Here is a 121,054-nt window from a genome sequence, read left to right on the forward strand (position 1 = left end):
CTGCTTCTTCACAGCACATGCACCTACAAGGAAGGGCCTTTTCCAAAGATGTGAGTAATGTTTATCCAAGTCCCAGCTTCTCCCTGCAGTGAACCTCATACACAAAGCCCCTTTCAAAAGCTCCTGGGATCCTTCCTTGAATATTTAACAATAAGTCTGTTCTCTGTGAAGCTCCAGCATGCCAGTGAAAGGATAGACTTCTCCTTTAGTTTTGCTTGGAATCCTTTGTGGCGGGAAGATGGTAATTAGTATTATTTTGTACTGTAATTTATTTGATGTTCAGTAAAATTTATTCTGAAACACTGGTGATCTTGTAATCCAATGAGGCTAAAGACCACATGCAGTTGTGTGAAGCCAGTACTTGCATTTCAATATCAGCTGCTGTGCTTTTGATGTCTCCCTAAAACTGCCTTAAGTTGGTCTTGAAAGAGAAAATAGTGTTGCAAGAAAAGAAAAAAAATTAATTTCCTACATATACACTAAATTCAATAATTAAGCCTAATTGGATGTAAAAACATCCAAGCAAAACAAACAAGCCCTCTTATCACCATAAACACAACCATAAGCAGGTTCTGGGAGTATATGTAAATTGTAAAAACTCATGTGACAAAGATAGTTTCATAAGTAAAATAAAAACTAACAAAATAGAAAAATAAAGCCAAGAAAAAAAAGTCATGGAAAAAAACCACAAAAATATTGCTCATCACCAGCTGACCAATGCTGACAGACTCCAAGCAACAGCAGTCCTGGGGAGTTCCCTCCCTCACAAGATTTACTGCTGAGCATCATGTCATATGGTAGTCTTGGACATTCCTTTGGCCAGCTGGGGTCCCAGCTGTCTCCCCTCACAACCTTTTGTGCACACTCATCCTGGCCACTGGCAAGGTAGTCTGGAAAGCAGAAATGGCCTTGAATCCTGTGTAAGCACTGTTCAGCAAGAGCTAAAACGTGGGTGTGTTATCAACACTGTTTTGTTTGAAGATCCAAAAAATATCCCACATGAGCTGCTATGAAAAAAATTAACACAATCCCAGCCAAAACCAGTAGAATCCCTTAAGCAAAATGCATTATGACAACTGCATCTCTAACAGCCAGGCCTCTAGAGTCCACACCAAGCCCACAGAACCATCTAACAAACCTTGACCACACCTTGACCACACCATGATGGGCTGGTTGTGCTGACAAACAAGAGAAGCTGGTGGCTGTAATGATGCCTTGGAAAGGAGGATTTCATAACTAGAGCACCCAAGGAGCAAATGCTTGTCTGTGCATGCATCCTGGGGGATGCTCTGTGCGTTCCCTCAGTGTGTAGGAGCCAAGTCAAGCCCTAAAAGAGAAAACAAGAGGACTGGGGAGGAGCAAGATAGAACGTTGTGGCAATGGGGCCAATGTCTCTGGCTGTGAGCAGGAGAGGACACACAGAGGGTGATGCTGCATCCCACCAAGGTGTTCCATACTTGTGCCCAGGCCCTGGCACAGCTCTCTCTACTGACCTGTCTCTCTGCAGTGTCTGCCTCCCTGTGCAGCACAGCTCATCCCCTCCAGCCCACTCACTCCCTGAGCCCCAGCATATGAGGACCAGCAGGATTTGGCCACTGAGACTGATTTGAGGTAGACTGTTTCAAGCCCTCACAGCACGGTCTCCATCCAACAGATCCCTTGGGTCTTGGTGCAGACAGGCCAGTGCATAGACAGAGGGACCATCCAGTCCACTTCTGTCCTCCTCCCACCAGGACCTGCATAATCCAAATCTATCCACCTACTCAATGAGCGAAAACACGAACTCCTCTATCTCTGAAAATAAAATCACCTACAGCTGAGCTCCCAAAGGCACGCTCCTACAGAGAGATTTGGAGCAGATCTGCTGCCTCCCACTGCCTTGTGCCATGTGGTACAATTTGCAGCTTATACCAAGCACATGATATTGTTAAACACCAAGATGTGCATGATACAAATATTTCTGTGATGATGTGGCTACTCTGCAAAGCCATGGAGACAAAAGGGAATGCAGAGGGGGCTGTGACATGTTTGGCACTCACTGCACAGCTCCACTTCCCTGCCAGGAGCCCAGTGAGTGAAGCCCACCACAAAGGGAGAAAACATCGTTGTGAAATCCTTTGGAGAAGAGGACATAGACACATGCTGCAGCACAGCAGCGTGGTGGCTGTCACATAATACTGCCTCTTGCACCGGCAGTATGTTTCATCTGACTCCCTAAAATTTTGCCAGGAATTGCACAACTTAGTATCAAGGTTTGGATACTGCTACACTTACCCCACACACCTCTGCTGGGTCCCAACCAAGGCAGCTGGCTGCAGGGCTTAAATCAGCTCCAGAACCCAAAAGGGTGTTGGCAGTGCTGCTGGCAGTGCAGCTGTGACACCTGAGCTGTGCCCTGCAGAGGACACCCACACTGCTCAGTGTGCTGGGCTGGGCTTTTTAGGAAGGCAGTGCATTAAATTCCAGTGCTGGCCATAGACAGATGCTTGCACCTCTCTGCTCTGAGTGCTAAAACTCCTGCTGAATCAGACAGCTGTAGTTCCAACCCCTTCCTTTAGCTTAGGCACAGTAGTGACAGCCCCACTGAGACAAAGCCAGGCCCACAAATTTCCCCAGGGACCTACTGTGAACTACAGACCTTAACCTGGAGCAAATCTGTTGCTAAGCATATGCCTGCCTGTCCTGCCAGGTGTTACAAAACATCTCATCTGAAAACTTGGACAAGCATATAACATAGTTTGTTTAGTATTTTTTAAAAGACACAGGCTATGCAGGAATGATTGAATAAAAAAATTACCTGTTACTGCCTAAAGATTTAAACACAGATAAGTGAAACAGGCTTCCTAGTAATAAGGACAATAGAAGTCTAGAAATTATGCTCTAGTTGAAGGGTACTGAGGATTATGAATAAAACTTATTTCAGAGCTTCTGTTTAGAACTAGAATATAAAAACTTTTAAGTTACTTCTTGTACCTACCTTTGAGGAATGTGTAATTCCTGACGTTAATTTAGCTAATGCACCTATTTTTGTTATATTTATCTTTGGATGTGAAGGAAATTCACTACTACAGTAAGTCTTAAAAAGGGGTAGAAAGAATCATGTCATTATTTTTGATAGCTTATAATATATATTCAGCACTCCAATCATTCTGTTCAGTACTATCATATTGATTGGTAAATGAATAGTTCAGTGAATATGTGGTTGGAAAATCTAATTTCTGAATTTGGTTTCTAAGCAATCATCTCTTTCTGGTTTTTTGGCATGTTCCTCTGCAGTGGCCCAGGCACTGGACATATTCCAGTTGCAAACTGCTTTTCATTGACAGCTGTGCTGCTTTTTAGACAGCATTTTGTGGTTCCAGAATTTAATGTTCCCAACTGTGGCAGCTATACAAAAGATGCTGCAGAGAACTGCAAATTCATTCCAAGCTGGGCTGGACCTAATGGCAAAAGACAACATCTCCAACAAGTTTTAGTTGGCTTAAAAAGAAGTGTCAGTCCTTGCTCCTCTGTCCTTGTGATTCGGGTCCAAGTTCACTTACCTTTTCCCAGCAGCTCTCATGCAGGCTGCAGCTGCACAGTAATCAGGAGACAGGCAAAGGAGCCATGGGGGTAAATCCTGAATGGGCAGCGTTGAAGCTAGAAAAACTGCATAAGACAGAGACAAGTGAAGGCACATGCAAAGAAAACAAGGGAATAATCTACATAGTGGATTCAGTACCCTGCAGAATGGAAAAAAATAAAAGCAAACTGGTAATATGAACTCTGCTTAAAGCTTCTAATATAGCCAAATGCTCTTCCACTAAGAGTTCTTGAGTTCACATGACAGGATGGTTTCACCAGAGATATCCTGCAACACGAAAAAATGAGGAGCAAGCTCAGGAGTCAGTGTGGGAACATGCTCATCCCATGTGCAACTGAGCATGAGCTGCCTCCCAGGCAGGCTCTGGTTGCACACTCCTTTCTCAGAAGAACACAAGTGCTGAAAATGAAACTGTTTCTGAGGCAGTGGAGGGGAAACGTCCATGTCTTGGCACTGCACATCTGCAAGAGCAAGCAAAACACTGTGAGAGGCACTGGAGCAGGGCCATTTTACTTCACTTTACAGTCCCTTCATGAGGAGGAGACAGATCTGGATATTTTTCTGTCAACAGACACTCACAAAGATCAATTTATCAATTTGACCCATAATGAAAGAGGCATCTAAGAGAAAGGTAACATCAGTTTCTAGACATGAACCATCCATCTTCTTTATCTCTGGAGAAAAAAACCCAAGCAGCTTGCTTAGAGTTTGCACCACGCGTACACAGAACAGAGGTGCTGCCAAACACTCTGCAGTTTTAGATGTGTAGATGTGGCACTTAAAGCCAGTCTAGTGCTGGACTTGGACTTGCTGTGTAATCAGTTGGATTCAATGATCTTAAGGTCTTTTCCAACCTAAAATATTCTATGATTCTATGATGTTGGTGATAAATGACCTGGAAATGCCCATGCCATAAACCAGTTTCTTCCCAAGACCTAGTCTAGCTTAAGTAAGCCAAGGGCAGTTTTGCAATGTTAGAGAGGTTATTTGACATTAGGACCTTGTTCAGATAATGTTCTGTATTGAGGAAACACTTCAGTAATTACAAATGAAACTATTAAATTTGTGCATGTGTTCTTCTCTGAGCACAGTCCTCATGCTCTTATGGTCTCTAATTGCTCCATAACTCAGAGATTTAAAGCATAATTCTCAAAGTTGTAGTAGAAGTTATAAACATCAGTAACTAAATAAATGTTATTGCTGTGATTTCCAAACAAAACTAAGAGGAGTTTCAGAAATGTAAGAGTTATAGTCAATGTTATCATACTGACATAGGGAAAGCTGTGTATTTTTATTTCTAGGTGGTCACAGCTTCACATGGCAGATTTCATAAGAATTTAAGAAAACCATTTTGTTCAGTGCTCCCTCTGCCTCCCCTTCCAGTGTTCCAGTTCAGAAAAAAAACTTGTTTCTGTGCTAGGAAAATGCAAAAATTGCATGTAAACAATGGCATTATCTGAAGACAATCAGACTGCCAAACTTCATTGTACCAAAAACATTCAAAGGCATGAAGAAAATAAGATTTTCATAAAACCTTGGTGCTGCATTTAGTCACAAGCAAGGAAATCCCTGTAAGGAACTGAAAATCCTTTCTATATTTAGCATCAGCTTAACAGGATAATGTGGCTACAGTTTAGTACTCTTCATATTGATAGAGTTTTGCATTGTTTCACTGAAAAGGCCAGGCTTCTTCAAGAACTCTGATCTTGCTACTTTTGCAAATAAGCTGTCTTATGGTCAAGGAGAACAACTTCCACTTTCCACTTTTAGTAGTTCATTGTCTTATTCAAGTCTAATACTGCTCTGAGGAGGCCAACACAAAATTGCCTGCTTTCCATGTTTTAAAAAAGGTGCCCATACCATTCTGCAAAACAAAGAGTTGTTAAGCTACAGTCATCTTTTACAGCTTCAGTATTTCCCAAGGACTACCTCTTTCTGCATAGTACAATTCATGTTTACAATCCTATATGAATCTGAATTACTACATTTGAAAAAGACCTCTAAGATCGAGTCCAACTGTTAACCCAGCACTGCCTTGTCCACCATATCCACCAGTGCCACATCCACATGTCTTTTAAAAACCTCCAGGGATGGTGATCCCACCACTTTCCTGGGAAGCCAGTTCCAAATCCAATTTAAAACAGTACTCTCTGACTTGCTCTAGTATCTTATCTCAAAATCCCATTTGAGGAGAAAACTGAGAGCTTCATGTGATACGAAAATGCAGCAATGCTCTAACCAGATGCAGAACATAAAAGGAACACATCCTAAAAGTTTCAGAATAGCCTAGCTGTGCTCTGGGTTTAAACTGATCTCCAGTCTTCCACCTGAAAATAATACAGGAGATATTAAATGAAATGCATAACATTTTTGTGCCAAATTTTCAAAAAGTGTCCACCTCCAACTTAATTTTTTTTTAAATATGCTAGAATATTGCCATCTGCAAATGTGAAGCTGTGAAAGCATGAATCTGAAATCTGTCAGCTGTTCATCAACATGCTGTAATAAAAAAAATGCAAGTGACAGAGGATTGGGTTTTGGGGAGGAGGTTGTGGAGGGTGAGGGAACTGTGCCTGTTTTGCCAGAAAGCAATGGGAAGGTGCACCTAGACCAAACTCGGGATGCTTCTGCAGGCTGTGCTGCAGAGCCAGGAGCTCTGCACCACTCACGCCTGGCTGGAGAGCATCCCAGCCTTCCCAGGAGACAGCATGTGACAGATCCCTGTCTCTGGGGCTAGAAATCAGACACCTCTGCAATTTCAACATGTCCCAGGGATATTCACTGAAGTAGGAGAGAAATGCTCATAAAGGGCACACCAGCTAGGTACCCAACACCCAGCACTAACAGCTCAGTATTTGCTCTCAAGCCAACTCTTGGATTTTAAAACCCACCATTGTTAAAATAACTTTTCTCTTGGGAAATTAAATAAATAACGCTTATTTCCAAGAGGAAGATAATATATTATAAAAATATTAATAATTCTGATAAATTTGACCTGGTAGAAACCTTTCTGCTTTTTTTTGTAATTTCTTCTCACTCAGTTAGTATTCAAAGGCTCTATTATGGAATTGTTCAAGACATTGCTTGTAATACAGCATATTAATAAATTAATTTTCTCTTTCTAATACCAGTTTTCCATTCCAATTTCCTTTATCTCTCTCCTGCATGTTTTTTTTAGATGATAAAATGCTCCCTTTCATATAGTTAATTCATTCATGACTTTTAAAATTCATATTTCACATAACTATGCTGGCAAGTTTGCTTATATTAGATTGATCCCTCTCTCCTGTAGTTTTCAGTTACCCATCTGAAGAGATTCCTTAAACTTCCCTCTCTTTTAGAATCTTTAATTCAATCCAGACCCTTTGTAAGAGAACTTTTATAAATATCAATTTTTTTTCACACATGAGAAAGCCCCCTTATTATACAGGTTTATATTAATTATCATTAGCTGCATGCTTCTTAGCAATTCTGGCACCAGCTTGCACTATACACCTATAAAAACTCATTATGCAATGTCTCAAAGTTTGCTGGAACAACATTTTTTCAGTACTGAATGAGGCTTCATAAGAACAAGTGCTGCCTTCAAAGTCCAAACAACGCATAATCTGCTCATCTCCAAAATACATCACAGCTTTTGATCTCTGCGCAAACCCTGCTGTTGTATTAGCTCATATTTCAAAAGGATGCTCATTTTTGACATCTTGACTTCACAATTTTAAAAGATGAATGAGTATAACAGCTTCTCCTAAATTATCTTAGTAGATGCATTGCTTGTAAATTCACAGCTGTTTTCTAGTTTTGACTTCTAATCCTTAAGTAATACTTAAACAGGGATTGAATACGTTTTTGGACTCCTAAGTCAAGCCCAGAGATGGCCACAAGCACCCTTTGGTGGGCATTTGATACCCAGAACACCCACACAGCATCTTCCTACTTGCACCAAAACTCCCCTCTCCTGCTATAATTTTGCTTCTCATCATTGCATCTACTTTCCTTTAAAAGATGCACAGAAATAGAAGTGAATGAGAACATGCATCCCAATCTTTACATTGTATCCGAGACACTGCAGTACCCTGAAGAGTGAGGTTTAGGTTCAAAGCCTTCCTCAACCTCAGAAAATTAAACCTTGGTGTCCCAGCTCTCATAAAAATGCCCTTTCACCACTTCCTGTCCTGGGCCCAGAAATAGGTGAGGAACAGAAGGGTGCTGGTCGTTAAATCAACTTTTTCCTCTTAGAATAGTCAGAGTTGGGTCGTAGTTTCCAAACACGTGAAGAGTTACCAGACTCACCATCAGCTTGTCCTCCAGGTATGTTTTAAAAGAAAGCACTTAAACATGGGTTTAGTTCTCTAGTAGAAAAATAATACCAAGTTCAGGATATTCTGGACTCAAAGCCTGGTGTTGGTGGAGATCCATCCATGCTCCTCACCATCCAGAGACAGTGGAAGATGTCAGACACCATCTGGCCATCAGTGTTTCCCAAAACCTTGACCAACAAAATGCACCCCCTTGTCTGCATCCCATCTGGGGATCATCACTGTCCCTGTGTAGCACTGAGGAAGCCAGGCACCTCTCTCTAGGTGCTTGGGGCAAACATCACCCTGGGTGACTGGGGCTGGCTGTGAGCCTTGTGCTGGCTGACCACTATACCTCTTCTTCCCTTGGGTACAGCTCACAATCACAATACAGGCAACTCTTAACCCCTGGGCAAACAGCACAGTGAGCTTTACTGACAGAACGTTATAACACATTTTCTAAAATTGAACACCTGTTTTCTTATCCTGTTTTCTGGAACCTTTCTTACATTACAGCACATATGCCAAAACACTGTGTTACAGCCTATCTGATCATTTGTAAAACTGTACTAGCTACCTCACTGCTCTCAGACAATCTGCTTGTGTATTTGGGGATTTCTGGTTGCCACAAATACAGTATATTAGAAACTTTAAGCAACCATTTATCACATCCTTTTTTAGGTTTGACTTCACACCAGTACGCAACAAAACTCCCATCAGACTTAAAATACCTAGCCTGACAGAAATTTCTACATGAGGCACAGGTCATTAACAAGCTGATAAATTTTCAATTGCTGCAGAAGCCAGCCCATGCTAGCTTTTGAATTAGCTCCTCAGGCATTCCAGGAGGCTGGTTTGAGAACTGGGATGGCCAGTAGCAGGCAGGGGACCGACACAGCTAAAGAAAGCTCATGAGCCAGTTCAGAAGATATGTTCCAAGTTCCTCCCCAGGTCTTTTGCCTTTTATTCTCCAATTCAGGTATTACATTTCCACTGGTTTCCACCAGGATTGTGCATGCACCTTGACATGTTCACAGAAGTTCCACGATACAGAGTTTCACAACTGGGACAGGTCCCTACAATCGGGACACCAGGGTGACAAAACAGATTCTGGAGAATTTCCCACTGAATAGGATGGAGAGAACATAATTACCACATCGTAGCACTACAATGTCTCATAAACATAGAATAGACTAGATCCATTTACCACAAAAATCACAGAAAATAACTTATCAAAGAATATATATTTTATGTAAAATATACATTTGTAGAATATAATTTTAATACAATTTTTATACTTATTGATGTTGGGTTTGCAACACTTTGAATTAAAAAAAAAAAAACCCACAAAATATTCTTGCTGCCAGAATTTTATTTCTGATAATACTTATAGTTTGAGGTAACAATGAAAGAAGATTGTGTGCTGTGAACAAAGTCAGTGATGTTTGTCTGCAGTCACATTTTTGTTATCAAAGTGAAAAGTAAACTTAGGACTTGGCATGTACACTACAATTCATAACAATTTAGGTCATGGCAAACTGAGAAAGCAAAGACTTATGTAAACCTACTCTGTTCAAATTTGTGATTTTTGCAATATATGCCATTAGTATGACAGAAGTCAAGACAGATGTAGTTTACATCACTATCATTATTAAGCGTGTGTCTTTGTATGATCCACAGCACAGTTTACTGCAGGAACCAGGAATAATAAACACAGGGGTGGGGGTCTTTGCATGGAACCTTAGCAATGATGACATGAATTCAGCTTTCCTTGATATAGATAAAAACTGATTTTCCATGCACACACGTTTTATTTACACTGACTCATCAACAGTGACTAGTCACCCCTTCCTCTGGCAGCAGTAATTATGAGCGGTCTTTCATCTTCTTTAACAAGCTCTGCTTCGCACGCAAAGTCTCAGTGACCTCCTCAAGGTGCGAGTCGTTTATCAGGGCCCATTCAGCAGCAGCAGTCTCTTTCCAGTACAGTCCTTGGTATGGCTAAATTCCATTGTCCCTTTTTCAGCAGTCAAAAATCCATGATAAATTCTGTACAACACTGTAGTTAATATAACAGCAGCACCAGATATTATATTAATTCATTTGCTAAAAGCTGTTTGCAATTATCTCTCTATTGACAATATTTTACCAAAAGTAAATCAATGTACATCTCTAAATATCAGAAATGTATACTTTGATAACTACATTATTGTACAAGAATTCTGACATGCAGGTCATGCTATTGGGCTTGGCTATATACAGAACATGTTACATGGTCAACAATAAATTTAATTTCTTTTCCTAACAAAAAAGTAAAACATGACAGTCAGGTATTATTCAACAATTTCAAGGATCACTTAAGATTCAGTCATTATGGCCTTCCCCATGTAGTTCTAAAACTCTACAGTTTAAGGGTAATTTTTCCTCACCAGCCCAGAACCTCAAATTTGCCATTGCATTTGTCCTGTTGCATAAACAGAGGTTAATATTGAATGAAAAAGCCACTAGAGGAGATACAGCTTCAAAATTGTAATGAATGCTGGTTGCTGGGAGGAAGATTGATGCAATAGGCAACCGGTCAGTGCTGAAAAGCCGCTCAAAAAACCTTAGGAGTGCACACGAGTTAGTCTAGTTGATACTAACTGCACTTGAAAAATATGTATATTTCTGTCTATACATGGATGTATAGTCCATATGAAAAAAAGAGAAAAGGAGAAAAAGTGTTCTTAGTTCAACTTAAAAGAGGGGGGCATTTTAACAGTATCTCTGTGCTTTAATGGAGACAGATGGAGAATACAAGGAGACAGGTTGCAAAACAGACAGACAAACAACACATAGGACAAAGCACCTCAAAAAACATTGAATGAAGAAATTTTTGAAGCCCACTAGCCAGAGGTATAAGGCTGGTCAAAAACCCGACTTGAGAACTGCTACCCTCTTACAATGGCAAAAAAAAAGCCCCCAATAATTGTTTCAATTTTACTTGGTACTCAGCATCTGAAAATGTTGAAGAACCCTGGAGTAGATAAAATACTACAGTACCAAGCAGCACTTGCTAGCTTAAAATTGCAAGTCTGGATGGCGTTTACCTTTCTTGCATGTTTTGTGCCTTCCCCAAGCCATTAAGAAAGAGATCTGGCTTCTGCTTGCGTGTAACCAGTAATGACAACCTCTTTGCAGTTATCTGTGTGCAAACAACCGGAGACATTCAGAACTCTGATACAGCAATCCAGCACCGAAATAAGTTAATCGCAAAATAAAGTTGTTTATAAACAAGTAGATAGTTAAAAAAATAAAGGAAAAGGTTAAACACAGAAAAACAATCCCACATGCAGACCAGTTTATCAGTGCTTTCATTTCAGCAGGATGGTAACAAAGTGAGAACACATATCCAGAGCCCTCTGTGGTCTCCATGATCCGCAACACCGCTTGTCAGGTGATGGAGACAGGATGGTCCATGCAAATGAGCAGACCCTTCAGAGCAGACATCTTCAGAATGGATTAGAGTCACAAGAAATGAAGGTTCAATGGAGTGACTGATAATTATTTGGAAGCACATTATTTTAAGTAAATCTCCCTGAAAATATGCTTATTTATTGATTATATGGACAAAAGCATCCACTAACTGTCCTTTTATTGCCACAGGAAAGTAGGACAATATAGTAGATAAAAGGAGAAATGCTACCTGAAGTAATCTTTAAAAGCCAAGACAAAAATCTTCAGGTACCCAAGTGGCTTTTCTTACTACTGACAGTTGTATCATGCAGGAGTTAGACCATATTTGTGGAGCCTATGCTTAATGCTACATTTATTTCCAGTATGTGGTAAACAGTATTAGATTTAATACTATGTAGCCGATTGATGCCATCTGGTTTACAAGATGGAAGGGATGGGAGACCGAGAGCGCCTTAGAGGACAAGGTGAGCTGTAGGGTGATGTTACTGGAGACAGTCGCAGAGCATTGCCTGTCAAGCCAGCTATGTTGTTTAGGCTTCGAGATTTTTCATAGCCTTGTATGAGAAAATGCACAGACATCAGTTGAATTCAGCCAAAAAAATAGACAAAGACAAACAGTACAATGTAATGTAACCCAAGGAGCTATCAGGGACTCAGAGGGAATCTGCCTGCAAAAGAACTCAGTGCTGAGACACATTACTACCAAAAGATACTAATAAATAAAATTATTTACAAATTAGTTTTTCCCCAAAAAATTAAACAGACCACCACACAAGAGGTCTGACCTGCTCTTCCACATCCCATCTTGCACTTAGAATCACACTGTGGGCTTCAGCAGGGTTGCACAGAGAGCAAGAGAAGTGATCCCACCAGAGTGACTGAGCTATCTGGCTAAGCATAATCGAAAATCCATTAAGACAGACTACAGAAACTGTCAGAATTACATAAGCTCTGCTACATTCAATTCCGAATAAAGCACAATTTTTTCTTTAAAATAAATAAACCAGAAACCAGATAAATTTTATACAGTATGTGTAAACCAGTTTTGCAGAGGACTAAATGATAATATAGAAGCTTTATCTTCAAAAATATTAACCCTTAGGCTTCTAATTTTGAAGTCTAATAAGACAGCAAAGTTTGACATATTTATAAATACCGCCTCAATGGCAAACTTAAAACATTGAATTTGTGCTTCTTTTCCAGATCATTTGAACAAAATCAACGCTATTAATCCATATAGGCAAGTAGTAAATTATTAATTATTAAATGAGGCAACCACATAATGCTTCACAATTTGAAGGGAACATTGCACTTACAGATATTTCTGTTCACATACACTGTGAGCTCTAGCTACCTATTTTTTGCTACTGTGAATTGTTTCACTTTGAAGAGGCTATGCTGTAAACCAACAAAAAAACATTGCAGTTCACTGCATCACTATCTTCATATTCAACTATTTTCAGCAGCTGCTGAATAGCCCCATTTGTTAGGTAACAGATCTGCTTGTCGACCTGAAGATATCAGCAAGGAAATACAACAAAGATTAATCCAGGCAGGACCTTGCTCCTGAAGTACATGGAGCAAGCTTCAGTGCAAACATGAGAAGTCTCACTGATTTCAGTGGTACTACTTATTTCGTTGAAGACAAGTATGCATTTAAGCATTTGTCAGGTTAAAATATTCAGGTCTAAATTGCTTATAGGGAAATAATGAGACTTTTTCCCCCCAGAAACCTTAAAATACCAATGACAGTAAAGCTAAACACCACATGGAATGTCAACAAACTTTTTTTTTTTTTTTCCTGATTAAAACAGTTACTGGCTCAAATTCTAGGTCTCTAAGTAACAGACAGTTAATGGCATCTTTAGGAAAAATCATATCTTAGGCTCTCCCCTTACAACAATTAACACATTTTTATCCTGAAATCTGCATACTGTAAAACTATACTTAAAGCAAATGTATAACCTCATGTCTGCTAAAACATTATGCAATGTTCCCTCCAGATGGCAAGGGCAGACTAGACTGTGATACTACACAGAATTCTGATACATTTCTGAAACAGCCTCCAGTTTCTGAGTTTCTTTCAGTATCTACCCAGACTAGAAAGAATTATTTTTGAAAAGGGAATTAAAGAGAAGCACAATGCTAGTGTATATATTTAAACTCCCTGTAAACATAAAGCTTATTAAAAACAAATCAAAATAATCAGATAGCTTTTTCACATAGAAGCTAGGAAAGTAGTTTTTAAGATTATTTTCTTGCTACTCTTCTAATGATAAAAGGAAAGAACTGAGAGAGGATGATGGTAAAGATTATAAACAAAGGAGAAACTCCTAAAAAATGAAAACCAGATACACAAGATGAATAGTGAGAGATGCATGATCCAAAATCAGTACTTTTCAGGTATTTTAGTGGATCAGCTCCGAATCAGTATCATCCTGGAAATGGAGATGCAAAAAAGCTCAGAATAAATTATAACTGAACAACCAAGAATCAACTAAGAAACAAACCAAACAAGAAGAATCAACCAAGGAACAAACCAAACAAGAAGAATGTACCAAAAGAAGGAAAGAAAGAAAGGGTAAAATAAAATGTAGAGGTAGTAGACTTGATGTGTGAATGACATTCAAGCATTCAAACCCATTTGTATATTACTTGAAGATATTTTCTGCTTATGGATTAACTTCCCCACTCTGTATAAAACACATTCCAAAGCCAGTGACTAAAATATTTCAGCTTCAACTAAGATTATCATCAGAGCCAGGCAAATAGCATATTTCTCATCAAAAAACTGTCCATTCTGACCTTAAGCCCCAGTTTTCTAGTAAAAACTACAAAACCTACAAAAACTACCAAAAAAATTTTCTTTTAAATCTAGATTTACAAATCAAAATGTTCCAGGATAAAATAGGCTTTACTGTTATATAAATATGTCTTTAGTAGCCGATGGGTAACTTCTTTTATTATTTCTGATCTGCTCTAGTCATGGTTACCAGCCTAACTTGCTGAGTGAAGTCAAAAAGATGATCATGCAAGATGCCATGGTACCCTACCTTATCCAGGTGTTCTTGACCTCCTCAAAGACTCTTAGCATTAGAGATATTTTAAATAATCCTAGTTATTGAGAGACAGTGAAATATATGCTCAGTGAAAAATGTAGTAAATTCGTGCAAAAACATGCTTGCAATGATTTTTCATTTAAGCTAAACCTTATACACAGGAGTACGTAAAATGCCCGAGCATAGAGTCATACTCCACAAGTGCCATACACGTGGAACTGGTTGCATATCTGCCTTCACAGGTTTAGCCTACTGAGCTTATGCTTTGAATGCAAAAAGAGCATTGGCAGAACAACCCAAGAGAATTCCTTTAGATATATGGCTGCTGGGACAGCTATGTTTGTTATACACCAAGAAAGTTTGGGAAAAAAAGGCAGAAAAATCTTGAGCAAAAATATTTGTCCAGTGCCACATGGCTACTTCAGGTAATCACTGAGGTGAACAACTACACTTCACTCAGGAATGCAAAATCTGTCTGAATGTTACAAGGTCAGAGGAATATAATTTGCTAAGAAACAGAAGCAGTTCCTATCCAAGGAAATGGGAAGACTACCACAGGCATGCTGATCTTAGGGCTGTTTCCTGATGCTAGGTTTGCAGCCACAAGCAGATGTGGCCTACTTGGGTAGAAACAATCAGTCATGTGGGAGATACAAGCACAAAACAGTTTTACAAACTCCACCTGGGCAGTCCCATCCTACTGAGAAGCAAGTAATTAGATTTGAGGAGGTTAAATAACTGGAAAGGCATTTTTAACACCTTGCAAGGTCAAGCATTGTTTTACTACATAGCTGAATTACGGCTGGGGTAGACAGGAATCTTTTGGTATCAGTGGTGTACTGCCAAGGAATAAAAATATTTTTTGGCATTATAGGCTCAAAATTTTGTTTGAAAGAAATCTAAATAGCATCTCAGGATATGCTTTTTTGTGTTCAGAAATGTTGCTTACTTCTGACATGTCAACCTTTAAAGTGTATTCAGCTGTCAATTTTATTAAGAGCGGACCACAGTTATAATATGATTAATTTGTCTTTTAGAATGACAAGTTATATTGAGTGATGAGTGGTTGAATGAACAAGGTCTGAATTGCAGGCTTTTCCACTAGAGATTATGGACAAATGAAGACACAAGTGAAATGAGGGTCCAACATCAAGCACATTTTTTGAAGACTAAAGGGGATGAGTGTTTCTAAAAGGAAAAGAATGACTAGGAGTAAAGGAAAAAAAGGTACATTGTGAGTACAGTCTTTCCTCTTAGAGCATTGTGCACATCATTTTACTCTAAGATTGTTTTTCACAAGCACATTGCTGAGTAACCTTTTATGATCTAATGAAAGAAGTCCATACCTTTCCTGATCCCTCCATCAGTAGCACACGTGTAATCACCTGTTGTCAGTAGGAAACATGTTCCCCCTCTTCTGTTTTTGTCTCTTGTACTAGAGCGTCTGATGGGAGGGAGCCTTTCACCAGGTGAGAGTGGCTGCTCACTTCCTGCACTGTCTTCACCTGATAACACTGGTTAAAGCACCATGCCCATTTACAGACAATAATGAATGAGGAAATGAGACATCACAAAGAGCTTACGCTGAATGCCAGATATTCCCATCACTCAAAAAGTAGATATAAAGTAAATCATTAGAAGAAAACAAGATTGCAATTCATCATTAATCAGTATAAAATGGCAAAAGATATATGTTTTGTTCAAGAATAAATGATATTTTAACTTTCCTGTTCTTATTCTAAAATTTGTATAAAATTAGATTAAACTAACATGAACTAACAAATAATCAAACCAAGGCTCAGTTATTCACCTACTCTGGACTGTAACTTGTCAGAATACAGTCAGCCTTGGATATTTCAAACACTTATTTACTATTTTGGCTATCATTTTTGCTAAAGAAGAGGTTGTGTCAGGCATTTTTGTTTAGAATATATAGTTTAATGTTTTAAAGACAAGCCCTCACCCAGGAGGACTATATTTTCAATATTTGGCACTATACACTGTTAATTAACACACTTAGCTTTCATTTCCATATTTATTACTCTTGCACTGCTTGTCATCATAAGTACCCAACATTAAATGCTGTCTTGGTCTCTGCACTTTATTTTGTCAAATGGCAAAACTTGTACCTCTCCTGATTTGTCACTCCCAAAGGACTCTCTTTTAAAATTATCTACCATTACAAATTCACTTTGGCAACACTTCAGGAAAAAAAAATCTCTTCTCATTACAGCACATAACTTCAGCTTTACCTTTGCATATAAACCTGAGCATGTTTTTTTGCTGAACTGGGAATGCAAAGGGCAGAATTCAGCCTTGAAGTTTTGCACATAATTCATGGTGACTCTAATAACATTCTTTACCAGAAATAAAGCTACAGTGCATGATGTGAGCGGTGGCACTACTGAAAAGGAAGATAACACCTTAAAATGGCTCCTTCTTGCATGTCTGCTTTCTCTCTAACTTCGAGGATTATAACCCCTTGTAAATAAAGCTGTAGACACAAAAAAAAAGTGTCTCTTAGTGAGAGACATAGTGATCACACTGAGCCATCTCCACTCAGAATACCTTTGGTAGGAGCTGATGGCATGAAAAAGCTGTTGTCATCCACAGTTTAAAGATGCTATCTCAAAGTGGGTATCAGTCAAAGCACTGAAAACCTAACTATATTTTATTGTCAGTCTGAGTCTTTCCAAGCATTTCCATCCTTTTAAATACATTTAAGATGTTCAAAAATCTATGTTAATTTGTGAACAGTAACTCGGAGAGTGAAACCGAGCTTCTTTGAACATAAAGCTCTTCAGTACAGAGCAACAGATCGAAGAAGGATATTGTGCAGAGGTGGATTTTCCAGACTCTTCTTTTTAAAATCTATATTTCAATTACTGAATTACACCAGTCATGAGTGGTTTTCCTCTTATTATTCTTTAGCAGCTTTATAGCTGGAGTCTCATCACTGGTATGTGAGCTTTTAAACAGATTGTGTTTGGCTTAAGAATAAATACACTTAAGAAACAAACAAAAAATATTCTTGCTGCTAAACTATTTAATTATACTGAGAGGTAAAATTTAACCTTTATTTGCAACAGATTTGGAATATTGAGCAGTGGCTTGGAGGGATTGAGGCTGTCATTTGATATGCAATTTCACTGAGTAAAGCACAAAATACTCCTTATTCCTCATTTGGAAATCTAACAAATAAGGTAATAGAAATCACAAAAATCAACTGTAATAGCAATGATGGTGGTAAGGGCTGTCATTTTCTTTTTTCTTGACAAGATTTACATCAGCTATGCTAGTATAATTTAATGAATAGTAAATATCATGCAATGTCTCATCTAACACAGATGAAGGAGATTCTTTTAGCCAGGGAAGCAGAACGTCAAATGGAAAGAAAACTAGAAAGAAAATTTCTTCCTATTTCCTTTGAGTGCTGGGCTTTGGATGTAAAGCACCTGCTCCTTTTAAATGACTGCTTCTTTGTAGGATCTTGCTTAACAGGCCACGATGTGGCACAGGCAAAGCTGACACAAGAGACAGACACTGAGGCAAAACACCATGGAGTCCAACAGGGTGGGACACGGTGGCTGCTCAAATAGTCACGGTCATGCAGAAAAACAAGAAACATCCATACAACGCAACAAACAACAGGCAAAAGAAAAGGTTGATATCATCAGCAGGAAAGCATTCTCAACAGAGCAAGCAAAACTGTATAGACCAGCTACATAGAGGTTTGGGAACATCACTATACCTATTTTTGTCCTCTATGAGACTGACACACGCAAATGTTGGAGGGGAGAAGGGTGGGAGCTACATCTTCTCCTGGCAGAAAGACTGGCTGCTTTCTGACCCCTACCAAACATACTGGTCTATAAAGTATTTTCAGAGGACATGCATTTCCAGTGGGGTCCTACCTGATGATCTGTTGTGTTCCATCAGCTGGTTGTCCTTGCCCAGGCAGATGTCTCCCTGTGTGCTATTGCAGGCCATGTTCAAGTCTGTCTTGCAGAAGGTGGGTGAGCTGGCTTGAGGAGCAGGAGGGATGTGCTTCTTTCGCTTCCTTGGCAGCTTCTGCTTTGCCATGGCCAGGGAGTAGTACATCCCAAAATTGTTAACTATCACAGGCACGGGCATGGCTATGGTGAGCACTCCCGCCAGTGCACACAGGGCTCCCACCAGCATGCCTGACCAAGTCCGTGGATACATATCCCCATATCCCAGGGTGGTCATGGTGACTACAGCCCACCAGAAGCCGATAGGGATGTTTTTGAACTGTGTGTGTTCACTTGCTGATGGGTCATTAGGCTGGGCTCCCACCCGCTCCGCGTAGTAGATCATAGTGGCAAATATCAAAACACCAAGTGCCAGGAATATTATCAGCAGCAGAAATTCATTGGTGCTGGCTCGCAGAGTGTGGCCCAGCACCCTGAGGCCCACGAAGTGCCGAGTGAGCTTGAAAATCCGGAGGATCCTGACAAACCTTACCACCCTGAGGAAACCAAGCACGTCCTTAGCAGCTTTGGAGGAGAGCCCACTCAGGCCCACTTCTAGATAGAAGGGCAGGATGGCCACAAAGTCAATGATATTCAAGAGGTTTTTGATGAATTCAAGTTTGTTGGGAGAAAAAATAACACGTACTAAAAATTCAAATGTAAACCATACCACGCAGACTCCTTCCACGTATGTCAGTGCAGGATCTGTCTCAATCTCATACTGTAACACAGCTTCTGTCCCGTTGATGACCTGTTCAGTTTTGTTTATAATAGTGTTGAAAGCCTCGTGTGTTTCCAGGCAGAAGGTTGTGATTGAAACTAAGATGAAGAATAAAGAGGCAAAAGCGATGAACTGAAACACAAAGAGATAAAAGAGACATCAGAACCACAGAGGTCTTCATATTAATACAAATGATGTCTGCATTTATAGTAAAGCATTTACTCATTCTTCCCCAAATGGCTGACAAATTCATACACACAAAAATTTCCATCTAGGCCAGACAAGAGCAGCAGACAGCTCTCACACGCAGGTTAGGAGTCCAGGAGCAGGAAAAGTCTTGGCAAGGGATTTTGTCAATCATGACAAAATGCAACTCATTAGGAAAATTCTTTAATCTGTACTAAACTGTCTGAATTTGATTCAGTGGTCAAGGTTCCTTTCAAGCAGTCCCCATACACACCAGCCACAGCAGTGCTTACACATGTCCCGCTCTCACCCTAACAGTCTTGAGGTCATGGTTCAGTACTCACACCTGTGTTGAAGAGCACCTCACAGGGATCTAGGAGCAGATCCAAACTCTGGGTTTCCTTTAGATTTTCAGTGATTTACAAATACAGGATATTTACTGATAGAAAATGTCTTCTGTGTTACAGGTAGAGTTGGTTGCATAGCCTATTATGTTTGTAGTCATCCATCACTGATTCTCTCAGGCAGCACTAAAAGTAAGCCTTGCAGAATCTCACACACTGTGGTGGCAGAGCTTTATCCCATTCTTAGGATACACAATCCTGCAAACCAGGCTACAAATTCAGGATGATCCAAACAGAAAGGGAAATACAAATTCAGTTCTAGTAGAGGCACATGAATTGATAAAGTACAGGTAAATTACCTGGAAACAGCCATCACAAAAGATTATTTAGCACTTAAAAAGTACAGACTGACTGATCTTCAACTCAGCCATCACAGTCAAGCATTGAATAACAGAGAACATCCAGGACAGGATCTCAAAATTTAACACTGAGCCAAAAAACTAGAGCAGGAGATATATTTTCTTACACTGAGGAATATACACCAAATGAAAAGGTGTTTTGAGGTCAGCTGCTTCTTTGCTACAATAGTCAACTTCTTTTCGATGACATTATAACAACCATATTAGCTAGCATTCAAACAGCAGTGGTGTGGCACATAAATAACAATAGTTTTTGTTTTGAATTTGCATCTTAATAAACATTTTATAGCCAATATTATCCTGGGGTAAAAAAGCCTTCTGGAGACATGAAGATTTTTGAAAGTGTTAGGGGCCCAAGGAGACAAAAAGATGCCTAAACAGGTTAAAAATATGTGGTATCTGGTTTCCACACTGAAATCTTGAATGTCACTGGAAAAATTCTAGTCCAAGACATACAAAGTAACAGCCATAAACCACTTTAATCCAGGATACACCATTGTGCCCAAACTAGTTTTGTGTACTTCAGATATCAATGACTGAATTTAGTATCAGCATTCATATTTAGTGTTTTGTGCCACAGGAACTTATTTGGGCTCATACAATACTGAATGCTGGCATTTTTCTAACGTGGAACAACACTTGTTAGACAATAAAATATTGTCTTCACAACCTGTAAAGAGAATTCCTTTTATTCTGGAAACAAGCTTAAATTTGCAGTGCAGGTCTGGCAAATTTATTATATTCAGATTCATGAGATGGATCTACGAAAAATCCCGTATAACTACCTATATCAGATATTTGCAGGTTATTTATGGCTTCCTTTCCCCAGTCAAGGAAAGAAAAGTTATTACACCATGCCCTACAATTGCAAACACTCTAAATCTGTTTCTTTTCAAAAAGTACTGACTCAGAGACTGAACTGAACACTTATCATCCAGTCTGGACTTCTAGCCACAAGCTAAGCTAGCAATCTTACCCTGTCTGATTTTTACTGAACAGGATTTTCTGCCTTTGCCTTAACTACAAAACTGCTGCATGCTCATAGCTCACAGCACCTGACACCAACATACACAAAAGCGCCTCAGTCTTATGTGAGACAACTAGAGTCAGTAAATACAATCACTTTTATAAAACCTAAGTGAATTAATCTCAGCAGATCTTTGCAAAGCTTCTCCACAAGAGGGATAGAAAATGTATCAGACTCTAAGCTGCTGGTGGTCTAAGAATGACTCTTGGATGTCTCCCAGAGCATCCTCCAGAATCCTTCTACACAGTCAAGGATGGAAAAAGCAAACAAATCTTTGGAGGCTGAGTCACTGAAGCTAGGTCAGCACTGTAGTTTGTAATTTGGGAGGGAACTTTAGACAGATAAAATACTGGGCAACCTCTTCAACAGCAACACTGGTAATTTCAGACAACAGTGAAATTTTTTTTTGTCTGAAAATAAAAGAAAACTACATTCAGCCTAACCAAAGTAAAATTTACCAACAACTAAATAATTTACCAACAACTCAGATATAACAAGGATTAACTGTGCATTAAACAATGCAGTGAACCCAGCAGTATGTAAATAATTACCACTTTTTCTGGACTGTATTTCAGAGTCCACTCAGGTTCAGAAACCTTCTAAAAAAATGCCAAATACCAATAGAATAACTACCGGTAGGACTGTCTGACAAGCTATTTATTACTGTTTTGCTTAACATTGACACTGCATTAACATTGGACTTGGCAAGGCAGATTGAAATTCTTAGCTCTGCACCTACATTCAGTGTGTTATTACCCCTAAAGGAAGAAGACATTCAGTCATGCCCAAAATCCATGCTAAAGACAATCATGTTTCAGAGGTTAGAACAAAGACAAGGAAACACTATCCATCTGGTGACAGATTTTTTGGTAAGCCTGCAAAAAGCATTCATAGTAATGTAAGACAATAAGATGTACAGATTTTGCCATGCATATGCATGCCATCACTGATTTTGAGCAAAGACACACATTCTTTTTATCCTTCATTGCATTTGTTTTTGAACTGCCAGCTCCTTGGATCAGGACAGAGCTTGCATAGCACCTAGCAAGATGAAGCCTCACACAGAAGAGACCTACAAGGTGATTGCAAAAATCAGAGGATTCAGGGAACATGCAAGAAGCAAATGCAAAGACCAATGCAAGCAGGAATATTCTATCAGTCAAACAAAAAATGTTTAGGGATTAACCTTATATTAACAAAGGTGCTTTGTTAGTATTATGTTACATATCAGGCAATGTGTTGAAAAGTTTTTCATACACAACTGCAATGACAGAAACTAAATGAAGTCATGTGCTAGCCCCATTTTATGCTTTCCTTCTCCTTCAAGCTAATTCCAGCTTCTCTAAAGTGATTAGCCTCTAAAAATACATCCATTTTTGTCATGTGAGCAAGCGCCACATTTCAGAAAAAGACAGTACAGATATGAACTCACAGATTCTCTGGTGGATGTGATCAACCAAGTCCTATTCCTTAGTTCTGCAAACTTTCTGTTTGTTTCCTTTTTATTTTTATAAAGAACAAAAAACTAAAAGGAGTTAGCCTGATCATTATTTCAGAAAGGTTACAGCAAAAAACAATTTTCTGTTTGAATCATTAGCAATCTTTTACTGTGAGAGGTCTGAAAACTTTGGCTTTGACTAGTTGCAAGACAAGCTCAGCCTTGGTATACAGCAAAACACCTTATTCATCCACTTTTTTAGACCAATGATTTCAGCCCTAACACAGTTTTTGAGTCTTCAAAAAAAAGCTGGAGAAAAATTTTCAAATAATATTCAAGTGATATTCAATCATTAATATTGACATCATTTATATTCATCAATATTCAATCATGATCTTTTCTTAATTTCTTAAAAAGGGTTGGTTTTTTTGGTTTTTGGTTTTTTTTGTTTTTTTTTTTTAAGTAATTGCTTTTTGTATGTTTCAATGGATGTGATAAAATTAACTTTCTTCATTTAGATTTTCTTTTTTTTTTCCTGAAGGAACCATCTTTCTAACTGACAGAATGGTTGTAGACACACTCTGGGGCCACCATTTTTGAAATTGAAATTAACACAAATTGAATTAATAAAATGTTCAGTCCATTTTTACCAGAAGTAAGCAGTTAAAAGTTACAAATATGTTCAGTATGTAATACACAGCACATAGGGCATTCCTCATTAAGCAGTTAAAGTTCTCAGTAGGCTGCTTATTCCCTCTGCTCACAGTCTGAAGGCAGTGTGCACCCAATGTTGTTCTTGTGTATCAGCATCACACGTTCAGACAGCAGAGATTCCATCTCCCAGCTTGTCTAGTTGACAGGATCACCAGCCAAGCTCTGTTGCTAAATTCTACTAATGTTCACAGTAAGTGGATTAATCATCTAGAACTCAATTTTCAATGAAGCACATAGATCTAGAGTGTGAGGTGCCTGCAGATAACTTTTTGGATGCAGAAAACTTTATGATTCTTACTTTGAATTCAGTGTTTCATGGGGGACTGAGTAGCTCAGAGTTTAAAGCAATTTCAAAATTGACAACCAATTCTAGAACACCAAATTGAGCAGTCTGTGGATTAGCCGAACTTTTATGAGTCCAAAGTCGTGTTTTACCTTGCACATGTCTCCTTATGCACCTAGAAAAATTAAGGTCACTAAAAATTGTGGTGCAAATATCCTGACAACAGTCTTAGCTCATAGGCCATGTCTGGATTTCCCAGTAGGAAAAGGCACAAGGCCAGAGGATGCTGTGGCTCACATCTGACCCACACATACAAGCTTCCCTTCCAAGCAAACCCAGACATGGGACTGGTTGTTGTCCTGGCATGGAGCCAGGGCCTTGCTGAGCCATTCTAAGGCTCAACAGCTTAGACAGAGCCTGAACAAAGCAACAGCAGAGCTGGAAATTGACCCTTGCACTCAGGTGTGTTATACATATTCATAAAATCAGACTGACCCTAGTCCATATTTAAAATAAGCTTCTTCTCTCCATCCCATGCCCTTAAATAGGCAATTATTTCTACACAATTATTTAGTGTTCCAAAATGGACAGGTCATAGTCAGTGAAGAGGTTAATGCACAGGAAGTGTTAATAGCCATAGTCATCCTTACTTCTTGCTTCACATTTAAGTTTTGAATAAAATCTCTCACCATATTTCAGTGTTTTCCCAAAAAAAAAAAGTTTGTATCTTGTGTGGATACAACTTGTTCTGGGGTTTGATCTCAACACCTCCTCTTTCAACTCCCCTCACAGTGTAATGTATATTTTCTATCATGAGCACTTAAAAGCAGCTTTTAAAATCATTTAGTTTGAGTTACATTCCAGGACACAGAAGGTTTGCCCTTGACATACTTGACAATGGAAAAAGAAAATGACTGAATATTTAATAAGCCCTTGAAAATCAAACACTTAATATTCTCTAATGCAGGTACAGAACTGCCTTTAAAGAACTAAGATTAAAATGTTGCTTTAAACAAATTTCTTCACAGGCACATTATGAGATTTAATACATGTGTGTTGCTAGAACTTAATTTTTTAAAATCAATATTCCTCCCCACCACACTCACAGACTAAAAATAAAACTATAAAGAATCCAAGAAAAGAGACTGTGATTTTTTTTTCTAAAGAAACTAACTCTGATGGCTTGCTCACTATTATAACCAAAGTCCTGGTTTCATTACAAAAGGTAAGAGCTTACTGAACAACTTAATTTTTTCTGACCAAAACAAGAGTAGAGAAGTTTCCACTCATGGGTTCTTTGCTTTCCCAGATCATTCATGTTAACCAGAATCCTCAAAACTGGGTAACTTCTGTGGGATAAATGAAAACTTAAAAGGAAAGCAGTATTTTTTTTTCTAGTACCATACTCATTTTGATAAATAAAAAAGTCGAAACTTTGGAGATTTAAAAATTATTCCCAGTGATGTCTGTTCAGATCTGTTAGTTTAAGCCTCATCTTTTCATATTTTGGAATATAAAAGAAATTATGTAAAAAAAATAACTGATTCCATTTCTTCCTCATACTAATCCTCTCACCACAGAAAGTAAGCTGATCTATGCATTACATGAACCCACCTTCACTGGCTGCAAGAATTTAGTCATATATATGCATTACAAAATTTTATTTTACAAATTTTCTTCACATGTATTTTAAGATTCATAGAGCTAGTTCTTAGGCTAAAATGGTTAATAGTTGTTATACCAAAATTATATACTCCCATCATAAATGTTATAAACTGATATTGATTTTTTTTTTGTCTCTCTCAAGGTTCAGGAAAGAAAAGTACTTTTTCCTGTAAATCTTCCATAATTTTTCCTGTAATATTCTCCAGAAGCCTTTTTTATTCTTTCAGGAATTAAAACTGTCAGTTTTTGAAATCCCCCTAGCTCTGTATGGGGATTGAATGAGACCCAGTCAAACAGGGAACAGAGCCAAAATCACATACTGTTTCTAATCAGTCCTAACTAACTTGCAATGCTGATTTTTTAATCTAGTTTTATAGCTGCTTAGTCATATAAAACCAAAGTCTCAAAAAAAAATCCCATAAAAATCCAATAAATTTGAGGTATTTGGGCATTCATGAGAATATGACTCAACTGTGAATGTTACTTATGCAGAAGAAGCTGCATTTGAAAGTACATGGCATGCTTCACTCAAAGTAGCAACTAACCTTGGCAATGAAATCACAGAATTAGATACCACTTCCAGCTTTAAAGAGAGTTCTTTTTGTTTAGATTTAACAGATTGTCCTCATTTCTGATTTCAACATGATAGATTTTTTCCCTCTATTTAATTCCATCTGGCTATCAGGAGACTCTTAAAATCATAATGTGATTTCAGAACGAGCTCTTGTGATTAACTTATCTCTCTATATAGTTGTGTGTGGCAGAACTTGAACATTAATGTGCATTTTACATAAACCCAAATACCTCACCAAACATCCCATCAGTCTCTTCACGACTCTTTTTCTCAAAGCTGCTATTCTTCCTTAGCTCTAAGCTGCCTTTGGAAAACCATCATTTCAAGAAAAACTAAAAAGAAGGCAAAGTCACAAGTTTTTTATGGCATGATGCATTTTCAGTGCACTGTATCTAGATATACTTAGTAAGAAAACAAATACCATCAAAAACTACTAACCAAACTACTGACATTTAAACCATTACTTCACCACTCATAAATCATAATCTCTCACATTATTTCTCTCCAAAGATTAAGGAACTGATACAGACACTGAATTTTAAATAAACCATCAAAGGACAAACAAAAACATAGTACATAAAGTAGCAGGCACTAAGACCAATTTTATGTCTCTAAAAATCTGTAAAGCATTCTCCTTCTGGGGAATAATGTGGAATGTCAGCATTGAAGTGGGTTTTTTTAATGTTTATATGAAGATTTAACAGCCAAACCTAACCATACTAATTGGGAAAATCTGGCCATCATAATATCTCAACAAACATCAAGCCACAGTTAGAACAGTTCCTGCCAATATTTTTGTTTTCATCCCACAAAAGATCTACTCTTTTCAAATCCCCAGTACAGTTCTACCTCATTTGTACCCTCTCCTGCTAACAACATTTGGCATTCAATTTAGCAGTCAAACTGCTGCTGTTACAATTCTACACATAGTCATAACTGAATAAAGAAAAACCTGCATGTCAATATATTTTTATTGGTATACTGTCTAAGAACAGCCTATAGCTAATGTCCAATGTGTAGATTTATAGTGCAGTAGTATTTACAGCTGAGAGTGGCTACTATCTGTAGTAGTAGTGAGAACACAAATGTTCTCTTGCTTGCTGATTCTTTTCTCATTTGTTATAGTTTTAAGAAACTGTTGCTTTTCATTACCAGCTGGAGCACAAATAAAAAGGTTATTAATGCATCCTTTCATATTTAGAAATCCTGGCACAAAAGTCACTCTAACTAAGCTGTTAGGTAAACCAGCAGTCTAACACCAGTTTGACCCAGATTCATGCCTGACTCAATAAACCTTAGTCACATCTACATTTTAAAGCAGATCATAAACAAAATAAGAGTTACAAATCATTCTGCATTTTCATTGCATTTAATTGATAGATATCTTTCTAAAGAATTCAAAACAATTTACAAAGCTACCCTGATTTAGACATATGTTCTCCTGCTCAGCATGGAAATTTTATCCTCTGCCAAGTAACTGGAAAGAAGACTTGACAATGAATTTCAGTGGCAGGACCACACCTCATGCAGTGGGATTCCCGGGGACAGGACTGATCTGCTGCCCAGGACACTCCCTCATACTCCATCCCTCAACGCCTGCCATCCAGGAAGATTACTAATTTCCTAAGTGACCACTGTTGTTTCCCATTAGGCAAATCAAAATCATCTGACTTTGTTATCCCATGGAGCAGATAAGTAAAACATGTCATACCAATACACAACACACATCCCACTGCATGCTATAGCCTCTTGGAGACTCAGCAGAAGTCCTTGAACAGCAATTACACTGCCTCCAGAAGCTTCCGTTTCCATTCACTTGAATTTATGAAGCTTGCTTCACTTGTGATTTTTCTGAGCTGTGACAGTTGCAGCAATGGTTTTGGTTTAACAGCTAGCTGTGTGCATTATTTTAACGAGACTTGGCATTTATATTCTAGCAATCATTTTTTAAAAAGGCACAGCAAGGCTCACTTTGCCCTTGCCTTACTGAAAAGGTCTGCATGGCTATGTGGCTTGATAAGCAAACCACTGCCACTCATTCATTAAACATTGCTATAAATCAAACAGGCAAAATATTTATAGCAGCTGCAAAAATGCAATGGATGTTCTTCCCAGAGTCAAAGCAAAGGTGAGAAAAAGAGGAATTCACAGCTTGTATTCTGGCCTAGTATGACATTCAGAGGTTTCTTATTACTAAAAAAGCACATTGCAAAATGAGCTAAAATTGTCTGAAGGGAAGAAGAATGCAGATTTTGAAGCGTGCATTTCAGCCAATCCCAAATTTGCATAATGTGTCAAATTAGCCTCTCTGTTTGCTTTGTTGCCCTTCTCCAGGCTACCCGCTGTTCACATCATTACAGGAAAGATTAGGCTGTGGGACCTGGCAACTTGAAATACTACACAGGCAGTATCTCTCTTTCTGCACTTGATTTATCATAAGAAATTCGCATTTGACTCAATGGGTCAAAACTCAATGGGAAAAAAATCTTCAGTATAATACTATTTATTATTAATAGACTTTTACACCCGTTCAGACAAATGGAGAAAAGAGAGACATTCTTAATATAAATTAATGAAAATTCTATTATAATGTAGTTTGCCTAGTACATAAATGTCACATCCATTAAAATCACAGAAACATTTTCATCTGTATCACCTCCATCTCACTTAAGCACTCAAGCTCATTTATGTCTATGTTTCCTCTCCCTGAAAACAAGTCTGATGGCCTAATTTAAAATTACACTTGGGTGAATTCAGAAGAGATTTTGAGGCTCGACGTCCATTAAGATTTGTCATAGACCCCATCCCAGCTTTCATCAGAGAAGCCTTTTAACCAACTCATGTAACCTCTTTTTCTTATCCTGAAGCTAATCAAAACATTCTGGAATTACTTGCTAGTTTTCCAGGCCTGTATCTTTCCTGTACAACATAATAAGACTTCTACTGCCAGTGCTGGAATGAAAACTACTGAACTACTTAAAAAATTGAAGGGACAGAGCCATTTCTCAGCTACTCAAAAGTGTATGCAAAGTCCTCAAAGTGCTGATTAACAGGTCTCATCTGACTGTAAGCTTTTCCTTCCATACACTATTGAAGTAGCACTGGGTTAGTTTTTCATACCTGCACCACAGTAAAAAAATGAATTTGATAGTAACTAGTACCTTTGCTTCATGATTGCAACTTAGTTATGGGAAAGCAAAACCATAAGGAATAGGATACCCAGACTGTGGCATTGCCTAACTCTTAGCTGCTTGGTAGGACAGTCCTAATGATGAGCTTCCAATAGAGCAGGCTCTGTGAAGTAATCCAGGCTTAATAAAAGCAAATCATGAACACAGAAACTTCAGCCTGAGGCTTCTTACAGGAACTGCCACAGTTGTAATCCTGTAGAGAAAACCTCACTGCCATTTGCACAGGCAGGGTAGCCAACAGCAGTAGTTTAACTGGTGCATGGCAGAGCACACAGTTCCAAGACTCAGAAGTCTCCAGCCACCTGGTTCTACTTTGAAAATCCTCTAGGAAGTACAGATTTTTTTTTCCCCCTAATATGTCAAGAGTTTGACCCTTTCTGCATTTCCAACTCCAATATGTCCCTGCCCTGGTACTTTCTCTTCCTGTCCTTCCCTCTCTTTCTCAGCCCCAGCTCTGTTCCTCAGGTTCACTGCTGGATCCCAGACTTCCTTCCTCTCTTCTTCTGAGCAACCTGTTCTTACCTTATTTGTATATCCATGTCCTAAACCTCTAATCATTCTTTATTTCCATATGCAGCTCTCTTTCCAGAGCTGATGTGCCTCTGCTCTTCCAGGCCCCAGACTCAGCCTTCACCTCACACACTACCTGGCTATTTGTCCCAGGCTGTTTGCTCAGTTAGTAGTTAGTTTGCTCAGCTTGTTAGTCTCAATCTCTTTATCTTTCTACCTTGCTCCACATTTCTGGATCTTCAAGTCTTTGCCCTTTGACATAAATCACAACCACCTGCCTCTTTTTCCATCTCCAAAAGTAAGAGATCTTCCTTCTGCTCCAGTGATGATACCACTGCGTGGTCCCCTGGTCCAGCCACCCACTGTCATGTATCTTTTCTCCTCATCTCACAACCTCATCAGGATTTTTATGCCAGCCTACACTCCCTGTGCAGTTTCTGTGACTTTTATATTTGTATCTGAAGGGCACATGTGCCTGGAAACTCATCTGATTTTTCCAACTGAATTACTGGTCTAATGAAAGGTATTTTTTCTTTCAAACCTGGTTTGACTTTGAGATCAAGGCTTCCTCCCCTGCATCAACTAAATTCCAGGAAAATGGAAGGGAGCATATATGCTAAACCTAATTTTAAAAATCTACCTTCTAATAAAATTAGAACAGCTCCTTTTCAGAGAAGTATTTATATATTTCTATAGTTAAATCACTGGAGAATGTATAAAATAGAAACAGTATCTCATCTTTACCCTTTTCCTAGACCAGACAGGACAGCATCCTTGCAACTCCTCCATGATCTCACATGACCCTCTGAAAAGTCTCAATATATTTTTTTAAATAAATATTTGAGATACCTAAATCAATGCACCTTAACACTCTGATACAGCTGAAAGAGTACCAGAAGTACTTGGAGAAGAATTGCAGGTCAGAAGGGTGTTTTTATGAGAGGGAAGGGTAAGACTGATGAAACTCCCGAGCTTGATATATGCGAGTATGTTTCAAGTTCACAACACAATCACATAGATCAAAGCTAAATTTAGAGACCGTGAATTATTCATTGCAACTGTAGTCTGTAGGCTTATCTGAACCCTGAGGAACCAAGCATATCACCCCAGACAACAGTAGTTCACATGTTTTTTTCAGACCTATCTTTTGGCTCCACGGTGCAAAAAAATTGCATTGGTCAACCAGTTATCCAGAATCTTGTTGAAGATTTTTTGAAAGATAGGTAAATAACTATGTAGCTTACTTCCCCTTTTTAATACATTAAAATTCCATTTAAACTTGTCTCCAGGAATGCAGAAGTGACAGCTCAATTGAGCAGAGAAAGCAAATGTAAGAAAGAGAAAAGCCACCAATGCAACAGTTATTAGGATACTCAGACAACTGTGACATTCAGATTTCATTCTCTGTTCAAAGCAGACACTTGAACTGAGATGAATGATAGTTCAAGGCTCTCCCCTAGAACCTAGGAAAAGCATATGAAAGAGATTACACAAGTTTATGAGAGGGATTATATGACACTGGGTCTGTGATAAGAGAGGATTGGACTCAGAGACCCAAGAGGTTCCCTCAGCCTCTTGCCCCCATGAATATTTCCAAATCCAATTTACACATCTATTTAATACATAGATTATGTTCTAAGCTATTGCCATTGCAAGCATTAGCACCATTTCAAATGTATTCCTGTTAGCTTAAACATTCTCTTAGAGCTTCATCACCAGTTTGCCCAAGGGACTGACACTAATACTTAGACTCAGGGCTGGACTAATCAGCACAAGGACAAATACCAGCAATGCTGTGCATCATCCCGCTGAAGACACCTCTATTCAAGAGCGTGTTGTTGATGAGCAAAAGCTTGCTAGCAGCAGAGGGGAACCATACAGGACTTGCTTTGTGACCTCAGGAAAACCCAGGAATGAATTCCTGTGTCAGACCTGTCAAGTCACCATGGCATATATAGTTCTTCACAACCAGGTTCTGATGTGGACAAGAGTATTCATCCCAATCTAGTAGGGTTAAGAAGAAGCCTTCCCAAAATGCCAGGGAAAGCTACTGTCTGTCTACTGCTTATGACAACTCATCTCTTTCAGAGGTATAACAGCTATTCAGAAAGTAAATATCTTTATCCTTATCCTTCTGATTCCAAATGCCACTTATTTTTAAACTTATATTATTAGCTTACTTAGGAAAAAATCAATACTGAAATATACACAGCAGACCTATTCCAAGATCTTTTAATTACATTCTCCATGCAAAGGAGTGTAGAAAATAATATAAATGTAATATAATAAAAAATCTGGATGTTCTGGATGTCCAAAATTCACATACAGTAAAGCAGACAGCATTAAGAAGTACTCCAATTACCATGCATGTGTCAGAGTGAACACACTGTTGAGTTGGCTGGGGGAGATGTTTTTCTGTGCAACTAGGGTTCTGGGCAAGCTAAAGGCAAAGAACTCTGCACTGGTTATCTTTACAATGGGCCAGTATTTTTATTTATTTATTTCTATATTTTATTTATCATTTGGGCTGGTGTCTTTCCAATGATTCTCACAGCAATGAAAGGCAATTTCATTTGCAGCATTCAGTGGAAACTTTGCATTAAGGGAGTTCTCTAGAGAGCATTTCTGTGGTGAAACCAGAGTTAGGAGATCAGGCAGTAGAGATCTTTGACATGTCTGGAGAGCTTGCTGATGGTTATGCACAAAGGGGACTATGGGAGAATGAATTGCCACTGCTGCCACTACCAGGCAGATCATGCTCACTAGAGACCTTTTGTGAATGTAATCTGCAGAAGGAGTGGCACGCAATGCTGCACTGAGGCACACTATGCATTTCTACTTCCAGTTTAAGCTCTACATGGGACATTTACTGCTGGCACTTTCAAGACTAGTTACATCTGCCTGCATAATTCTCTTTAAAAAAAGAGCAGGTTACTTGTACATGGAATTAGAAGTGTTGTCCCTGATGAAATATGCATGTGACATACCAGCAGAAGTTGGTCACTGGTGGTGTTTATAAGGCAAACCAAAAAATTAGCAGGATGCCAGTGTACTTACCAGCCTCCTATATCCACTTATTGACCATTAAGACTTTGTTCCTTAAGATGTCCCTTCAGAACTATAATAAAACGGCAACAAAACATTAGCTGTGGAGTGTGGTTTTTTGGTGATTTTTTTTTGGGGGGGGGGAAGGTGTTTTTTGATTACTTGGGCAGATGATGATGATTAAAATAAAGCTTATCACTTGCAGTGTTCAGGATTACTTTGCCAAGCAAGATAGACTGTATGTAACAAACCAGGAAGACTGAGAAACAGAAGAAAACTTAAATTCATCAAAGGGTTCTTTCTAGTTTGCAGCACATAGCAGACAGTATTCCATTTCAGGAACAAAAGGCTGATTCTTCCATGACTAAAGGAGATGCTATAATATAAATGTTAGACCAGCTAATCAGATATTTCCCCTGCCCTGAACAGATGAATAGTTCAGAACAAAATCATTCAAGATTTTGTGTGCAAGATTTACCAAGTATTCTATGTTTACAATTATATTTGCAATACAGGTTACTTATACACCACTGTGTTTGACCTGCAGTTTTACATCAGGCTGCTCTGGGGCATGTCTCTCAGTGCAATTATTAATTTGGCCCCTGGGGAGAGACAGGGGTGCTGCCAGGTGAGCAAGGTACCAAGGTTGAGAGTAACATCTCCACCCAACAAATGGAAGAATCTTGCAACTAAGGGAATTTTTAGCACTGCAATAAATACATTCATCTGATTTCACAGCAGCAGCAGTGACTCCCATCTGTGAACCCAGTCTTCTCTAGAGGAAAACAATGAAAAGAAAAGTTACTTTCTAAATTAGGAAATAAAGAGAGTCACCTATACTGAGTATTTTCATCCTCCCTAGCTCCAGTACTCCAGAAAGATCCATGATACCACTTGTACTGTGTGGTCTTGGATTTTGAATCCCATGTGCCCATAATGTTTCCTGAGCTCAATTCCATCCCACCAGAGCAAGAGCAAGCAGCTCTCAGGCCACAACACTGTAATAGATTGTCCCAGTACCAAAAAAGGACTATTTCTAGCTTCCTCATATAGAACAGAGATGAAAACCATCAAAGTTCAGATAAAAATAACCTGTCTCCCACATTAATGCAGTCTGGTTGCTTCCAAGACCTTCAGGCCTCTCACTTCTCTGTCACTGCATTCATTTAATCTAGAAATGAAAACTCCCTAAACTGTGAATGACATCCAGTTATAAGTGAGGGTGTTTGGGTAAGTCACTGTGCTTCAGTTTGATTTTTTTTTTTTTGCCTTGGTCCTTCACCTTCATTCATGTGAAGCTGAACCCTCGATTTCTGCATCCGTACGACACAGAGTGGCCACAAAGCAGTGCCCAGTGAAAGCCATTAGCAATTCCAGTACATTTCCAGCTTACTGTGAACGTAGAAAGCACAGCACTCGGCATGGCATGCAGGACCTTTCACTGCCAAGTTCTTGTGTGGAGACAAAGCTTCTGTCTCAGGCAATACAATAGATGCCCTCCAAACCTACAGACATGAATAACACTCTTCTAGTAATATCTTTCTTTATGCTGAATGTGGACATTGATACAGACTTAATGCATGAATAAGGCACTTAAATTTCAAAACTTTCTGTGGCAGTGGATCTTCCAAGAACACTGAAAACTGTCAAACTTCTTCCTCCCATAAGTCTCAATATATTTCTGGGTGGGAGGACATAAAAAAGTGTTATACAATATCTGGAAATGTTTCAGTTTGGAAAATCATAATGTCTGGTCAACTCCCTTAGTTCTAACACATCATCTGCACACTGCTACTTCAATTTCTAGAATAATGTAATCCAAGAGGTGAAAAGCTGCTATCATTAAGACAAGAACTGCTCATGACATTTTCACTGGGGATTCCAGTCTCCTCAGGAGAGAATTTAATTTCTTCTCCCCCTGTCTCACTCCCCACAAAAGAGGTGTCCCACAAAAAAAACCACAAACAGTTTCCAGGAATCCAGATGATCATGATGGTGATGAAAGACCATGTCAAAGTCTCTCAGGAGTCAATGTGTGCCCAAACTGCAGCCTTCCAAAGTGAGAAGTCCACCCAGATGAGAAGTCCACCCTTCCCTGCCTTCCAAAGGGCTAAGCAAACTTCAAACCCAAAAACTTATTAAAAGAAGTTTTTGTTTTCCAGGCAGCCATAAGCATTATTTTATCCCAGTTCCCAGTGAGTAAAGTTTTCTCACTATAACACCCCAACAACATATTCTCTCTCATTCTTTTCCTCTCCATCTTTTCTTTCTGCACCAGGCACCATCTGAAGTGATAGACAGGCAGACAATGCACCAGCCTTTTCAAATCCTACTGGGAAGCACATGTGAAAGAGAAGTATCAGAACCATCCAAAACCACACACAAAATATAATAGCAAGTAATTAATTAACCTGTCAAGAGAGAAGCAGATATTATTGTTCTGATGAGCTTTTTAGATTGTGGGTTCTTTCCTCTTGCCAGGTGCAGCTGCAGTGATAGCAGTGGGGAGCTCAAAAAATACTGTACTGCCAGTTCAGAACAAAATCTGCCTTCAGACAAACGGCCTGGCCAGGCACTCAACTCAATTCAATACCAGAGCTTTGCTCCAGAAGAAATCAGACAAAGCCACGGTGAGCTTTTTGTATGGGTTTGGGGTTTTTATTTTCTATTTTGCACAGCTGATACTATTTCTATTGAAAAAAAATATCAGGAACTCAAATGGAACCAAACATATGTAGCTATTTAGGCTTAACCCTATGAAATACTGAGCACCTCCTGCAGTGAAACAGCTCTCACTGTTACCCACATTAACATTTACAGCTTTCTCTTTTGGCCCAATCTGCAAAAACTGTCTGGGATTCAGAAAATCCTCTATGTTACATGAGGTTTCATCACTAACAAGATTAAGAGGGTTTGTTGAATGTGGCCATTTCACAAGCCTCCTTATTGTGGGGCCTTTCTTGTTCATAAGTTTACTGTAGTTTATTCATAAGGTAAATGAGCTAATCTTTCAGGTATAGATAATTGTGGTGCAAAGTGCAGATAGTTATTCATTGGCGGGGGGGGGGGTATTTGTTTTCATTTTGGGGTGGTTTTCTTTAGATTTCAGCCATAAAATTTTAGCTGAATCTCAGTATCAGTAGGCATCCTGAGGAAAAGATACACAATATAACCTCAGAAAATATTTCAAAAGCTAGAAAATTATGGATAGCAAGAACTTGGGAAGCAAGAAATGTTGCTTCACTTAGCAGACTACCAATATGGAACAGATTATGAGAGTACTTTTGGAAAAACAGGGTTATGACCCCAACTGAAATATATGTCAGGAGTTTTGATCACAGAGTATAGATCTACATCTTAAAATAAAGGAAGTTTTATTTCCCATGTCACATGTAGGGATTTCATCAAACATTTTGGCTATCAAATCCTATCAAGTCATGTAATGCTTCAGATATGAAGTCTGAAAATATATGTTTCAAAACTTCATATTAATAGTTTATTTCAAATGCATGAAAAATTAGGCAAGATATGATCAGAAAAAGCATTCAAATGTCTGTTTCTAAATCCATTTCCATCTACCACTGGCTAACAATCCAAATAGTCAGATGTTAGAAACTGAGGATGAAGCCTGGGAAGGCTTTTGTGCACTTGTAGATAGACCTGCACACTCTAGATGAACCCACCACCCGTATATTGCCTTATGCACTGTCACAAATCCATGAACACATTGGACAACCAGAACAGGAAAACAAAAAGTCACTACCTGTACTGGTTGAGATAAAGTATTTTTTATTTTATTTTACTTAATCTGATAATAGTACTGTCTGAAGACAGGATTATATTTGTTTTCTGCTGCTCTCTGTTACTGAAATATGCACATTGCAAGAGGTTAAAGAAGCCACTGTGTGACATTGCTATAACTGATTTGCCTGTGAGGTTCTTGAACTTTCCAAGGAAAGAATATAAGGTAGGTGGAAAATTTCCAAGCAAAATGAGTCAAATTCTGTGTAGATACAGCCAAATATTAAAACATTTTTGTGGTTTTTTGGCTGACAAAGCATAAAATTGGTTCATGCAATATATGGTTGACTTCCATTTATGAACAGATGCACACAGATATCAGAAACAGCCCATGTGAAAACTTGGGCCCGTGAAAGAACAGAGCAGGCAATAAAGCAAGTCAAATGCCAGAGCAAAAGAACTTTTACCAGGTGAATGTGCATTTACAAGGCACACCAGGGAGGCAGGAGGCCATTAGGTGAGACTCAGTGTGGTACACACGCATCCGCATTATAGTGCAGCAACAGCATGCACAGGCAAGGACACCTTTCCTTGTTTCCTTCAAATCCAGGCTGCCTGTATTGCTCCCAGTATCAATGACACTCTGCCAAAAATATAAGCTGATTCAGGCTTGTAGTGCTTTAGTGCCCGATCATCACCATACAAGATCTGATTACAAATGCAGCTGCATTGGTTAAATAACAAAATAACTTAGTAAAACACAATGATGTTGTTGGAACGGAGAACAGAAACCAACCAAATCTCATAGAACTGGGGAAATGAGAGAGTAAGCCAAAAAAAGTAACCTAGGCTGGCAATGTCAGACCACATGGGACACTGACTGCAATTCAGAGCTTGCAATGAGGCACATGCTTAAGAATCTTGCTAAGACAACAATAAGGACACAGATTTTGGTAATGTGACGCTGACTCCATGTGCCCACGTATGCATAAACTGTGCAATGTGCACAGACTGCTGCTGTACTGGTCTGCAGCTTCGAGGTGCAGTAAAGTTATAGAGAAGCCATAAAATAAAACCTGGCATTCATTGCTCAGAACAGGAATTTTAGGATCTTTATTTTACTCCAAACAAATCTGGAAAAGCATGTAATTTCAAAGTATCCAACAAATATATTCAGTATAGGCTTGAAGATAGGCAGACACACAGCAAGATCCTGATCTATGTGACAGGGTATGTGAGAAAGCTCCAGTTCTCCCAGGTCCCATTAAATAACTCCACTAAGCTAATGACATGGTAGAAGCGTTCATTGAACTAAATCTGGATGATATGTGTGCATCAAGCCTTTGGAATCTTTACATACCGAACCAGCCAAGTTTAAAGTACTCAGTTGTCACTGTAAACCAGGCATGAGTGGATAGGTTGGTGCAACAGAAAACATCAGTAAAATAAAACTCACCCATCTGTCCTCAAGGCACTTTTAAGATTATGACACTGCCTTTTTAAAGATTACTAGCTGGAATGACTTGTAGGACACAAACAGTTGATGCTATTTCCAAACATTATTTTCATAAAGTGAGTCCTAATTTCTAAGAATAGTGCTAATAATTATGCCACATAATATAGCTCAGTACAAATGAAAAAATAAACACAGCCTTATTCAACCTCTGGTGATATTCTTATCTTAGATGCAACAGAAGTTGATGAAATGCCAGCAGAAATGTTTTGAATTAAAGGCTGATTAGAAGCCTCATTTTGATCTTCAGCACGAATTTACTCTAAACCTCAGGCTAGACTTGAGAGCTGCTATCATATGTGGGCTAACTAGCTCATGGAGGAGACAGGAGGAATTCCCAGTTAGGAGTGAAAGGAAGGCTCGCATACTTGATACAGAAAAATAACACTTTTTTCAGTTCAATGTCCTCTTATTTATTTTTTTATTAAGTTACGTGCAAATAGGGCAATTTATTTCAGAGGCTTGCTGCCAGGGTGCAGTATTGAAGTAGCACTTCTTCAGAATTTCCTGTTTCTCAGATACATGTAATTTGGACAGTTGGTCTAAATCACAGATAAAAAACAGAGTGAGGAAAAGGTTTAAATTTTCTGAAGGTCTTCCTGTTCTGCATGTGTAAATGTTCTTGTGTGTGTTTGAATATTCTGTGCAGTTCTAACATATCTTAGATTTTCAGCCTACATTCCTGCTTAGGAGAAAATTCTAAGAAATGAAGAAAATGTAAGAACCAAGAAAAGGTAATAACACATTTCACGTTTTGACTACTGTAACACAGATTTTCTTACAATCACAGAAAGACAAAATAAACCCTAGCCTTCAAAAGTTTATTTTCTCAACCTGGTGGAATCAAGGAAAAAGTAAAGAAGGAAGAACCCACCAGTCTCTCCAAAAGCAACACTAGATATTGGGATGAAACATTAAAATAGGAGCCAGTCTACATGACAGAACAGGTCAACAGGTGGGACCTGGAGGGTACTTTTAAATGGGCTGTTCTTAACCCAGCAGTGTAGAAGTGCAGCACAAAGAACTGTAATTCTGTTTCTTAGAGCTGGCCTTCAGTCAGATGATTATTTAGTTTTACCCCTGGGAGAAGTATCCTGATTCCTCAAGTAGACAACCTGGTTAAGGAAAAATGGGACATGGACAGAACATATGTTCTGATCACTAGTACCTATTTAACATAATTAGCCCTTCACACATGTTTTGGCAGTCACTTGTGCCACAATCAAAACCAAGCTTTCCTTCAACATCAACCACCTCCCACAGAAAGACTGGGTTTAGATGTGTAGTTTAGACTCAGACTACTAATTGTGTGTTGATGAGATCAGACACTTTTAGTATTGCACAGGCATGTCTGCAGATGGTGAATCAACACTGAAAATCCGTGAGGAAGGAGCTGATCACAATTACCATAACTGGAAAACACTGAATACAAGAAGTGTTTCCTTCTGTCAGTGTAACAAGTTTGGGAATTGCTTTTGTACACTTGGTAACAAAGGACAGAGAGAAAGAGCTGCTTATTAGAAGACAGCATCACTCCCTGGCAAATACATAACTGAAAATATGCCATAGCTACAGGCTGCTCTGTAACTTCCTCAGCATGGTAGATCCTCAATTCAGGATGGTTTTAGAGTACATCTAAAGAAAGACCATATTTTCACCAGGAACGTTAAAAAATCATCTTGTCTTTAACCTGATCATGCAATAGGCAATTAATTTGCTTGCTTTCCTAATGAAAAGGTAAATAAATATGCCATAAATATTCAATCTGCAATCTTTCTCTCTTGCCACTATGTAGTTGGTTTCTCATAGCAACAATAGCTGTGCCATTGTCAGCAACAGGCCACTTGAGTTATTGCAAGCCTGGACTAATTCCACTGAATGTAACAGTCCTGTATCTTCAGTCCTTCATCATAGCTGTGCTCCTGGTGCCAGCTGGAAAGGCTGGTTCGTGGTGGTTCAGCAAGCCAAAGGGCAGCAAACAGCCCTGGGCATAGGGTCCTAGTCCCTAGTGGGACATCCCAGTCCCTCTCACCTTCTCTGGCTCACCTCCCTTGGATGCTGCTTCTACAGGGATGCAGAAACAAGTGGAGACAAAAACAGATAGCTACATGTGCTCCAGAAACCACTGAGCAGAAATAGATATGCAATAAAAAACAAGGGCAACAGAAACCCAGGCTGGTTGAGCAATTTCAGAAGTCCAGATTCAAAGTGGTGTGCCAGAAGCAGCATCTGACCCACCATCAGCTCACTGTGATGACATTAAATCTTTTATCTTTGTAGTCCCTACTACATTCTTCCTTTTGGCCATCAGTCATGTAAAGTACCTGATTTCATTCTGCAGATTATCAGGCCATTTATTGGTAAAACAATTTTCTGCCCATGACCTTTTCCTTAATATAGAGTTGACCTTGGTCAAACACACAATTAAAGATTCATCCTTCCTTCATCAGAAAACTGTTTATATACCATGTTTTCAGCATAATAGCACATCAGTCAAGATGCCAGAAGTCACTAAATGAAGGTTTCATGCTCCACACTAGGTAGCTGTTTATAGCTGCCTATAAATTTCACAGCAACTAATAATGCATGACAGCAGCTAAATAGGAGGAAAATTATAACAATTTTATTGCAGTTTACATTGCTAGTGTCTGGAATTCTGGAAATATTACTGATCAAAACCCTATTATTCCAAATAATTGCACATAACATAGCAAATTATTCCCTCTTAATATTTGACTGTAAAAGAAACTGGCTAGATAAACCACACACAGCATTCCAGAAGACACGGATTTAATCAGAAATCAATCAGAATATATACCCTTTGAATTTAATAATGAAGAACTGTCAGTGCAAGCTGAAAATTTCCCAAGTTAGATTTCACCATAGTTACTAGCCTGTTAGAAGAATACAAAATATGATCTTAAAAATCCCTGTAACCAATTGACTACATGTGTCAACTTGCCTTGAAAGATTAACTTAATTATGTAGAAAGGGGGAACCAGAGCTTGTAGGATTGTCGGGATTTAAAACTCTTTGATGTATATTTCTTAAGTGCTGAAATAGGGCAGTTGAAACCACATATAATACTATGAAAATGTGCTTTGAAATTCTTTGAAAATATAAAGTGCTGCTATTACAATTACTGTATCTAAAATGTCCATGCACAAACCATCTTTGAATGGCAAACATCATAAAATCCTTAACCAGGCTGGAAGTTATCTCAAAGGGGTGTTTTTAAAGGATGTTTTCTAACATCTTGTAAGATTTTTGCTATTATAGAAATAATAAATCTCATCAAAGTTAGTGGAAAATAGACTTGCATTGCAAATCTAGCACTTGTCTATTTTTCTCAATTGGCACCTATGTGCCAATTCCTTCCAAGCTAAAAACCTCTACCTTTCTCAGGTTCCTAGGTTAATAAGGCCAAATTCAGATGTAATAGTCACATGTGACCATGTGGGTTACAGTCCTCAACTGTAAACTATTAAAACTAAGATATAAAAGAATCTCCTTATCTGTTCTCTGAACCTCGAGGTGCACAAAATTACCAGCAGAGTCCTTGTTGTGCCTTCATAATTTTCTAGGAAACATACACGTTCTCCTTATTCAGAGCTGCCCCACTTGGGGAATTTAAAGGTCTGTGTTCTCCTTAAGCTCACTGGGGCTCCAGAAAATAGACATTCTCTGACATTTACAATGCTGAATCTGCACAGAATTCCTACCTTCCAGCCTCTTTTTATAGTCAACAGAGAGAGTGGGGCAATTCTAAGTTACCATTCATCTGGCCCATGAAGAGGTCTCCTTTAGAGAGGAGCCCCCGGGCATGAGAGTGGACATTTGACTGTGAATTATGGAAGTAGATCAGTCTGAACAGCTCTGTGCACACCAATATTTGAGAAAATACCTCTTCACCTCTAATGCACTTGGGATACAAATACCATTGAAACAACCTGATGATACTTCATATTGAGAGAGCAGATTTCTTAAGACAAAAGACTGATAGTGACAGCAATTGTCACAGCAATTGTGCTTAGAACTGTTAGGCTTCAGTTACCCTAGTTTTGAGGAGAGGGAGAGTACAGATGTAAAGTTTACATAACATGAGGAGAATCTGATACATTGCATACGGGATTTTATCTTGAAGAAAAGATTCAAAATGTTTACAGATTTGTAAAATTTCTTTTAAAAAAAATCAGTGAGATTACCTCTGAAATAATTTCATTATGACCAGGCAGCATCACATTCTTCAGATATCTTTAAAAGTCCATTAATTTTTTTAAATTTCAAATCAAAATGTTTGCCTCAGATCCCGAAACATAAGAGAATAAATTCTGCTTGTTGCATCTCAGCCTACAGTTATACAGAAGCTACAAGTTTATGTCCCAAGAAATTTCTGCTAAATTAAGCAGTAAAGGAAACTATAATATAAGAGCAGATTTTCAAATACTTTTCCCCAATGTATTGTTAAAGCCAGATCAGAAGAAATTTTTAGCAAGAGAATGACATTGTAATTTCATCAGGAAACAAAGTGTAACACCTTATTTTGATCTTGAGATACAGTCTATTTGGTTGAATGACTGGCCAATTCTTTCTGTTTTAAAGCAGGTATACAACCTAGGGTAGAGAAACAATCAGTTATTAATAAGTCTACAAATGAACCTTTATCTTAGGGCAACAATGCACTGTAATGAACAAACCCTCTTATTTTAAATACAAATTGAGAAATATTTTGCTCTAGAGAAACAGCGCATAGGAAAGTTTAAGAGAAAAGAATCTTTGATACAGTATGATTCAAAGAGTGCTTATAACCCCAGGGACCAGCGATATTTCCTGTTACACCAGCAAAAATCTATTTAACAGAGGCAAACCCATTAAATGAGGGATTTCCTGGCTATTGTTCAAGCTAGACATCATGACTAAAAGAACATGAGTTCTGAAGGTCTCCCCAGAGACCTACCAACAAGACTGGATTTTCAGAGATCACTTCATTGGAAATTCAAGGGTGTCCTAACACACACACTCACATGAAACCTCTCAGAAGACGTCAGGGCTGAGAGTGGGCTCTTCAGAGGCACTGAGCACTGCTGAGAGCAAGAGTGACTGCAACACAACACACCTTTACTACAAACCTTAGCAAACCATCACAGCACACCTCTTTTGCATCTTTGCTTTAAAAATTAAGAAAGTGACACTTAATAAGGTGACATGAGTTTACTAACAGGAGGTCGGAGTGAGTTTCCCTCCCATTCCATGGTACGTGGACAGGTGTAATACCCTCCCTGGTCACTAATATCAATTTTCAGAAGAATGTCTCTAATTCACTAAAACTGCCATCACATTTTATGGTTTACCCAAATCCAGTCTAATCTGGCTACTTCCCACTCTGACTAAAGAACTATTAACAAAGTCTAATTCTCCCTCATGTTCCCAAGGTAGAATGCCACTGAATTCAAAGATAAGAAAAGTAATTATAGACCAAATAATTTCTTTTATGAGAAAAATTAAAAAAAAAAAAAACCAAAAAAAACCCCATACTTTCTTTTTCAAAAATATTCTTCCACAATACTCTAGCTCTACAAAAAATGCACTCTTGAATGTTTTCACGAATTTATTTCACAAAATACATATACATAGCCAGGATACAGAGAGGCTACCTTCAAAATATCTGATAAATGAGTCAATAATATTCACAACCAATGTCATGTTTCCTAGATGTGGTATCATTTCTACATCAATTTCTTGTTTCAGGACTTTATATGAATGTCACAACAGCAAAAATAAACAAATGAAAAGAGTAACCACTTTTATATACCCACAACAGGTGGATGATTATTTTGTTTCTTGGTGAACTTTTCCTGTGTAATAAATAGCAACAGGTATTAACTAACATAAGTAGATATATAAGTACTGAGTGCAAGCATTAACTGAAATAATTTCGGGATTGAAAACTTAAGTTTTCAGATTGCTGATTTTTAGTATCGCTGATAAATGCATCTATTAATACTCTTAGGTTTTCAGCTTATGAGAGAAAATTTTGACTTGTTGCCTGGCGGATGCACCTCTAGCCTCTATGTTGTCTTTTTTTTCTGGAACATGTGGAAAAAAAAATTATGAAAGTTCAAAAGAAGCAAAAATGCACTCTAAATCTTCAAAGCTTAGAAATTATTAGCAATTAGGAATTAGAAGCATTTAGATTAATTAAATTGAAATAAAAATAAAAAATGTTGACTGCCTTTGAAGACATTATTTAACTTCATTCTCTAACAAATAAATATGGTTTTCATATAATCAAAAAGTATCTGTGATACTTCCTTTTTATTTTTACATCCTTAGCCTACGCATGTAAAGACTGAATCTTCCTGTGGAATTATGAATGCAAGACAAAGCAAGGCAAAACAAAAATCTAATGCTCCTCGGTTAAAGAGGAAAATCAAAGCAAAAATTCAGTACCTGATTAATTCCTATCGCTTCAGAAGTAATAGTGAAAAAGAAAGCAAGCACTCTGTTCTCTCATTTGATTCCACCAGTGAGCCTCCCAAGGGGAAAGGATGTCTGACTCATGAACTAACACCTTGGGAGTTCTCAGAATTCTTAAAGTATTTAGTTGCCTTACTCTCCTTGTCCTTCATCCCTAGACATCAAATAATGTTAAAAATCTGCCTGAGTCCTAACAGATAGGTTTACATGGGAGTTGAACTGCTACAGCTTTCATTTTTTGCTATTCACATACCAAACAGGGATTAATTATCAATATAGAAGCAACTAGAAGCAACTTCAATTTAGAGAAGTAAATGGTGGTGCAACATTGTTTGGTTTCACTTTTAAATTTGCTTTCAGATAATGAAAATTTCTTCCGTGGAATTTTATTTTAACTGTAAAGTTAAGTTCCCATACATTTAAATTTTTTTTCTTCTTTCCAAGAAGGCTTATCTTTACCTCCCAGGTGGACTGTGTCCACCTGCTTACAAATATTTAACAGTAATTAATTCCACATAAAACCAGCTGCCTTCCTTTGGCAGATCAAAAAATTATCAAACTCTGGCTGCCCTTGAGATATTATACATCAAAGAGGTTCTTCAAGCATGCTAAATTAACAAAGATCAGAATGTTCAGCTCACATTTCACATGAAGAGCTATGATATTTGCAGCATGCTTCATTGGCCTACTTATTATTATCTTTCTCAGGGTTCATGGGGTTGAAGGTGGAATTTCTGACTCACCATTAGAACCAGCAGGAAGCCAATGGAAAGGAAGAATTCTATCAAACATGTTATCATATAATGTAAAACAGCATTCCTCCCCTTGTTTCATCTGCCACCATTCAGTTAGAGGGCTGAGAAGTCTCTACATTTCACTGTTCAAAGCTCAAAAGATGATCATGACAAAGCCCTCCCTGAACCTTCTCAGTATTTTCCAACTCTACAAGTTAAAAGGGCAAATTTATTTGTTGCTTTTTAGGCAATTTCTCCTCACATTCAGGCACCTGCCTCTTAAAAATATAGAGGTGGGAGGAGAGTAGAGCAGATGGAAACAAATTTTTCCTAACATTCAACAAAACCGTGGTTTTTATACAATCCTCTCCAGAGCTGTATTTTCCTTGCAGGTCTCCTCAATAAAACATTGGGATTGTTGATAGTCATGGAGCAGTGAAGAGTTAAAAGAAGGTCAGAGAAGCCAGCAACAAAGAAAAATGCAGCAAAAGGGGCATTGTCATGGAGCTGGAGGGTGTAACTATCAGTACAAGTCCAGGATTGACATTTTGAAAGTTCATGCCATGAGCAGTCAGCAGCTTGGGCAATGAAAAGCACGTCCCATGAGACAAGGACACAGGAGGTGAGGCACACTTCAGCCCACAGAACACGTACATGATTGCCCGTGATGTGCCAGCATCTGGCCCTCAGAGTACATTACCATGGGTGAGTAAGATAATTTAGCAGTAAGGTTTACACTTTACAGTAGGTGTTTCACAGCATAGGAACAACATGGGCATGACACCAACTGGAATTCCTTACACAAGAGATGACGAAAGTATGGACATTGCCACTCTGAGAATGTCCATTTGACTAAGGGTCTGAAACTAAAGATGTTAGATGGGCAAAAGAAGTGAAAGAAAAAGTTAAAAGGAGGCAGGGAAACATTTTTGCCATTGACTATGAAGGTTACATATAAGAATACCATTTAGAAAGAGTTTCAAAAGACAACAGATGGTTTTTGCACAGTTTCAATTCTACTGGACTCTATTGTGGATATAACATATAACTATTGTTCCATTTGTCATGTAAACAAAGAATAAACTAAGATATTTGAATACTTGCTTTGATTGCATTTCCTTTTTGGTATTGAAATGGTTGCTTTACATAATTTCATACTCCAGTTGACTCACTATGATACTCATTATGAAATAAACTATGAAATAATGAGTTATAGAAAACACACGTTTCTGCAATGCTCTCCTAGGACACATGCTTGGGGCTAGCCATAAAATCACCTTTGTTTAGAAGGCTTTGGCCTTGAATACTTTCTTCTAAATTTTTTGTTAAGGCATTGACATACACACAACCACAAGCATTAGAAAGTTATGTCTCCATTCTTTCCCCATACCCACTCTGTGTAAAAATATATAACATGTATTTGAAGTGACAACATGTATAGCATCTCAAACTAAATCATTTCAAATTACCATTTCTGTACAGACATGCATAAAGGCATATTTCTCACTTCCAAATAAACTTCTTCTGAATGTTCCAATACAATATTTGCAATCCTAAAACAGCATCCCTTTCTATATGAAACAATTTTCTCTCCATGCCTCTACTGCATTAAAACAAATCCTACAGTTAAAAAAGGAGAAAGCAAAGAAGAAATGCTGCTGGCTGATCTGAGTTATCATAGAATATTAACCAGTATGGACCCATAATTTAACCTATTAAGTAGTTCCTATGTACCCTCTGCAAACCATAGAGTCACAAGTAGTCTTCCTTCCTAGCAACATATATCATAACATGCAAAGAATTCTGATATTGGATATGGAGAAGAAAAGAGGAAGCTGCATAGTTTTCTTCGCCTCCTTCTGACTATGTGGGAAGAGCTGAATCTACTGTCTCTCAGCTGTGCTTCCAGCAGGGAAGGGCGCATTGACCATCCCCTCACCTTGGACAGCGGCTGAAAGCCACAGTTTATTTTTAAACACTTTAATAATAGAAGGCTGAAATAACCTTCTGAGGTCTGAGCCGGATGCAGCATGCACATCTGATGGCACGATAACTCACACAGCCTGCGCAGATAGTCAGAGACACTTAGAAATAAACTTGATTGAAGTCACCAGCCAAGCACTAGGTGCATTTTAAAGGCAAACCCCTCAGGCTGTGTCTTCTCACTTCTCTGCCCAAAGCACCGGCTCAGTGAGCAGGCTCTGAAGCAGCTGCAGCCAAAGCACAGTGACTATTAATTGCGAACAGCAAAAGCCATCACAACAGCCAGGAGATGAGAAAAACCTCAGAAGTCTCACGCAAGAGGAGCTGCTAAAGAAGAAACACAAAATAGCTTTAGGTTACATTATTTCCTCTCAAAAACCATAGAGAGAGCAGATACCACTGAACCACTGAAGGTAAAATTAATAAAAGCAAGAAAAAGATCCTGTTTGTGCTCAGGTCATTGGTAGCAACTTGGTTCGCACAAGATACATGACACTACACATTTTGTGAGCAAAGGAAGGCTTGTTAAAAAAAAATAAATCCATTACAGCCACAAAGAAGCGAAATTCATACTTAGGGCTCCTTTGCTGTTTTATAAAACATGTGGACACCAGTTAACTTTCATCTACTTCCCTCTGTACAGAAAAGAGAATTATCAAGGAATCACTCATTCTCTTCACATACAACATAAGATTCCTCAGATGATCCTTTGAATTTGCCAGTGTTTTCATCAGAAACACGGCTTTTCTGACTTAAATTTTCCCAGCTTACGCACTTCTTAATCATTCATTTGCAAAACCAAATCACAGCACAGCTGCACAAAGCTTTGTGGCAAAACTGCGAAGGGAGCAAAGTCAAAAGGGAAATGATGGGTCCATGACAAAGCAGGAGTGCCATAGGCCAATATCACATATGGCTTTCTCTGATAAACCCTTGGATGTGGCTGGTTATTGAAATGCCAGAATTTGGGTGATGAAATCTCCTCTCTTCCCCCACAACTTTGTGATTAAAGGTGGAAAATAACAGCAACCTAAGGGCAAATAAGAGTTACTGCATTAAGAAGCTCCTCCTCTCTCACTGTAGCCAGCCTGTGCCTTTCCACAGCAACATCAAACACCCAGTGATCGACAAAAAAATTATCCATTTTCAGTAATAAAACTTCCAGCAATATTTACCAAAATAATCAATCTGCCACAGAATAATCCATATTAGTTTTGCAAAATACTGAGTGTGTTATATTCCCTATATTGACAAGGATGCTAAACACTGTGTTGGCCCCTACAACAAGCAATTAAAGCCAGTGAGAAATTATAATTGTCAAAAGGATTATGACAGAACAGCATTCATGAACAAACAAATGTAACCAGACTCTTCTTCCCTAGAGGATAAACCAGATATGATTGTGACCAGGAGTCACAGAAGTCTTAATCATGATTTAATACAGTAAAAACATCATTATCTTACCAGGCTCTAAGCAGAAGAGATGGAAGGAGGAAAAGTCACAAACAAAAGCACCCTGAAAACTGCACAGGACATCATGCAGCGTTTTACAAAGACAATTATCTTTCCCAGTGCTTCATGAAAGTTATCTTTCCTTAGGTCTAGGAAAGATGTGGGGAGATAAAGCAAACTCACACAGCTCCTATGGGTTTCAGTGCTAGCTGTTAACACTCAACACACTGAAACCAGAAGCCTTCAAATGGGAGATGAACAGCAAAAGCTGCAATTTTTTTTAATTTTACTTCACACCACTTCCAGCATCTAAGGCAACACCTTAAAGATTGTTGATTTGCCTTAGCTGTACAACTGAAGATGGGACAGAGGAGAGAAAGACTTTTTTTCCCTTGTTAATGAAATTCAGTAAAGCCTTCATTTGCATCAAACTGACTTTTCATTGATGAATAAAGAGGGAATATTTAAAAAATCCAGCTCAAACAGCTAATTCCAGCAATGGAAAGTGACAGCATATGCACACATATAATCACATGGGAAATAATAATAGTACATCCCAGTGCACTGCAGAGCATAAGAAAGCCAACTGCCTAAGGGATATGTCAAGAATGATTTATTTGTATACAGGGCTCTCTTTCCATGTGTCACTGCCTGATTTCTTCAACAGAATCGCCAAACCTTGGTAGAAAATAGCTCTGGTTTCTTCCCCTTATAATTTTTAAATAATTTAAATAGTCCTTTAAGAGAAATATAGGATCTTCCTCTGCAGCTGAAGAACTGGAGGGAGCTGCTTAAACTACTTTGTTTCTAACTTACACTCACATATATAATACAATAAAATGTTTTGATTCTATTAAAAATACCAGTATTTTTATTTGAAAAACACATTGTTCATTCAGAAATTGATGGAGGGCTTTTCCTTTCTCTCCTGTACTTGTTATCTCATGTGACTTTCTGTCTCAATATTTTCCAGCTTTTGCAATGTGATTGTTTTTCTTCTGTATATTTATTATATCATTTCAAACCAATCAGATTAAAGGATAATGTATCCATGCATAATAGTTAAAAAGTTAATATCTTCTCACAAAACTACTCTCTCCTTACTATCTTCTTTTACTTCTTTGTTTCTCTCATCCTCCATTGCAACTTCCCTGAAAATTTTAAAGGAACCAGAATCTACTGGACAAGGAATTGAAAAACAGGCAACATGAGGAGTGGTAACATCTGTCTTTCTCTGTAATAATTCCCTCTGGAAGTGGGTGGTTAGTCAGAACTTTAAGAAAGATTCAGCAACACTATCTGCAGAATGAACTTTATGCAATGCACAGGAGTGAGGTGCTTATGAAATAATGGTACCTCATTGAGTCGTCTGACAGATGAGAGAATATTGTGTTTTCAAATGTCCAGTAGCATTAACACTTGAAGTTGTCAGAATTCCTCCAAAGGCAAAGGCATTGCTCCTGAAAATGGTTGTAAGTGTTCCCATTACATCTTCCTGTGTTCTACCAGCCACCAAAGCCCTTAAAAACACAATCAATTTCTAGACTTACTGAAATTTTGAAAAACGTACAAGTCCTCATCAGATTTCCAGGTGACTTTTGAAGATCAGTGAGCTTTAACTTTGGCCTGGCAAAGTCTGAGAAAAATTAACAAAAGCATTTATTAAATAAGACCACCTACTACATAAAAGCAATGAGATGACACATCCTTGTGGTGAAACAGAAGAGCCTGCAAGAAGACAAAGTCAGTCTTAACCCATTCAAAAGAGAGGTTGTATGAAACACATCTATTGGTAGCATTGAATTGAATAGATGACAAATGCATTGACCATCTTTGTTTTCACTGATTTTCTTGTTACTTTTGGGGAAATAAGGACAGAAATTATATATACACAGACTCATAACATGACATAACATTGATCACACGTTGATCTAGTCAATATGGATGAACAGAAGTGTTCAATTCTTAATACTACACAGCATTTTTAAACAGTCTGCATTTGGTACTCTCGTTGATGATCTGCTTACATTATGCCAGAGATACAAGAAAACTATTGCTATTGTTTCCTTGACAGCATCAAAATTGTCATCAAAGGAGTTTGTGGTCAACAGGAAAGAGAAAATTTGATGAGGTGAGATTCACATGTGTCTGAGTCCAAGGGAAGGAACACTAGTGCTCCTCTGTGAAGTGAGTCAGGTAATCACATAAGCAATTACAGACCAAGTGCATGCAGTGAGCACACCAGGTATGTGCTGCAGCTCTGAGCATAGCTTATCCATGTGGGAGCTGCAGAATTCCCAGATCAGAATGTAAAGGCTTGATCAGAAAGGGGGGAGGTGTGATTTACCTAAAAGAACATCTAAAGGCCCAAGAAGCACAGCAAACAGAGGAGGAGGCCATCATGGCATTATTCAGAGAGGCAGTGCCAGGACATTGCTCCCTGGATGTGAAATTTATTGAAAGGTAGAAGTGGGAATCTCTGCATGAACACCCACATCCAAAGTACTTCTAACTTTACTTCAACATATATGATGCAGTGTGATTAGGTAGTGACATATTCATTAAAGCAGTAACTATCATTGCCATTCTCCATGCTACACCAGAGAAAAGAAACCAAAGATATAAACAGCCATTTAGGTTTAGTGATGAGCTAGAATTGTGCAGGGTAAATTATTTCAGTTTCCCTACAGAAAAAAATATACTGCATTCATTTTTCATCAGCCAATTTGCATAAAGAACAACAAAAGCATAAACAATAATCATGTATTTTATTTTCAGAATGTTGTGGCCACAAGCTTTCCTTGCAAATTTCATAACCTGAGTTATTTTCCACCCATATTAGATAAATGAGACAGGGATGACTATGCATTGTACAAATTACTCTAGATAAACCTCTAGAAGAAACTATATGTTCTGAGCTAATGCTTTTTAATCACAGGCCTGCATCAGCAGCTAGGAAAAGTCACTCAGCTGCAGATAATGACTGGGATAGGTGTCAGGAGACAGTCCCCAAAAGTCACCTTGCTTCTTGGACTGCAGAGGCTCAGCTGAAGACAGTGAGAAAACCTTCCCCAAGCCCCTTAACAATGTGTGAGATACTGAAACCAGCAGCAATTTATTTCTGCCAGGTTCCTGATGCTCTGCAGCCTCATAACAATCAGGTTGGGGTATGTTTTGCCTCCTTTCCATATGCCCAAATAACCTGAAAATGTTAACTGAAAGCTTGAAAATAAAATAGATGCATGCAGCTGTCCTAAACATGCAAACGTCACAGAGATTATGCCAAGGGTTAGCACTATAAATGTACCACAGTCAGGATGCAATCAGGCACAGGTTTGCTTTATTCATAACTGAAATGTCACCACACCATTCAAATTTGAATATATGATGAAGAGAGAGGTAGTGTGTGCAGCATTAGTTATGCTTAACAAGTCATATCCCACTCTTCTTAAGCTGTTTTTAAGAAGCTAGGGAGACACATCTCTTCATCTTGGTATTTGACTGCTACTAAGCAGACATTAAGGATTCGCAAATACTCATAAATACTGCAGTTAACAGTTTCCCTAAATATTTTCATGAACTGCCACCAATTCAGCACAGAAGGGCTCAGAACCTACAATTCAACTACTACTAAATTATTTATCTCTGTAACTACCACAACTCATTCAAAAGTTAAGATGTGCACATCCAGATCATTACCTAAATGATGTCTAGGCTTTACATTCAGTTTCTCTGTTTTTTTTAATTTATACTGTCCTTGTACTTTTAAGGGCTTTTTATTTCCCTGATAAATATGAAATATTTCAGATAAGGAAGAAAAGCCTGTATAAAAGAGACATTTCCTCAGAGACAAGAAAATGTACAAATCCCACCATTTTATGACTTCTACTTAGGAAGATGCAAATTAACATATCATTTTCATAAAGTACTTGTGAAAATAAAAAGAGGAAATGGCCAATTTTTAAGAAAGTCCTTATAAAATTTGCCTTATTCAGAAAAAGCAAAGTAAAAACCTCAATAAATTACTTAATACACATCTTAAATATATGAACTCCAAGGATTCCTACCTTCTGCTATTAAAACATTTGTAGTAGTACTGAGCTTTAATTGCATTGACAGCAGAATGTCACAAACTCTGAAGTGACAAATCCCTGCCCCAAGAGTTTTTAACATAATTCAAATCCAAGAAATCAGTAATGGCTTAATTGCTTCAAAATTTTAGATTAATATATCCATTTGATGTAAGCATGTGACAAATTTCTGAAAAAGCTTAGAGAAAGTGCTATTTAGTTAATTCATTATAAAAATGTGTGTACAGTTATTCCTACTTGCATCAAGTTGGATAGCCAACAAGCCTTAATTAGTTGCAATTTTCACAGAGCATGATCTGCAGGGACATTGAAGTCATTTTACATTACAGCAATTAATCTGTAAAGCCCTGTAGCTTTATGCTTAAAAGGTACACCGTATCTACTACTCGAGCAGAATGGAAGGAGATTGCATGGATTATGTGAAATTAAAACAGTTACACAGTAGTTGATCCTTTCCCTCTTTAAAATACACCAAAATTACATATAAGTATATACATAATTTATGTGTTATAAATAAATATTACAAATACATATATGCATTACATAGAATTTATATACACACAACCACTCACTCATTGATAAAGACAACATTACTTGCACTTTCAATGAGCTAACATATTCATGAAGAAGAATGTGAGTTCTCCATGCTCATTATGAACCTGTTTACATGAAGGTTGGCACTATGGAAACTTGCCTTCCTCCCAGCTACTTAAAAGTAGGCTTTCTCTGCAGTCGGGTAAAGCAAGTCTTTGACAGTACTCTAACACAGCATTTAACCAACAGGTCCTGCCAACCAGTTTCTTCCTTTTCATCCTTAGACCTCATCACTGAAATGACACTAGAAGAGTAAATATGGAAAGATTACTCTCTCCTTTATTCTTATAACTAATTTTATGTGGAATCCAAAGAGAGGACAATTAGCACACACAGCATATGGTAGTCATTAATTATTCATTTTAGATGCCTGATCTGTAGATATTTAAATCTAGGTTGTCTTTATAGACAGTGGAGAGAAAGAAGCATTCTTGAAAGATGCAGTATCTCAGCCCAAAGATTTTTTTCTGCCATTGCAGAAGGGTCCCAGAACATGTAGGCTGTTCGACATACTCAGTTCTACAGATAAACTGGGAGAAGTGGGAAACTTTGCTGGAGACATCCTTTGTATGTGAAAGGTACACAAAGACAAGTGCAAGAAGAAGCTGATGTGAAGGAACAAACTAAAGCAGTTCCAGGAAAAATTTTACACCCAATTCAGGATGAAATGTTTAAAATCAGTAGGTAACCATGGAATTGTTCCCACACTGATTTATTTTAGTCTGCAAACAAAGGACAGGAGGTCAGTTATAGTTCTCTTAGGCCATTAAGAAGAGGGAAAGTACACCTGGAAGTTCAGCAACCCAGTTTAGTTTCTGGTTGGATACACCGCATTTCCATTTCTTCAAAAAGAAATAGAAAACACTTGTTGTTAAAACATGGAAGTGCTCATGGTCCCATTTTTTTTTTCCACAGCACTTGGGCAAGGAGAGGAAATTATTTCTTAATTCCTGCAGTATTTTTCCTATAGAGTAAAAACATTGTCACTAAGCTCAACGAAGATTACTCAGACTATGTGTATTTTCTTAGTGTTTTTTCTCCCTGGATAATAAATATATGAACCCATACAAACTCATGCTCCTAATGATTCTTACCAAAAGTATCAGCAGAGTCAAAACAGACATTTTCATGGGCTATGAAAAAATCATCATTGAACCATTTTTCCAAAGTGATTGTATATATTTTTGCTGCATCAACTCCTACATCTCTTTAGGCTGTCTGACTGATACTTGGTTTTGCACTAGCACTTCACTGTAAAACACCACTAATTTTTCAAAAGGCTTGAGACCATATGAGCCCACAGAGAGATGGACACATATTCTAATAAATACTCATTGAAATAATTCCTATAAATTTGTCTTTAAAGTGTTTCTTGGGAACAAAAGCAGCTGAAATGAAAATTATGAAGTCTACATTTATAAATCTTTAACAGGTCTTTTCAATTCAGTTTCAATGTTTAGGTATTTAGATGTGAAATCTGCCATGTAATCTGCATAGTCTATAGGCTTATCTGACTAAGTATTTGGCATGGCAGACAGGCTCAGCAATATTAAGATGGTTATTCGCACATAACATTTACAGTTCATTAAATAAAATTTACAGAAGAGACAGAAAGTCACAGCTTCCATGTATAGTCCAAGCCTGAGCCTTGGAGCAGAATTTCTGCTAAAAGTAGCACTACCCTGCCTGTCCTTGTTTTCTTCTTAGAAAGATTTTCTAGCTAGCAGAAATCCCAAACCATCATGTGTTTTTGCTTTAAGCTCAGATTTTCACAGGCAACATCTCACTTTGAGTCTAACTTTAGCCAAGGGTTACCTTCTCTGTGTTCCAGTCAATCTTTGATTATTTACCACAAGGTTGCAAGCAGCATCTTTCCTCCAGCACTTACTGTCCTTATGTAGTGTAGACAATTAACATTTGCTTAAGGGACTTCAAGAGAGCACTCAGTTGTCCCTTTTTGCAGTAGACAACAGTTCAACTAAATATCAGCCCTCAGGAAAGCTTCATAAAAGTAAATCTTAACTAAAACTTTTTTCAAAAGAAAAAAAACCATCCAGTTTGGTTTATAGGCTTAACAGTGTTTTAAAGGAGTCTTTCCCATCTGCATAAAAGGCTCCTTCACACCATGTGGCTGAAGGTGGAGCTGGGAATTTTTCTGAAAATGGGTTTACTTTAATATTTCCGGAAACTGTCATTTCCAGACACAAAATGGTTCTCCCTTTTTCCTCCTCCATCAGGTTTCCTCAAGAAGGAAAGCCAGCGTGAAACAAAGAAGAGAAGTGACTTCAGAGAGGGTTAGCAGCAGCTGGAATGACTAGCATGCAAAAGGCTGCTGAGAAGCCATGGGGAAAAGGCTAATTGCTGCAAATAGGCTTTATTTTGAATGAACAGGGTCGAAACCTCAAGTGTAAAACATGTCAAGCTCTTCCAGCTAAGGAATCATGCACACACCCAAGTGACTGACCTTCTAGCCTGGATAGGTCTGCAGGTAGAACTGTACTAAGGAACAGGATGGATTTGGGTCAAAGTAGTACCACAACAGCCAAGCTCAAATCAGGAGTAGGAAAGTAGATACTAAAGGCTGCATTTTTCATGGTATAAATCCAGGTAGGCTGGATATATCCTTGGTTGTTTGAATATAAATCTGGTTGCACATAATACAAGGGGAAAAAAATCAGAATATTAGGAGAAACACAAATACTTTTGTCAAACATCATTCTGAACTAGGGATGCCTTCAGGAAAGCAATATGCTAGATGAAGAATGCTGGATGAGGAACCAAGAGCAGAATTACTCTTTCACAGTTTTTGGAGAGAGGCAGCATTTCAAGAAGGAGATTCCTATCCTTTGGAAACGCTTTCCATGGACTGTGGTGAGAGTGCAGACACTAACTAAATACAGACAAATAATGTTTAGATGGATTAGGGCAGGTGAAGAGAATGCTTTACTCATTGACCATTTCTACCACCAGTATGAAAAGTAGCACATGTCACTGATCCACATGCACAACACTGGACAATTTATACCACTGCAGGAAGGAATTGTGGATAGCCCCCAGCTACAAGCCATGTAACATGAGAAATTAGGAATTAAATATCTACAAGGTAAATTTCCACTTAGTTTTATTTTTAATCTGTGTGTATGTGCATCATCACGACATCATCATCACCACTGTCTCAAAGATATTTACAAGAGGTTTATGCATGTGACATTCCAATGAATATACCTGCCTCTGCCAAATAAATGAGCGTAGAGCTTCAGGAATAGCTCCTGGAAGTTGTAATGAGGGTAGAACATGAACTATCAGAAGGTCTACAGGACAAAAGTCAGCACTATTTTTTTTTCTGAGAAGCACAATTAAAATTAGTAAGTTCTTTAGAGTTCCATCTACCTGACTAAGTACTGTTTCCCACTCGTGTACAGACTCTAATACAAAGCCTGTTTATGCTTGGCCTACTGGTTAGGTACAACTACACCACATCATGTAGAGAACTCCACCGGGACCTACTCAAAGTGAGCAGAGGACTTTCTCAGGAAAGTTCTTTCTGAAAGGTTTCATAGGTTTCAGAAGTACCATAAACAATTCAGTTTGTTTCCTAGTCTTCACCCTAGAGAATCCAGGAGACCTGGTAACTCCCTTCAGAAGCCGAGCTGCTGGAACTTCAAAAAAACCAGACACATCCTGATTCCCCATTAGGTTAACATGGTGAAATCACTGGCTCTCCAGCATAGGTAACACCCTGACATAGCATCAAATGTTGTTCAATCCATTAGGAACAAAGAGGAAGAAAGATAATTGAAAGCCCAGATGTCTTTCAAGCTCAGTGTGAATCTGTTACTGTAGTTATGAAAGAGTAGGCGAAAGATGTTTTACAAGCCTGACATAAATCGCTAAGAATAATCCTACTCCCATTCAAAAAAAATTCTTGTTTTCTATTTCCAATAGCTGTCACCCAGATATCTGCCTCCTGATTTTTGCATTTAAATAGTGGGGGGAAAAGAGCTTTATGAGAAAGCTGAAAATCTTCCCCTGATGGATTTCTTATAATTTTCTCTAGAGATGCATCAAAAAATGTAACTACAGGCAACTGCCTATGAGTTTAGATTATCATTCAGTTAATTTTCCATGCATATTCATACTAGATTATGCATATGGTGTTTCAAATTTTTCTGCCAAGATAGCCTTCTAAAGGCTATGTTTTATGTAACACAAATAAAATCAGTATGGTTTAACCTACACTTCATAACTACCATTTTTAAGGACAGGGTCTCTAGAAAGCATTTTAACTTGTATGATTTTCCATTTAAGTAATTGTTTTCAAAAGAAAATTAATATAAGAAACCACATATAACTAGCGAATAAAAACTATTCTAATCAGACAAAGACTTTTATGTGAAAACAAAGATTTTCATGTGCAAGTAATCCTTTTTTTTCCAGGAACTATAGCTTTTCAAATTTCCATTTTGAAAAGCCAACTTGAAGCTCACTTGTTATGGTTCTTTTCCAAAGTCACTGATAAACAGGACAAAAATAAAAATTTTTAAAGCCAAAGTTTGAGGAATTTAATTTTTTCTTGTCTCGACACATTTCTATCTTTTGCACAGTTAGATTTAAGTAAGAATAAAATAAGTAATTTATTTCTAATAATTTTTACATAATTGAAACAAATGTCCACAGTTCTAAGAGTGGAAGGAACAGAGACAATTAAATATTGTAATTTATTAAGTCATAGAGCTTCAAAACACCATCTTTAGCCTATTACCTACACCATGATTCTTTACTTGATTCTGATTTAGTTGCAGTGAGCAACTTAGCTCTGATAAGACAGCTTTTTTGCATCCATGAAGCAACCACTTTTATCTGGGCAGGACTGTGGAATAGCTTTTGAGGTTGCCCTGCAAAAAGTGTAAGAACAAACAAGTAAAGCAGGTAAGACAAGTAGCTAGGGGAAAGCCTGAGATACACTTGATCAATTTTTTCTTTAAGAGTTAACAATGTGGAAATATACAAAGCTACAGATGTAGCTTTTCCTTGCCCAGGACTGAGATTAGTGTGTCAACAGATCGAACAATCAACGTCACAGCTTCTTTCCTCAAATTAAAAAAAAAGATTGGCACATTCACTTTGATCACCACCATGAGGCTCGGCCAGTTCACTGGACTGATTAACTCCTATCATTCCTATTCTATACATTGCAACAGATGTGGACTGTATAACCTATAACTCATTCAAAGTAACAGCCAGGCATGAGGGAGGCATCCTTTCTGGCATAAATGTACAATATAGAATCATAGAACCATTTAGGTTGGAAAAGACCTCTAAGATCATTGAGTCAAACCATTACCCCAGTACAGCCCAAGTCCTCCAGCAAACCATGTCCTCAAGCACCACACCTATACCTCTTTTAAAAGCCTCCAGGGATGGTGACAACCACCTCACTGGGACATCTGTTCTGGTGCTTGACAACCCATTCATGAGAAAAAAAATTTTCCTGATATCCAATCTAGACCTCCTCTGGCACAACTTGAGGCCATTTCCTCTTGTTGTATCATCAGTTGCCTAGAGAGGAGACTAACTCCCGCTTGGCTACAACTTCCTTTCAAGTAGTTACAGAGAGCTATAAGGTCTCCCCTGATCCTCCTTTTGTCCAGGCTAAACAACCCCAGTTCCCTCAGCCACTCCTGATCAGACTTGTGCTCCAGACCCCTCCCCAGCTCTGTTGCCTTTCTATGGACTTGCTCCAGCACTTCAATGGCTTTCTCGTACAGAGGGGCCCAAAACTGAACACAGGACTCAAGATAAAGCCTCACCAGTGCTGAGTACAGGAGCAAAAGGTGAAATGAATTTGGTTACTGCTTGGTTTTGAAATCTACACTGATTTTGTGTTAGTAAGGCCTGCACTTTGAAAGGTTGCTCATTCATCTCTCTTATATAATACCTTGCAAACAAGTCCCTTGAGTTCTTGCAAACTTTAAAAGAAACATTAGAAGAGTTTTCTTTCTGGATCTCAAATAACCTCCTTTCACCTGTTTCATGTATCCCTATTTCTTAGCACAGCAAAATTAGTAACTACAATAATATGCTAGGGATAAAATTTTCGAACCTTGCACAAGCACCTGTCATGCTTGTCTACCTTGATAAAAGCCTATCATTTAATTAAAAGAAGGCTGATCCTGGTACTTTCAGTATTTTTTCCTGGATGAAAAACTAATCTGGTTTCAGATTTTTCTTGTCTGTATTTGTTCCCAGAGAGGTTACTCACGGCAAAGACAGTATCTTCCTGATGACTGATTTTCCAACAGAAAAATACACATGGTATTTAATTTTCTTTTCACTAAGACAATAAATCCTTAGAGACACTTTAGTAAGTAACATGCATCTGATTAATTCATTATTCACTTATTTTTAGCTGTTTGTTTCATTTGCACAGACTGGCTCTTAAATATTTTACCATGGGACAATAAATGTTCTAATCCAGAATAAATAAAAATCAATGGTATGCTCAATCCTAAAAGGATAGTTATTTTATAAAATATAGTGTTTCTTTCCAGTAGAACAATATGACTAATTTAAGACAATTGTATTGAAGGATATTTACTTTTCACCATCTGCTCTAATGTGAAATTAAACCAGATCCAAATTTCAAAGCCAAACACTTTCTTCAATCATCTTAACCAAAGTACTTCCAAAGAACTTCAGCTCCCTATTAACCCAAACAAATGATCTTTGAAGAACTCTGAAAGCATTTCTGAAATCAAACAGGTAGCCAAGAAGGACAGACCATCCATTAAAAAGCTGTGAAAATTAGTTAATTCAGGAGTTTCCAAATAAGCTTTTTGAGTTCAAGCTATCAGCATTTCTAAGTTTTACTTTCTTTGAAAATCTAAAATGCTTTATATTTTTAGATAATGTCTGAAAATTATTGCTGCACATTTCTGACAGGAATTCCACATTCTTTCAGTGTTGGAATGAACTAAATATAGACTTTCCAAGTGGTCTTTCTTATGTGATATGAAAATGACATTAATTAGTACTTTTTTTCCACTGTTTTTATGACTTATAAAAGTTATGACTTACAAAAATGAGGCACTCAATAGCATTTTGCTCTAGATAAAAAAGTAAGTGGCATGGTAATCAAGTTAATTTAAATAAGGTAAATTCTCAGGCTGAAAGAAATTGCAGTTGTTTTCATCTGACATATCCACTGCTCTCTAAAAACTCTGAGGCCTTGAATTAACTAAGCTTTCCTGTACACCTTTATCATGCCATTTTACAGACATGGAAACAAAAACATGCAAAAATATTAAATGACTTCTTAAATCTTCTGCTAGAGCTGCAAATAAATCATTCCTGATTCTTATTTCTGTGTTTCAGTTATAAGCAATTTCCTTTTCTTTCTAAAATATTTTTTTCATTAATATAAATACCAGTTTTTTCAAAATGTTCTGCCTTGCTTCTCTTTCACTGTTAACATCCCAGTTCACCACTAGCTTTAGCATTTCTCTGTTTAGGGAGACAGGAGTAAAAAAAAAACACAACTATTTGATTTTTAAAAATGAGCCTGAAGTGCAGTAGCCTCATCAAAACCTCACAATCCAGTGATTGGAAGTAAATTGTCTCAGTGTGCAGGGGAATAGAATATTTTATGAACATAAAGCCAAATATTTTAACATAGCTTGTATTTGCAGATTTAACATTACTGTATGTCTTTACTAACTAGTAAGTCAGCAACAGCTAGATCTAGAGGTCATTAGTACATGTCAAATTTATCAAACTTCACCTACCACTTCTGTCTAAAGTATAATCAGTCAATATAAGTCTATTTAGACTATTTTGCCTTGCCATAAAAATCCTTTCCAGTAATATTTGTAACCCATTTATTGCCTTTATCTTTGTGGAAAGTGCTCTTCAAGAAATGAAAATGTCAAAAAGTGTTTATTTGAAGCCATTACATTGAAACTAAAGAAGAAATGAAAATGTCAAAAAGTGTTTATTTGAAGCCATTACATTGAAACTACTTGATTCTATAGGGGTAAAGACAGAGCAGTGCAGTCATGGATCTTTTTGAGGTCACATTTAATAATGGATTAATTTTATTTTGCTAGAGACAAGACCAGATCCAGAACACTACATGTGGCCTGACACCACTGAAACAAAGGCAAAGACTGGTCTGTCTATTAAAGAAGGCTGGGTGTTCTCACTAAAAACACAAACGCAATAGTAGTAGCAGTTGTATCATCATCATTATTATCATTGTTGCTGGGTTTTTTACTGCTATTTACACTATAAATCTGTAACACTGATCATCTTAAGACAATCATCTTCATATTTTCACCTTCCTTTATACACTCCAGAGAGGGTTTAAACTATGCCAGGCTTAAACCTTTATGTGTCTGCATCTCTTTAGAATAATTCTTCTGAAGTTAAGACTCTAGCCTTACAAATTAGTCTCATGTTTTTCAAAGAAATATGTTTCTTTCCCATATGGAAATAAAATCTTTTTCATAGAGGAGATTAAATATTGGTAGGTAAGGTACTGTTCATGAGTAATTTTTCTTTCAGCTATAGGAGCATATAAAAATGCTATCCACAGATCAAAAAAACCCGAGTAAATTATGCACCATATAGACATTTGAGAACAGCATCTAGCTTTGATACACAGGAAAGATCTTTAATAGACCAGATCACAGTAAAAAAAAATTGATTGTAAAGGTAAAGCAGCAGTAATGAAACAAAACATCTGCATTTCTACTTGGCCAAAAACCTCAATACCAAAAAATATAATTTAAGAACTCCATTCATACTTAGATCATCAAATCTCTTAATTGCTAAAGGAGATGCTCCAAAGAAATGAAACTGATTGAGCAATTATATGCACTATAATGAGCAAGCAGAAGGGAGGAGGAGAATTTGCTTGGGCTGCTTGAACTTCTGCATGCCCTGACTTTTGAAGTGTGCAAGCCTCATGACTTTCTTCTGCAATCACACACAGCAGTAGCTCTGAGCATCCCTCTAGGGCTTGTGGAGCCCTTTGAAGCATCACAGACCTTTTTGGTGCATGGCACTATTAATAATTATTTCTGAACAATCTTACAAATCACAGTGTAACTCCAAAACTGGCAACTGAAAATAAGTTATCTGCTGCTACGCACAGACTTTACTAGGACAACTTAACAAATTTCACCTTGCAGATCAGGATGACAGGAGCTTACCCTTTTACTAATCTGATCTTGTTAAGAGTTGCTGGTCAGGTCTTCCCCTCCAGCTCAGCACCTGTACTGGGGAGGCTCTCCTCATAAAACACCTGTGAAAATATTCTCACAAAAGATAACTAAAGCTGAAGCAGGAGTAGATTTTTTATTTTAGGTAAGTGTTCCTCACAGTCAAGATTTTAAGCTGTGCAGTATATCATGGTAGTTACTTTGTAATTTTTCCTGTTGCTAAGAAAAATATATCTGGTAATATACCATGAATTTTCACAGTCAAAAGCTCATAGGCAAATTTTCTATATGGACTTAGGAGACAGGCCAGAAAGTCACCCTTCCCCTCACGTGAAAGGATTTCAGTTTAGCCTGCACACCTGGTATCAAAGGTTATCAAACTTAATATGAGATATCACTTATCTACTTAAGCAGTTTTTAAAAGCCACTTTGAAGACCTTATATGCTTTTCATAGCTGGAAACCCTGACCCTACACCAGCAAAGAAAACTGAAAATAGCATTTGTTACTCTTGCTGTCTAAAAATGGAAACCTCTTACTTACTATCACAAAACTCACACTTCTTAAAAAAAAAAGTCTAGATTCCTCAAATATTTATATTTCCATCTTTGCAACTACTGTATATTTTTGTATGTATATATGACTTTTTTTTTTTTATTTCATGCATATAACCTGGGTTCCTCATGCAAGCATAAACTTTTTAAAGCACAGCTCTCCTTAGCCAGGGAAATTAATGTGCTTGATAAAATTTGCCTTCTGTGAGTGCAAATTAGTTTAGTACTTACCAGTATGGAGTGATTTTGACAAAAATATAAGCAACTAAAAAAAATGGAATTACAATGAAAAAATAACAGACAATATAACTGTAGGCTACAGCTATGAGTTGTTTTGGTTCTCATTGTGTTCAAAGAACCTGAAATGATTGTTTGTGCTCCGAAAAACTATAGTGTTTGTTGGTAAATGAAAAGAAGGCATTAAAAAAGGCTGCAATAAGAAAATACTGAAAAGAAAATGAGGCATTGTAGACCAGAACATGTCTGAGTAAGTCATAAATTCTTTAATATTTTGTCTGTATATTCTATATTTTTATTTTCCTAAATGGAAAAACATATATTGCTGGTTTTAAAAGAGGGATGGAAAAGCTGTGAAAATTACAACTGACATCTAATTGACTTACTGGAACTGAACTGTAAAACAAAGACGGGAGAGAGCAACTCTTCTTTCCAAGTTAAAAAAAAAAAAGGTCAGATCTCATGGGTAATTCAGCTCAATAGTAAATATGGCTGAGATGGGAGAAAGTCATATCCTGTTTTTAAAATTATTTTTCCCCCAAAATTCCAAATGGAAAGTTTCCAGGTAGTACAGTAACAGGTGCAACATAAGAACTAGTCAACTATATCTATTTTGGTGTTTTTTTTCTTTGTATGCTCTTTCCACTTTTGCTCTGGCATAGTAAATCATTCATCATTAGAAAATATCATATATACTGATGTCATAACCCAAACTCTGATTTTATGGCTCTTCACAGAAGACAGAATTTCACTCTATAGGAACATCCATGGAAACAATATACATAGAGTTTGGGACAAAACAGGAAGTCAAAGCCAGCTTCCAAGTTACTTTCTACAAAAGTCCACCCATATCTAAATAGACAGAGAAATACTCTATTTTCTCTCACAGAATTAAGTACAAATTCTGTCCACAAACTGTCCATTAAAGAGCATAAACATGACTAAATTATCACAACATTATTTTCAACATGCTATGCACAGCCGAAGAGAAGGGATTTGAATAAAATATCTGTCTCAGCTTTAATTACAGTGCCATTTCCTGAAAGCTGTAATAAGGTTCATTTCCACAAAGCAGTTTTCCATTTTTATCTTTAGTTATTTTATCTCAACAGAAAATACACAATTAAAAATTTCTTAGAATCAGACCAAATGTTTCATGTTACAGAAAGATTTAACAAATCCTATTTATCATTCCCCAGGTGAAAATTACAAGAAAAAAGTATAAGAAGAAAACAAACAAATTCAAGACAAAAAGTTGTTCCACTGTAACTGTTGGAAGAGAATGGGTTTATTTTAAATATTCTGAAAGTACTGGAAATATAAATTTTTCCTAACTACAAATGTTGCAAAATCACTTGGAATTAAGGTACTTCTGTATCTGGCACCCAAGGACAGCTAACTACATTAGCAGAACAGTTCACACGTCTATATAGGATGTTTCATCCACCTTTTTATCCTAAATCCCTTGCAAATAGCAAGTGAAAAAGGCTTTGAAATATTCTGCTCATTTTAGGAAGATCTAAGTCTGAATCACCAAGCCTATGTTTTGGTTGAGGGTCCTTCTTCAACCAGTACCAACCAGGGAAAACCACTAGAATTTTGGCTCTTTTCTCACGTCAAGATTAGAGGGCTACATCCCTTGAAATAAACTGAATAAACAAAGACAATACAGAATTTGAGGCTGAGCATGAACTTAAGCCCCAAGCTAACATGACTAAAGAGACTTCAAAACTTAGGCATTACAGTATAGATCACCACAGACTACTGAAAAATGTATCACCCCCAATAAGATGGTGTGGATATATTTAGTATTAAATTCAAGCCACCAACAGAAGAATACAGGTGGTCTTGATGCCTGAAGCTGATTTACTGAGTTTGGAAAGCAGTAAAAGAGATTTGCATTATACACAGAAAAAGAAAACATAGCTGACTTGTAGCTTTCTGCCTCCTAGCAAAGCCAAAAGAGGAGGGAAAAAACTAGATTTTTCAAGGTGGATTAAAAAGAACCAGGAGAAAGGCTTGGCAGCAAAACATAAATAATGCAAGCATGAGCAAGGAAGACTTTGTGTCACTGTTAGAAACAGAGAGGAGGTTAAGGAGGAGTCTTGGCTTGGGGGAAATTCTGTAGCTGTTGCTGGTGTGTGTACAGAACTGTTTATAGTGTACAGACTGGAAGTACTGGCTGTAGACACTGGGTGTTACCTGACTGTGTGGTCCATAGTTCTGCTCCAGAGGGCCAACTCTGCAGACCCTGAACTGGTGTCCTTGTATTCCCAAACTCCTTAACACAAAATCTGCTCTCTCAGATAAGGGAGATTAAGTGTAAACTGCAACAAAAAACATTTTTATTTCTGATGCATTAAGCATTTGATGAGGCAAAATTAAACTAAAAATTAAATTTACTGTTCCCTGCACCCATCATCTGGGACATGTAGTCACAAACTGTTCAAATAACAGGTTCATCAAATTAAATAGAGGTGCTTTTTTCCTGAAGTACAAAGTGGCACAGTAACTAATAAGCATCACAAAACTGCACAAAACCTCTTACTGGCTAATTTATTGCTCCTGGGAAAAATCTACACACAACAAACATTTTTATATGCATGGTTATTTTCTATTTATATTTAGGTTTTGACTAAATGCAATAATCACATTTTAAATGGCCTGTTATGAAGAGAAGGATTTACCATATTGTGCCACTGTCAACACAGAGCAGTAAACCTCTTAAGTACACAAAATTCAGCCCTTGCTTGTCGCCTGCCCTGTTTAAGCACTGTGCTGCAGCACTGTTGAGGCAGACATCATTGCTCTCTGATGACTCTTATCCACAGGACGTGACAAAATTCGAAGTTTCAATAATATTTTTTAATCGAAACTCACAGTCAATCAGTAATTTTGACTAAAATTTTTGAACATTACAGCAACCTAATGCTTGTGAACAAATCAAAATCTTCTTCCTACAGGAAATATCTTAGCTCTTGATAACTGCAGTACTACTGTATAATGGCCAATGTGGAATATTACCCTGCTGGGTTTAGATTGCTAACATAGCTGCAACTTGAAAATAAGGAGATAACTTCCAAAAGAGCAGCACAGAGGTTAGAATCATAGAACCATTTAGGCTGGAAAAGACCTCTAAGATCATTGAATCCAACTATTAGCCTAACACTGGAGTTCATCACTAAGCCATGTCCCTAAATGCCACATCTACACCTGTTTTAAATGCCTCCAGGGATGGTGACTCAACCACTTCCTCAGGCAGCTGTTTCCAATGCTTGACAACCCTTCTGGTGAAGAAATTTTTCCTAACATCCAATCTAAATCTCCCCTGGCACAACTTGAGGCCATTTCCTTTCGTTCTATCATTGGCTGCCTAGAGGAGAGGCTGACTCCCACTTGGCTACAACCTCCTTTCAGGTAGTTGCAGAGAGCAGTAAGATCTCTCCTGAATATCCTTTTCTCCAGGTTAACCAGCCCCAGCTTTCTCAGTTGCTCCTCATCAAACTTGTGATCCAGACCCTTCGCCAACTCCACTGCCCTTCTCTGGACTCGCTCCAACACCTCAGTGTCTTATAGTGAGAGACCCAAAACTGGACACAGACTCAAGGTGTGGCTTCAGCTGTGTTGGCGCTGTACAAGGGGAAAAACACTGCCATGACCCTGCTGGCCACACTATTTCTAACACAAGCCCCAATACCACTGGACTTCTTGTTTACCTGGGCACACACTGGCTCACGTTCAGCTGCTGTTGACCAACACCCCCAAGTCCTTTTCCACCAGGCTGGTTTCCAGCCACTTTGCCCCAGGCCTGTTTGCTGCATGCAGTTGTTGTGACCCAAGAGCAAGACTTGCTACTTCCCCTGCTCAAGCCTCATGCAGCTGGCCTTGCCCCATCTGCAGACCCTACCCTGCAGCAGATCAACTCTCCCATCCAACTTGGTATCATCTGCAAAGTAACTGAGGGTGCACTTGATCCATCCCCTCATTCAGACCATCAGTAAAGATATTAAACAGGTCTGACCCCCAACATTGAGCCCTTGGCAACTCTACTAGTGACTGGTTATCTCCATTCACCACAGTTCCCTGAGCTTGGCCATACAGCCAGTTTTTTATCCAGAAAACAGTTCACCTGTCCAAGCCACGAGCAATCCATTTCTCCAGAAGGATGCTGTGGGAAATGCTGTCAAAGGGTTTAGTAAAGTCCAAGTTGAGAACATCCACAACCCTTCCCTCATCCATTCAGGGGGTCACTTTATCACAGAAGGAGATTGTGTTGGCCAAGCAGGACCTTGCCTTTCATTCACCCATGCTGGCTGAGCCTGACCCTGATTGTCCTGCACAAGCTGTGTGATGGCACTCACGACAATCTGCTCCATGACCTTCCCTGGCACTGGGGTCAGGCTGACCGACCTGTCATTCCTCAGATCATCCTTCCAGCCCTTCTTGTAGATGGGCATCACAGTTGTCAACTTGTGCTGATTCTACAACAATTCGTAGGGATTTTTTAATATGTATTTAACTGGAATATTGGGGACATTGGGGACATTGGGAATATTGGAAACATTGGGATTTTTCAAAATATATTTAACTGGAATTTTCTCATGCATAATCTCTTACTAACTGGACAAAAATGCATCCATCTTGTTTCCAGTCTATGCTATATTGCAAAGTTAAAAAACAGTTCTATTGTTTCAGATCAGCCATTACTTTTCCTTCTATTCTGGCCACAGAATGTTTTCATTACTTATTTGCAGAGTTTCAGAGCTGTATTGTTGGAAAAGCAATAACCAGGTCATCCACTGTTTCTCCCAAATATAGCACTGACTTTATACACAGTGAACATGGTATAAAGGCCACCATGGTCAGCGGCAATGTTGGAAACAATTTAGATCATCAGCTTTGTTCTTCACTGCTGAATGTTCATTTGGGAGCAAGGCATGCAAATTGCCCAAACAAGGTGCACCAACTTTGTCTGAAAGCCAGCCACAGGGAGAGGAAGCTGTGTCTATGACCAGACAATCTTTCAAACTGCTGAAGCTCAGCCCAGCCTGGTGGTTGATATTCAGCTGAGCTCCTCTGCTTTTTATTCGGACAGTGCCCATTTCTGGCAGATGGCAGTTTACATAATGATGACAAATGTGAGTGAGCAGCTGTCATCAGTGCTCATCATTTATGCATCCTGCAGTATCAGCAGTAAAATACTCCCCTTCTGAAGGGGGGGAAATATTTCAAATCCCCAAAATCAACAGCTAAAATCACTCTCTCTGGCATAAAAATAGCAACAGGAAATAGTAATCACCAAAAAGTAGTCACTGGAGAACCAGGAAAAAGATATCCTTGACTATTTTCAAATCAAATCAAAGCTTTTCATCTTAGCTCTAAATACCTTCCTAAATCATTTTGTAAGATGTGGATGACAAATAGACAAATTATTCTTCCTTGCAACTATTATTCTTCAGTCATAGTAACCTCTCTCCTGGTGGTAATACAACTGTTAACACTGTCTTTGATGCCTACAGGAAAAGGCATCTGCCTTTGCCCTCAGCAGTGGAGGAAATGGTTTTTCATTCAGGCTCCCTCCTAACAGCCACATTTCAGCATTTGCTACAGCTTTGCAATCACACCAAGGTCAATGAACTGGCACTAGTGTATATAAAAGCTTACCTTAGCTCATCTTTTTAGTTTCTGACTCTCCTGCACCATGAAGAAGATCTATAAAACTAACCACTAAACATTAATTTGCTAATACCTACTTCTCCTGTTTGTCTTTGCGTACTGGTTGTTCTCATTAAGTCTACATGGCTGTTAACCCTTCATGTTTACAAGAAAACTCACAGTAATTTAACAGATTCATTCTGCCATCTTAATTACTGCCTTTTACTACACTACCAGAAACTCTGTAATACAGTTCCTCATACTTTAGGGTTACTACTTTGAAATTGGGTTGGTGCAGCATCCTTCAAAACCAAAACGGAATATGATTTTTAAAAGAATCTTGCGTCAAACTTTGCCCAGCTACAAAAAAGATACACATTTCCTGTCTGTATGCAAAGTAAATAAAGTTAGGCAACACCCAAATAATACACCTGTCATCTGCTGCCTCCAGTCTTTTCCAGTTTATTCCCTTTAATTTTTTTTTTAAAGTATTGAAGCTTCATATTCTGGCTCTCAGAACATTAAAATATGGAATTTCCACAAATTGCCACTTCAAGCCAAAATGGGTTCTGACTCAATACAATCTGCAAAATTTAAAGTGGTGCCAATACACTTCACATATTTCTCTCATTTTCTTCTTTCATCATCCATTAGCATGCAATATGAAACTCTGCTTTCTAATTATGCTTATATTTCTCAACAAAGAGTTCTTTCTGATATCAAATTCCATGAAAAAGTGCTTTCTTTCAGCTGAGAAAAAAGTTTTTAGACCCAAATTTATGGCCATTCTGTTTTGGTTTGGGTTTTTTTTTTGTTTTCATTCCAAACCTAGTCTGATTCTAGATTTTCCAGCTGCAAGCCACAATGAAGAACAGGTGAACTTGAAAGCACAGTTAGCAAATTGAAGCAATTGCAGTCCATCTACACACTGTGCAGCACCCAGCTCACCCACAAAAGACATTGGCTCATTTGTCCATTAAAATGCAGGAATTTGATAAACTATAATTTTGCATAATTCATAAGCAAATAAATTCCATCTGTCTTACCTTCAGAGACAGTGTTGATTAGGGGGCATGAATGCAATGAAGTAATACTCAGTGGTACTCTGCTGGTATAAACATATGCTGAGGAAAAAGCCTAAAGGCTTTGAAAAGTTGCAAAGTTTCAAGCTTATGTGCAGAAAGAAAAGCAATCAGGACTTGAAACTCAAGGAGTTCCTGCCCAGGTTGCAATACCATGACAGAACATTCAATCCTCATGACCACCCTTGCATGAAAGGTAGGCACACACACATAGGGGAAAAAACCCAAGAAAAAGCAAGAGTGCAAATGGGAAAATGTAGTCACTTTGTGTCTTTTTAATTGCAATTCTATTCTCATCTTTCCTGGTAGATCTGCAAAGGTCCCTTCAAGCGAGGCAGGTGCGGCCCATTTGCGCAGCCTTCTTTAGACTATGCAAATTGGAAGAAAGGCAGCAGGTTCACTGAGTGTCCTGTTCCAAATACAGTTCAATAGGCTGCCACAAAACCTTCTCTTCTCTCCTCCAACTGCTCTCTGTGTAACCAAACACATTTATTACACACAAGGCACAGGCACAAACTATCCTAAACTGTTCTCAAGCATACACTAACCAGTGTTTCAAATCCTCACTTTCAAATGGGGAGCTATGGATATTGTAGGTGTTTTCTGTGTGTTTTGGCTTACTCCTTTTAAGGGGTAACACAATTAGAATACTATTGCACATTTTAGGATTTACAGAAAACAACAACTGATGACAACTCTCCAGCTGGTATAAACTGTCTCTTCCACTGATTTCTGCCTCCTTCAACAGCCATCAGTTGTGCAGGTGCTCTTGGCTGTCCTACTGCACGTGTTCTGCTTCAAGGGACAACTCTGGAATTTGATACCAGTTACTAGCTCTTCCATTCTTTTTAAAAGACATATGATAGCCCCTTACAGAAGATGTCCTGGCCACCCCAGAACTACAGCTGCAGACTGATTGCCTGGTTTCAGCACCTGTATTAAATACATGTTGGCAGCTGCTGGAAAGTCTCCTTTACTCTGCCTCCAACAACACTACACATAGATAATTTCTTTATTATTTCTGAGCAATCATTCCATTCTAGATACCATGTATGTGACTTGACATCTCGGGAACTTGTACTGGCATGTTCAGTTACCTTGTCTAATATCTTGCCACAGAAAAGAGAACTCTGATTAACAATGAGAAATGAGAGTAAGATGTAAGCTAAGCAGAATGATGGGTGGGGGGAGGGAGGGAGACAGAAGGAAGAAAGAAAACTTTTTTTTTTTAAATGAGGGCAGAGTACAACAGAATCAATAGTCCTTGGAAAGAAAAATAAGATATAAAACAGTATTTTAAAACTGCATTACAATAATTTATACAGATCTCTGTCAACAAACAGCAAAATAAATTCTAGCATAGTGACAAAGTAATTTCCCAGACAAAAATGAGTATGTATTCCCCCTATCATACCTATAGACTTGAAGGAAAATCTGTATGTCAGCAAATTTTATCAGCCTAAAACTTTCTTCCTTCAGATCAAACAATATGATCCATCACAGCAGCACTCTGCACCACAGGTAGGAAGAAGTTTTTTGTCTGACTTGTCTAGATGATCTACATAATTAAATTCATAGCAATTGTTATCAACCTACTATCTCTGTTGTTACTGTTTCTCATCTGACAAGGGCTTACACAGCCAAAGCCTTTCCTATTTCTTCCCTCTGTGCCTTCTGATCTCACATAAGATATTATTTCTGCCTGTAAATCATGTTTCTCTTCAATCTGTATTCTAGCTGAACTACAACAGCATGAACACCAGAACTAGGACAAACAGCTTATATAGGGCAGCTCACTTCTCTCCAGCTACTTGCTGTCAAAAAAAACCATTTGCCCGCATCCCAGGTTTCTACTTCTCCCCTCAGTTCAGAAGGTTACAGAACATTACAGTCTGCAGCAGCAAAAAGAGTTCAAACTGTATCTTCATATTGAAATTCAGCATTATAGTTTCAGAATTCCCTTTGTTTTTATTTGTCACAAACTGCCCCAAGACTAAAGAAACAGTCATGCTCTGTATCTTAGCTCTCATCTTCACAAAGGGAAACTCCAGCTGGTGAGGTCTGCCTCAGCAGCAAGCACTACTATGTTGATGGGAATAATTTTAGAAGCGTTTTGGGAGATAAATGCTGAGTCATCCATATGAAAACAAAGCACACATGAATAAAAGCAATAAACAACAACCACAACAACAACAAAAAGTTTTATATATTTCTACATAGTTACTTTTCATCTCACAGAATTAAATATTCATGGACTTTCCAAAGCTAGCTGCCTACTACTTGGAAAAACTGTTAAATATGTAGCAGGATGATATGCTGTGTGAGCTTCATACACTTACATATTCAATTTTTTATATGATGGCTTTAGGATTTTCATGTATTTCACAGTTTTCTGCACCTTGGTTCTTTGCCAATGCCTGTCACAAAAGGCATTATATCACATGGAAAACAGACAAAGAAGACTGGTGAATTTCCTCTGTCTTTCCAACTCAAGCAGAAACACTGCTAAAAGCATCAGAATTTATGTAAGACAGCAGGGCAAAATGCAACTAAGGAAAGCATTTCTTTGGAAGGGAATAAATATTGTAAAGTTAAAAATAAAAATCACATGAGGAAACGTAAGCTGAGATGAAAATTTTAGCAAACCTTTAGTTTGAAAAACTTACAGAATTAAATATCTTCATCCTAATTCTGATGTGAATTTCAATTGTATGAGGAATACAGGAGAAGTCTGCACTTCTCCCATTACTATCTATTATCTATCCATACATGAAGTCCATGGTAAGCACGTTAAATAAACTGGTTATCCTATCAATGTCCAGGAGAAGATCTGGCCCCACCTCTGACCCCAGCGAAGGACCAGCCTCGGGACCCTGCCCAAGACATCTGCATGAGCAGCCCCTGCAAGCTCACATCAGCTCACAGCACACTTCTCTTCCAGCCCAAGGGCCACTGTGATGCTGCCTCCTACACCCAAACAGAGCGAGAGGTGACAGCTCCCAGGAGTTTTATAGTTAGATGGCATGGTGACATACTGCAACCCTTCTGAAGGCAGCAGCTTTATTTCCAAACACAGCCGGGACCAGTGCTCCATTCAGAAGGTTTTGAAGCAGTTTTTTATTTCTCTTGACAAAAGAAAATTTCTATAATAAATGCTCCCATTGCTCACAGACAGGTGATCAATACCATTTAGGTAAACAATTCCTTCACTGATGCACATAAAAGAGCAATCATTAGTCAACTCTTTTAACAGCTGCAGCCTAAGTAATGGCAAGAGAAATTTAAATAACTCATTAAACATGGGAACCTGTCAATATGTTTGAATAAAACACCTACTGAATGAAAAGGTACAATATTTGTGGACTATGTCAACACAAAGTAAATTAGCAAATGCTTAAAGGGACTGAATATGAAATCAGTTAAAAAACCAAATACTTCACACTGATGGAAAAAGTATCTTGAATGGCCTTTGTAGGTACTTCCTACACATGAAAGTTGCAGTTTTTTAGAACTGAAAAGAATAAGATATTTTTCTAGTTGTATTTAAAAAATAAAGTTTTGCACAAAGCAATGTTCCGCATTATAATCTCCACTCACAAAAAAAGACATTAACAGTATTAATGAGATCATAAAAATCAAATACTCAGAAGACAGAAATGCCAGACTCAGTTGCTCCAACTCCATTCACAGGAACAGAACATGTTACCACCACCATCAAACTTAAACCCAGGGGTCAAGTAGGCAAGTGTTACTATTGCAGGCAAGCTAACAGCAGGTATTTTAATTTATTTTTAAGATGTGACCCCATGCTGCTGCTAACAAACATTTTACCAGACTATTCAAAAGAAAACAAACCCTTTACGAACAAAACACCTCCCACTTCTGTCCTAGAAGAGACCTAAAAATCATAGGAAGTGACCCAGACCCCATTCTACAATGGAATTAAGATGATAACACACCAACCAACCAACCAACCAACCCACACTTGACTTTCAAACCTGGGTGAGAATGCTCACCTACCTTTAACAGTGCTGACATATAATAACACACCAACCAACCAACCACACTTGACTTTCAAACCTGGGTGAGAATGCTCGCCTACCATTTAATAGCGTCTGAGCATGTGAATGTGACAAACTGTTCAAGGATCAATGACATGAATGCTCACCTACCTTTAACAGTGCTGACATATCTGAGATTGTGAACGTGACAAACTGTTCAAGGATCAATGACATCCTGGTACTTCTCACAGCATCAACATATACCTCCAGTTTTTCCTATCTACCTACTTGCAGACACTCTTGTATGCTTAAAAAAAGGAAAAAAGAAAAAAAGAAAAAGAAAAAGGAGAAAAAAAGAAAAACAAAACAAAAAACAACTTAAAAAGAAAAAGAAAAAGGAAGAAAAAAGAAAAAAGATAAAAAGGGAAAAAAGAGAAAACCCCTGAGAATAGGGGATATACACCAGAACGTCAGGGAAGATTCCAGTGAGCTGTGAGCAATGACCCATAGACAAAGGATAGAAATAAGCACTGTCAGTAGCAGTCATACCTCCTTTGGAGGTATCATCAAGCTGGACACCCATGAGCTCAGACTAGGTGGTTCAATTTCTAGCAACGTTATCACCCAAGTCCATCCCTAAATTTACCAAGTTCTACCTTTAATAATTTTTTTCTTTGTTGTTGGACAGAATGAGTTCTAGTTTCAGCAAAGCCTAAGCTAGCCTAAATGAACACTGATTTTGCCACTAGAGTCCACAAAAAAGCCTAAATGCATAAAAACAGTGACCAAAAAAAGGATGACAAAGATATACAGTTTCTCCTGGCATCTGAGCATTTCTCCCTTTCAAGCACTGCCACCCATGGCTGTCCTCTTCACGGAAGATCCCCAACTACCCCCAGATAAGCAGATATTCAAGGAATGCCTAGTCTTGCTGACTTCCTCATAAACAGAAAGTTTTCTCTCTCCTCTCAGCATTTACATACATGCATGTACAGTCCTGAGCAGCCATAAGGGAATATATTGAAGTGTAAGAGCTGTTTTCAATCTGCTTCTGGTACCTCTGCTCTTTGGAGTCATTTGCTGTAATCCCAAATCCTGACACAGAGTTATACAAACAGCAGGCAGTTTAAAGGACCAGATTTCAGGCTCATCAATCAGACTGGTTATAATCCAAGGCAATGCTTCATGATATCTAATGATATATTCTGCAGCTTCTGAAGAGTGGGAATTTTTATTTCTCAAAAGAACTGTAATTATCCTTCACAAAGCCAGCAGGCTTCTTACAGTACAACAGCTGCAGTGTCCTATTGCCTTAACTCTTGGACAGTCTGAATGTATACATTCTTTTCAGGGAAGAATCATCTCAAAGCATGTATGTCCCACTAGAGCATAAAAAATTATTTATATGAAGGCTCATGCTCCTATACAAATCTGCAGGCTTATAACAAGCAGATCATGATATTTCTACCTAATTCTGCTATTTCCTCTTTAAGTAATTATCAAGTCATGATTTCTACTTATCTGAAAAGCAAGTACACAAATTTTGTTCATAATGCTGTTGGAGTTGCAGAACAATTTCACAAATAAATATTTTTCTTTAAGCAGAGAACATGAACTAGTTAAATCAGCAAACCATGCATTTGAATGTCTTAATAACAGAACAGTTTGTTTTACACTAAACTGGCCTCAAATTTAATATTTAGTAGGAATGAAACTGTTCCTCTTAACCTAAGCATTTAGAGGAGAAAAGCCCTCACAGCAGCCTTTTATCCTTTCACCATAATGCAAAGCCTTCCTGAGGAAAGCCAGTGTATGGAAGTCTGGGGCTGCATGCTGGGGTGAGGCAACACAGCAACCCACAGGACTCACACAAGCTTTGAACCCAAGCCAAAGTCATCAAGAGCTTTCTGTCAGAACTAATCAATTAAAACCAAATCTTGTTATTAATATACCTTGTCCACTATATTTCTGGGCAGGAAGAATGTAGTGACATCCTGAAAACCATGACTTATAAGACAAGCACTGACATATCTTGAATTGTTTGAGGACACAAGTAGCAATATGATTGCTAAATAAGCTTTGAAGAACTGTTGTAGTAGCTTAGGAAGAAGGGTAGAGAGTAGTGGTACAGTGATTAATGCCACCCAAAAAAAAGTTGTCTAGACATGATTTTTTTCTGAGGATCACAGATGGCCCCAAATACAAGAGATCAAAAGGCCTGAGCTTTGGGAACAGACACTTACATTCTCTGAGCCCAGTCTGCTTCAAATTGTTAAAATTTTCTACATAACAGGGAAATGGCTCAGCACTGCAGAAACTATAAACAAAAACATTTCTTATTAATCCAAGATGGGTTTTTATTGCTAGTGTGCTCATGGTTCAAGCAGATTTATTAAAATGTTTGCCACTGCAAAACAGGAGATTTCACATGCATTGCTCAGAGTAGGCAATTATAAACTCATGAAGGCTACACAAGCTTTAACAGAGAAAAATGCTCTCACCCTTTGGTATGGCAGGCAAGATTAGTAAGATTCTTCCCCATGTTGTGAAGTAAACATCTGGACTTTTTCTTTTCTGTGCTGTATTTCTTCCTTGCTGAAAGTAAAATACCCCAATAATCCACCAGCTGAAAACTATAACCAGCTGCTTGTGCAATAAGATGGTGCTGCTTCTTCTGAAACAGAAATTTACCTTTCTTCCAATATACCCAGTGTTTGTTTATTTTTAATCAAATGAGTGATAATTTATTTTAAACACTGAAAAATCACCAAAATGCAACACTAGTAAATCACACCAAATGGAACATTAAGAATACTGATTTCCCATATGGTCTTAGAAAACAACTAGATCTTTATCTTAGTGCTTTAAACCTCTCCATACAAAAAAAAAAAATCCAAAAAAACAAACTTGATGCAGGTAATCACAATGACTCAAGCCAAGTTTAGGGCTGTCCCAGCTCAGTCATGCATCAGTGAAAATGAATAATGACAAAAGCCTGACTCTTCTCATATCTGCCCAGAGACAGGACAAAAGAAGCTGGCACAAACTGGAATAGAGGAAAGTATGTTTAATGCAAGAAAAATGCATTTTACTGCAAGAATGGTCAAGCAGTGGCATGACCAGCCAGCACCAAGGCAATGGTCAAGGCTGCCTGGAGAGGTTGTGGAGTCCCCATCCTTTGATATACTCCAACAGGATACATTACTGAGCAACAGTTCCAGGCTGCCCCGCTTTAAGCATGGTTTGGGATTTCACAAACTCCAGAAGCCCCTTCCATTCTGTGATTTGGCTGGAATTTATTTGGATCATTGATTACTGTAGTATGTGTGCCATGACCCCAGCCCTCCTGCTAGCCTAAACAGTGAAGCCAATAAGCAAGCCTATTGGCTCAAATCTCACTTAAAAGCACCTTCATGATCTTAACTGGCCAGAACTGTAAATTCTGTGTTACAGAAGGGTTGTGTTACATGAGGAAAATGAAAAAAAAGTAAGAAAATAAATACATAATCAGTATTGCAAAAAGACTTATTGTATTATCAAATTACACAAGTAACTATCAAGATAAGAAGAAAATGCAATCAAAATCCTAATCAGGTCTGGGAAATACCTCCATCAGTTGTGACATCAAAAAGACTTATTGTATTATCAAATTATACAAGTAACTATCAAGATAAGAAGTAAGAGAATGCAATCAAAATCCTAATCAGGTCTGGGAAATACCTCCATCAGTTGTGACAGTGACACTTAACAAGAAGTTGATACTGCACCTAAAATTGTTCATAAACAGCATCACATTTTGGCTTCCATCCCACACTAAATTAATTTCTAAAGGTTCGCAAATATACCCAGCAGAACTCCATGCCAAACTCTTAAGCAACTGGCTCTCATGCACTTTATTTTGGACTAATATGAAATAATCATTTAATGACCCATAAAACTGACAAAATTAAGATATTCTCCCAAGCCAATTTTCCATGGGATAGTCAAAAGAATAAATATTTTTCAACATCTGACCCACAAGCAAAATCCTAAGAACATGAATGTCTATCAAAAGTTTAGCCTTGGAATTCTTGCATACAAAACCGAGACTTTTTTACTGCTTAATAAAGGATAATGATACTGAGGGAAAAAATCTTGGAATAAATTAAATAAGAGCTTTCTGATGCATTCAGTAAATAAAAAAGACAGGTTGTATTATGGTGTAAACAAAGAGTTTCTCCACTAAACTAACAACTATCCATTACACCCAGTTTACAGCAATTTATAAGACGAGTGATAAATAACTATTGACCTCTGTCAAGCAGAAATGACAGAGCAGTTTAATAAGCTGAAACATTATTGGCATTCAATACAATTTGGCACAAATTCTGCGTTTTCTTCTTTGAAAACCACAATGCTGAACCGTGGAGAACATCTGCAAAAAGAAGCCAGAATATCATTTAATTCTTCCTTTGGAATAAAAGAAGTCACATGTGACAGCAGTTGTATTCACTGCATGCAAGATAAAGACAATCAGGCAACACTTCTCTTAACTCCAGAACTGTGGATGCAATAGATCCATGACTTCCTTTCTCAAATACTTCATTCTCAAACATTTCAGTGCTGAAAAATTCAAACCTATTCCCAATATTTGCATCTGATCCAGACCAAAAAAAAAATACAACCACAAACCAGAAACTCATGCTGCATTCAGAACACAAGCAAATAAAACGTGAATAATAATGTGATCCCTCCTGCAATTTCACTGGAGGTAGTACTCTTTTGACATGTTTCACAGGCCTAAAAATTAATTTTAAAACTGGGCCAAGAGGAATCTCATGAACTTCAACAAAATAAAGGTCTAGATGATGCACTTGGGATGGAGCATCCCTCCTATTAAGAAAGGCTAAGAGAATTGGGTTTGTTCAGCCTGGAAAACAAAGACTTCCAGGTGACCTAAATGCAGCCTTCCAGTACCTAAAGGGAGCCCACATGAAAGATGGAGTGAGATTATTTACAGCTGCAAGGACTGACAGGACAAAGTGCAATGGTTTTAAACAGAAAGACATGTTTAGGCTGGAAATCACATAAAAATTCTTGACTGTAAGAGTGGTGAGGCCCCAGAACAAGTTGTCCAGAGAAGTTGCGAATGCCCCATCCCTGCAAGCATTTCAGCTGGATAAATCTCTGAGCAACCTGGTCCATGGCAGGAGCTCTGGTACTAGATGATCTTTAAGATCCCTTCCACAAACCCTTCTGTGACTGTGATATTGGGAAGACCAGACCATTTGCCTCCACATCAACAGAGGGCTTTCAGTACTTCTTATGTTTGGACCTAACCCCACTATTTGTCTGCTAATGAAAACTTAACAGGCTCTAGGCTTGAAGATAGGGATTAGTAACATTAACTTAAAAAAATGGCTTCTCCAAGACTTTTACCAATTCCAATAATCCCATCAGCTTCAACATATCAGAGGTTCTTACTTTGCCTTATAAAGCTCTGTGACATCCCAACTGACATTCAAATGTGACAGTTTTAATTTTCTGTTGTGTCTTGACACACTTGGCACTTAGCATTTAATATTTCCACCACATGGGAAAAGGACTCTGGCATGGTTGATCAAATATATCATGTCACAGCAACTTGCCCTTCTTTTTATCTCTGTCTACTCCCCTGGCACTTCATCTGCTATTAAATAAAAGATACTTTGGAAAACCCCAAATACCTGATCTGTTATGGTGGAAGTTTAATTAGACCTAAACTAATTTGAAAATGCCAGCAGTATCTTTTTTGAAGAACATTTAGGTATACTCCATTTAATAATAACATGACATGAAGTAAGTAATGAAATTATGACCGTGGGAGTAAAAATTGTTTTAAAAGAAAGACTATTACTCATACTAAATACCACATGTTTAAGTGACTGGCATTGCATTAATAATTATAGTACTTATCACTCTTCATTGAAGAGAAAATATATTCAGATTACTAGCTCTATTTAACACAGCAAAAAGAAATACGGATTTAACAAATGTTATCGTGGAGTTGGGGTAGTCATCTGCCACCCTCTATTCCCATCATTACTAGCCAACTTGTCTTAAAGTCACTAAAAATATGGCTAAGTAAATTGTTATTCATACTACTACTCTTGATAATACCTCCGATAGATATAAACAGAGAGAATTTAAGAAAAATGCATATTTCATCTCTTTTTGTTCTTCTCTACCTTATTCTATCTGTTCCAAATTAAGAAAAATTAAACATTTATTCTAGTTTCCATTGTTTTATGACAAGTAGAGTTTCCATATAGAATAGATGGACATAAAAAACCCTGCTGTTTCAAGTTCTATTTACTATCAGTAATAGATAAGCTATAAGTGCCTTTACCTTGACAGACTTTTTTGAAATAATCATTTACCATGATTAACCTGGTTTCCTCAGGATTGAAAGATCTCTCTAGTGATTTCCCACTTTCCCATTAGACTGCTTGATACTCTTTAAATGCCAAAAACTCATGATCACAAGAATGACTGCCTTGGATATATCCTGAAACTATACAGAGAGCAAAATACCCATTTCTACTAAGAAAATTAATTCAAGTCTGTTGTTAAAAAAAAAAAGCTATTGATTGCAGCCAATGCAATCTTTTATTCACTGGTGCAAGATTAGATTCTTTCAAAAAGAGTGCCAGTTTTTAATCATACTAGAAATGCTATGAAGCAGATTGTGTCTAGAACTGCTAGCAAATTGGCCTGGAACTGCTTGTTACTCCTAGGATGGCCAGAAGGAAGAGCAGAGGTGCTGCATTTGGCCTTCTCAACTGCACACAGGCATTTTCCAACTACCCTTTATGCTCTTTCCTCACCACAGCTACTACTGCTTCTCCTTCTCTGAAGTCTCCTTAACACAGAAAACAACCATGAGGTTCATTTTGCTCCAAAAGTCCCCCCATGATGTATATTCTGGAGAGTCAGTTCAAAAAGATCCTTATGTGGGTCATTGTTCACCCCCCTCTCTACTGTTGGTTCAATTGTATTCAATATCCAGATTTACCTGGCCAATTATTAATTTCTAAGGCAGCCGAATCAGCCAATAAAACAGGACATAAAGGTCATGTTTCAAACCCCCAGGCAGAAGACCACAAGCTGAATTATCACACAGTCCATTTCTGCATAGCTGTCAAAATAATCCTGGCACTACTGAAACTCTGGGCTCATTTGAGAAATCCACATATCTGGTCGTACAGGTATCAGGGGCTACTTGGTATTTTCAGGGCTTCTTTCCTCCCCCTTCCCTTTTAATTGAATTATTTGCAGCTTTGATCATTCAAAAACCTTGTTAACCTTAAATATTCAAGACATGTGCTTTCATTAGTTTGGCATTTCTTTCTCCCTTTAGCAGAATTGCTCTGAAAGGAATTTTTCTACAACACTGTGAGTAACAGGGAAACATGCTGTCGTATCTCTCCAACGAAAACCTTTCAGTAACATCAAGAATGTACCACTCCAGGTAAAACATCTGCTGAAGCCAGTTAACCTTGACAGTGCTGTGAGCAAAAATATTAGTAACAAAATGAGCCTACATGGTGGGCATATGTGTCTGTTGATGTTCCTGTACAGGAGGCCTTCACCTCAGACTCTGTCCATCTTCATTACTTTGTCAAACAGACCAGTGAACTAACTCATATTTCAAATCATACTACAGTGACTGAGAAACAGCACTCAGTATAGCAAACATAAGGACTGGGAAAAAATTAATAATAAAAAATTAAAATACTTCAGGATTAGGATTTTTTTTAGTAGTTATTCCTTCACACAACACAGCTCTTATGTCATACTATTGAAAAAGACTCCTTGCACAGGGAACACATTCCTCTTGTATGAAACTGCCAGCAAGTTGTACAAACCCTTCCTCCTCAAAAGTTTATTTACCTGCAACCAGTAACTACTCTTGCAAAGAACAGTTCTGGTCTAAATTTCTGACTCAATCAGAACTTTTTCACCTTGGTGAAAAATTACCATTTATTTGAAATAGTAGTTCTCCTGCTTTGAGTTTTAAAGTGAAACAGTCATTCAACCTTTGGAAATGGGACTGAGACTGATAAGCTTCACCAATGAAGCCAAGTCAAAACTGAGTATTGTGTAAAAGACTTCATAACACTTGTAAAGAGAGAGCACGTAGGCTGGAGTTCCAAGTTTTCCCATGTACAGGAAAGGAAAATCCCCCACTGTAAATTTACGAAGTTCTCTAGGAGAGAAGGACTCACACAGGTCTGCAAGCTGCCAAAACACCAGCCAGGTGGGACTCGACAGCAGAATCTCACACCACTGGAACCAGATAACTCATCCCCCACAGGACAGCTGCCATTGACAGGGCAAGGACAAGCTTACACATTTGTACAACAGCTCAGTGACACCTGGACAACAGCACTAACACAAACTTCTCGGTGCAAAGAACATCCATCATGGCACAAATTACAGGAGCATGTAAGACTAAATTTTGTGCAGGCATTCTAAATAGCAGAGATGCCCTCTAAAGCCGGGGTTTTTTTGGTTTGCAGTGGGGTTTTTTCCCAGGGGTATCTGTAAGGATAATACTTCTTGAAGAGGGAAAGCCCTTCCTTTGCCTGCACACAGTCATTCTCCATTAATTCAGAATTGCTGCTGTAACAGCAACATTAACTGTTGTGATTTCTCATATTGAAACTTCTGTCATTCTCCTCCACTAAGACTCTGAATTGATAACATTTATTTATATCTTATTTATACCAAGGAATTCCATTCCCTTTTTGTTGGCGATTGGGCTATTTTTGTTAAAATTCACTTATTAATTCAGCAGAACAAAGCTTACCTTAGTAAGTTATGCACATTAATAGCAGTCTATTATCCATGTCGCCTTCTTATGAATCAATTAAGTTTAATGTCCAAACTTCAAAATGAGCAGAAGAGACATATTTCTGCATAATGAACTCTGAGAAAAATTCAACAGATGTTCATAAAGTCTCACTACATCTATCTACACAAGCTTTTAATGAAATATATTCATGTTTATATAAGAAATCTCATCTATATTTTTTCTAAAATTTGCCTCTACTTGAGCCTGAGATTTAATGAACTCATCAAGACCACCAACCATACCAGCTTTTGAGCGCTTTTTCAAACGCTTTGCACATCTCTTACTTCCATTGAAATTCTTAGCCCAGATTTCCACTTTTCCTTTCCCAGAACAACTATTATTCTGAAATTAATGAACCTTCTCCTGACAGCCATGCAGAAGTTGTCTGAAGTGCACGTGGCTCAGATGTCCTGGTACACGTTTCAAGCAGCCTGAACCCACACCACCAACTTCTGTGACCGGAGCAATCTGTTGGTTTGGCTTTGGATGTTTGACATCCAAGCGTGGTTTGCCCTTTAATGCTGCTACTAAAACTAAAAGTCCTCCAAAGAGCTCTAAATTCTGCCTGCTTTGTTCTTGGTTCCTCAGAAAGCCTTAAACACCCAACCAGAGATAGTCACTTCAACAACAAAAATAATGGACTTCTCAGTGTGAGGAACACACAGAAAAACTGAACATTGAATGAGATCAGTCCATAACAAACATTTTACTGGTTTTATTTGGGGTTTAGTTATTTGGTTGTTTTTTGGTTTTTTTCTCTCAATATCAAATTATTAAAACCTATCTTATATTGTTTTTCTGATTTTTAGTGAGATTTCTACTGAATATGACATTTCAGAATTAGTAGCTGATTAAAAAAATTTAAAATGCTGCCCCTTCCCATTATTTCTCATTCCCCAGATCTAAATTATCCAACAATAACAACACAAAATTTATGAATACATTCTATCTCCTCTAAGCTGTAGTTTGGACAAACTTATTACTAATGAAGTAATAGTAATTACCCAGCATTTTAGCTGCCTTTCATGCATTTGAATGTACTTCCACCTATAAAAGACACTACTACATTACAGCCCTGATTCAGAAAAGTATTTAAAAGCATAAAAAAGGCATTTTCATGCATAATCACTAACAACAAAAGGCACAACATAAGAAGTCATGACAAATTCGGAAGAAGAAACAGTTGAACAAATATAAAATATACAGGAGATAAAGTCTGGTTGATGTCAAGGTTTTGGAAGGTATTTCAGAAGGTTTCTGTTATTATTTTCCGTCTTTCAGAACCTATTTTCAGATCTCATTTCAGGTAAAAATCTTGCTACCATTTTCCATAAGAAGACAGATCTCTCAATTAAGATGAAGTATTTTTGGCACAGGCACAGACTATAAATGTTTCTATTTTCCCTGAACTTATTTAGATCCCTCACTGGATTACTTATAAACTAGTGCAAGTCTTTCATATGGATTCTAGATACAGAGGTACAAACTGGCTGGCATCTTCTCTTTTGCTGAACAGGCTTATAAATCTTTATTTGTGTGACAGAAATCATAAATTATGACTCTGAATTTGATGTGGCCAAAACAATAGGATGCTGCACCTCCTTAGTCACCTTTCAGACTCATAAAAAAGCCTAAAGCTTGCTTTGCGACTAGAAACCCTGGAGCAGGAATTCATGACTGCCCATAGAGACTGCAGAGCAAAAATGTTCCAACCTCCCAGCCAGCTCTTCCTGGTGAGCTATTGCTCTCTTCAACATCACTATTTTTACACAGTTATTTAAATATGAACACAAATAACTTCAGTCTCCATTCTGACTCCATAATTCTCTTAGCTCACAACACTTCTCTCACAGGAGTCATAGGCGAACTGCTTTTGTCACTTTGCGCTTTTAGCAGCAATACAGAGCGACAACATGGAGTAAGAATGCATTAAAAAAAATTAATTAAGATAACACAAAACCCTAACCTATCATTTGAGACCACTCTCTTATTCTACATACCACTGGCAAATGCACATTTCTCAGATTTATGTGACTAGAAATATATAATCTCCTAATTATTAACAATTTCTACCATTTTTATAACTTCAACAAAATACTCTTGCACTTAAGAATAAAACATGAAACAAGTGTAGATGGGAATGAAATATGGCTTTTCTCATCCAAAACAATTATTTATCTATTCTATAACTGTCCAGCTACAGAACTGCAATTTGAACTTTAAATCCTAAAGTGTGTTGGTAACTCCATAGAATGTGGAAAGTTACAAGGAGACAAGAGCAAAGTCTTGGTGTTTCATGCTTATGGCATCAGCTCAGTATCATCAGAATCTGTTCTGCCTAAACTAAAGCACTGATCTAAAATTAAACTAAACCTGTATTAAATCCTTCCAGCTCCAATTTAATCCTACTATATTTTGCTCTCCTTGGTATGGGCACTGGAAAATCTATGATGAAAAGATATTATACAGGAATTCAGGCAGTGATCAAATTATTTATGTGGAGGATGCAATGAGCCCGGTCCACCCAATATCACAAACCTCCTGGGGAGAAAAGCAGCATCACTGAACTATTCCTGTTCCTGGATGACAGCCACCACATCCTTGTGAGGTGGAACTTTGCTGTTGGTCCTGAAGAGCCACTCAGAAGGGGTTCACCAGAAGGAGGAGGGCACTAATGCACTGGCAAAGCTCAAGGGACAGAGCTTTGTGTAATCTCAGGAGGGAGGAATACTGTGGTGTTTTCACAGCCCAGGGTAATATAAACAGGTATTTTTTATTCTTCTCTTGGTTTTTTTTTTTCCTTTTTTTTGTCTGTCACTTATTGTTGCAAAGGAGTCATCAGGAAATATTTATACAGCTATTCAATTCAAGACACAGTTTTTGTGCCTACTAAGACAATTTTATTTTACAGAAAAGCAACAAAACATTGTAAACTACAAGCAAAAGCCACATAGATTCTATAGTGTTGTCTTCACAATACTAGAATTTCACAATTTAATTAATGAAAGCATTATTTTTTTATGTTATCAGTCTATCTGAATATTTAGTTTTAATCTAAGTCCATAAATTACAATTTTTTTTTAAGTTAATGGACTTACATTTTTTATAAGATTACATAAACAGAAAAATAAGATTTTTTTCCTTTTAATGTCTTAATCAGTTAAAGGGTTAATCATGTTGATGCTTATTTGGTCAAATCAGGGCTTCATCATCCACTGAAGCAAATGTTCATGCCTCTTGACATTAATGTTTACCTTGCCTGAATCCTGACTAAACAAAATATTACTTTGGACCCAGAATTAAACATAAGCTCTGCAACAGCCAAACCTTGGAAGCTTGTATGTCCTCAGATCAAAATAATGAAACAGAAATTTTTCTAAGTCATATCTTACAGTAACCATAAACATTTAAAAATGTAATAATTCTTACTTTACTTGGGAACAAACTTAATTAAAGAAATGAGGTTAATTAAAGTATGAGGTTAATGTACCACATAAGCATCCACCATCCAGTAAAGCAGAAAACCTGGTTCCCACAACTCATCTCATTTGCTAGAAACTATAATACAAATAGGAAACAAAAGATGTTCAACTGATGCTGAGCAGCTACCAATTGCATGAACAGGTTAGGGTTCCACTGGCAAGAACTGTTGCTTTGAAATTTAAATCAAGGATTTTTTTTCATATTTATGACATTTACAATGACATGCAGACAAACAATCTCTTTCTAGTAAACTAGGAGACAGTCTTTGAAATGGGTGAAGTCATTAACTGCAGTTAAAAAAATAAATGTTGGCTTCTAGCTTCTGGAAAAACAAAGCTGCAATAGGGGGCTGTTCTTCAGAAGCAGTTTTTCCATGATAGTTTGTTTATTTATTCTGGCAGTATTTGGAGATCAGTTCTTGGTTTTTGACAGAAAGTCTGCATTTGTACTCTACTCTGAGTAGATCAGATCTACTGCTGAACTCTACAGAGTAAACTGACATACAGACCAGTGTGCACATTAGTAAACCTCAATAAAAAGTCAGCTTGGATCATTCTGATGCTCACAACAGTGTTGAGAAGGCAGCTTAATATGTGTAATGAGAAAACCAAGGTCATCTTTACAGCACTACCTGGTTATTCTCCATTTAATTGCCAAATCTGTTCCTTTAATCTACTCAATGACACTGAAAGTTACAAGAATATTTTCACTTCCCTCAGAGGTAGAATAGATATAATCTAATGAAAGGGAAACCCTTTTAGCACAAAATAATACACAGTATTCCCAAATGAAAGCAAGTCCCAGTCCACACTGGGATCCTTGCTTTTCACACCAGATACTGAATCCATTGCAAAGTTTTCAAGGAAATATAAGGACATGAGAAACTAGTAACTACCTACCAATATGTCTTTACCATGCAATGGAGTTTGAACAAACTGTAAGAGGCAACAACAGCCCTCACAGTCTTAGTGAATAGTATCACCCAGCAGTACCATCCCGTGTCTTAAATATACACATAAGATGGTGTTACTGATAAACACAGAATTTTAGCATTCCCTAATTCAGGATGCTAACTGTACAATTTTAATAGGTGCCTTTTACTGCAATTTCTGCATTTAAAGGCTATATATCGTGAGTATGCATATGACTCACAAGAAAGTATGTGTCCATTACCTACAACGACAAGAAGATCTTCTGAAGATCTTGGTGCTTCTGTTCCCCAGGGAGAAAAACGGAGGACATTATATAAAAGCTGCAATTGTATAACCTACTAGCCCACTCAACACAGAGGGCCACATTCATTTCTTCAAAATGAACAGGGACACACTGCAAAGGAGTGTTAATGAAGGAGACAGTTAATGAAGAAGAATTCAATAGGCAAAAATATAGTTTATTGTATCAAAAAAGTTACCCAATAGTTTCTTGTATCAAAAATGAAAACAGCGGAACTAGAATTTACAGTGAGGGAATTATTCCAGCTTCATAAAATAAAAAGAAACTAAACTGAGCTACCATGATGCTGCATAAGCACATAGTGCCTTCCACTTGAACATCACTCCAGCACTGCTGAGCAGGTGTGTACCTACTGCAGCCTCCTCTCAGGCTTCCTGCTGAGCCCCTGCTTTACTTTCCTTTGAACAGAGACTATTTACATACCTTTTAGAGTCAAAACATGTTCTTGTCCATTTTGACTGTGACTGCCATTCTTTCACGTCGAAAAATAACTTTTATGGTTGCTGGTGTTTTGGTCTGTCTCTTATTCTGTCACCAAAAAAGGCCTGAGAAACAAAACCATGGACTTCCACAGGTCTACACCAGCAGCTGTCCATGGCAGCTCTCTCAGTACTGCTCCCACTGTCCCACACATCACAGGGAAACAGACCTCACCCTGTGATCCTCCTGGGTGCAATCGACCACAAAAACACAAGCCTGCTACTTACTACAAGAATTTCCCTGCTGATTCTGAACAAATCCCAGCCTCATGTAAATCCTCCCACGTGATTCCCAGCCAGGGAGCAGAGGCAGCCATCCCAGCCTCTGCTCCCTGGCTTGGAAATGCAGAAGTTGGGATGTGCTGAGGCGAATGGAAATCACTAATATTGAAGTAGTAGATTTAGAGGTCTGCCCCAACAGGGGTCATGCAGCCAAAGCACATCCCAAGATAATTCAATGGCTCTGTTGTGCATTTGAGGGGCATGGCAAACAATTCAGCACAAATGTGAAGAGTGAAAAAAAAAATCAATTGGTGGTTATGTGATGTTATAAATTGCAATAAAGTATGCTGGCAGCTGTCACAGTTCCTCCACATTAACAATAAGAAGATATGCTAGCCAGAATGGAATAAAGATGATTTTACTGACTTGATGAAAAAAGAACATCCAAGCTCTCTATAACACACTAGACTTTGATGAGGTCACAAACTTGACAGTGAATTGCATTAAGAACTCATTACTCTCCCTACCAGGGCTCATGCTGTGCAATCCAAAACACACACAAGCCAAATATGTGCAGACATATGGCAACAACAGCCTGCACATATACGGAATCTACAGCTGGAAGAGGCTATGGCAAGGACTGGAAAAATAAAAGCACTAAACACAAGCAGTGAGTATCTCAGAAGCAGCTAAGAGTCAGTTCAACCTGATTTCACTCAAATACTTTAATGTCAAGAAAATAATTTCTGGTTACATGTCTGTATTTCAGACATCTCAGGCAGTCAGAACAAGAACTGATAGTTCAAGGCAACAGTGGTTTCCTAGAATATCTTCCGAGGGTCAGAGCACCTTAATATCACAAGTGACCTTTACACAAATCACAGAGACATTTCTCCAGTTTAGCTAAACTGATTTGCAAAGTAACTTATTTACATCAAAGACAGCCTCTAGTACATTCTGTTAAGTGTGGGAAAATGGGTTTGGAAGCCAAACTAAGCTGAATGAGTACTGGGCACTCTTTAACTGACTGAAGCATAGTCATAGAAGCTTGCTACATGGATTTAGGCAAATCAGCTTCAGCTTACAATTTAGTTAGATCAGTGCCAATTCTACATTTAGGCCACAAATACAATTTTCACTTTGCACATCGCTTAGTTCACACTAGTAGAGCTTATGGGAAAACAAATGCAGTCCAATGAAGTGGAGAGCACAATTGCCCATTTAAGTCACACATACAGCAGGATTATATTTAAAACACTGAAAAGAGAGTTCACTGTGTCCAAATGAATGTATCACAGCTATTTTCAATCGTCTAGGCCTGTACCTCAAATTATTAAAAAGATGGGGAACTTAGATTCCTAATGTTAGATGCACTGAATTACACCTCCAGGCCATGCAACTGAGAAATTATATACCACAACATTTGAGAGCTTTTCAGGCAGACTTTGTGCAGAGGATTCTGTAGCAGGGATATAACACATCTGCAGATAGGATTAAAAACTAGATGTGGTTGTCTCTGCAGTTTTAAGATTGTTAAGTCTAACTGCATTTGAGAAAAAAATAATAGTGTTCATTATACTTAACAGTGAGCCTATCTATAGAGATTTATGACTTTTTTTAACAATACTCAATAAAATGGAAAAAGAAGAGGGTATGGACTTTGCTCATTTATTCTGTATTACAGGATCAGATATCTGAAATCATGAGACACACCACCAGCTCTACAGATACAAAACCCCCTACTTACAGGAAGAAGGCTTGCTGATGAGTCTTTCTACAGAGGAGCAAAGGGTTACCTAAATTTAGAGAGTCCTCAAATAATAAGGAGGAAACAAAGGGAAAAAACCAAGCAGAAAAATATGTGAATTAGAAAAAGTAGAAAATAGCCTGAAGAAAATTAGTTTGTTCCAAAATGTAACAAATTCATGAAATAAGGATGATGATGATGATTCATATGCTTTAATTAAAAAGAAAGGTAAGAAAACTCTAAATTTAGTGGAGAAGTTGAACTCTCTCTGACTCTGCATATCTAGGCAGAATTTTCCTTTCCACACAATTATCAGTAAGGCATTCTAAAGTGAACCTCTGATGAAAGGTGTCATAAAATCATCATTCACACATACCAGTTTTCATACGTTTCGTTGTTCCACTTCTTCCTGTTTGTTCCAAAATAATTCAAATATTCATGAAGTAGTCTGATTATGAACACAGACAAATCAGATTATCAAGACTGTCTGACACTTTAATACCCATCACTTATAATTCAGGAAAAGGGGTATTACAAATCTCCAAGCTTTGCTTTTGATTTTTAGTGTTCTTCCTCTCCCTGGGTCTTAATTGAATGGACACATAAGTCTCCTAAACCTAATAATAAAAATTATAAAAATGTATCCTAGAAGTAGTCCTTTTTTTTTTTTTTTTAAATTTACAATGTGGCAATAAGATTTTTTTTTCTATACAGTGTTTATGATTTTTTAATGTATTTTTATAGTCACAGCAACACAGAAGAGGCAGTTTGTTTCATCATTCACTTGGCATGCCTCTCTAATTCTGATACTGTGTAAAGAAGCCATGCTTCTTAGTGATCTAGAGTTGGAAGTCCTTTGCTTGGCTGTAGGAGTCTTACTTTATTTTCAAGGGGAATTTCAGAGTGAACTGCTTCTGCTATGGATTAGTGCAACAAAAAGTGGAATCATCATTCTTAGTATCAATGTCCTTTCAACAAAAGCCCTAAAATAGGTTGTGAGATGGAGAAAAAGCCTTCATTTGAGTATATCAGTTCAGAATGTATAAGACAGTTCCTTTACGATAATTTTATTCAAGGCCATTTTGTAAAAACTAATGAGTTTGAAATTAAAAATAAAACTCTATGCCACTTAGTGGTTTTCCTGAGTTTCAAATATTAAACATTTATCTTATTAGCCTCTCTTCTTCCTACATGACCTATTTTTTACTTTCCTGTGAACTGAAATAAAAAACAACTCCGTGTTCAGTTTTCTTGAAATTCACCATTTAAATAATTTTCTTAATATTGCTAGATACAGGTACTCAGTTTATCTAACAGAGTTAGACCTCAATACCACATAGATTATATATTTAATTTTAAAATCTCTTATGTAAAAAGCAACAGATACTGCACAACAGGCATCATGTTTAATAGAGAGTTATTAAGCACAGCATCAGGACTGTGAGCTATGGAGCCTCCAGAAAATAAAAAGCAAATGCATGTACAAGATCCCATTCTAAAGCTTACAGAGGTACACAGTAGTTTTTCCATTCAATAAATCTTCAGAGAGATATATGGTAAACTCAAAGATTTAATATATGGCTTTTCAAAAGTAAAAAACCAACTGTTTAATTAAACCTAAGACTGCAGCTTCGTACAAATGGACACTGAGGCTTCTCCCTGCTCTTCTCCTTTCTCTTCCCCTGCCAATATTTTAATCAGCTGAAGAATTCCCAAGGACTGTGATAAATGCAAATATTTCACCCTACAAAACTCTTAACATGTATTATTTCTTCCCTAAGCAGCAGAATAAAACAAACCCAGAAGCAATTATAACCAACACAACCTACATTTCAGGGCATCACCAGTTCCTAATTTCTGGAGCTTTACTTAATTTATAGTCTTCAAACAAAACACCCCTCCCCAACAGGCCTTTTCTCACTCTTGACCTTTATTTTTATTTAACTGCCCTTTCAAATGCATCACTTTTCTTTAGTATCCCCCAATTAGATTTCTCCTCTAAGATCCTCTCTCCTCAAGATCTTTATGTATTTTTTGCAGATTGGTTTCCTATTTATAGGCACATTTCCATCCTCCAGCACGTTTAATTTACCAGTCTGACAACACTCACTTTGTCCAGTATTCCCTGTACATTCCAGGAAATCCTTTCCTGACTCAGAGATTGCCAGACTAATGCAGGAAGCAGGGTACGTCTTTTAAGTACAAAAAGCCTTGACTCTACGGAACAGCACTATGAACTCAAATCTCCACTAAAAGCAAGGGGAGCATTTATCTAGGTAGGTCTTGAAAATCTGTCCATTTATTAGGGTTTTCACTCTAATAAATATCACAGGAGGGAAGGAGAGCCTTCCTAACAACTAGTGCCAAATTCAGTTTAAAATGCACTGCAAATCATTATCATGGCTACCAGCTAGTAGCTTTTTCAGGATCAAACTAGTCACTCATGCCAGCAATTTGCAACGACAACTAGAAATACACAGAACTATTTTTGCATATTAAACTCCTGTTATGGAAGGTTTGAGGATTTTTAAGACATACAGTGAAAATGAAACCAGATCTGTCCTTAACCTCCTGGTTCAGAACCAGCTTTGCCAAATTCAGAACACACAACATCAGCACAGTACATGAACAAAATAGAAAGTGAGTGTGACAGACATGAACTTAGAGTGCTATAAATTTTCTCTTGACAAATACTTTACAGTTGATTTACTGACTGGGAATGTGCGCTGAATTCTAAGTAAAATGTTGTATGTTGGTTAAAGTTTTGGCATTACTCTGTATTAGGCATCGATGCTGAAATCCAGCCCTGTATTACACAGCTATTAACAACACACTAGAAGAGTTCTCAAACCTCAAAAGCCTCAGGAGAAATCCCCACAATACAGCCATTCTGTCAAAAGTATAGGCAGCCATCATTTCAGGTAGAAAAAGAAACTGGGCTCACTTATTTATCCTGCATCTTGTTTGTTCCAAAGCAATTACATGAATGAAGAAATTACTTGCCTGCCCACGATCACAGCAGACTTCAGGCTTGCCAACTGCTGTCTTCTGGAATTCATTCAGCCAATACTGTCACACGCTTTAAGCACATCCTCAAATCTTGGCCAGATACAACTAAATGTTAGTTTTGTTTTGCTTTGTTACTCCCCAACAGAAAACACCACAGTTAAACAATTAATGATTTTCCTGTAATAATAGCTTCCTTAAAATGTATTTCCTGATACAGTAACTCAGCATAGCTTCTCCTTGTGAGGGAAAAGAGAAAAAAAATGAAAATATTAGTGCCCCAAGGAATGTTCAAAACATTTCAATTTTGATGGCAATGCTCTTCCTCTTCATGGCTTTCACGTTAGATAATTCACATTTCTGATCAATAAGCAAAATGTTTGGCATTGTTTCACAATAAACTGTTAAATAACATGTTACACATCTGGCTCATGAAAATGCATTCACCATATATAGGACAAATTCATCCATCTCTACAGAGAGAACTTACAGCTCTTGTATATGAAAAGCAGGACACAAAGATGGATGTTATTTCAGAATTAAGGATTAATTTCTGTTGAAAAACTCTCATATCAAAATTTACAGTAATTCAATTACAACGCTGCTGTAAGCTTAGCCAATACTGAGCTATATAATTAAGTACAAACTATTAACCTATTAAAATGCAGCAAAGAATAGCAACTAGCTTTCAGTAACTAATGCAAATGCTCCTGAAATACAAAATTAGGTGCTACTGTAAGTACTAATGACACTGACCATGCCCTTGGAATCTTACCCTCTTTTTTTTTAAAGCCTGATGAAATGCATCCCCTAGAAAGCAGCTACAGAACACAATCAACAATCAACATGAGCTCATTCAACACATTTATCATTCTAATATACTGCAACATATTTATCATTCTAATATACTGCAGATCAAATTGACAGCAGAGCCGACTGTAAAGACTGAATAACATTTTTCACTTTGAGACTTTACATTCTGTTGTGCTAGAATTTAACTGCATGGGGCGAATACCAAAGGTCTTTGCAGACATCCAGTGAACAGTATTAAATTCTGCAAACTTTTTACTAAAATTGTGGAAGAAAAATTATAGCAGACCAGTATGTGCCAACCTTCTCTTTACTCATGATTTTAAAGGTCTTTTGTACTGTTCTATGATTTTACTTGAATCTCCTTGTGTTTACATCCAACAAAGCAACCATTACTAACGTGACTGAAGAGTTTTTTTCCATGTAGAATTTGCCTCAAAATTGTCACTGCTTTCTCACTGCAATCAAAATGGGCTTTTTCCTGTATTCTTCAGGTGTAGGATATAAGCCTTCTTCTCTGAATACACTCCTCCAACTCTGCTCGGCAAACACTATTATCAATACATTGAGCATTTCCTCTCATACTCATTACTGCACACATTCAAATTACTACACAGTCCCATTTTACTTCTACCATAGAGCCACTGAATGAAAAAAAAAAAGAAAGAAAAAAGGGGCTGATAAATGATTATGTATGCTTACATTACATGGAAAAAAGGGGCTGGTAAATGATTATGTATGCTTACATTACATGTTTACCAGCAAACAATCCCCAACTTTTTTTAAAAATTACCTTAGCTCTCATTTACACTATATTTTACAGTCACAAAGAAAAATTAAACTCCTTCTTTTTTAGAAACTCTGTTATTTGAGCACTAATTGTTTTTTTAATTTATTTGCTTTTATTTTGTAAGGTAAGAGCAGTTGTATCTTCTCAGTTTCCAGTGAAGGGTGAAACACAGCAGACATAAACCTGGATTTCTGGAGCTCCCTAGCTAGCACTTTAGTTCCCGATTCCTCTTCAATGTCAATGTCCATCCACGCCTGACCAAATGAGCTCACCATTCCCAGATTTCACTGTATTATGACATTCTGCATCTTCTGCTTAAATGTTGGTTTCGTAGTTTTATGCTTCTCATTAGTCAATAATCCTCACAAGAAGCAAAGATGTATGAACTTAACTTGAACTAATCCTCTATTCCTTTAAAAAAAAAAAAGTGAAAAAAAGTCAGATTAATAATAAAACAGGCTGTAATACTTCAAAGATGAAAAATCACCCTGTGTGTTATCAACATGACCTGATGTAAATCACTGCCAAATCTGATTTTATTTAATATATCCCCTTACTAAAGCTGAAGTAAACTGTATCCCTGGGAAACATGACTTTCTGAAATTGTCTTATAAAGTATCATAAAGAATGTATGTTTTGACAAAGAAGAGTAACTTTATTCTGCCCTGAGAGTCACCGATGAGATGGCAGTTCACAGAAAATAAGATGTTTTAAGTTATGTAAATCCTTCAAGTTTCTCCCACGTTCAGTGAGACAAAATTTATAACAAATGGAACACTACTCCTTTTATCAAACATGATTTATTACTGTATGCCAATATTGTAATATAGATGTATATCTAGTAAGATTGAGCCCTCATAGCCTAAAACAGCAAGATACTCATACAGTCTACAAAACTCTACTCAAACTTATAGTCAGGAATTAAACATGTAAAAGTAAGAACACTGAATTAATAGTGAAATAGAGGATGCAGCCTTCTTCATTAAAATCTTCAAAGACAATTTGAGAAATAAAAAAATTTGAAAAGAAAATCCTACTAATTATGACTATCATAATTACAGGTTAGAAACACCTATGTATTAGTTTGTTTATAAATGTATTTGTGTGTCTGTGCATGTACACACATCTATACACACACCAAACACTTGCATCCACATTTGTATATATATGGATAAGAACACCTGAAGTCTGAAAGCACTAAGATCCCAAACATTCTCCCTCCTGTCTCACACTCACATTTCACTTCATTTTCACATTTCTTCAGTGCACACAATTGTCATACTACTTGTCTGAACAGTAGAATTGCAGTGAAAAATTTAGGTCACACACCTTCCTTTAGCCTCCACTTTTTCGAAGACTTTCCCAACCACAGACAAGGCTTGAGTTTCTGAAGGCAACATATTACTCACCCTGTGATTATGAAACTGTAACAATTACCTTGTTATTCTAAAATTGCTTTGCCAGTAAACAAACAAAATAAGATTTGCAAAGTTTGTTCACTGTAATTACTAACAGACACCTCCTGATCCTTATTTGCAAGGAACATACAACGAGCAGTAGTACAAAGTAGGATTTTAATATTTCTTCACATTTTAGAAAATTAGCTTTTCATATTTGAAGAAAGCAGCTATCTTTTCAAAGAGTAATGTCTTCATCTGACAAATCTGTCAGGACTGCATTGCAAGAGAGGTTGCTCTAATGAAATACAAACCAAACATAAACTACATCTTCACTCCTCACTAATGCGTACATTTCTGCTACCAAATACTAAATTTAAATGTCTTTCAATTGTTGAGAATACAAAGTCATTGAAATTTTGCAGAGCTTTCATTTCAGTAAGTGAGGCAAGCTATCACACTTTCAAAGAAAAACTGCTAACACAGCTACTAAAGTAGTAGTTGCAAGAGATGGGTATCCACAGCTATCATTGCACCTCAAGCTGTAGCAAAATGGTAAATTTTAATGCAAAAACATTGGAAAGGGCATTGACTCAGAAGTACGAGAATAGCTATTGGCTCATTGGCTCTGTGACAGTGCAAGATGCTGAATGCAATGCAGGCAGCGGAAGAGTGAAGAAGCAAGTAAGAAACAGTTCTGAGAGCCTTCAATGATAGTTCTAAGGGACACTTACTGCTGTCACAGCTCCTGGACGGAGGTGCAGACTGTACCTACTTACCATAGCTGTTTCAAAAATGTCATAATCTAGTCATTAGAGAGGTAATTTTGATAGAAAGATCAAAGCTCCCATCTCAATACAAGACTAAGGAAATGACAATTGAAGCAAGAAGTTTAAGTAGACAAACCTGCAGTTCACAAAAACCCATCATCTTCCATACTTAAAACAGTGAACATAGTCAAAAGAAACAATACAACCTGAAATACCTTTGTCAGTTTTAAGGTTTGGCTGGCTATATTTGACAAACCAAGACAACGAAAACACGTTCTTTGCTTCAGTCCACAAAAGCTCTTTTTTTTTCTCCAGGACATAATTTTCCCTGTTATTAAATATTTATTTTCATTTTTAATTCTCCCATTTCATTTTTTCTGCTATCAAAGCACCGACTTAAAAAATGCAATGACTAACCAAGGAGACCTTGTAGCTGCAATGCATCAAACCAGTTTTGTTGACCATTCACAGGTCACTGCACTATTCACTTCACATGCCTGTTTTGGAGACAAATGACAACCACAGCCATTTCTTTTCCAAGCTACACAGGTATATCACCTAGGCAATCAGGAAAATACCTCTGTCTTGCTGTCAAGAGTCTCAATTCTCAAATTTGAAACTATATTCAGCCTCTAATACAGCCAGCAATAAAATTCACTGGCCAAAGGATTAAGATGCCTAAAGAATTTAAATCAATTTAGCATACAGTATTATAAGATAATGAAGAGATAATGAATTATACAGCAAAGCTGATGTTCAACACCTACAGTAAAATCCTACCCTGTTTGATTTTTACCCTAAAAAAAAGTTGGTGTCATTTATTATATGTCTTTTACTATATACGCTTTTGTTTTTAAACAATGAAAATATGAAACACCATCATTACTAAATAAAAGGACTTGATTTTCCATTGTAAGGGAAAGAAGGTAAGGTTGGAAAACCAGAACTTACTTCTTTAGAATAGGATAGATTTTTTTAGAATAGGATCGATTTTTTCAGTTGGCAGGGTCCTACCACAATCATCTAGTCCAACTGCTTGACCACTTCACAGCTGAATCCACAGCTAAAACATGGTTTTAAGGGCATTGCCCAAATTCCTCTTAAACACTGACAGTCTTGCAACCTTGACCACTTCTCCAGGAAGCCCTTTCCAGTGTGTGACCACCCTCTCAGTAAAGAAATGGTTCCTAGCATCCAGCCTAAACTTCTGACACAGCTTTGAAGCATTCCCACATCCTGTTACTGGATACCAGGAGATCAGCACCTCCCTCTCCACTTTCCCTTCCCAGAAAGCCATAGAAAGTCATAACTCCATCTCAACTGAGTTATTTACTATTTTTTAAAATAATTTTGCAGACCAAGGGAAGAATGTTCAAGGTGAAATTCAGATGTGCTTGTGCATCAGAAACATCCTAAAATTCAAATGAAAATCTGATGGTAGGTGTCAGATAAGTTTCTTCTTCAAACCATATCTGGATTAAACTTAGAATACTTAGAAAAATTTCTGTCACAAAAAAGACCTGTGTAACACTTTTGATGATACTAATAAAAACATCAAAATTATTTATTTCAGCTTTTAACAATTATACTGTGAAAATGAAAATACTCCTGAAACCAATTATTGAACATAATTGCCTTTCATATTAGTAGGATTACCAACAGCCAAAAAAGACTATTGCTCACTCAAAAAGTTCAGAGAATTTTTAAATACCTATGTAAAAATAAGGACTATTGAGGACATCGCATTTGATATTTTCTAAGAACTAAAGAAAATTTATACCCAGATATTTGTATACTTCAAAAATATTTTTACGTTTTCCTGTAATAATTTTTGCATCCACATCCATAAAAACATTGACGTTTGATTACTGCACAGGCTTTATGAAAAATAATAATTACCACATATTTTATTATCCTCAATCTTATAGTTCAGAGCATAAAAAAGCCTAATATATTTTGTGAATGTTCACAATCTGAGAAATTACTTAGGCCAACAGGAATGTGACTAGAAGGTATTGTTATTCCCCCACCCCTTACGAGTGCCCAGCAGCAGCAGGGTGCTGCTGGGGATGGTTAAACTCTTGCTCAGGGCTGAGCAGGCACCAACACAGTCCCCTTGCAAAACTGTCAGGGACTCAGCCTGTGCTCTGCATTATGGCTACAACATGTACCCAGCACTTCACAGCACTGTTCCACAGCCCCCTCTTTCAACTCTAGTTTCATCTTCTCCAATGCAATTTTCTCTGCCATTAACTGAGTTTCACCATTTGATTTCTGTTGCTCTGAAATCCCAGGTACTATCAGATCCCTAATATTGGAATAGCCTTATGCTTTTATCAAAGCAAGCACTTTTGTGGGGTGAAAGTCATTGCAAAAGAAGAATTATTTCTCTCAGGGTAATAATTAAACAGTTTAAAAGAAGTTTACTGCTATATATCTGCTATATTTTTAGCTATATCTGCTATATCTTGACTAAAAATTATCCAAACCAAGTGCACAATCTTCAAGGGATATTTACCCTTTTATAAAAAATAGGCAGAGTGGAAAAATGTAATTCTCTATGCCACACACTAATGAAAATGTAAATACTTTAAACTATACTTATTTAAAACTACGCTTATTTCAGAAACAAGCTTAGATCATATTGCATGGCATACTTCATGCATATTAATGAACTCTACCACACTATTCTGCATTGGGCTAAGAGATTGTACTCTGTTTACAGCCTTTTGCTGGAATATATCAAAGAACCAATATCTAAGTTTCACCTAGAAACACTAAGAAACTACAAAAGGCTGTCTGTAACAAGAAAGAACTGAACTATCACAGTACTGCAATAATTAAACCTACTGGTAAAAAGACCAAAACCACAGCAACACCTCAGAATTTTCAACTTAAAAGCAGCAGGAGCAATAAGAACACACTACTATAATGCATAATTAGATGATTTGATTTTTAACTTCAAGCTACCACTTCAGCCAGGAAATCTGTAAAGCAAATCACAAATCACAAGATATTGTATTTCATGTGATTAGATGGCATTCTATTTTTAACACTTCCGATTAACAGATGGAAGTGGAGTTTTTCTTAGCTTTTCTTTCAAAACTGCTTTAGTCATCATAAAGTACCAACAAAGATGTCAATTAAACAAATTAGTAGAACAAAACAAAAAACATGTGATTCATGTTCTTTCTCTACAGCTATTTCTAAAGCATCTGACAAAATTACCATTTAGTTATACCAACATATACATGTGTATACCGCTACAGGGGGAAAAAATGTACCAGGTCAACAGTACAACTTCAATCCCTTTGATCATGTTGATAAATATCACCAAGCTAAATTTATACTACTATGTCCTTGAACATTACCCCAGCTGAATATTTCGTTCACCAGAATAAATTATTTCTGATGTGTGAAATATCCTCATGTTTCAGCCCTCGTGTCAGGGAGAAGGCTCTTTGGAAGTAAGAACACACATAAGACTGGACGTAGTTCCCCTATTTCCTCGCTGTATAAAATCATTGAATAGCCTTGCTTAGCACTTCTTTAAAATAAAGTTTTTATTCTTATGCAATTACTGATTTATACTGGAAAAGTGTGTGCTTGTGAAAGAACAGGAGTATGCAAAGGAACTGCATAACTATAAGAAATACACTAAGTAGATTGACAGCTGATAGCTTGATATTCTGAATATTACTATACCCATATTTTATTTGCCTAACTAATTTACTCACAATTTAAAAAAAAACAAAACCAAATTTGCAGAAATCCCACAACTTTTTACACTGAATCAGTAAGCTTATGTAAATCATGCTGACAGAAGTGAGATCTAAAGAAAAGTTTAGCAAAGAGAATTAAAAGTGAACAAACTACCTCCACTGGGTGCTAAATATAGAGAGCATGAACCCTCTCCTTCCAGTCATGGCTGAAGGAAACTTTCCTTCCCTAAGATGAGCCATGAATCTGAATCACAGGACGAGCAGAAACCGTCTCTGGAGAAATAAATAGCACTGAAACAGCACTTGATCATGAGAAGAACTTGTTTCTTCCATCTTAAAACTACTGGACATAACTTTTATAAGAGATTATTAAAACGTTAAAAATTTATAGAGGGAGCTTTTCCTCTCCTCTTATTCTTCTACCCCAGTGGTAAGGCACCTTCATAGGAAGAGAAAATCACGTTCTGCCAAAGATCACTAAGGGAGAGAAGGATAGGCAAATTTTACACAAACTTCTCCTATAGTATATTAAAGTCCCTACAGTGAAGGATATTAATCAAGGATAAGGAATTTGTCTTAGTTCTGAACTTTTTTGATTATGACTTAAGATAAATTCACCAAATAAAGAAAAAAATGCTGGTTTCTTCACAGGGTATTGATTGATATATTTACTTTGGACTAAATATCAAACATCTTAATAAAAGGACCTTGAAGATACCAGTTTTCTTGCATCACTTATTTCGTATTCTGACTGCATCACATGATGTGCATCATAACGTGATTCCTCATCTGACAGTAGCACTGAAACCTATACAATATTCATCTCAAGTTGTGAGCTATTCCTCCCACCACCATCTTAATCAGTTTGAGAATAAATTCTCATCCTAAAAGTAAAGCATTTAAGAATTCTATCACTGTAAACAAACATGACAAATACTACATTCTATATTAACTACATAAAAAAGAGAATATTGTCTGCCAGATTTCTCAATTTGAAATATTTCTCACACTGTTACTATATTTGGCCGTGTCTAATTAGCTGATTTCCACTTCCAGTTACACCAAAGCAAATTCAACCTAAGTCCATTAACCAAATTATTTTAGAGTCGCTGAAGGACAATCTGGCTGTATGCACATGCACATACCTAATAGCATCTATTTCTGAAATGATAGGGCAGATCATCTCTGGGTCATTTATGTCAGAGCCATGACAAAATCCTTTTCCCAGATGAATAAGTGACAGTGAGAAGGCTGTTTTCAATGGGAAGAGAAAGCGAAGAGCTGGCTTGTTTCCATGGAAACACTAGCAGCATCAGGCAGAACAGCTGTAGAGGAAGAGGCAGAAGTTAGGAAGGCAGAAATCTTGCTGATTTTACCTCACTGATGTCAGTACCATCAGAAACCATCTACATTTATGGTAGATCAAGCTAGTTGATTATACATCATGTATTAGGCTAGAATTTCCACTCAGGACCTTTAAAAGCCAGCATGCCAGAAGTAAATTAATAAAAATTACTTACAATGTGATTTAGGCAGCCCATGTATGCATGAAGCTACAGAGTGTATGAATATCTGTAATAGTAATGCACTATGACTTTTGTCATTAGAAACACATCTTGATATGTCTTTAAAAAAGACATCTCCCATGGCATAAATGCTTCAAGCAGAATGACTGTTTCTCACTAATTTAATGTAATTGACTATTTCCCACATATAATTAAATCCAGTGCTTTGATTACCAGCGAAAGGAATACCCTCTTTGAAGCATGAACCTTAACTATTTTTTGTGCCATTTTCAGACAGATGTCTGCCTAACTAATAATTGAACAGTAAAATCTAAATAATGGCTGCTTTCCTCGTTCAATAAGAGACAGAGAGTAAAGATTTCCATTCATGTGTTAAAGGGCTTCCTATCAGTTAAGAAAGCTAACCTTTGCTATCCACTATTAATCTACAAACACATATTCTGAGATCAATGTACCTCCACCGCTCCATTCACAGTATTTCAGACTGATGCAGCAGTGTTATTTCCACCAAAAATAAAACCTGTCTTGCATCAGAACAGGCAATGCCCTAAAAATATAACTCACTTCAGTCATTCACCGTAGTACATGACAGGCTTCCTAAATCAAGGCTTTCTTGACAGGTATCAAAACAGGTATCTAGGTACCTGGAGAAAACATAAGCAAGCCACCAAATAAAGACATAAGTTATCTTTGTTAAGAATGCTCTCCAATATAATTTCTGTATCTTTAGCCTCTCAAGGGAATCTATAAAATCATATTTTTCCCCTCTCCCATCCCACTCATTGCAGCTGATTCTTCATCTCACTGAATGCCCAAAGCTAGATGCAATGGGTCACTGAAAGGAATCTCTGACAATTTAACATCATATAAAGCAGTAGAGGGGAGTGATATTTTTCCCCCCAAAAAATATCACCCGCTGCTCAAATACAGCCCCCCATATCACTATGAGCAGCATCAGTATTTTTAAGAATACTTGCTGGATGTATCTTGATGCCTAGACTGCAAGGTTTTTGTGCAGTTTGCATTTTGTGCAAGGTTTATTTGCGTTGCAGTGAATATTTACTCACAGCAAACTTGACAAATACTTGCTAATTAGGATTTATATTTCCTTGTAAACCAAGTAATGATGATCTTTCCTAGAGATAAAAACCATAGCAAGGGGGCTGTGTAAGTTGCCTTCAGCTGCTACAAACAGCAGTGCCAGCTCAAGTGCCCTGGGCCATGCTGACTCCTGCACTGCTTAACTACCCCACGTGGCAGGCGCTGCCCCTTACCCACAAACAGATTTACACTCTTCCCAAAACATTAAGGATATATAGCTATGGACTTGTTGAATTTCAGGGTCATTTTTGCATTCCTGCACTCAGTACAGGAGTAATCCATAATCCTTAGGAAAAATCAATGACAAATACTAATTACTTCTTTAAACAGCATCATTTTTCAACTATTATTCAAAAGTAAAAAGGCTTTAGAGGTAATTACTTTGAAATATGCTATCTGGGATGAGCACTGGCATTCCAGGTCCTGCTGGACAACTGCAGGCACTTTTTGAACTCGGCACTTAATATTGCCTCTTGTGCTTTGTTACAAACTACTTAGATCTATCTTTGCACTTTACTAAAGCAAACAAATACCTGGCACTTAGGAGCCACTGGACACCAAAATCACTTACAGATATCAACCAACAAAACAGTGCACAGGTTTTAGTCAGATAAGGATTAGGTGTCTGTTTCAGAGAGGTTTAAACCAATGCACAAAGACTCAGTCGCCCAGCGCTCCTCCTCCTATGACAGCACCTTATGCCAGTAGATTTCCATATCTACATTAACAGCATTGTGTCAAACAGCCTTTTGTGAATGATCATTCTATTATGCGTGGAGTGAAAGGAGTACGGCTGCACTCTTTAATTTCATTTCACGGTCTATGAAATCCAAAATGCCAATATGAAGACAGAAATGACATTCAGACCTAACTCCTGAACTTGGGAAACAAAGGGAAGTGTTGCAGATTTCAAAGCAATCATATATACATGGATTGTATTTCATATTTAGAAGCCTCATGTTTAGTAGATGTCGCTATCTTTCTATCAAATTGCATGTATGGAAAGTTGAATTTTTTTAGAATTTCAAATAAAGTAAACCTTCTTGTCAACAAACTAGTTCCACTATTTATATAACATCACTGAATGGTCTTGCTAGAAAAATCTTGTGCATGCACTATCCCCAAAGAGGTTACCATGGCAACTTATATTTGAATTTCTATAAATTTCTATTTTTAGAGATCACAGTTTCGAAAAAAGAAAATCACAGATATTAAGTATCATTTCATTAACAGAAAATATCCCATTTTTATCAGCATCATAATCCCAAAAAAGACACTAGTGAACCCAAATCAGTAATGCTATAAGAAAATAATTACCACAGTTCTTAGGAAAGTTTATCACTAAGCAGCCCCACCATAATCTCAGTGGTGTATGAGTCAGTAACTAACACTGTGAGGCAAAGACTGATGTTCGCAGAGTTTTGTCTTGATTTCACTCAAATGTTTTTAGAGTTAGTCATCATCTCAGCTGACATAAAACAAGACTGCATTTGCCAGAATACTGAGAAAATAGGGTTCTTGTTTCAGGTGTGGAAAAACATAATGTCTCAGTTCCAAACTAAGGTTACCATCACCTCAAATTACTGTGTTCAAGAGTGCTTACTCAGTGCATGCGAGTCCTTAAATACAAATTCACTTTAATGCTTTAAAACTCACCAGAAATTCTCGAAGTTGCCTCCCTACCTGAAAGATCAAGTATAGCTCTTCAGAAAATGAAAACACAGATTTAGAACATTGTTATGGTTCTGACACTGCCTTACTCTGGCTGCCTGGGTTTGAAATCAGAATAAAATCTTCAAAACCAGCGAAGTTATAAAAAGGTAAATATCTTCTAAAGGATTAATATTGCCATGCTGCAATTTCCTACTACAGTGTTAATTACAGTATTCATTTTGCAAACTTGAAATATCTTCACCCAAGCCACTAATGGTTCAGGATGACCCAGTACAGACGGAAAATTTGCAAAGCAAGTGCCTACAGCTTCTGTCAAAGACTGGACTGAAAACCCAACTTCAATTCCAAGGCACAACAGTATGCCCACCTTCCTACTTCTCCTGGTATCTTCCATTTAACATTTACTCCGTACTCCTCAGTTCTCCAGCAAAGTTGAGCAGGAAGATTCTCTGTCATAAAAGCCGCAGTTTTGACACTGTCAGCAACTTTTCACAAGACAGTCAGGGAGAGAAAACCTGCAGGGCAATCACCGCACACACTACAGTCTGTCAGGTAACTGACAACCAAATTTCCTTTAGGATCCCGACAGCTGAGATGTGAGATGTGGGTATGTCACTGAGGAGCAAAGATAGACACTTCTGGTAGCTTTTCTTCAGAACCCATTCTTTATTAAAAACATACTTTAAGAATCAACTGGAGCCAGCTGTTGAGGGAAAACATACTGGTAGGCAACCTTCAAAAACATAAACAATGTTGGCACTCAGTAAGTCACAGTAATAACAGTGATTTACTTTATTTTGTATGTTTTACTTTCTGTTTAACTTACCTCAATAAGCTCATAGGGTGAGCGGGCAGAAACTGCATCATGCCATGGGGTACAATTCCAGAAGTCACTAAACTATACACTTAAGCGCACATCTATGAGACTGCCAGCAGAATCAGTGGAACTGATTAGGAGATTACACCCACCATAACCGCGCTTTCTGCAGAATGAGGTTCAGCTCTGAATACTTTGTGGAAATCCTGATAAATATGCCACAAAATACTTATTGCCATTTTATAATCAAGCATTTCCTGTTACAAGTCCTTTGTCTTGTATTGCAGGGAGGATTTGCTGGTGGTTGCTGTTCTAGTTAAATTAGAGACACCACTGCATATTTCTCTCAAAGGAATTACAACCATTTGTTTGCTCCAAAGCCCTGAGTTAGAAAGCGAACCCTCATCACCACTGACAACTGCAATGAAAAGACAGAACTAAAATCCAACTCATCAAAGTATAAAGTAGTGAGCATAAAAACCTAAAATCTCTATCTAAGTAAGAGGAAGTCCGTATGATCACTTACTGTCTTGTCCCCAGTCCCTCAGTCACTGAGCCAGCCAGGGTCACCCTGAGAAATCAATGGAGGAAGAGCCAGGGTGACCCCCTGTCACATTTACTTTGTTGAACCGGGATCACCTACCAGTGCAGACAGAGCAGAGCCCAGAATGGACTGAGGTCACTCTCCTGTGTCACTGTCACCACCTGACCCCAAACCCGAGACCTCAGGCCAGCTGTCCTGGCCCCAAATACACGTTCATGCAGGCGCTCAGGGAGGATGAGGGTGCCTTGGGGCTGTTCCTGCTCACACCCACACACAAACAGGTCCACCAGTGAGTCACCCCCTCCACACACAGTCCAGGGGGTGATTATGGCTCCCTTGCAGGCTTTTCGGGGCACAGCTCCCACCTCACCCCCGTACACCCCCATGGGAAGGATGGCAGCGGGACCCCCGTGCTGCCTGACACTGCCTGCAGATGTGCAGGGGACGAGCACCGCCACCCCCCGTGGACCGATGTCGCCCCTTGCAGCGGCCCACCAAAGCATCACTTCTGCAGGCACACCCCGAGCGGGGCGAGCTCCCCCGTGATGCCGGCTCCCGCTCGGGGGCCCCCGGCAGCCCCTCGGCGTGCCCAGCGCCCGCTGGGAGCGCCGGCCGGCGGCGCTTACCCTGGCGGCACGGGAGGAGTAAGGGTCCTCGAAGAGCGCCCAGACTCGGGGCTGCAGCCGCCGCCAGCGCCCGCCCTTGCCCTCGGCGGCCGCCCCCACGTCCTCGATGCCCAGTCTCTTGGCGGCCAAGTCGTCGTCGTCGCCGTCGGGGGGCGGCTCGCCCGTCAGCAGGTCGGGTGCCTCGAAGATGTCGAGGGCCTCCTCGGCGTCGCGGTGCTGGCGGTAGGTCATCCAGCAGCAGGGCTCCACGTCGGTCTCGTCGATGCCCCAAAAGGCCAGCTCCTCCTCGAAGAGCGGCCCGCAGACGTCGGCGGGGCAGTGCAGCTTGCCGGTGCGGTAGTAGTTGAGCACGTAGGCGAACACGGCCGGGTGGCGGTCGAAGAAGAACTCGCCGGCGCCGGCATCGTAGTCGAAGCGGGCGGCGGCGCCCGGCTCGGCCAGCCCGGCCAGGCGGGTGCCGGGCAGCGTCTGCAGGGTGCTGCGGTACGTCTCGTGGCGGACGCCGCCGACGTTGATCACCACTTTGTCGCGCTCGGCTTGCCAGCCCATGGCGAGGGTCGCGACGGGAGGAGGGGGCGAGAGCCGCGGTTGGAGGAGGGGGCGAGGGGAGGGAGCGGGGACGGCGGGTGCCGCATCCCGGCGCGGCGGGCAGGGCGCGGGGCGCGCAGGCGCGGCGGGGCCGCCGGAGGCGGCGGCGGGTTGGGGGGCGGCGGCGGCTCCTCGCCGCCCGGGGACTCGCTCTGGGACTCGCAGGCGAGCAGAGCCAGGCGGGTCCCCGGCAGGGTCTTCAGGGTGCTGCGGTAGGTCTCGTGCCGCGTGCCCCCCACGTTGAGGATCACCCTCTCGTTGTCCTCGAGCTTCCCCATCGCTCCGGGTGGGACATGACTGGGGAGAGCGCGGGAGGCGGCGGCGGGGATCGGGAGCGGGGCGCGCCGGTCGCTGGGCGGGGGGCAGCCGGTCGCCGGGAGGTCCGTGGGGAACGAGCTTCTGCCTTAAACGCAAACACAAGAAATCGAGGAGAAGCCCCACAAGCACCACCGTAGGAGGACCGTTCCCCGCGGTCACGGCCTGTCCCAGACCCCTCCCAAGATCTCCCGCGGAACCGCACTCCGGGGAGAGCCCCCGGCCCGCCCCGCCACCCACCGCCGGCCAGCTCCGCACGCTCCTCCGCGAAGGGCTGTGCCGCCTGCCCGCTCCGGGCACAGCTCCGGGCTGTCTCCCGCTTCCTCTGGAAGCAGGCTACCGAAATGGCACTGCTGCCGCTTCGACCGCGTATGGATCCGCCACCGTCCCCACCCCCTTCTCCCTCGCGGAGCTGTGTGAACCCAGCTGATGGAATAGAAAGTGTACGGTTAATTATTTAATGGGCATCTATCTTTTATTGTCCTAACAGCTTAACGAGGGGGAAAAAAGAAGTCTTAGATATTTCTTCTCTTCCTCCCCACCCCCATTGTGGCAGGGAGGAAAAGGATGTTTTTGGGAAGAAATACGGAGCACCCCATCAGCACAGGCAGCAGGCATACTCTAGGAAAAGCTATCTGTGTGGAGCTCGGCTCTCTACTTTCTCAGACAAATCACGAAGGCGAGCGCGCATCTCGGGGAAGGGCAGGTGGGATCAGCCTCCCGCTCCCCGCCAGCCCCGCTCCCTCCGCCGCCCCGCCGCTACCTTTGCCGGAGCAGCGACAGCGGCTTCTGTTCCCGGGCGGGCTCCGGCCCCAGCCGCGCTCCGTGCCGCCCTGCCTGGCGAGACTACTTGTTGTCGGTTCGGGTGTTTCCCCGCCTTCAGGTGGCTGTTTCACCTCCCTCCATGCTCAACTCAGACAGGCGTAACAGCGGCTCCCACCGCCCGCGCGGAGATCCCGCTCCCCTCATTTTACAGGGGGGATGCGGCCGCTCCACGTCGGGGATGGGAGCGGGGACCACCAGCGGAGCGCAGAGCCATGAGCGGGACCGGCACGGCCGTAATTCCACTGGCGCTCCAGGAAGACGAAACCAAAGGTGAAATCGTGCCTCATTTGGGGCCGCAGCTCCGCCCCGGGGCGGGGGCAGGGGCAGCCGAGCCAGCCCTACACACCCCTCCGGTCCCGCGCTGCCAGCCTGGGGGGCGCGGGGAGGCGGCAGGAGAAACAGGCGCTGCATCTTTCCGAAAAAGACACCACCTCCGCTCCTGATACACGGACATTTGGTTCACTTAAGTAAAACACGCGGGAAGGGAGCCGGGCTGAGAATAGCTCTTTTTCGGAGAAATGCAGAAAAATCAGCCGTAGCTACAGGTGGCTGCAGAGCTGCTCGGCCCCCAGCAGAGGGTCACAGAGCGGCGGGGCAGGGAAGGCGAGGGGCCGGGGCACCGCGGCGGCGGTGGGGAGTGCCCCGACTCGGGGGAACCCCAGAATTGCTTGGGGATCTGGCTTGAGGAGAGGGCATCCAGTTTCCATGTCGGCTAAGAAAAATAAAGAGCCGTGGGTGCACTTCAGACTTCGTGCGCTGCATAGGTGTGAGGTTGGGTGTGGCAGAGGGGATGGCATTTGAGAGTCCCCAATAATATATGAGGAAAACCAGTGCTTGTGCACTATAATATATGAGAGAGTCCTAGATCTCTGCCTCCAAGCCAGCTGAATTATTTTCTACAGCCTACACAGCTGCCTGGTTTCAGCTGGGTTGGTCAAAGGGAAAGACGCTTCCAGTCCCAAAGAGAAGATATACAACATCAGAGGTGATCCCACTTCCCGCTTCTCAAAAGAAAAAAAACTCTTCCTCCACGCAAAGGGTATTCCCTGGCCTGAAGGAGGGCAATGAGTGGAATAATGGTATCTGAAACATCCTCTTTCCGCATCAGAGCCTTCGGCTGGGCACTTGCTGGCGTCTGGAGGGCAAAGCTCTGCTGGAAGCAATGCTCTGAGGACACTCTGCTTAGACCAGATTGCTTTAACCCAGATCTGTCTATATGTGGCATCCATGATGTAAACACAGGCTCCCAAAGCAGCAGCAACTTTAAGAAATGGGTTTCGGAAGCTTTCTCCAGCTGTACGTTTTGAAGTTCCTAAAAAAAAAAGGAGTAAAATCTATCCTGCCAAAGCAGATATAATCAGTTAGTGAAAACCCTTGGAATCAAAATTAATATTCCATTACATAGTTGTCAATGCAGTGGAAAAGATTCTACTATCCTAATGCCACCTACGGCCTCTCATGCCATACTTGATTTTCTTTGTAGTTAGGATTTTTCTGAAAAGGGGACATACAGAAGGAGTGAGTGAGACAAAAGGAATATTCACTGTCTTCTCTCTGACCTATAAGAGGTTTTTGGAGAAATGCAACACATTAAAGCTCTGCAGCATTCATCCATTATGGAAAACCATAGGGTGGCAGTAGCTGCCAAAACACTACGCAAACTGTATCATCACAGAGTACCAGGACTTCCTTCTGAACTGTCAACATCTGCTCAAGTCCCACCTCTGTGCCCAAGTTAAGAAGCTGACCCCTCCAGAAAAAAAACAAAAACAAAAAAAAAAAAAAAAAAAAAAACCCAAAAAAAACCCCCAGCACACAAGCACACAAAACAAAAATCAAAAGCCCCAACAATAACAAAATCAACAACCCCTCCCCGCTAAACCCAGCCCTGCTAACCATCCCCCACAAAAAGCTCCTCACAACCCACCCAAAATCCTAAGAAAACTGAGATTAACAAGGATGGCATCTCATAAACAAAATCTTTACAGTCATTCCTGTAATGCCATTGCCATGAAAAAGGCATTTATTATGAGCAACCAGCTGAGACTTCAGACTTATGAAGCATGTAGGGGGTTTTATTGCATAGTAGGAATAAGCAACAGAAATTTTTCTAATTGGTAAGACAAGGAATGGTCTCTTCCAGAATATAATAGTCCTTCAGTCATATTAAAAAAAAAATCGCATTCTATAACTTGTCTGTTACTAAATATAATGCTGTTAATTTCTCTGTGTGTCATTCTTCCTTGTAGTTTCATTGTGTGGCAGACTTCTCAATGAAGGATGAAATTATGTTAGATGTTGACTTTCCAGAGCTGAAATTTTCTTGAATCACAATATCCTACATAGACATAGTGGCATTTATGAATTAATTTCCTCCTTACAAGAGTCTGACCTGAATTTTTGCACTCCTCACTGCTTCCAGTAAGAGTGAAAGCATGAGACATATGTGAGAGAGAAATGCGTCTGCTGAATGAGCCTTACCATGAAATATGTCTGCAAAGGGGGGGAAAAAAAACCAAAAACCCAAAAACTATTTACACACATGCTCAAACATACTCATTTAAGAGATAAGTGAAAACATTTCTGTAGCTCAAAATTTGGGGCTTTATTTGAGGAACTGAGTGATACTGAGCAATGCACAACTGATTTTTTCTGCTGGCTAATAATTCATTTACAAAGGGAAAGGTCCTCAGCTATGATTTTCACCAGCAAAGCAATAAAATTAGATACAATGATCACTGTGAGAAAACCAGGGTAAATGAGCATTTTATTTACTAGGAGCAATCATTCTTTGTGCAAGCTTGAGTACTGCAATGCAAACTCATTGGGTTACCAGCTGTCTAACAAGAGGAGTAAATGGAAGTAGGGACTTGCACAAAATAAAATCAAATTTGAGGAAAAGTACAGTGTACCTCAGCTAAAGTCATTCTCTGAATCACCTTCTGGAGGAGGTCTGTCCCTGTTAACTAGTGGGTCCCTGGGAAGGATAACCTGGCCAGACAACATCTGCCATCCTGAGGAGGACTTGAGGGCTTGAAGCCACCAAATTTTTCTAGTGCAGATCACTATTTAGTATTGTTCATATGATGTTGAAGTGGGAAACAAAAAATAATCAATTTTATAATAAAAAATTATAACCGAAGACAGTGCAAAGATAAAATATTATCTATTTATATAAATTTACTTATATGAATAATTAAATTAATTATTTTAATTATCCACTGTCGTTAACATTTTATTAAGCCTCTACTTGTTTTTAATTTATTTTGTTATTTTCCATTATTATTTGTAATCATCTCTATTATTTACAATTACATGTACTAATTCATTACATATCTTGCAGAACATGGCAGCCACATTATACTGAAGTACACTGATGATTACTCAGAATCTTACTCTGAAATTGCAAAAATCCCTGAATTAATAGATTAAGTAAATATCTCTGAAATAGAACTGTAAGGAGCCATGGCATAGTTAAATTGGATGAAGCTCAAAATAAAGCTAGCAGAAAGATGTCATTATTTTTTAATTCCAGTGCTGGATTGCATTTTTTAAGGCACTTGAGATATAAGCTTGGTTTGATAAATAACACAGAATTATTGAAAAATGTCTTATTGTAGAGAAATATGGATAAAAATAAGATTGGATAAGACAGACGTACAAAATGTGAAAGCTGTGATGAAGTCAGCCTACTCTTAGTCCCACACTAGCACACAGGAGCTCTCCATATGAGAGGCTTTATACAGACAGGTGTGCTTCATATGCTTTCTCCTAAATTTCAGCTCCCTGTGAAATTCTGGGGAATGTGGTATCTCTCATTAAAAAAAGAAAACCTGGAAAAAGTTCTTGTATATTACACTTATCAAGGAAATTAAAAATAGTGAACAAAAGATTGGGGTCTCTTGAGAAGAGATGACGCAATAGAAAAAAAGTACAGGTGAGTACTAATTGCATTGCCTAATTAGGAATCCCCAGTATGATCCAGGCTGTATGGTTAAATCTTTGTCTTCCCTAGTGGTGGGGATGGAATTCTAAAATGTATGTACATTAAAAATAGCCTTGGGCTTTCTCTTCAAAAGAAAGGCAGAGGTTGGTGTGTTCAAGGGTGAAAATCCCCCATCTCAGGATTGTTTTGCCTGGAATGCTACAATGACACACACAGGCAAGTGCAGCCTTTCCAATAGATCACCTCCTCCAGGGTCATTAACGTTCAGATCCAAGGTACCTGTTCTCACAGGTACCTGCTCACACTTGCTGAAACTCTCCCTTAGAAACTGTCACCATTCCACTGTTCCTTTAGACCAGGGGTAAATAGCATGGCCTTTGTCCAATGTCAACCTCACCAGAATCTTCATGACCCTGGGGTGTCCTTTGCCGCCCAGTACTAATGCCAGAGGTATTAGCAGTGCAAGATGGTGGAAGGCAAGATTACTCACCTGTTTCTGCTGTGATTCAAGTGTCTTCGTCAGTGCTGATTCACGTTTGTAGGATGCAGATTTTCTCAAGAGCTTTAGGATATTACATTCTGCTTATAAAAGGAGATATTGCCTCAGGCTCTGTCCACACTTACATTTTTTAGTGTCCAGTGCTAAAATAGTTGAAATTAATTTTTTATCTATCCTGAAAATTTCCTTCGATTTCAGGGGGAAAGGTCAGTGATGTGTTTTTCTCATTCGTAACTAGCCAGCACATGAAGCCACCTCTAAGGGTCTGGCACCTCTCAGCAAGACAGTGTCTTTGTAAAGACTCATTAGGCGGTGAGAGCAGTACTGAGCTCCTCCACAGCCATTTACTCCGTAGTTCAAGTGTAAATACATGGACTGAGCTTCTTCCAGGTGCTCTTAGTACTTAAAGAGACTGAAAGAATGTCTTGGAATGTCCTCCTCAAGCATACAGAGACCCAAGAGACAGGAAGATGAGTGCAGTACCTCCAACAGCTCTTGGGTACAAGCTTTCCTCATTCAAAAGGAATAAAGCTTTCAGTTGCAATTTAGAAAGTGCAGAGAGATGGAAAATGGGGAAATGCCAAAGCCATGTATCTTGTCTTACAGCATGGACAGCAGAGCCAAGGTAGCCTCCACCAACTTGGAGGAGTTTCTGTTTCCTGGCAGTGTAATGAAAATTTGGGAAACACTACTTCTGAAATTTCTGTGATTTTCTATTTTTTATCCCTCTCATTAATTTTAACTGAAGTTTTTGGGCAACACATAAATAATAAAACTTCGTGTCATTATAATGAGGGCCTCATCTGGTTGCAAGTCTTAAGCATTCATATAATATAAATAATAAACAATCACCTAGACTGCAGGACAATTAGGTTTCTTCAGCTACAGAAGAGCATCCTCTGAAAGAACTAAACTTATCTAAACAGACATGCCTTATTATCTAATTTTAGAAGTCTCTTCAGAACAAAGACCAAAAAATCCCAACCAACCACAACCACAACAACCCTAAACAAAACAAATCTGTAACACACTTTGCTCTGAAACGTGTCAGTTTCATTTCATTGGCAAAGACTGTATTAAGAAACAACCAGTTTATAGAGGACTGTGTATGTACCACTAAACAACCTTGCAAAGAAATTTAAAGTGATATTTAGTTTCTAAGTCTTTGAAGTGATCAAACTGATTTGGACATATTTTGACTTGTAGGGGAAAAATGGAAAAGAGACCTTTACACTTTTATTTTGGTAAATTAAATTATCGATCATCCAGCATACACTCTATCTACTACCTAATTAATATTCAAACAGTTATTGAACAGCTAATCTGTGTTTTTAAAAGATTAGGCCCATTCAATAAAATAAGGAGTCTTTCAGACTATGTTTCAGTTAATGCTAACTTCTACTAATCTTCTAAAATTAGTTCAAATCTGACACATAATCTATATATGACAGTGATTTATTTGAGGAAGTCAGCACACCCTCTCTCGCATGCTACCAAAAGCAATGGAAACACACTATAAGGACTACAGAGCTTTCCAGGTGACAGGCATTGTTTCTGTGTTTCACCGAAGTTCAGCTGGAAACCTCATCTATCATCTTCCTCCATCCCATGACTAGCAATCTCCATTCTTTTCATCAATATTTAGGAAGAGACCATAATACAAATGCCTCAAGAATGCAGGCATATGCTTTAATAGATCATCTTCTGAAGATGCCTGCACTGATGATCATTGATGCAACCCTGAAGCAGCAGCAGTTTAATTGATTATCAGTGTATAGAAGATACTTTGTAATAATAATTTTCTGCTATTGAGTCAAAGCTTAATAATTTTGTTTTGCAACACTTTTTTCTTCCCACTGTGAATAGCTATAGTTTATAGCTATTCACGTGTAGTGAATAGCCCTGAACTCCAAGACTTCAAGGCACAGAAGTGTCCCACAGAGCATCACTGACTGAGGCAGGCAGATTTGAATCAGATGCCTGAGCAGTGTGGGAAGCAAGGAGGTTTCTTCTTAGTTTCTGCAGTCTCATATGGCAGACCCAATTGCAGTGCATGCAAGCTTGATTAATTTTGACTGCCTCCATTCAGCTGCAGTCAAGTTTTTCCTCTCCTAATTTTTTTTTGTGTTACTTTGCAGACAAGATTGCCCAAATCTGGACTGAGCTGTCTACTGCCATGGAAACAGAACAGCATTCTCAAGAGATAAACACTGCATCTCCTCTGCTTGTGCTTTGGTCTTGCTTGCCAAAGTTAGAGGTGCTGCTACAGATTTCTGCTATGACCCATAAACTGGACCCATTACCCCACCAGACAGGGGAGAGCCAGATAGGAATCACCAGATCCACTGCAGGTAGCATCATCAGCATTTCCTCCTCAGAGACAAGGTGCCAGTGAGCCTTAAACAGCTGTGCAAGGTCATGCTGAGGTGGGAAGCCTTGGCAGAAACAGCTTAACTAACTGTGAGGTAGTAGCCCTTCTTAGTATTAGGAAAATAATACCAGGTTGTAAAACTGCAGGTTTCTCTATGTCTTTGAACAAGTCAGGTCATATACTTAGTCCCAGAGTAAAACCACATTGGTCACATTGACTGTTACACTTAGCTGTCACAGAACATGCCATGTCCATGCTGATCTTGTAAACTTTTCAGCAACATTCAATACCCTTCAAATCTTTTTTGTTTTGAACTGCAATGAAGAAGTATGCCTTCCTTAAAAGAAAAAAAAAAAAGGTGCAGGCTCAGGGGCTGCTGTTAAGCACACCACTTGTGTCAGGGACAGGAGGTACAACACAACCAACAAAACATCAGCCACAGCCACCTATCTGTCCTGTGTAAGTGGAGATGTGGAGAGATGGGCCTGGACTGAAGGAATGGGGCCATCAGGGCATAAGCAGTCTTGTCTGAGGCCCTGCACACCTCCTGCAGTAGGAACCCAGAACACAGACAGGTGTTAGGTCCTGGACTGATCTGATCTGTCCAACCACAGAAATGGGAAATGGGGATCAATCTCTAACATCTGTGTCCAGGAAGAGTGAATACCCATTTCACTTTTGCTGGTCACTATAGCTGTGGTGATTTCCATACACTTTTACATATTCAGAAAGAGAATGATACGTGCCTTAAAGTTCTGGAAGGCTCTGTTTTTCTTTTTCTTTGGAATAAGCACACAAAGAGTATGACAACACAACAGAGGTACCCTAAAGCAGCTGCCTAAAGCAGCACACACCTGTCAGGGACTAACCAAGACTCTGCCACAATTCTCATGACACCTTTTCTTGAGAATTGGTTGCTGTAAAACCTCCATTTCCCTCCAACTTGAAAGCACTGAGGCTAAAATGTCCTGAAACTTTGATACCCCTTTTTAAGAAGACATTTTCACTTCAAGATCCCAGCTCATATGCAGCAGCATGGGTACAAACTTCCTACCAGCTTCTGGTGGGAATTCAAGGTGCCAGTTTTGTAACTTTCACCCTTCTACTTAGCTTGCAATTTGGCCTTTAAGAGGACTGGCAGAGAGACAGAAGTCAAACAGCTGTAGTTGGGAAAACCATTTCAATGTGCAAGACAGCTGCTAGCAAGGTGTGCACAGGGAAGCCCCTTGCTGTCATTGTGTTCCACTCAGGTTCTCATCTGCTTTTTCTCAAGATCAACAGCACACACACAAAGCCAACAAAATCCTCCCTATTAGATTTTTTTGCAAATGTTGACTGTCAAAATGGAATAAGTATTCTCATATAATGAAACAATTGTTTTTTTATAAAACTTTATGCAGCCAGGAAATATCACATGGGAGATTAAAAGGCCCTCTATAAAAAATAATGGCTTCTAAAGATCTGCTTGCAAATCGCCTAAACAAACAAAATCCTTGTAATATTTTTTAACCCCTACCTATCTAGGGACGTATCTTAGTGTTCCTGCTAGACTATGCAGAGTTGAAGATTTGCTATGACTTTTCAATAGTCTTTTCATACCATAAATTGCTGCCATAGCTACTTGTTAAGCAAGATGCAATATGAGATGCTTGCTATTGCATTAAAAGTGAGCTGCTTGTATCATTAACAAAATATACCGTCTCCCATCCTCATGTCTTCCTGGTCTCATATTTTTTTTCAAACTCATATTTTACATTTTCTGAGGCAAGGATTATATCCCAGTGTAGTAGTGTGCATTGTGTCTTGCTCAGGCCATGACACATCTTTTAGGCTCTTCAAAGCTAGAAAGCACATTAATGAAACAGTCACTGGCATGTTCCAGCTCAAAGAGATTCAGCAGCAAAAGGGGAGGCAGAGTAGAAGAAAAAATGCAGAAAGAGATGCTCTGAGAGCAGAGCTGCTGACTTAAATATGCCTTTAAATTTCTCCCACTACTGTGACTAAAAGATTGGTACTCCTCCTCCATAAAAGGAAGCTCTAATTTAAAATCTAGCAGTATCATAATTAATGTGAATGTTATGCTAATCTTGGGGGAGTAAAAAAAGGACCACTGCTTATCAGGTTCATGTACGTGTTTTAATAAATCCTTGGCTTAGGCTTTTAATATTAATTTTTAAAATTTCTTACAAGGTTCCATGTGCCAGCTCCCACCCTACAGCCACCCAGCCCTTCCCTTAGGCAAAATGCATTCAAGATGGGCAAGAAGTCCTATGGTTCATCAATTCTCCTAAATGGAAAAGCATCTCCACATCCTGTTTTGGTGACAGGACAATCAGCTGCAGGCTATAGAGTGGACATAAGGCATTTCCAGAAGAACAGATATGACACCAGCCTCCATTTACATTTTATTAGATCACTAAACTGACACATACCATGCCAATTCTTGTTTGATGCTTCTGAACACTTTTTATCAAGATGGATATGAGAGCAACTATTAAAACTCAATCTAAACTGATGTTGTCCTCATTCTGGGTTGATTTTTTTAAAAACCATCTTTTTCCATCTTTAAATTGCTCATAGATATGTTAAGAATTCACAGCCTACATTCATGCTGCTATCAAATAGTCTCTACAGTCCAAGATTACAATTCAATCTAACAAATTATCAAAAAGAAGTTGTCTTTGAAGTTGAAATGCAAAGGAACAGTTTGTAGTGCATGTTTATTTGGAACTAATACAGCTGCAGTTTTTAGTACTCCTTTCATTTTAGTGAGAGAAAAATGCAATTAAGCCAAAAAGAATACTAAAAAGTCAGTAATCTTGACATAATCCTGACTAGCATCTAAAGCTACCTTGTGGACTGCTCCTTCAGGGTGAAAGGCAGTTCACAGTTTTATGTATTATTTATGGTGGTAACTTCACAGCGGAGGAGGAGGAAGGCACTGCAGACATTAATACAGTAGCAAGTTGACAAGGGGGCTGAAGAAAAATCTCACCTGGAAACAGCAGTCCTCTGCTATACTGAATAAAACCTTTCACTTCACCAGGTTAGAGGCAGCCTAACTTAAGCAATAGAAGAAATGAGAGGAGCAGGAAATAATAGAGATCCTACATCTTGAACATTGCTGTAGAGAAGCAGTCTTTGGTTCGTCTTACCTGCATTTCTGTGCATCGGACTGCAACAAGGATTACTACACATCTCAAAATCTAATAAAGATATTTCAGTGGACACAAAGTATTTTACATAGATTCCATTTCCATATGGTATCAAAAATAAGCAATGGTAAAACCTATTCTAATAATTACCTGCATACATAATTATATTACATGTATGAAATGCATAAGAGACTATTTACATACAGCGCCTGACAAAAGCTGCTGTTAAACACCTTACATTTTGGTTTGGCTTCCTTTTAACTTTACCCCTGCTCTTAAAAAAATAAGGATTAAAAAAATAAAATTGTTCCGTTCTTCTTCATTTTCCATTAAAGATTCCATGTTTATGCTGTGGATTTCACTAACAGGTATCCCATGAAGCTAAACTGGGAAGGGAAAATAATGCTTCTAGTCAGGTAAAGTTGATGCAAACCTGTTAGGAGCCTGAAAAGAAGCATAAGCACAAAGCTCCCCCAAAACTGAGACACTCATACCAGATTTTCCAGCAAGAATATCTCAAAGCATGGTAGCATTCACTGTTTCACTTCAACTGAAATGATGCAAAAACAAATCAATTACTGAGAAGAAAATTTGTGAGTTAAAATCACAGTGTCAGCAAGACTTAATAAAATCAGGTTGTGAAAGGAAAGAGAGAGGGAGGAAAGACATCTGATATAAAAATAAGCTCTGTAATGCATGTACCTCACTGGCAAGACCTTAGCCAGAGCACTCTGCCTCATGTAGAACATTGAATTCAACACAAGGGAAGTACTCATTGGCACTTACAGGAGAAAAATGAGAATGGTCTTCAATCTGTCCTGTTAATGCAATTGTCCTAAACAGTCATATTTAGCAGACTTCAGATCAAAGGGGATGTAATAATAGTTTCCAAAGCTGTTACATAAGGGAAGGATGGGATAGGAGAAACTGTAATCAGCTTAAACCATAGCAAGAAATATTCAGGTCAATCAGCAGGCAACTTGTACCAGCAATAGAACAGATTACCTGGGAATGTGGTGGAGTCTCCATCACAAGTGAGAAAGCAGCACAACTGAGTTTTTTTTCAGATAATACAGAATAATGGAGTAGACAACCTTGTAAAATCTCTTCCAGACAGATCTCTTCCATCTTTATGTGAAGGAAGAGTATTTACACGGAGCAATACTACAAGGTAGGCTTTGCTTTATGACTGGTGTTCCAGAAGGAAGAGCAAAGTCAAAAGAATGAATGAACAAAAAATATTAAAGACTAGGAATGCCATTGCAGCTACTATTTGCTTTTATCTGTTCTGTCTCCAATCCTTTTCCCCAGAGAATTTTCTTGCTGGATGTTTGTTCATATTTTGATTTATTTCTGAACATATTTTAGCATTATGGCTGTTACTGAAGTAGCTAATTTCCAAGAAGGATGCTCCCAAAAGAAAAGTTTGGAGGCATACCAAGATAAAACTGGAAAGAGAACTTAGAAATCACATAGTCTCAAACAAGGGGAAAAGTATCAAAAAATGAACACTAAGAATATGGAAAATTAATTGTCTGGCACTGACAACTGATTCCCTTCTAACTGCATGGGTTTTAATAAATAAACAACTACATTTGTGGAGTGTCTATTTCCTGTGGTTACTTGGATCTATGCAACAATAATATCTAGAACAGATACCTCTCTAAAGCATATAAAACCCGTAAAAAGCAGGATATTTTGGTTTAAACTGTGCTGTTACATCAGACACATGCCAAATGATTGTTCTAAGGGAAAAATAAAAGCACTAGTTTAACTTTTGTTGCTGTTTCTTTGGTCATGAAACATTGAGAACTGAGAAGAATTCAAGAATATCTAGAGGATGAAAACAACTGCAGTATTCACAACTGAAGCCTGCAGTTAATCACTGCATCTGCAAGGCAAATGCTATTGTCAAAAGAAATTACTTCAGGGGAATAATTTTACCACTGTGAGTGCAGGATTTAATTCATCCCAAGACAAATCATAGGATCCCAGAATTAGACACAGGAGTGATTAAGTGTTCACTTACTCAACACAAGTTGTAAGAAAAAAGGAATATTCCTTCAAGATATATCTCCAAAGCTGATTATTTTAGCTTCCACTGATATTAACCTGTGCTTTACTATAGCAGAATGGGGTTCCCCTGAGTGAAGTGTACAGCAGTGTAAAGCGGTTATCATCCAAGGCATGCTCGTCCCAAAGCAAGTTTTGTGACCCCTCATCTGGGCCACCCAAGGTGCTGAAGATCTCACCTCAGCCCCCAGCCACCATTAAGGTTAGTGCTAGGGTTTAGAGAGTTATAAATACCTGGGATACCCGGGTTGGAAAAGGCATGCCAAGAGGAGCACATGTTAGCATGAGCATTGCTCCTTTCACACCTTTCTGATTTGGGCCTCCTACATTCCTGAGGTCCTCAGGCTCAACCCCAAGCTGCCACTATGATTAGGGTTGACTGTGGTTGACTGCTCTGGAACAGACTGCTAGAGAGGCTATGGAGTCTTCCTCAATGGGGAGATTCATATGAGATGTGGCATAAAACAGAAATATGTGGAATAATAGAGGCTGGAGTGTTCAAGGCCAGGCTGGATCGGGCTCTGAGCAGCCTGGTCTGGTGGAAAGTGTCCCTGCCCAAGGCAGAGGGTGTGAGAGACTGAATGTTATGGCTGATGTGTGATGCAATTCAACATTGTTATG

At 38.5% G+C, this 121,054-nt stretch overlaps 1 protein-coding gene across 10 annotated transcripts; it reads right to left on the reverse strand.

Annotated features, from left to right (window-relative positions):
- Positions 1-8,810: 8,810 nt before the first annotated feature.
- Positions 8,811-108,459, reverse strand: KCNC2 (potassium voltage-gated channel subfamily C member 2). 10 transcript variants are annotated; one of them, XM_039704123.1, is made up of 7 exons: positions 108,328-108,459; positions 107,334-107,652; positions 106,662-107,112; positions 18,311-19,241; positions 17,852-17,983; positions 15,743-15,910; positions 8,811-9,940 (listed from the first exon to the last, which is right to left on the reverse strand). In XM_039704123.1, exons 2-7 carry the CDS (start codon positions 107,525-107,527, stop codon positions 9,831-9,833), a joined length of 1,986 nt encoding a protein of 661 aa, XP_039560057.1. In that variant the 5' UTR covers positions 107,528-107,652; positions 108,328-108,459; the 3' UTR covers positions 8,811-9,830. The 10 variants fall into 10 exon arrangements, 9 of the variants coding, with proteins under 9 accessions (XP_039560057.1, XP_039560052.1, XP_039560056.1 ...); XM_039704118.1 differs by lacking the exons at positions 17,852-17,983; positions 107,334-107,652; positions 108,328-108,459 and adding an exon at positions 10,971-11,065 and having other exon boundaries at positions 106,662-107,310; XR_005626982.1 differs by lacking the exons at positions 17,852-17,983; positions 107,334-107,652; positions 108,328-108,459 and adding an exon at positions 10,971-11,891 and having other exon boundaries at positions 9,903-9,940; positions 106,662-107,310.
- Between the last annotated feature and the right edge of the window lie 12,595 nt (positions 108,460-121,054).

The sequence above is a fragment of the Passer montanus genome, unplaced genomic scaffold, assembly GCF_014805655.1.
Source record: "Passer montanus isolate IOZ18808 unplaced genomic scaffold, ASM1480565v1 scaffold17, whole genome shotgun sequence".
Taxonomy (NCBI): Eukaryota; Metazoa; Chordata; class Aves; order Passeriformes; family Passeridae; genus Passer; species Passer montanus.

What these genes read in the sequence shown, in the direction of transcription:
- KCNC2 (XM_039704123.1), bottom strand. Translation starts at nt 107,527, where the DNA reads ATGGGGAAGCTCGAGGACAACGAGAGGGTGATCCTCAACGTGGGGGGC. An exon ending in ACTCCTCCCGTGCCGCCAGG is followed by an intron (nt 19,242 to 106,661) that starts GTAAGCGCCGCC and finishes TTTGTGTTTCAG; the next exon opens with TTCATCGCTTTTGCCTCTTT. An exon ending in CAGTCATTTAAAAGGAGCAG is followed by an intron (nt 15,911 to 17,851) that starts GTGCTTTACATC and finishes TGCTTTAACCAG; the next exon opens with TGTTATCAGGTGAAGACAGT.